This window comes from Trichosurus vulpecula, chromosome 1 (genome assembly GCF_011100635.1).
Source record: "Trichosurus vulpecula isolate mTriVul1 chromosome 1, mTriVul1.pri, whole genome shotgun sequence".
Taxonomy (NCBI): domain Eukaryota; kingdom Metazoa; phylum Chordata; class Mammalia; order Diprotodontia; family Phalangeridae; genus Trichosurus; species Trichosurus vulpecula.
This window is the reverse complement of record NC_050573.1, coordinates 545,670,683-545,772,714: the sequence shown is the minus strand read 5'-3', so window position 1 is coordinate 545,772,714 and position 102,032 is coordinate 545,670,683. Positions and strand designations below refer to the sequence as shown.

Sequence of the window (102,032 nt, the reverse complement as noted above, 5' to 3'; positions counted from 1 at the left end):
ACCGCTCTTCCTTTTCTAGTTCTCTTTTGTGTTTTGTCTCTCCTCCACCCCCAACCTGGACTATAAGCTATTTGAGGCCAAAGACTTTTATAAATTAGACTCTGTTTTCTATATATTCAAGAAATGAGGCCTTTATCAGAGACGCTTGTTGCAAAATTTTTCCCAGTTTTCTGCTTTCCTTATAACTTTGGTAGCATTGGTTTTGTTTATACAAAAACTTTTTAATTTTACATAATCGAAATTGTCTCTTTTACATTTGTAATGCTCTCTATATCTTGTTTGGTCATAAATTCTTCCCTTATCCATAAATCTGACAGATAAACTATCCCATGCTCTCTTAATTTGCTTATGGTATCACTCTTTATGTGTAAATCATGTACTCACTTTGGCCTTATCTTGATATATATGGTATGAGATGTTGGTCTATACCTAGTTTCTTCCATACTCTTCTCAAATTTCCCCAGTAGTTTTTGTGAAATAATGAGTTTTTGTTCCAAAAGCTTGGATCTTTGGGTTTAGCACATACCAGATTACTACGGTCATTTACTATAATGTAATTTATACCTAATCTATTCTACTGATCTACCACTCTGTTTCTTAGCCAGAACCAGATTGTTCTGATAATTACCACTTTATAATACAGTTTGAGATCTGATATAGATAGATTACCTTCCTTCACATTTTTTAACTGATTCCCTTGATATCCTTGACCTTTAGTTCTTCCAGATGAATTTTATTATTATTTTTTCTAGCTCTATACTGAATGTACTTTTGAAACAAAATGAAACAAATTTTCAGGAGGAAAAGACGGGGGCAGGTATGGTTTAGTAGAAAGAACACACATAGCTAGCAAGTGTCTGAGGCCAGATTTAAACTCAGGTCTTCCTGACCCTGTCCAACCCTTCTATCCTGTCTCTTACACTGTCATCACTAGAAAATTAGCCTGGAAAAGGTCACATGTTAGTTGGCTGTGTGCTCTACTTGGGATCAGTTGACCTCATTGAATCTAAGAATATCCACTGGTACCCAAAAGAAGAGAAAGGGAGACCTGGAGAGAAAGAAGACAAAGGATCAATAAATTTGGAGATGTTTCTTCCTTCACTAACCACTGTTCAAGTAGCTGCTATGTGCCAAACAATGTGTTAGGTACTGGAAATACAAAGACAAATGGAAAAAAGTCCCTACTTTTAAGGAACTTAAAAAATTCCTGACCCTTTCCAACATAAGTTGCTCTTCATGTGGAGTAAACATTCCCATCTCTGGGTCCTATAAGCAGAGCTCCTAAAAGCACAAGACTAAATGTTCTAAGTGGTCACGAGTCCTACAATCCTTAACAAGGAAACAATGCTCCTGAACTCATGCTGAGCCCCTGAATGGTCAATTAGTCTGACTTGCGATTGTGAGAGTAAGTGGACATTCATACGAGAAGTTTTAGGGAAAGAAAAAATGGCATGTATGAGTATAGCTACCCAAAAGACAGTGTGTCTTGGGAGAAGAGCCAGCCCTACAGGGATAACTGTTCCCTCCTTTCTGAATCCTATCCCAGATAGCTAATCAATTAATCAATCGACCAGCATTTATTAAGTAGGTATGATGCACTAATCATTGAGGATTTAGTGACAAAAGTAAAACAGCCCCTACTTTTGAGGAGCGTACAATGTAGCCAGAATGGATTGACCATAATTTACTGATTTCTGTTTTGATCCATGCCAAGTCAATGCTGCTTGCCAGAGATGGAAACCAATCATAAAGTCAGTGTACACTCCCCCACCTTCCAGGGAAGACTAGTGTGGATCTGTAGATTCTGTTCAGAAGTCCACTTAATGCTGAAGCTATACAGATTGATATCTAAAGAAGGACTGAAGATTATAGAAGCAAATGGCAAGGAGAACGTAGAGTTTGGGACTTCCACCAGACAGCATGCCAGCAGTGAACCTTGTGTTTCGCTGATCTAACAACCCTTTCTGCCTCAGATGACCTCAAGTCCCTGGTTGTCTCTTTTTTATTTGTATTTCTTTCCCTGAACATAGGTCACTGAACAATCAACCTGAGAAATGAACTGCTTGGCAACTACTTCTGGAGCTGTGAACCTTGTGTTTCGCTGATCTAACAACCCTTTCTGCCTCAGATGACCTCAAGTCCCTGGTTGTCTCTTTTTTATTTGTATTTCTTTCCCTGAACATAGGTCACTGAACAATCAACCTGAGAAATGAACTACTTGGCAACTACTTCTGGAGCTGTAGTTACTATGTTCCAGAACCAGCACCGTCTGTCCAGTGGGAGGGGCATCCTACAACTGTCCACCAAGGATGATATTATCTTGGAACTAAAGAGAATAAAGAGTCATGCCCAGCTAGCTGAAATATTTGGACTTTGTGAGTCGCTCAGATAATACAGATCTAAGCATTCTAAGGATTTTGACTATGAATCCCAGTCAGAATTGTCAAAATCAGAGGGAATTATAGTCTTGGAGAAGATGGAAAAAGATACTTGGAATTTGGAAGATAACCGAATATGCAAATAGAGAAAAAATAAAGAGAGGATTGCTTCTGACTCTCTGGACTTTGCCAACATATCTCAGCTGCCTTCTCATCCTCATCTTCTTCCTCACCTGTGCTCTTCTCACCCTGAACATATCTCTGTCACTATGGTCCCCTCCCCTCACTGGCTCTGCCCAGAGCCTCCATTTTGAGGAAGAACCTAGGAAAACCATTGTCCAAGCCTCTTCCAGCTCTACTTCTGACTCAATGGACTTCATCACCATGCTTCATCCCCTTACAGCAACCCCTTTTTAACTCCCTTTTATGAGGTCTTCCCCCATTAGAATGTAAGCTCCTTGAGGGCAGGGAGTGTCTTTCTTTTTTGTCTTTTTTGCTTGTATTTGAATCCACAGTACTTAGCACAGTGCAAGACACATAGTAATTACTTACTGAACATTTATTGATTTGACTTGTCTATGAAGAGAGCACATGGGTAATGAAGGACTGTGAGAAGTAATTGTATCAATAAGGCAATAAACACAACATCAACAATAATCGTCAATATGCCTATGTAGTTGCGAAGTATGAAAGACTCTCCATAAAGAAGGTAGAAGAAATATAACATTTATTCAGACACCAGAAAACCATATCCCATAACCAAATGTTCAGCTCCCACAGCCAGTTAGCCCAATTTATCATAACAGCAAGGAACTTAAAACACAATATCACAACATGGAGCCTTGCCATCCCAAAACCTCTCCAACCCCCTGCTGGGGTTTTCCCAAAAACAAACTCACAGTACAGCTATCACAGTCTGTTCAGTTCTATCACGATGGCCATTAGCAGCCATAACAGCTCTCTCTCTCTCTCTCTCTCTCTCTCTCTCTCTCTCTCTCTCTCTCTCTCTCTGTCAGTATTTCCTGTGACTTAACTTCCTTTTCCTGTCAGGAAGTTCCTCCCACCACATGTGACTTAGGCTTCCTGCGATGTAAGCAGGTCAATATGGCCTATTAATGGGTGAGAAAGAACTTCAAATCTAAATTGCTACTACAGTAATATAAGCTAAAAAACAATGCATGATGCTAAAGGATTCATGGTACAATCCCCTAAAGGTATCCTACTGTTGAGACAGTGGCAGATGTCGGAGTTGTACAATGCAGTATTATATTGTATTGGACTGTCACTGATCCCACACATGGTACCAGGAAGCAGTTGGTGCTATCTAGAGCATAGAATCCAAGGGTCATGAAAGCTTTACATGATAATTTTAGATATATGGGTCAAGGGAGGACCCTAGAGCTAATAAGAAATAGATTGCAGAAGTTGCTAAGACCAGCCATCTTGGGTCAGTAAAATCTATTTCTTACTAGCTCATTGCATGCAAAGAAAAGTGTTACCAATTTGTGTTACATATCTTGGATATAAACACCAGCAAAATTTTAGAAATTGTCTATGTTGACTTTTTATCTCGGGAAGGAGATTGCAAGAATATAAGATATGTATTAGCAGTGATTGAACATTTTTTGAAGTATGCACAGACATACTTATCAAGGAACCAAAGGACCCAAAGTTGCTAACATGTTGGGGAGAAAGTATTTCTCGGACCTTCATTCACTTCCCAGTCCTATTCCTAGTTCTAGATGTCAAAACCATGCTTCCACACCAGGTACCTTCATCCCTTCTCCCATTTTTCCCTCCCACCCCCATTTTCAGCCCCTTTTTATGTGTGGTCTCCCCCTATTAGAATGTAAGCTCCTCAGGGTCAGGACCTGTCTTCCTTTTTGTTTATATTTGCATCCCCAGAGCTTAGCACAACATCTGGCATATAGTAAATGCTTGATAAATATTTGTTTCCTTCTTTCCTTCCCTCTCAGGATATGGATTTCTGGCCAAGATCCATTCTAATCAAAGGAGATGCTTTAAAAACACACTCCCCTGGGAGAGGTTAGCTTTGGCTGGCATCAAGAAGTCTAGAACTATTCTTCAACATCCCCAAGGAAACCCATAGCTTAAACATTTCAACCACATACCACTGAATATTTTACTAATGCAGGGAACAGAATAAAAATCTCCATGGTGTCAACATGTGGCATTTCCAACACATGCATACGATTCCAAAAAGAATGACACCAAATTAGTGGACATTTGAGCAAGAGCCACACTTCCCTACTGACTTATGCTTTGGAGTCCCAGAAGATGGAGAGGCAGCAGATATTCAAAACCTTGGCTGAGGAAGAAACTGAAAGAAACTTATCTCCTAGCCATAACTTCAGCTCAGGGAAACTCTAACAGAAAAAAAGGATAGTACAATGAACAATGTTGTTGTCAAGACCTTCAAATTTAGAAAGTTTTGGTGAAAAACTTTGATGTTCATGAATCACAAAACTTAGTAGATCAATCAGAAGTTACTCCATATTGGTTGTTAAGAGAACAGTTAACTTAGCTGTTTACAGAATGCCCCCAAAGATTGGCAAGAGCACCTTAAAAAAAAATCAACACAACTATTTATTGCCCATAGGAGGATTAACAGGACTCCCTGATGAACAAGTAAATACTGATAGACACTTAGTTCAATGGAACCTAAGTAAAGGAAACTGCCTATCGATTGTTGTGTCTTGTCTTTTTTCATTTGGACCCAGGAATAATCCAATATGTTTGTGCAATTGTGGTGTTTCTAAACTAAAGAGAAAAAAACATACCTTTCATCTCTCAATAATCTGTTGTTATTACTTGCCTTTGTTTTTGAAGAGGACCAATGACATCACAGGGTGATGTCTTGACCCCTTTGTGAACTGAATTTAAGTGAGGCAGAGTTGCACAAAGTCATTACTCTGACTCTTACTTCCTGAATCATCAAAGTCCAGTGGCAGGAGAAAAGTCAAGATGACTGGCCATGACCCAGGATGCAGTGGATGACCTTGGAGTCTTCAATGCCTGACCAAGCTCTAAGCCCTCACCAGTGCCTGCTTCAGCCATTTTCATGGCCAGTGGAATAAATTGTTCTTATCCACCTGTTCCTCCAGGGAAAGTTTTCTCATGCTTAGGTAGACACCACCATCACCTCTCCCTCCAACTCACCTACTGATTTGAGACTCCTTGGTTACCCTCAACCTGGTTTAGCCCATCTGCCTAAACAGCTTAGCAGGGTGTGGCCATTGTACATGCTGTAGCTTCTTGGAGCCACAGGTGAGACTTGAGTGCCAGGTGGACAACAAAGGTGGATAAGCAGCCCCGAAAGGGGCTGGGTAAACCTTTATACCAGAAATGCTGGTCCTCCCTGAACACCCCATGCATCTTTCTCAATAATCTAAAACAAAACCAAAGGGAAAAGGACAAGTATTCTGTCTACCAATTGTACAAAGACTGCCTGAACCAGACATTGGTTCAGAAACAGGTATTTCAAGTTAAGAAGACTTTGCATGCTGGCAGGGGTGGGGAATCTTCAGCCTTGATGCTGGGTCTAGAAGGCCACCCATGTGGCCTCAAGGCTGCAGGTTCCCCACCCCTGCATCTAACCCAACAGCTAGTTGAGATAAGGAGAGAAGACTGAACCCAGAGGCAACGTTTTGCTGCCTAGAACTTCAGCCACCTAGGGCATAGATACCCCCATGGAGGTAACACTGATAGCAAGCCTGAGCCCTCCGCAAGATCAAGTTTAGGATGGGGAAGACCGGTAGGAACAGATACAAGGTGAAGTAATCAGAATGAAGAAAGACATTTATCCTTTAACATTATAAAAAAACAAACAACTTAATTTTGATCCACACAATGATCAATCAAGATTCTGGAGGACCAAAAATAAAGATTGCTACTCATCTCCTGACAGGGAAGTGATGGATTGAAATATATAGATTGAGATATATTTTGGGGCAGGACCAATATGAAAATTTTTTTTGCTTGACTATGCATATTTGTTACAAAGGGTTTTTTTTTTCTTTTTTTCTGGTGAAGGCAAGGTAAAAGGGAGAGAAAATAAATGCTTGTAAATTGAAAAAAAATGAAAATTGTATTTTTTTTAAATTTGGGTTTTGAAAGACACAACTGTAGTTCTGATGAGGATGATGTACACCCGTACCATCAGCTAGTTCAGGTATGGGGACAGACAGATCAACAGATCGCGAGAGAGCTCGGTCTATTTGACTTGTGACCAGACTCACTTAGGATGTTATAGGGACAGTTGGAGGAGTCCTTATACGCATAGCCAGATGATAATACTAATGTTTGCCCATGTAATCTGGGCCTTGGGCATAATTGCAAATTTTCATTAATGAACATGCTAATTACTGCATGCTTTGTATACACTTGTTTTTATTGATTTTTTGTTCATGTTCACCTGCTTCTGTGCTAATATCATGCATGTGCTATAGATACATTTGTCTGCTAACTATGCATAGTTTTGCTGTTTGTGTATATGCTGATGTTTATTCACGCTTTATTGTTATGGGGGTCCCCTTATGTTGTTATTGCTTTGCCGTTATGATTATTGGCTTGGATTCTCTGTATATGCCTGTATTGCTCTGATATGTGCGTGGAATATGTGCTGCGTGTAATTTAAGTCTGTAGTCACTGAAGCAGCATGCCAAATGATGCTTCACATTGTGTATACTGCTAATGTATATTTGCTGTGAATGGCACTCCAAGATGATTACCTGGGACTGAGTTAATCATCCATGTTCTGAGTGTTCAAATATGCTTGTGAGATGTATATGAAGAAATACACATACATCTATTTATACATGTGTGTACATATGTATCTGTGTGCGTGTGTGCGTGTACTTCAAGTATCTGGTAGCTGATTTTTTTAAGAGACTGCAAAACTTCTAACTCTAGAGAGGAATATAGCCCTGTCTTGGCCATTCCTTCTGCCAGCTACCCCAAGGAGAACAAGCCACTAGAGATAAATACCTACTAGTTCACACAGAAATTCTCCTTGGCTCTCCTCACCCCCAAGGAGTTTTTCCCCAGACCTTGGGCTTGGGAAAAGAGCTGACTTTGACTCTGAAGCTCCCACTTCTGGACTTGTGAGAAAAGGAGGACCTGGCTAAGGTAAAAACAGTGGAAAGACTCTGCCATGAGGGGTGGACATAGGGATTCTGAAGCCAAGAAATATGGAAAAATCATGCATAACATTCCATAAGGAATGTTAATGTGGGTCCTGTGCTGATGTGATCCATTTGGACTGGGAATCATACCCAGTGATCTCCATCTTCACCACCACCACCATCACCACCACATTTGATTTCCCTCTTTCTCCCAAGAGGTCAAGTGCCCACTTCCAAGCCTACATTTCCCCAAAGCTAGGGAAGCTTTGCTTCTTAAAAGTTTGTTTATCCTTTTGTATTGAAAAGTTTAGTTTGTTTTCCTAAGTACATGTTACAAAGCTTTGCCTAGCTGATGGGAAAGAATTTAAGGCTGCTATAAATACCAAAGCAAGATTTCTGGCTGTGCACTCAGAGTTGCAAGAGAAAGTCATGGATTCATTCACCTTTTACAACTCACCAGGGCAGAGAAAATACTTCCACTGAGGTTTGTCTGGACGGGTGAGTCAGTAACAGTGTCTAGGCAGCTGACTGGGCAGTTATTAGCCATTATTGTGGCTTGGTTTGAAGGGAAAATCACTTTCCCAGAGGAGAAGAGCTGAAGGAGTCACGAGAAAGTAGATTCCTAGGGAAGGAGCAACTCAGACGATTAAAATTGTGGTAAGGAAATAAGGGTGACTTGAGAGTCCGCCCATGCCTGCTAATGAGCTGCACATATATCAAGCCACCATGGCTTCACTGAGATTTGTAAACCCATCTACTCACCTCTGCCCAGGAGAAATAGATATGTATGTGTGTGTATACTCACATATATAGAGATGTATGCACATACATATACACACATATGTACATGCACATACAGACAAGTGTGTGCAAAGAATAAAGTTCTACAGACTGGCATGAAAATCTTGGACACATCATTATCCACAAACCAAAGAGGAGCTTTGCTTTAAAGGGACAATGTTGTTTACCCCCTGCTCTGGAGGAGAAATCTGAGGAATGATATGTGCAGGAAGAGGGGGGCATTGGGTGAGGAAAAAAGGAAAGTGAGAAGAAAGGGGAAAAGACTCGGGAGGGAATTAGGTAACCAAGTGTAGAGAGAGCTCCGTTGGTGAGGAGCACAAAGTCACCATCACCATCTCTGCCTGCCATAGTCAATGGATCAGTCTGAGGCCAAAAGAGAAAAGAGGGTCTTGGTGGTCTCCCTTAGGGAGAAATGATACCAGATGGCGATTTGCCTGCACCCCACTCTTCCCCTCTGTGGAAAGAACTAATGTCAAATCCAAAGCAAGTCCTTCCATTGAAGTTTCTTTTTATATTTATGTTTAATTAGTACAGGATGTCAGCTTACGATAAAATATGATAGATCATAGCAATTTATTCGCATGAGTTTCACTCCTGGGAATGGAAAGCCAGAGAGGACAATGACAGACAAGGTCTACAGAGAGAAGAAGAGAGAGAAGATAGACTGTCAGAAGTGTTGGGATTTTGTCCCAGCTGGGGGCTCTAGAGCAAAATGAAAGAGACTCTTATTTTTATTATTTTATAAATTCACACACACACACACACACACACACACACACACACACACACATAAGCAGAAGAGATCAAGTCATATGACTTCAGATCACTGACCCTAGCTAAAGAGTAAACAATTTTAACTGGTGAAAGGAGGCTGGGTGAGTAAGTAAGTTAGGAACAGGAACTACTTCTGCCTTAAACAATTAATTCTTCGTTATTGTTTTTTTTACTTTTTACATTACATTTACATTATAATTCTACTTTTCCATTGTTCTCTCTGGGCAGGTTCTAAGGGCCACTGGTATAGGGAGGACCCAGGTCTTTCCAGCACCAATAACCAAGTCTTTACCCACTCTGTCTGGATGCCTCATCTTCCATTTATTCCGATATGCATTATATTTATATTCTTGTATTTCATTTCCATTTACATTTGTCCTGGTCTCCCCCTTTGGAATGTAAAGCCTTTGCAACTAGGGATTGCTGCACTTCCTGCATTTATATCCTTAGGGGTTAGCCGTGCCTGGCACGTAGTAGGTACTTCATAAATGCTTACTTAGGCACGTAGGCACGTAGTAGGCATTTCATAAATGCTTAATCACTGCTAAAGTATTAAGTAACTTGTGCGACAGAAAACAACAAAACTGAACAATTTCCGGAGTGCTGGAAGTGTCAGCAGCCGCGGCAGATCAGGGAAGGCCGAGGAGCTAAGCCTGGAGAGGGAGCGAAGGATTCCGGGAGGCGGAGGGCGGACGAGGAAGCGCACTGCGGCACGGCGAAGGCCGGTGCCCAGGTCCAGGACCCAGCCCCCGAGCCTCGCCGCGGTCCCGCGGAAGGGTGAGGGCCCTGGATCCTGCGGTTGGGGTGGGGGTGGCGGTGGAGGGGTCAGAAGGCGGAAGGCGTGAAGAGCGCGGGGGCGTGTCCGGGGCGTGGCCACGTCCCGGAAAAGGGCTGAGTCCCCGCCCCGATACCCACCCCCTGTCACGGCCGCTCTTCTTAAGCCTTCCCCCCAGGCGCGGAGATGAGACTTACTGCGAGACTCATGAAGGTGTTCGTCACCCGGAGGATCCCCCCCGAGGGGCAGGCCTTGCTGGCTCAGGCCGGAATGTAAGAGGGGCTCCCCCGACCCCGACACCCCCCGCCCATGTGTGAGCCTCGACTCCCCGGAGCCCGGGCGCACGGGGACGGCCCTGGCCGTTGCCCCACGCGCGAGCCCACCTCGTGCGCCTGCGGACCCCCTCCTCCCTCCCGTGCCCGCAGTCTGCCCAGCCTCGGCCCCGCCCCACCCCACGCGTGTGCTTGAACCCGGGGCCCCGTCGCCTTCCCGAGCGCCGTTCATCCTGCCTGAGCCCCCACTCCAAGAGCGTGCTTACTTCCTGCACCCCGAGCGCCGGGCTGTCCACTCGGGGCCCACGGGTGTCCTCAGCTTGCCCACCCCCAGCCCGGCGCCGCTCTGGGAGCTCAGCTGATCCACCCAAGATCAAAGCCCCAGTACCCTAGTCGGCCTCAGGGCTGGTTTCTGCTTTAGAGGCGCCGGGACCCCCCCGTTTCGGAAAACTCTGGGAGCCTTGGGCACCGGAGGTGGAGGAGAGAGAGCGAGGCTGCCACGCGTGTTCGGAACCCTTTCTTCTTTGCCCTCTGGGCCATCGCGGCCTTGCCGGGCCTGCCTTGGGGGTGCCGGTGCCCACAACCCGGTCGGGTTTGTTGCGTCTTGTTTTCAGCAGGCTTCGCTCACCGAGGCCGAGGCCCCGAGCTTACCCGCCTCTGTTTGCAGTGAGCGGCCCCGAGCCAGGCCACTGAAGCACGGCACTCATTAGCAAATACTGCTCTGGCTGGTCCGGGCCAAAGATCCAAAGGCCACAAGAAGGTCGAGGGGCCTCTCTTCGGGCCAACCTTTTCGTTTTACAGATGAGGAGAACAGGCGCCTCTAAAAGGTCGAATTACTTGCTGGCTGGCACTGGGCTGCTAAGTTCTTGGCTTTGTCTGGGTGACCTTAGGGCCTCAGTTTCCTCACCTGTAAAACAGAAGGGTTGAACTATCTCGGCCCTAGATCCAAGGTCTTAAGATCCCATGATTTATAATGGCTTTCTAAGACCTACAGATCTAAGGATCAGGTAGGTGATTTTGCTGTTCCTAGTGGGTGAAAGGCCACAAGAAAGGGTAGCTCTAGGAATGAGGATTTCTGCTAACTACCCTTTTCTTGTTCTTTGGGTGCATTTTGAAAATCTTTAAAAAAATAAAGTTTAGTTGTAATTTTTTCTTCCCCTTGAAAAGGACTGTGAGAAGAGACATGGGCATGTTTCTCTTAAGCCAAGATAATTTTATTGAGATTCTTCACAAAACAGAGTCTGCTTGCTGGGCTTTCTGCTTGGTTTTGGTGCCAGCTCACAGGGTTGCTGTAAGGATCAAATGAGCTACAGGAAGGGCTGTGCAAACCGTAAAGCTCTTTATAAATGCTATTATTTAGTTGTTATTATTATCATAGCTCCTTCATAGAGCCATGATCATCATCTCCATCTCTTCCTCCTCCTCTTTTCCCTGTCTTCCCCCCATCCTGGATTGGGAGCTCAGGGTATACAAGTGATTAAGTGACTGGCCCACCCTCTCTTTTCTGGTAATTAACATTGTAAGTCATAGACTACACCCAAATATCACCTTAATATTTGTTTCTGTTGAGTTGTTTCAGTAGAGCCTGACTCTTTGTGACCCCAATTAGGGTTTTCTTGGCAAAGATACTGGAATGGTTTGCCATTTCCTTCTTCAGTTCATTTTACCAATAAGGAAACTGAGGCAAACAGGGTGAAGTGACTTGTCCAGGGTCACACAGCTAGTAAGTGTCTGAGGCTGGATTGGAGGTCAGGTCCTTCTGACTCCAGGCCTGTTGCTCTATGCACTGCACCACCCAGCTGCCCAATGTCACCTTCACAAAAAGGCAAACAGTAAAATTGATTTTATTCTTTTGAGATTACCCTCCCCTCATGTCCTACTCTGCAATCAATGACACAAGATACAATTTGTTAATACGCTACTAATGAAGGTCTTTATGCTTTATGTATACTTTATACTTTACTATATTTATGAAGCAAGACAGTAAGTGGTCAGTCGAGCCAAATTGGTTTTTCATCATCTTCCTTCTGAAAAGTTAAGGCCTAGTTTGCACAGGTCTGCTCACCATACTTTGTTAAAACAATGTAATAATAATTCTTATGGGAAGATAATACTTCACTACTTACGTCATAAAGTTGTGAAGAAACTTCCATTTGTTATTGGCCCCAATGCAGGCTGTACCCGGCTCCCCCAGTCTGGCTAGAACAAAATCTGAGTGCTGCTTTTATCCAACAAAAGGAAAAGAACAGAACATCACCAGAGAGCGGTGATGATAAAAATGAGTAAAACACTGACGAAATACATTTTAAAGATTTATAGCAAATACATTTTATAATTTTATGTACATCAAATGAGGTAATATTTGTAAAGTGCTGGGTTCAGAATCTGACATGCAACAGGCCCTTCTTAAATGCTTATTCCCTTCCCACTCCTTACCCCTGGATCCCTACTTTTGGAAGCAGTGGTTAAGTGCTAGACTTGAAGTCATTCAAAATCTGGCTTCAAATTCAGGCTTTGACATTGGAAGGAAAAACCTGAGTTTCAGAAAGCTTTAAGCCTAGCCTATCAGTTATATGGGAGGGTTAAGATTTGCTTTGGATGGCCAGGAAATCACAGGGCCTTGGACATAATTTTGAGTAATTATTTTTCAAGGAATATATTTTCATTTTCAATAAGACCTCAAGTCTAATGTCACAATATATCCAGACCGATAACAAGAGAAATAACCAGTAAAAAATGTTGGTGATTTTTCTCAGTAAGAGGTGTGTTAGAGGTACAAGATAACAACCATAAAAAACTATTTAAAGGATAAAATAAAAGGTATTTGGGTTTGGGGGATTTAATGAAAATCCATATAACGAAGGTGAATTTCTATCATTCCAAAGCACCAAATGCTGTTGAATCGCATTTGCTACAATCCACATCACTCAGAGTTATTGTATGAGATTCAAGAATGTCAAAGGACCAGATTTAAAATAAAAAATATTCATTTGCCTTTATAAAACACCCACAGCTTACTTCAAATCCTGCCTTAGACATAGAATTTACTTTTTAGAATTCTAGAAATTTAGAATTTAGTCTTAGATGTAGTTTAAAGCTTTTCAGTGGATAGCGTACCCATCCTGGAGTAAAGAATATCTGAGTTCAAATCCAACCTCAGATACTTACTAGATATATGACCCTGGGCAAGTTTCTTAGCCTTTATTTGCCTCAGTTCCTCCTCTGTCAAATGGGAACATACTAGAGAAGAAAATAGCACTCCTGTATCTTTGGCTGTGTAGAGTCGGACACGACCAAATGGCAAAGGCCTTTCTTAAATACAGGTCATTTAACTGCTCTGTAAAATGGGAATGAAAACAGAGTTATGAGTCAAGTAAGACAGAGCATCCCAGATGCTGCGCAAACCTCAGAGCACATCATTAATGTGAGCTCTTGTGGTTAGTGACAACTGTGACTATGACGGGGAGTTTTCCGAAGCTGCGTGAGACACGCATTAACTCTCCTTTCTTCTTTCAGTTCTAACGTAGAACAGTGGGAGTCAGATGAGCCCATATCAAGAGAGGACCTGCTGAAAGGAGTGGCTGGAGCCCAGGGTATTCTCTGCCTTTTGAGTGACAAAATAGACAAAAAAATCCTGGACACCGCAGGTGTGTATGGGGCCCCAGATGAAGATTTCATACGGTAGCCTAAGGATCCTGGGCATCTCTGGTTGAGTCTTAGTTGTATTTTCAGATTGGTGCCTGCTCTTAAGCCTCTGTTTATTTTTTTAAATGATACTCAATCCAACTTACTACATGCCTACTTTCTGCCAGGCTAGGTACTAGAGATAACTGTCCCTTCCCTCAAGACTTGTTCAGAAATCACCCTTTACTACAAGAGAGGGTCTTGGAACTGCAAAGAAGATGGCCAGGCAGTGGGCTTCCATACCATGCATTTGGGGAGAGAGAAATTGCTTTCAGTGGGTGGGCTGGGCCATCATGGAGATAGCACCTGAATTGGACACACAAGGAGGGGAAGAAGGAAGGATGAAAAGAGAGGGGAAGGAGGGAGTAACATCAACAGCAGAGATAAGGGGAGGAGGAAGAGTCCATTCCGTGTGTAGGAATGTGTGATCAAAAGCACAAAGACAGGCTTTTGTTGCAAGACAGAAAAGTCTGATTTGACCTTGGGTTAGTAGGCATCTACAGCCTTTCTATTTAAGGGCACTTTTTAACAAAGGGAATGTAAACTGCTACCTTGCAGACTGGAGCAAGTCACCTGTAACATATCTAGACCTTACTTCACTTTTCTGGGTGGAACCAGGAATTCTTAACCTTTTTTGTGTCATGTACCCCTTTGGAGGTCTAGAGAAGGCTATGGAAGCCCTCTCAGAAGATTTTTAGATGCATAAAATAAAATACACTTATTTTTTAAAAACCTGCTTACCATAGAGTCTGAGTTAGGTTCCAGGCTTAGTTGTGCCTCTAGCTGTGTGACAGGGACCACAGTCTGAGACTTTGTTTCTTGATCTATAAAATAGGGATAATTTATACCACTTAATTTTCAGGGTTGTCGTCAGGAAAATATTTTATAAATTATATAATCTTATAGCACTTACATTGAAATAAAGATGTAATTTTTTTCCCATCCAAGTTCAGACTCCCTAGTCGGGGGGGGGGGGTGCAGTCTGAATGTATATAGACCTCAGGTTAAGAAATCCTGGGTTAAATGACCTCTAATGTCCTTTCCAGCTCTAAATGCTACAATCCTATGCCTCATCTTTGTATGTACTGTGCCCTGCACAATGTAGGCCTTTAATAAATATCGGTTGTGTATAGCTGAATGCCAATAGAAGGCCTTTTGGCAGAAAAAATTGAATTGGGCTGAAAACAGCAAGAACAAAGATCGCATTTCCTAAAGAGAAAGCAAGCCACGTTAGATTATATATCACTATCTTCTGTGGGAACTGTCAGGATTAATGCTTAAGACATCCTAAATTCTATAAAACAAGAACATTCATTTTTGGTTTCTTTCTACTTATCAGGATCCAATCTCAAAGTAATCAGCACATTATCCGTAGGAGTTGACCATCTTGCCCTGGATGAAATTAAAAAGCGGTAAATGCAGCCTTTTGTTCTTTTCTAAGGAGCATTAAAGGTATTGTAGGAGTTATTGGAGGGGAAAGAAGAGGATTCTTAATTCAAGCAAAAGCATTGACTAGGAAAACAGAAGGATTTAGAATTCTTGAAAAGAAAAGTGAAGGAATCTTTCCATGATGGTTATGGAAACTTTGTTTCTTGCTTTCGTAGAGGAATCCGTGTGGGCTACACCCCAGATGTACTGACAGATGCCACAGCAGAGCTCGCAGTGGCCCTACTCCTCACCACCAGTCGCCGGCTGCCAGAAGGCATTGAGGAAGTAAAAAAGTGAGTATGTGTATTTTGGGAAGAGTCAGAGGTAGTCTATCATTTGTCTGGTTAACTCTGTATTCTACATAATCTAAGGCAGAGGTGAGGAGCCTGTAGCCTTAAGGTCACATGTAGCCTTCTAAATCCTGAAGTGTGGCCTGATTTAGAAGGCCAGTTTCCCCACCCCTGGTCTAAGGTAATGCCATCCCCAAGCTACCTCACATTTTACTCTCTTTCTCTTTTTAACCATGAGGCATATTTTATTATACTGTAATTTTTTTAACTGACACATGTATGGTAACTTTTTATTAACCAGAATATATGCATTAATCACAGCCATAGCACTCTATACCCTTGAGAGTGTCAGGTCACAGACAGTAAAACTTCCTAAGGCGACTTTTGTTTTAGCTGGTTGTTGTTAACATGTGTGATGGAATTACTGAGAAAGTAGATTTTAAACTCATCTTTTTTGGAGCAGATAAATTGAGACTTGCATGGCTCTTCTTCCAAAGATGAGAGGAGTAGAACCCCATTTATATTTCATGAATACTGATGCACAGCTCTTTTCTCATTGTGGGGAAAAACCCACAAACCCAGGAAAGACATTATAGAAATTTCTAACTCACCATGATGCTAAGTATATTAAGTAAAAAATGTGTTTGCAAAGTCTCTTTTGAGAGGTTGTCCATGTCCCCATCACTGCTTATTACATTTTCTTCTCAGAGCCTAGAATCAGGAAGACTCATCTTCCTAAGTTCAAATCCAGCCTCAGGCACCTACTAGCTGTGTGACCCTGGGCAAGTCACTTAACCCTGTTTGCTTCGGTTCCTCATCTATAAAATGAGCTGGAGAAGGAAATGACAAACTACTCCATTATCTTTGCCAAGAAAACTCCAAATGGAGTCATGAAAAGTCAGACATAACTGAAAAAAAAAAGACTGAACAACATATTCAAGGTATAATATCGAACTCCTGACATAGTATTTCAGTTTTTTCTTTTCCTTTTATTCCAGCGGTGGTTGGACTTCATGGAAGCCACTCTGGATGTGTGGCCACCAGCTCTTGAACAGCACAGTTGGAATTATCGGGCTGGGAAGGATAGGTAACACCTCTTTTCTGCATTTTATAACATCAGTTGGAATTGAGGACATACACAGTAAGCTACTGCCTGAAACAGCGCCGAGTGAGCCTTTTGTTGCTGTTCAGTTGCTTTAGGCATGGTCAACTTTTCATGACACCATTTGGGGTTTTCTTGGCAAGGATACTGGAAAGAGTCCTTCTTCAGTTCATTTTACTGATGAGGAAACTGAGGCAAAGAGGGTTAAGTGACCTGTCCAGGGTCATACAACTAGTAAATGTCTAAGGCCAGATTTGACCTTAGGAAGATGAGTCTTTCTGACTCTAGACACTGTGCTCTATCCACTGAGCCACCTAGCTGCCTCCAAGAGAATGCGTAAATAGGTAGAAATCAGTAAAGTAAACCTTTATCTGATGGTAAAAACATAGAACTTAGAACAGTAGCAGCCCATTTCTTTTTTTTTTGTATTTCTTTTTTTTATTTAATTTATTTAATATATTTAGTTTTCAGCACTGATTTTCACAAGAGTTTGAATTACAAATTTTCTCCCCATTTCTACCCTCCCGCCCACTCCAAGATGGCATATATTCTAATTGCCCCATTCCCCAGTCAGCCCCCCCATTTGTCACCCTACTCCCCTCCCATCCCCTTTTCCCTTCTTCTCTTGTAAGGCAAGATAAATTTCTACCCCCCCATTGCCTGTGTATCTTATTTCCTAGTTGCATGCAAAAACTTTTTTTTGTTGTTGTTTTTGACCGTCTGTTTTTAAAACTTTGAGTTCCAAATTCTCTCCCCTCTTCCAATTCCCACCTACCCTCCCTAAGAAGGCAAGTAATTCAACATAGGCCACATGTGTATCATTATGTAAAACCCTTCCACAATACTCGTGTTGTGAAAGATTAACTATGTTTTGCTCCTTCCTGACCTATCCCCCGTTATTGAATTTTCTCCCTTGACCCTGTCCCTTTTCAAAAGTGTTTGCTTTTGATTACCTCCTCCCCCTGTCTGCCCTCCCTTCTATTGTCCCCCCTTTTTTATCTTCTTCCTCCTAGTAGCAGCCCATTTCACCCAAGCAACTAAAATGTAATTCTTTGCATTATCTTGTTTCTGATTTTAAAAAATCAAACAAACAAAAAACCCTAAGGGCTTAAAAAAAATTATAATGCAAAGCATCCAAAGGAAAAAGTATTTAGTGCCCGTGAAGAAAAGCAAAGAATTCTGTACAGGCCTAGAGCTTAAATTCACCACCAAAGGCCCATATTTCCCCTTTGATATGTTGGAAACAAACACAAGACTTGGAATCATGAACTTGGGTCCAAACTGTGATTCCCATATTTACAAACTGTGATCATCTTTTTGTCTATAAAATGGGGAAAACAAACAGCATTGGATTTTTATGCCCTGTTTTTGAATCCCAGACCTGTGGTTTACTGCCTGTGTGACTTCAGGAGAATCACCTTCTTCCCTTCTCCCAATCCTTCTGGCTCCGAAGCATGCATGTACCTCCCTCCAGACCTTACTTTGCTCATCTATAAAGCCAGGCAGCTGTACCAGATTTTTCAGGCTGGGAGAGAGGGGGGTTAGGGGCATGGCACCTGCATGATCTGGAAAATCCAGGTAAAATTTTTGGCCCTCCCTTCATCCCAGAGAAGAAGTCTGAATTATCATGGTATTAAGATAAAATATGTTGATATTATACAATACTCTACATATATTTTGTGCATTTCTGAGTTTCTAAACTTTTTCCATGTCACATGCTGGCCTTCATGTGTTGTCTGCAGCTTCTGCAAAACTCCCCCAAATTCCCGTTGATTTTCTTATGCCGACCCATGATATGGCAAAACTGCAATGGGTAAAGCTGTGATGTGGAAGGGATAGCTGTACTCCTGTTGCCCATTTGGACATGCTCCTTTCCAAATGCTTTTCCTTCTCTCTCAGTTACAGCTGATTCTGTTATCCAAGAGAATTTAGAGCTTGCTTTGGTAGGAAGAACAAATGACCAACGCTGACCAGGAGGGCATTTCTTGTGCTCAGCCATCAATCCACATCCTTTCTCTAATTAATGAAGAGCTAAACAATGATGAACCTACCTAATATTCCCTATTATCCCAAGACCAAGAGAGCAAACACAATGACTCCAAATGGTTCTGTTCAGTCATAGTTATAGGAAATAACTGCCACCTCAGCCCCCACCCAGCTACCCCGGGGCGGGGGGGAGGGGGCGGTGAATGGCACAGAATGACAGGGATGCTATTTTCTCATTTTCAGGCCAAGCTATCGCCCGTCGTCTAAAACCATTTGGCGTCCAAAAATTTTTATATACTGGACGTCAGCCCAAGCCCAAGGAGGCAGCTGAGTTCCAAGCAGAGTTTGGTAAGTTGGGCATTCATTTAAAAGGCAGTTGGGCATATGCCCATGTTGTTTCTGATTTATGTCATGAGAAATCCTACAAATGGGAATTACTCAGGTCAGCTTTTGTTTGCCACTTGTGCCAGGGGCCTTTTTAAAAAAACATGATAGGGCAGCTAGGTGACACAGTAGATAGAGCACCAGGACCTGAGTTCAAATCCAACCTCAGACACTTGAGCGTGACCCTGGACAAGTCACTTAACACCAGTTGCCTCACAAAAATAAAAAAAAACAATCCATGATAATAGAAATATGGCTATCGTGTATAGAAAGCTGGCTTCAGAGCTGGGAAGACCTGGGTTCATGTCCTGATTCTGACATACCCAGGCTGAGTATCCCTGGACAAATCACTGAAACTCTCAATGTCCCAAGTAATTCTCTACAACAGAAAAACAGTTGCCAATCTTCATTGAAAGAGGTATTTCCTTGCCAAAGAATTCCCTGTACCAAAGAGATCACCCGCCTGGACTTGGAAAAGCCCCGTTACTATAAAGTAAAAAAGACTTTGGTTTGAGTCCAGGTTCTAGCTGTGTGCCATGGGCCACAGTGTGAGCCTTTGTTTCTTGATCTGTAAAATGGAGATACTGTTTGTACCACTTAATTTGCAGGGTTGTTGTAAGGAAAGCACTTTATAAATCATATAATTGTGACCTATGACTGGCTGTGAGTAACTTTGTGCTTGAGCCCCATTTTCTCATCACCTTCGATTTTTTGAACTAGAAGTGACAGAATCACCTAGTTTAATGCCCTCATTTCACAGGTGCAAAAATTGGATTAGCCATCTGCATGCTGTTTACTTTATCTGCAAAATGAGGGGACTTGGATAGCCAGTTTCTAAGGTACCTTCTCCCTCTAAGATTCAGTGAACCAGCATTAATGATTTAAAAATAATTACAGAGTACAAATGCAAAAATCCAGACAGGTGAGGTGACCTTGGCCAAGGCAACAGGATTCATTAACAGCAAAGACAGTCAAGAAACATTTATTAAGCACTTACTATGTGCCAGGCACTATGCAGTAGCTCCCAGTGCAGTGCTGTATCAAACTAGATAAAAAAACAATGTGATGAAATGGAAATGACCCTAGATTTGGAATTGGAAGACCTAGGCTAGACTCCCAACTCTCCATGGGACCACGGTTAATTCCCATAGTCTCTCCTTTCTTCATTTCTGTAGAGGCTAAGCAGCTAGGCACAGTGGATAGAGCACCAGCCCTAGAGTAAGGAGAACCTCAGGTCTAATCCAGCCATGAACACGTACTAGCTGTGTGACCCTGGGCAAGTCACTTTTGCCTCAGTTTCCTCATTGTAAAATGAGCTGGAGAAGGAAAAGGCAAACTTTTATAGCTGCTTTTAATAGCTGCTCTATCTCTGCCAAAGAATCAGACACAACTGAACAACATACTGAGGACTAGGTGTGGTCTCTAGCCTTATTTCTAGCTCTGCAGCCTAGATAATCTTCATTGAAAAGGAACAAAGGAAAGTAGGCCATTTGCTGTGTGTTGCCCAGAGGGTGTCACTCCTTACTTGGGAATTGACAATTTTTGAAGTAACCTTTGAGAAGAAAGGTAGAACTCTGCTTCTCCGCCCCATCTCTGAAAGCTCAGGGTGCCCCTCCCCACTCTTTCTGCAGACTGCTTGGGCTTGCCTTGTCTTTGTTTAACTTATTTTTGTCCCTAGGAAGAGATTTTAGGGTAGAGGGCTTTGAGGTTTGGTGTCTTCTCGTTTTTTTGCCTCGGCTATCAGGAATGTTTCAGCCTTTGAGACCAATGGAGAAAGATGCTGCCAGGGGTATCACAGTTCTTGGGAATATTCTGTGAAGAACTGCCTTTCTCCTAGCTGCCTTCTGGGCTGGAAATGCAAAGATTGAAAGAATTAAGCAATGCCTGCCCCCTACCGAGGGGATGCGTGTGAGCAAGTAAGTAAATACAAAGTGTCTGCAAAATGATACCAATTAAGGTGCTAACTCGATAACTGAGACTGGCAAAGACCTCGAGCGGGAGGGAGCTCCTGAGCTGTGTGTCACCATCATCATCATTACAGTATACTGTAATGATGCATTAAATGTTTAATTATTGTGATGTTATTGTCACAGATAAGATTTATGACAGTATTTACTGTGCGCCAGGTACTATGCGATCCTCACAACAGCCTCAGGAGTCAGGTGCTCTTATTATCCCCATTCTGCAGATGAAGAGACTGAGGCAGAGGTTAAGGGACCTGCCCAGGGTCATAGGGCTGAGACCAGATTTGTCTTCAGGTCCCCTGACTCCGGGCCAGTGCTAAAATCTAATATCTCTGGATGATTTCAATCAAAAAGAATTATCTTGGACTGAATTTTTCTCATAGTATTTCAATTCTAGGTCATTCTATGCCATGAAACCTAGACTCTTCAATGTTAAATGAAATTATGATTAAATCAGTAGACTTTAGAGCAAGACAAAACCTTAGATATTTTAGCCCAACTCCCTGTACATTCTTTACAAAGATGGGAACTGAGGCCCAGAGAGCATGAGTGAGTTGCCTAAGGTCACACAGGGGTAGCAAGTGGTATCATTTGAACCCAGCTCTTTTGGCTTCAAATACTCCAGTGCTTTTTCTACTGTGTCATATGTTTAAGAAGCATGTCTTTTTCTTAGTAAGAATCATTCACTGTTTATAAGTGTTCTGGTATGCATTCTTTCTAGTGAAGTGTTAATACACCGCATCTTATTTATTTTAGCAAATCAGTATATTTTCTAAAGTTAACTTAGGTTTTTTTGGAATTTATTTGCAAATAAAGTTTTTCCATTTGGCACTATGGTTGTTGCCTACCTAGCTGAATATTATAATGTCAGCTTGTTCTGAGGCTGTCCACATACTCAATTTACTTAAGTGTTCTTTTTAAGTAAAGTGCTCAGCGTGAATAGGAGTTCGTATTTTGGAGGTGCTTGATCTATCTACAAAGAAAAATTAGGAATTACTTTATTATAAAATGCTCTAGAAGTCTTAATTGTGTTTATTTTTTTAAAAATTGGAATGTTAAGACTTGTATGTGTGGACGTAATTAAAGTTGTATATGGTAAGACATACTTTGTTTTTACTGTATGTTTTTACTGAATGATGTATTCCCTATCCCAAAGCAGGCATGAATAAAATTAGGTTAAATGTAAAAAAGAAAAAAAAGAAGCATGTCTTTTAGTTATTTCACATACTTTGGCTGTCTCAGCCTCTAAACACAAAAGCATCTTGAAATTCATCTTGTTTCACAATGTCTCATATCTCTGTTTCCCAAACACATCCTTTACTTTTCAGTCTTTGTGTCTAAATATCTTCCCTCTATGTTTTGGAAAAAATAAATTTCAGTTGCCTCTTCACAACTACAAATTTTTTAAGTTGTATGAAGCCATAAAATTTTGGCTAACATTTTGTAATAACAGATACAAATGGATGATGAAGTATAATTTCTCACAGAATTGTAAACATTTTTCACACTTGTCAGTCTTTTGAGGAAAGTACTCTTCTGATAATTATCTGTCATCCTGATGCAGTCTTTATAGATTTAAGACTTATTCTGCCCAACCTACATGCACACTGCTAGGTGGCTTCCCGCTGCGTAGGTGGTTATATTTCCTCCTCTCCTCCCAAAGTCACTAAGTCCTATCAAAATTCTGACTTGCCTGTTGACTGGCTTTTAGTCTGACTTTTTTTTTTTTTTGAGGCACTCAGGGTTAGGTGACTTGGCCAGCTACTAAATGTCTGACTTCAGGGCCAGTGCTCTATCCACTGTGCCACCTCGCTGCCCCTAGTCTGTTCTTTTAGTGGGTTCTCCCCACCCCAGGTCCTGGAAACTGTACTAATTTTAATTTGCAAGGCTGGTGTAATCGTTTCTAAAAAGGGAAAACGAGGCCCTTCCAAGAAGACTTGATAGAGATGAGTGAATCAAAACCTTGGTCCCCATTCTTTTGGGGGTGATCTCACTCTTCATCTGTTCTGTTGCTCTGCTACTGATCCCTCCCTCCCCCCCCCCTTTTTCCCTTCAGTTCCTCTTGACCAGCTGGCAGCCCAGTCAGATTTTGTGGTGGTGTCCTGTGCTTTAACCCCTGACACCAAGTTGCTCTGCAACAAGAACTTCTTCCAGAAGATGAAGAAAACGGCTGTGCTTGTCAACATAAGCAGGTAAGGCTTACAATCTGGTGATGTGAAAAAAAATACTTACTACTATGCTTTTCCAACTTTGATTTCATATTTTCAGTGCTACTGAAACCTCTCTTTGAACATGTGTGTCTTTCTTTGAGCTAAGCCAAAGAGAAAATCAGAAATAAAATGAAAACCATGATCTCTATTTGATTCGGAAAAAAATACTAAATCTTAACTGGAATATATAGAATTCCCTGGAAGGAGGAAGCCTTAATTGTAGGCTTTTAAACATTTGCATAATCAAGCTGGTCTCAGCAGAAGTAAATAGGACATACCTCTGCAGAAAGTTTTGCCAATTATTTTGTAGCACAGAAAATAGAGTAGGTTTGAATCCCTTTTCAAACACTTAATAGCTGTGTGACCTTGGGCAAGTCAACTAACTTCTTAACCTAAGATTTATCATCAGTAAAAGAGAGATAACAGGGTTTCTGTGAGAATCAGTAGAAACACTATATATAAAATGCTTTTGCAAACTTCACAGTGTTAAACATTAGCCATTATTCTTATTTCTAGGAATGATGGTGACGATTGCTGGCATTGCTTAGTGAAAGACTAACATGCTTTCTCCACCAGGGTTACCCATGTTACAGAAGGTCTGTGGCTGCTTTTCATTAAATCGGCAATTATTTAATAACTAAGATCTATCCCTTGTCTTATGCTTCCAGAAATCCTGGAGAGGTCAAGGGATCTACCAATTTAGGTGCATAAAAGATGCTCCAAATCTCTTAACTGCAGAGTTCCTCACTCTGAAACTTTGTGGTTCAATCATTCTAGTCATGGCCATCCCTGTGACCCTATTTGGGGTTTTCTTGGCAAAGATACTGGACTGGTTTGCAATTTCCTTCTCCAGCTCATTTTACAGATCAGGAAACTGAGGAAAACAGGGTTACATGATTTGCCCAGGATCACACAGCTAGTAAGTGTCTGAGGCAGGATTTGAACTCAGGTTTTCCTGCCTCCGCTACTGCTCTATCCACTGTGCCCCATAACTGCTCTTGAAACTTTTACTTAACACTAATAAAGAATTAATTTTTTGAAGTTTTAAAGTAATCTGCCTTCTTGGAAAATCTCATTCAGTTTCAAAAGTTCCTGTGGGTGGTTTCGTTTGCCTCTTTTCTGGATGCAGTAACCCTATAGGAATGTCTTTGGTTACCAGTTTTTTTTAACTCTTTCTGATACAGCCAGTAATTGATGGCAGAGTCTTTGGGGTCCAACATCCCTATGAATACGATCAAGTAAAATTTTCACTTTGGCCTGCTCTGACAGACAGAAAGGGACATAGAAGGTCTGATCCCTACCTTCAAGGTCCTTATGGCTTATTCAGAGCTAACACATGTGAACAAGAGACCAACATAGGACTGCGTGTAAGGCTTCACTGTGTGCATCAAGGCTGAGGGTTCTGTACCTGGGGCCTTTGAGCTTTTAAAAAAAATATTTTGATGTAATGATTTATTTTATTTGTAAAAAAACTTTTTTTCTGAGAAGAGGTCTATAGGCTTCACCAAATTGCCGAAAAGGATCCATGTCACAAAAGTTAAAAACCCTGGATCAAAGCCTTAAGAGATGTATTAAATTTAAATAGGGAGAAAAATAAAGAGCTTGTACAAGGTAAGGAATATGGAATACAAGAAGGGCAGTGAGGAGAATGAGCAAATATTTTAGAAGTGTTGGTGAGAAGATTTGGATTCTATTTGATGGAGGCAGTTGAATGCCAGACCTACTAATTGACAATGGAGATATAAAGACAAAAAAAATGAAGCTATACCTGCCCCCAGGGAGCTTATATTCTGTGATACAGACAACATAAAAATGTATGTAGAATAAACACAAGGGATATTTAAGGTAAATACAGAAACCCAGGTTCTAATACCAGCTCTGCCATTATGAAAGTTTAACTGATAAAAAGGAATTGATGCACCAAAGAGGCCAAAAAAGCCCAGAAATTGCTTCAATCACCAAGGAAATGATCTCCTGCCAAGCAGAGATGTGTTAGCCAAGAACACCACCCATTTAGGTGATAAACTTGTTGGCAAAAGCCTGAAGAGGATTGCTTTTATGACAAACTTTTTTCTTCTTTAATAACAATGGAACCACAACATTTGGTTTCTGATATTTCAGTCCACAGTATGCTAAAGGAAGGAGTAGCATTGGTACTAAAAGCTGACAGCTGTGATCCTGATACTGGAAAAGCTGAGGCCAGTGGAGTTCTTGAATTCAGGAGTTCTGAGTTGCAGTGGGGCTGAAAGCTGTGGGGTATTATGAGCCAGTAATAAATATAGCACCAATGTGGTGAGCCCCTTCAGGTAGAGGGCCACCAGGCTGCCCAAGGAGGAGTGAATTGGCCCCAGCTGGGAAAAGTGGAGCTTTTGTGCTGGTAGGTAGGGTTGGAGGTCCATGAGTGACCACTACACATCCAGCCTGGGCAAGATAGGGTCTTGCCAGTCTCCCTTCTATTCCCTCTTCCCCACTTTCCCCCCAAAAAAGGCACCAAAGAAGGCAGGAAGAGACACTGTACCAGACCACAGAGAAAATATATGCTAGAGAAACATAATTTTGAGAGCATTGAGAGATCAGTTTTTAAGAAGAGGGAACTTAATAAACAAGTAGAAAAAAGTCATACATGATATTACAACTGAAGAAAGACCAGTTAAGAAGAAATGAAAAACTGACCTTATATGCCTTCCTTCTTTTGTCTGTAAAATCTTTATGAGGATGAGTTACACATAAAGGATGTTGGAGGAAAAACTACAAGAATGGAACAGGTAGCCTTTTCTACTCAGTATTCTAAAACAAACCACATCTTCATTGGTCACAGAGTTGACTAGAAGGAGCAGAGACTATAAAATCTCCATTATTTACTGTTTGTCGATCATTTAAATATTTTATTTTGTTCGGTCATGTCTGACTCTGTCGGATTCTATTTGGGGTTTCTTGGCAAAGATACTGGAGTGGTTTGCCATTTCTTTCTCCAGCTCATTTTACAGATGAGGAAACTGAGGCAAACAGGATTAAGTGACTTGTGCAGGGTCACACAGCTAGTAAATGTCTGAGACTGGATTTGAACTCACCTAGCTGCCCTAAGTATATGATACAGTAGATTAAAATACAGCCTTAGATGTTCTCTTTCAACAAGATACCTCCCAGTCAGTCATCAAGCACCTACTAATTGACAGGTATACAAGACCATGGAGATATAAAGACAAAAACATGAAGCTATACCTGCCCCCAGGGAGCTTATATTCTGTGGTACAGACAACATAAAAATAGTTGTAGATTAAATACAATGGATATTTAAGGTAAATACAGAAATCCAGGTTCTAACACCAGCTCTGCCACTTTCTTTAAGAACATACTATATTCCTTGATAGATAATACCCTAAGGATAATTTGTTCAATCTTCTAATCACTGATATTAAACAAGACTTTAAAAAGGGAGAGAGATAGAGATAGTGGATAGAGAGCTAACCTCAAAGCTAAAAAGATCTGGGTTCAAGTCCTGCTTCTGACACATACTGGATATGTGATCTTAGCTAAGTCACTCTCAATTCTCTAGGCTAGTGGTATCCAACTCAAATAGAAATAGAGGCCACTAACCCATACGTGAGGATCCATGTAGGTCATATTTTCACTGTTTTAAAACATAATGTTATCTATATTTGTTATCTTCCCAATTACATTTTTAAATGGACTGCGGGCCATATATTTGACACTTGCTTTGGCAACCCTCTAAGAATGTAGATTGCAAAGAAGGTGCTGACCTGCATTGGCATAGGGGGGTTTCCTCACCTGGGCATTCCCTTACCAATAAAATCATGACTCCAGTCCCTGTTCCTACAAAATAGGAAACAAGCTTACCAAAGGTGTCTGCCAGTGTTCAACATAGGTCAAGAGTTTTGAGGTAGATTCCATATATATAGTAGGGGCCTCCAGATGCTCATGTTTTCAGAAGCCATTGATTGAATTGATGACACCACGCCCAAGAATACTACTGTCTCCTAAATGAATGAAAAAACATTTATTACATGTTTACTATGTTTAATCCACGTGGAAAAAAAAAACCTAAATGGATAAAGAATGCTTATTGCCCAGATTATGCTATGTAGTTGTAGGGACATTCCATCGGTTCATGTCTTAGAAAGGTAGTTAGACCCAGACCTGTATGGAATTCTGCAACAGACCAGCCAGGGTTATTTTGGTGAAATTCTGTATTGCTTTCAGTGATCCCAAGCTGCATTCTTCTGTCTTCTTCATACATTCCTTCCAAGCTGCTGCACTCCAACCTCTGATGTCCAACTGGGCACTCCAGCTGCCACCCTGGAACCCTGCATGCCTGACTGATTGGTGATGGACAGCTCATCATATGTAGGCATCTCCATACCCACCTTGGCAGTGCACACTAGCCATCTTCCTTACATGTGCATACCCTAATTATCCTGTTCTGCCCACCCTTATTCCCCTTCACTTCTTACTCTGGGAACAATCATTCCTGGAAAAAACACTTATCAGTCCATTCGTGATAACAGACCAAAACATCCTAACCCTCCTTCCCCCACTCTTGCTTTCTTAATTCTTGCCCGGGTAAATAATCAAGTCAACACTGTCTTGCCCATCTTTGGATCCCTACTGCTTAACACAGTCCCTGGCACATAGGCATTTAGGTGGCACAAGATAGAGCACTGGGCCTGGAGTCAGGAAGACCCGAGTTCAAATCTGGCTTCGGATGTGTCCTAGCTGTGTGACCTGGTCAAGTCACTTACTTCTGTTTGCCTCGGTTGCCTGTAAAACGAGACTAATAGTGTTTAAGCTGCAGGATTGTTGCAAGAATTGAATGAGAAAGTATTTGCAAAGCGCTTAGCGCAGTGCTGGGCACATAGTAGGTGGTACATAAAGTAGTCAGTGGATGAAGACGCTTGTCACAGGTAGTGATTTTCTTTAATTGGTGGAGCCAAAGCAACATTCATCAAGCTAGAAACAAGTTTTTGCTCTCTATGAAAACTGCCTGGAATAGGATCTCCAAAGGAGAGCTGACATGAAGCATTTTCTTTAAAGCTTCACCAGCCCTGTAAATACTTGCCTACTAGTAAGAAAAGATTTTTTTTAACTTCTATTTTTAGAAGGGTAATTTAGCTGACGGTATTTTATTTAGAAAATATGGTGCCTTGTACCCTGAAGTTCTTAATACTTTCAAGTAACTTTCTGAATAGAATCAATAATGGACACTATCAGGTTGTGATAAATTTTTCACTGGTAGTGAAAATGGTATTCACCACGAGTAATCAGAAATTATCTGTGAATCTTATCAAGGCTTGGCCATGGCACTGGTTCCATCTTCTCTTAGCCAGTCTTAGTAATGGTCACTTTAACATGCAGAAAGACTGCTCAGTATTCATCCTTTGACAACATACCCTATTGTCCAAACCGTGTTCTGTAATTATAGGCACAGTTCACTGAGGTGTTCCATTAATGTGTATATCTTGGATAGTAGGGAGTTAGACCCAGACTTGTATAGAAGCAAGAGACCAGGCAGGATTAATTTGGGGAAATTATGTATTGTTTTCAATCCCTTAATAAATAGTTATTGATAAAGATGAAGTAATGAAAGCTAGTTTTATGAGGATATCTTCACTGGCCCATTATTAAAATTTTAATTGAGAACAGGAGGTAGAAACTGAAGTCTTATGTAAATTTTTTCATAAAGGTAGACAATTCAGTGTTACACTTAGCATGGACTCCTCACATGTGTGGCGAATTGGGGGTTTTTTGTTTAGTTTTGGGCGGGGGGAGGGTTTGTTCCTTTTTTTTTTGTTTGTTTTTAACAAAACCCATGAGAAGTTGTGTTCTTTATTGGATGCTATACCAAGGTACCATTCTAATTCCTATGGTTCCCAGGGGTGATGTGGTGAACCAGGAGGATCTTTACGAGGCTTTGACTAATAACCAGATTGCAGCAGCTGGGCTAGATGTCACAAGCCCTGAACCACTGCCCACAAACCATCCTCTTCTATCACTGAAGAATTGTGGTAAGACTTTAGTTTTTAAAATGTAAGGTTACACTTTATTCCTCCAAGTAGAGATGTGGGGAAGGGACTATAGGAACAGAACAATGTATATCATATCAAATAAAGTCATTTTGTTGGCCAGTTTTGCTTAAGGGAATATGGGAAAGTAAATAGTGTTTTTAAAAAAAGACATCAATAATTTTTTAAATGTAAAGTTACTTTTTACCTTTAATTTAAAACTACTAGAGAAGTTCAAATTTCTAGACTCTACTCTTAGCTCTGACAGAAGCTGTTTCTTTAAACAAAAACTTGTTCCTCAGAACAGTACCTAAAAGCAGGCGTAATTTTAGTTTCTGGAAACCTAAAGGCCATTGTGGAATCACTGAGTGGATTACTTACCCTACAATGGGACAAGAATAAACCTTTGTCCCTTGAAGCAACAAGCAACACACCTAGGTTCCCTAGAGTCTAGACAGACATCTATCTCAGATAGGGATTTTCTTTAATTAGTGGAAGCCAAAGCAACATTCATCAAGCTAGAAACAAGTTTTTGCATTATATGAAAACTGCCTGGAATAGGATCTCCAAGGGGAGAGATGACTTAAAGCATTTTCTTTAAAACTTCATCAGCCTTATAAATAACTGCATGCCCACTGGTAAGAAGAGATTTTTCAGCTTATATTTTTAGAAGAGTAATTTAGCTGTTGGGGTTTTATTTAGAAAATATGGTACCTTTTTGCCTTGGAGTTTTTATTACTTTCTGAATAAGATCAGTAACGGCATTATGAGGTTGAGATAATTTTTCAGTGGTTAGTGAAGATGGTATTCTGGTCCACACATACGTGAATAATCAGGAATTATCTGTGAATCTTATCAAGGTTGGGCCATGGCCCTGGTTCCATCTTCTCTTAGCCAGTCCTAATAATGGTGACTTTAACATACAGAAAGACTGCTAAATGTTCATCCATTGACAATGTACCCTACCATTACCTCCGAAGGTAAAATATTAAAGACAATTTTAAATAAGTCATGGAGCTAGTTTTACTTTTTAAAAAGATATATATAATCAATAGGTTGTGTTGTCTTTTAAGCTCTTAAGAGTTGTCAGCTGTTGTTTGTCGTTCGTTCTCAAAGGGCCTGTGACTTCAAGAAGATGATGCTATGATATGCAAATGAGTTGGATTTAAGTGAGAGAGAGCTGTGCAAAGTCACCAGCTTCACTTTCTCCTCCTGAGCCGCCTGGGTCCAGAGGCCCCATATAGATCAGGACTGGAGATGGCCCCCAAGTTGTCAGCTAAACTACTGGTGAAAGTATTGCCCTCAATCCCATAAAACAAAAAAGATCTTACCCAGTTGACTGATGCCCAGTAGATCAGTGCCCACATTGTGAAGAAGTGACTGTAGGTTTAAATAAGTTCCACTGAATATACGTAAAAGCATTTTGAAAATTTAAAGTGCTATACAAATATAACATTCTTTATCATTTAGGGTCACTGCCTTAAATAGTAGTTGTTTACTACTAAGTACCACAATTTACATGTATGCTTTTTGCTACAAGCATCATTATAATCGGCACTGCCTCTGAATCAGTCCTTAAAAGGAGAAATAGTATATTCCAAGAGTATAATTTGCCATAAGCGTTCTAATGATATTGGACTTTTTGACATCCCTTTGGTAACAAGCCACTAACTTGTATTGAGAATTTAAGCCTAGAAAATATAATAGCTCCAAGATTATTTAGTCCATTTCTCCAAACTGCATTTCTGTTACCATGATAGTAATTGGTAAAATGATGTGAGGCCAAAAAATTATATAGTTGTCATGATTCTCATTTTATTAGCCAGAAAATCTATTCAGTTGAATTCTAGGTAAATATTAAGCTCTTACACTCTTTCTTCCTGCCATTTTCTGACACCTCTTTCCTTTACAGTGATTCTACCACACATTGGAAGTGCTACCTACGGAACCCGAAACGTTATGTCAGTGCTGGCAGTCAATAACTTGTTGGCTGGCCTAAAGGGGGAGCCAATGCCAAATGAATTCAAATTGTGAAGATTAAACAATTAGAATCTCACAATTGAGGAAGAATTAATAAAATGATCATTATATATTCACTTCTGCTAAACAGAAGTATGCTACTTTCACCTGAATGTTTCTGCTGTCATAAAGAAAACAAGCAGTGTGGCACCCACTCTCCCCCAAACATATATTTGCCTCAAAACTACATGAAAAGTGCCTAAGAATAACATTTACTTTGTGATTATCCTGTAATTTAGGAAACAAAGGTGACAATGAGTATGCAACATTTGTTGATGAATGTTATCATCTTAATTTTAATAATTAAATGACCATTTTGTTGATGAATGTTATCTAAATTTCAATAAGTAAATGACCATTGTGTTACTTAATAAGCTTGTCTGTGTGTCTAACTACATATGAATACTTGCTTACCTCTTATGACAGAATCCCATGGTTAAAAGAGACCTTCAGAGTCCATCTTGTTAAATTTATATCTGAAAAAGAAATCCCTCTTCAAAGCACCCAATACGTAGTCATCCAGTTTTACCTTGAAAATCTCCACTTATATGTGTATGCCCTTTTTTGGGGCTGTGCTTACAGCACTGTTCCCTACAGTGTCTCTCGCCACTGTCACCCGAGACAACTACTTAGACTTTTAGATAGCACTATGAGTTTTTCCTCACATCAAGGCAGACTTGTCTCTTTGGAATTTATACTTACTGCTCCTAACTAAATATCCTCAAGCCAAGCAGAACCAGTTTAATTCATCTTCTGAGTGACAGCCTTTCACATAACTGAGAACTTCCATGCCCTCCCCGCAAATTTCTTCTCCAGGCTAAAAACCCTACTGTCTTCAGTCGTCACATCGAATGAACTTAAGAGCTTTCACAATCTTGGTTGCCTTTTTCTGGACATATAAATTAGAGAGCACAATAACTTCATATATGAGTTTTAGCATGAATTTACATCACATTAAGCTTTTGTAGTTACTGATTTTCTTTATATGGCAGTACCCACATCTTCACTTGTAAGGGCAAAGCAGTACAGACTAACTTCTTTATCCATAGACTTACAGAAAAAATCTGACCGAAGTAGATCAACTCTGGTCTATAGTAACAACAGCATCCTAATGTAAAAATAAATTTGTACTGGTATTGCATGAATTAGATTCTTCACCCCCATCCTGTTTGCGGCATGGTTTCCCACACCAAGCCATTTTACCAAAATTAATCATAATGCAAAGAGCAAAGATTTTAAGTCAGAAGTCTGAATTTGACTCCAATTCTATTAGTAAACACCTATATCATCTTGGACAGAAAACTAAATCACCCCTCTGGTCCTCAATTTCTTCTCTATAAAGTGGGAGATTGGAGTAGATCATCCCAGGCTCCTTCCAGCTCTTCTAGTCATCATTTTGAAAGTATTTAATGCCCTTATTCATTCAGAGGACTTTTCCTCAGTATTCACCTCAACACAGTATTTGAGTTAAAAACATTCCCCACCTTAAGTTCTTTATTCTCTTGCAGCCATGCCACCTTGGTTTCCTGTATCTCTAATTCTTTTTTCATACCAGTTGACAATACCTTCCAACTACCCAAATCTCATCTATCAGATGATATAGTAAAAACTACCTTTGGGGGGATAGGTTAGGAATTTTAGACAAAAAGGCTATGGACCATGAAGGTCAAACGAAGAAACTATTAGATGATCATTAAGGTTCCTCATAGCTCTCTCAGGAAATCATTCCCACCCACCTCCTCCATGAAGCTTTACCTTCCTACTTTGAAATCCCTTATTACTTACCAATTCACTCATTTTTTTCCACTCACTGGCTTAATATAACTTATGTATTTATGATTTGCAAGGCATTCTGTTAATCATTAGCTTCCAAGTTTAAGTTATAGCCCCTGGTCTCCAGGATCTTCCATTCTAAGTGAGGACACAAATACCTATAGCTCAAAAGGGTAATAAATACCATGCATGAATAGTACTGACAACCTGTGATGAGTTAAAATTTGGACCTGCACTGAAGGAATGGTAGGATTTGAACAGAGATAGACGTGAAGACATTCTGGGCAAGGGTGTAACATAAATCAAACTGGAGGGATGTTTCAGGAAATGACAAACAGAAGATCTGTTTGGAGCAGGTGGTTCCCGTGAGGGAATAATGGAAGAGAAGTATAGAAAGCTAAGTTAGATTGTGGACACCAAGCTAAAAATTATCAACTTAATCCTATAGGCAAATGAGAACCACTAAAAGGTTTGGAATGAGAAAGGTTTTTAACAGAAAAGTAACATGAAGGTCATGTTATAAGAAAACTAGACAAGTGGCAGTGATAGACTGGATGGAGATGTTGCTATGCCCCAGGCATGAGGCAGTAACTAGAGTAGTGACAATAAAAATAAACTTCAGCCATTATAAAACAATACGACTGTATTCATTTGATATTTAATCCCATAAGACCATATTACTCCTCTGGTATTGCTATTTTGTGTTAACTCTTGAAGTGCGGTGCTTAATAAATGTTTTTTTTTTTGATTATTGATGTCCTCGAAGGCAAGAAACAAATTATAATTGCTTCTATCTTTCACAGGAACCAGAACAAGGGCTATCTATGCACTTGGTAGATAATACCATAGTAGCTCAAAATTTAAAATAATTTTTAAAGGACATTTTTTAAATTACAAAAATTTATAATCATGGGAAACTTGAAATTCTGTTTCTTGTCCTAGTGACATTGGAAGGAAAGGTCTCCTTTTCTCAATTTTTTTTTTTTTTGGTCTTTTGTAAAGCATGAAGCTCTAACAACAGACTAGAGTATAGAGGAAGGTCAACCCAAGGTGGGTAGGAAGAACTCAGAAAAGAAACATACAAGCACAAATAGTGCCAAAGGGGAAGAAAAGGAAGCATCTAAAGAGAATAAGGCTGCCCAAAGAGCTCTCCAGTTGAGCTGAGGGCAAACCCCTCTTCTTCTGAACTTCCCTGTTTCCGTCAAAGACACTACTATCCTTCCAGTCACTTAGTTTTGCAACTTCAAGTTTATCCATGGCTCCTCACTCGCCTTCACCCCACATATGCAACCAATTACCAGATCTTGCCATTTCAACTTCTTTGTCTCTCAAGTCTATTTCCTTCCCTACTTTCATGGTTACTGCCGAATTTCAGGTCTTCATCACATCTCACCAGGACTATTTATGGTAACATCCTTGCCTCAAATCTCTCCACTCCAATCCATCCTCCTCCTCCCAGCTGCTAACACAATTTTCCTAAAGCATAGATCTATGTCACTTTCCTGCTCAACAAACTTAGCATCTAGAAAGGTCCTCCACAGCTTTCTATTCCAATATTTGTTTCAGAGAGAGAAACTGAGGACCAGCAAGATTAAATGATTTGTCTTAAGTCACAGAGGTAATGTGCATCAGAAATAAGAATTTGAATCCAACTCCCTGACTTCAGACTCAGATGGCTTCCTGTTGTCTCTAGGGTCATCTAGTTAAAGCCCTTTAGGGCCACAACCTACCTTATCATTCCCCCTCACACAGTGTAGCCCAGCCAAACTGTTTTCTGTTCAAACACACAATATTCCACCTTGTTTCCATTTGCTGTCTCCTAAAGCCTCAAATGCACTACTTCCAAAACTCTCATCTTAGACTCAATCCCTCATTTCCTTCCAAACTTAAAGTGCCTTCTGCATTAGTCCTTTCTTCATGTCATCTTCAACAGATTTCATGGATTTATCTGTCCCCAGTCTACTTAATCCATCTTCAGTCAACACTGTCAATAGAATCCTAGAGCTGAAAGGAATTCAGAGATTACCTAGTCCAACCTATACCTGAACAAGAATCTCGACATCTTCAACAAATGGTCATCCAGTTTTTGCTTAAAGATACCCATTTCTTCCCTTGACTTCTGAGATACTTTTTTTTGGTTCTTCTACCAGACTAATTCCTCGGTCTACCTAACTGGATTATCCATCTTCCACTCACTAATGTGGGTATGCCAAGATATCCAAGACTATCCTGGGCCCCATACTCTTTCTTCTCTGATAAGCTCCTGGGAGTTTCACACCCTTTAATCTCCCTAATCTTTTTTCTGAACTCCTAATTCAGATTGCCAGTTGCCCACTGGACATCATCTGTGCGTCCCATCAGTATTTCAGACTCAATATAACTAAAAAGGAACTCATTATCTGCATATCCATAAACCTTCCTCTAAGCTTACCCATTTCTATTAAGAGCCCTATCAGTCCCCGGATTTGCAACATCAGTCATCCTTATTAGCTCACACCCAGTGGTGGGATTCAAATGAATTAATGAGTTCTGAGCTGAGGCGCTGCCCCCACCCCCGCTAGCAACCAGTTTGCTGAACTCAAACCTAAAATCAGGTACTGGTTCTACTGAACTGGTGTGAACCGGCTGAATCCCACCATTGCTCTCACCCCCTATTATCCAACCCAATTTTGTCAACCTCACCTCTGTGTCTCCCCCAATCATCTCATTTCCACTCACCTTAGTTCAGGCCTTCATCACCTCTTAACTGGACTACTCTGTAGCAGCCAACTCTCCCCCTCTTAGATGCTCCTGTTCAATATTTTTGTCCTATCAAGTTAAATTGGGCACTTGGGGCCATATGGGTTCATGTTCTCAATGTTGGATAGCTCTCTGGTAACTTACTAAGTACAGTGTTAAGAAATTCCTAAAAATAAGGATCTTGTGAAAGCCCAGGCCTTCAAATACATAATTATACAAATTCAACAGTTTTAGTTCATATATCTACCTCAGTCTCCCTGCTTCCAATCTCTCTCCTCTAGAATCTATCTTCCACAGGCTGCTAAAATAATCTTCCTAAAGCAGTTAAGAGGTCACTGCCTAGTTCTAAAATCTTCAGTGAAAGCCCTGATTAAATCTGTTAAATAGCGTGCTAAATCTGATGTTTCTAGAATGATTGCACATTATTCCCCTTCCCCCATTGCACACACTGGCCAAACTGGCCTATCCATCGTTTCCAAGACTCAAGTCATTTTCCCACCTCTGTGCACATGCCCAGAATGCATCTCCTATTTACCTTTGCCTCTTAGAATCCTTAGGTTCCTATGAAGTTCAACTCAGGCACCACTCCAACAGAAAGTCTTTCTGTATGCCCTTAGCTGTTAGTGCTCCCTTAAACTATACAGCACAAATGTTTCTTCTTAAGTGTTTTATCTCTCCCTCTCCCTCTGGAATGTAAGCTTCTTGAAGACAGATACTTTTTCATCCCCAAGGTTTAACAAAGTGCTTTAGAGAAGTGTAAGTACTTTGATAAACATTTACTAAATTGTATTCTCAAAATTAAGCAATGTCTGTCTAGAATCAAACTTCTAAAAGAGAAAAACCTAAGATTAAAAAAAAAAATTCAATGTGATTTTCTTCCCAACATTTCCACTTGTTCTTTCATCATTCCTGGAGGTAGAGAAACCAAAACACCTACCTTGATACATATGTTCTAGTATCTAAGTCAGAGTCTGGAATTTATTCCTTAAGTCAATTCTAAATCTCACCTGGTGAAATTTAAATCCATCCTTTCTTCTGATACTTGTCTGAAGATACATTCAATCCTCCTAACACGAAATCAACTAGTAAACTGTAACAAAATAAGGAAGGAAAAAGAAGAACCTCATTTCATTCTTGAGGGGGAGGGAAAATAGAAGCAAAGAAGAAAACATACTCCTCTAAAGAAAAAGCTTTTTAGAAAAAGAGAGGAAACCAAGTAGGCATAAATTGTTTGAAAAATTTATTTTAAAATTAGTAACAGCACCAAAGCTTAAACACAGTGTCTTGGTTCTTTCTGTCCAATCTCTTCTCCCATTATTGAAATTTTTCATTGGGTTTTCTCCTAAGAACCCAGTTCCATTCTACAGCCATTTCAATGGCATACCCACTGTTCAATAATTTTATCTAGATTGGCCAATCAGCAGAAAACTATGTTTGTAAGAATCTCATGAAAGCACCCAGGCCCGCACTTCACTCCCCCATCACAAAGCCAAAGTGGCAAATGGATTTTTCAATACCCTGAAGCCAGGTACAGTAATCAATTAAAAGACAATGAAATAAACATGTGACTCAGCAAACAGAACCTCTGAAAATAAAGTTAAGAAATTTGGGCATACACATCCTAGAGTCAAGAGTCTAAAACAGGAATTGTTGAGCAAAACAACTAAAAAAATATTAATACTACTGGTCTGAAATAGTTTGGGGCTAGCTTAGTTAATATTACTAGTATAGTCTGGTAAAAAAAAAAAAGATATGTAATACCATTTATCCTTTAGTGTTTTTGGCTACAAAACTTAAAACTCTTCAGCAAATAAAAATGCTACAGTTTATCTAAAGGTCTGGTTTTGAGTTAGGAACTCCCTCTACCAAATTAGATCACATCTCTAACTCAGTAAATAAACCTTAGGAGTTGCCTAGAAAAGTAGTGCCCATGCTCAGACAACTGACAAATATCAGAGGTGGGATTTAAACCCAAGTCTTCTTGACACCAAGACCAGTACTCTATCCACTGTGCCATGCTGTGTAAGTTAATTTTATTTGAAGATACTGTATTTTTACCATTTATCACTGGGTGTTAAATCATTTTTAGGATTCTGTCAACATTTAACATTTTGCTTCTTTATGCTAACCTATAATTAAGGCTAACCAATCAGAATAATTCACTTACGCCATTTAAAAATCCAAATGGGAAACCCTCTAATATTTCTAATAGTTCCAAAAATGCTCATTAAGAAAACTAACAGACTTTTAATCCCTATATAGCATATATGTTAAATAAAGGATACACACACGAAACCCTGCTTCTCAAATGTTTGGGATTTATAAAAGAGTGGATCTGTAATACAATCCCTGCCCTCCTCCAAAGATAAAACTGAGAATAATTACCCTGATGATATGGCACAGTGTGTCTACCATCTTTGGAAATGTTTTATTCATTAAGTTTTAATCCTACTTACACAGGAAATTTAGTCAAAAATTAAGTGCAGACCTAATCAGCTGCATTTCTTAATAGCCATTCACAGAAAGAAATGTTCACATTCTTCTCAGTATGGCAGCTTAACCCTCTAAGACTAACAACTACTGCAAGTTTAACCCAAAGATAGGTTTTATTTTTGCCTTTACTTCATGAAATCAAAGCTCTTATTAGGAGAGGTCAATATCCATTCTAAGCAGAATCAGAATATCTTCAGGTGCATTAAACTGCACAGAAGTTTACTACTTACATCAGATTCAGACTGATTTTTGTTCCAGGGTTCCCCTAAATCAATTCACTCTATTCTGAACACAATGATTCTGAAGTGTTTACCCAAATTATACACAATTTAACTCATCCAAAAAAACCTCGTATGCTGAACTCACCTATCTGTACATTGGCTGAAAAAGTACTAAAGCAATAAATACCTCTAGGGAATAAAATAAAGAAGCCCTAAAGTAAGATCACTGCGATCCTCTAGAGGTGGTGTTTTTTTGGCTCTGAATGTTGTCACTAGGGCTGAGCAATATCCATAGCTACCACTGGTAGCCCTGAGGCACAGGCACAGAAGAAGGGAAAATAAGAGAAAGGAAGCCCAAGTAAAAACAAAGGAGAAAAGTAATCAGTGAGACTGGTGAATGACAGAATGCCACTATCTCACATACTACTCAATGGTTGCTATGCCATAGAATGCCTAACCTTTATTTAGGGTTTGAGAAATATTAAATTATAAAACAAAGTTTTAGGAAATAGAGAATTATAAAACAAGGTTGTACCTAAATTGGAAACATCTTTTTTAAACATTTTCTTGGCAGAGGTGTTGGGGGAGATTTTGAGGGAAAATGAAACAGAAGTTTTGGCTCTTTTCTCAAATTATATATTCCTTCCAACAAAAACTAAATTGACTTTTGAGCATAACTAAGAAATAATACCACATTTGGAAAGGTTCACGTATGGAAACTCAGAGCCTTAAAGGGGGAAAAAAGGGAGAGTCTTCTTACAAGATAGTTGGGATTAGATTGACTGTTAACATTTGAAAAAGGTCATCTTCTGATAAAAAAAAAAGAAAGTTCCACAAAACATAATTACAAGTTATTAGAATGAAGTAGACAAAGACTAATTCTTTTTAAACTCCCATATATATACTATATACATATATATATGGAATTTTAACATCTGAAATACAAGTTGGTTAAAATACTGCTAACAGCACATACAGAAACAGTACTTCACTAATCACTCAATACAAGTACATACTGTATATACAATTTTGTTGTAAAACAAGAAAAATTGCTCAAACATCCAAATGATCTTGCTGTATAAGTATATACATCTAATAGTCCACAAGAATGCTTGCTATGGACTCAATTTCAGCACCATCATAGCGCAGTGTCTATTACTGCGACAACCTAAAATAAAAAATACAGTACATTCTGAACCCCTAGAACTATTTTCATAATATACTTTAAAGCATTTAGTGGCAGACAGAGGTATCCGGAAGGGCTTTCCCCCCATACAGGTACACAGTCGCCATTAGTAACAGTTAAGAGCTCTTTGCATCATTGTTCAGACACATAATATAGCAAACGTAAATGTACAGGTATTTTATTTAAATGCTTCACACAATTTTACAAAAATTGCTTTAAAAAAATTTGCACTTTAGTTTTTCATACTTAAAACGTGCCACTTTTAGGATCAAAAGATACTAAATATCCTCTCCCTGTTAACTCAACCCTAAAGGAAAAACTTGGCCTCAGGGATTCCATCCCTTTTCCTCCAAGTTCTAAATTCTTCTCAAAGACCTATTCGCACAAGTGCCTGTGTCTAATTACACCATTCAGCCTGAAACCTAAAACAAAATAACGTTAAGTATCTGCCAATAGTTCTGGTAAAAATTCTTTTGAAATTGGTATTGACTTCATTTTGATCAGAGGGAAGAACAGGATTAGAGCAAAGTGCTAGGTAGGTTGCTGCTCTGCCACCTGAGGCAAGTAGTCTTGGAATGTTTATACAGGTGGCTTGACTGGCTGAACCTCTTGCCACACTTTAAGCAGGCATAGGGCTTCTCACCTGTGTGTACACGAATGTGCTTCTTACAGTCTGTTAAGGTCAAAAATGTCTTACAGCAGATTTTGCAGGCATATTTTCGAGCTCCCTCTACAACTAAGACATTGTGCTCTGATAAGGCCTTCTTACACTTTGATAGAACATCAGCAGATGCTCTGGTCAATTGAGGGGGACCAGGCTGGGAAGGATGCCCATTTTCAAAGGAGGAAGTAGGCCCATTTATTAACAACTGGGAATTAGCTGAGTTATCTTGTATTTGAGAGCTCCTAACAGATGTCACAACTGGCATTTTTGGAGCTATACGACGGTAGCCTGGAAAATTACTGGCTCCCCCTCGAGAGGAACCCATCATTGCCCTGGAGAGAGAGTGTATTCCCAAACCAGTTCTGGGAAAATCCATCCCAAATTGTTCCGTGGCTCGATAACCAGAAGTCTGCACACAGGGAAGGCCCATTACTTCCTGCATAGGTCTAACAAAATGTGAGTCTGCAGGTTCACTGAAAGGATTCTCCACATGAGAGACAGTAGCAGAGGAGTGACCACTTGTAGGCCCCGACTCTGGACTTATTAAATAAGATGTGTCATTATCTATTCTGCAGTCACTGGTAGTGTTTGGAATGTTGTCATCATTGTTCTGACTGGCACTAAAGGTGCTATTTCTGCTCTTGTTTAGAAAATTTGAAATACTAAAAGTGGATTTGTGTTCCAGATTATTGGAAACCTCCAAAATATGAATGTCTCCTACTCTGTCAGTGCTGGATTGTGGATCTGAAAAACTACGATCACTACTTTCTGGACTCAGCTCTATCTTTTCAGCACTGACCACCCCACCTTCCACTTCCACAGATTCACTGCCTTCTGCTTGAGAGGTAACATCACTCACTTCATCCTGAGGTTCAGGAGAGCTCAAAGGTTCAGATTTAACCACTACTCTCATGTGGTCTTTCTCACTGAGGCTAACCTCTGGGTTTTCACACTGAAAACCACTTTTCTCAGAAGTAGCTTCCTGGTCAAAGCTGGTTTCTACTTGAGTTGCCTGAGATGCCATGGACATTTGAGAAATGTTCCCTGCACTGTTGTCAGATTGACTGGGCATTTGGGCATCTTCTTGCCCATTGAATGACTGATCAAACATGATAGCATTGTCTTCCTGGTTATCAGTTACTGAATCTGACTTAGAATTGTCCACAATTTTCAAAGAATCTGGTGAAAAAAACTCCTCACGAGAATGAACCACTGTCTGTCCATTCTCTGGAGTTGCATCCATGGACTCATCTAAAGAAGGTCTGATGCGCTGTCTGGCTCGATCTTCTGAAGACTGTTTCCGCTTATGGAAGCGCCTTATTGGAAATGTCGTACGCTGTTCTATGTTACTCCTCATTGATAAGTTCATGGTAGTCTGTTGCTCTTCTGTACTCTGGCTGGAATTTAATGCAGAGCTCACTATACTCAGTCCCAGCTGCTGAAGCATAAAAGACCGCTGCATTCGTGCATTTTGTTCCTGAACTCTATCACTGGGGGGAGACATAGGCAGCGTCCTTGTAGTTAAATAATGTTTACAGGCCTTAACAACAGAGTTCAAATGCAGATGAGAAGCTGCCAACAAGACATCCATAACATTACTCTCCCCAAGCATAAGTGTAGAGGTATACATCATATCAATCAAAGCAGCAAAGGCCTCTGCTGTCACCACCTCACTATCCAGCTGGATCATGTTCATGGTTTGATCTCCCTCAGCTACAGTAAAAAGGGCTCGAAAATGGGTGCTGCATGCTGCCAACACAGAACGGTGTGCTTTAAAATGTCTATTCCCCACGACAATGACACAATCACAAAGTTGGCCATGAAGTCGTTGGTAGTTTAGTTGTTGAAAGATTTGTTCAAAGTGTCCAGGAAAATCCATGATCCTATATAATTTAAAAGAAAAAAAAAACAAAATTAAGACTTTGAATGGTTTTAATGAGAGAATAAAGCATAAATGTTGCAAATCAGAGTCAAAAAAACCAAACCACCAGTCACAGTCTTATTAATTTAGTCTGTTGGAATAGTTGAAGGTGTCAACAATGCACAAAAGCACATAAACCAAAAGTTTATCAAATCAGGAAGAAACACTAATTTAGCTGTCAGTCTAGTCAAGTACAAATACTAGCAAATAAACCCACAGGCTGTCCAAATATTGCCTCCCACTTTCCATATTATGTTTTTAAAGTAAGTTATAGGTTGGAAATTTTCTGTTAGAATTATGCTTAATACATAAATAAACCCAAAGGACTTTGTTAAAGGGATGCATATTTTGAAGACAAGATCTAGGCTGTGGGTTAGTGATTAAGAAATTCAAAAGATTCCCTCTATTAACCTGGAACTGAATAAAAGATAAAAATAGAGAGGCACCAAAATTTGATGATAAAGACCAAGAGACAGACTAAAGATCCCTTACATTCAAATTCTCCAATTCTTTTCACCAAGTAAGTTTTGAACAACCAGCTCCTAAAACTAGCTGTAGTACTAAATCATATATGGCTGTTTAATAAAAGACTGCTTCATGATGTCAAGTTTAGGCCCAGAAAACTGTAGGTGCTCATCACCTCTTTAATTCAGCAGAAAACTACTGGAGCATACTGTACTCAGAAACCTCCCCCTTTCCTGGGAACTTTGGGATTGGCTGATTCAAAGTCTTTGTGTCCTTGGATACAGCTCAGTGACAGAACCTTCCTGAAGTAAACAGTTAGGAAAGGGGGCCAGCAGCCCCAAAGAGGTCCTTTTTCATCAATACTCTCTGGCCCAATGCTCTTGATGCTGTGGGGACTCCCCAGAGCAGGGAGGAGCTACAAAGGACAAAAAAATCATGGAAAAACACATCTGGCAGGTTTCTAACCCTCTACAGCTTTCTCATTGTTGTAGTTTTTCTGAGTGAAGGCAAGGGAATAGAGAAATAGAGGCACAAGCTTGACTCTGTCTCACTGCTTATGGAAAATAATGACACTACACAGCTGAGACAGCAGTCAGACTATTTTTTAATTAAACTCAAGGGAATCCTTCTTCCATTTGGACCTTTGCACAGAACAGACTCCATGACACTAGTGAATACATAGGGCCAGTATACATCTCTCTGTTTTATGCCTCATTTGACATTAATAATAAGAGGGTTGTTGAACAGTTATCTTAAGCTGCATTTATCAAGGACACTTGAATAATCCTAACATGGATAAGAAAGGCCTTCTTGAAGGACAGCCTTTAAAGCTAAATTTTGTGCTATCAAGGCAAAAAAAAAATTTTTGGTAATCAAACAACAAACAGTGGGATCCTGTATTCTTGTCACCTTTCAGTCAATTATGAAATGCTAAAGCGGTATGGTCTGATGCAGAAAATCATGTATAAAAGCCTGCCTCTCTGCTCTTTTTTCATATATTCATAAAGGAATATCTTTGCTATATGCATAGATCATTCTCATAAAAATGAGAATATAGCCATGTGGAAAATCACAAAGGAAATACATGCTAAAAAAAAGGAGGCAAGCTGGTCATGTAGTAAAAACAAGCAAAGAGATAAGACAGCCCAGTGCTATATACACTGGTATCCACAACATATAAGAAAATCTACGCATTAAGTGGATCCTCTATGGAGAGTTATGTGAGACTATGGACAAGAAAGGCAAAGAATTAGAAGCCATGAATGCGTTGCAAACTGTATTAATGGAAAGAATACCTGTATTAAAGAGATCACTGATCCACTGATCAATACCGAAGTATTGAAGGAAACCCAAGGGGCTTAAAGACCAAAGGTGAGGTCATCAGGTCCTATTTTGTCACCTGTAAGCTATCCATTTTCCCAGCTGACAGTTAAAGGGGACAAGAAGTAGAAAATAGTGGGTCTAGGAGAGACAAAGCTTGCCCAACAAGAATGACTTATAGCCTACCATAACATAAACAAACTAGGCACTTAATGCCTTCTGTTACATATACACAGAATCATGGAACCTCAGAGATTAGAGGGACCTCTGAGGTCAACATATATGTAAACAGAAAATCGCCTCTATGATATTCCCCCACACTGGTCATCCAGCCTCTGCCTGAAGACTAAGCATGGGAAACTCACTACTTTACTAAAGCAACCCATTTCACTTTTGGATAGTTCTTTTTATTGTAAAGTTTTAACTTAGGTTGAGCTAAAATCTGTTTCTTTGTAACTTCTACTCATTGCTCATAGTTCTGTCCCCTGGCCAAACAGAACAAATCTAATCCTTCTGCGTAAACTCTCATTCCCTTTCAATTCTTCTCCTAAAAAGAAGTCTAAAGATTTTTAAATCTTTGCTTTAAACCTAGATGAAATGATTTCCAGTCATTTCAAGATCTTCCAATCTGTCGTTGCCTTTCTTAAAGCATGGAACTCTGAATTAGATACAAAAACTCAGATGTGATCTCATCAAGTTGAGTATATCCTCCCTAGTTCTAAACAATGCTTTAAATATAGCAGCAAATAATGTTGGTTGAAATGAATTTGAAATGCAGCCTAATATCCCATTAACTACCATGTAACACTGCTGACTCAGAGCTAACAACCTGCAAAAAGACCCAAATCGTTTCTACATAAACCATCCGTCTAGTCTTTCTTTCTCTCATTTTGTACTTGTGCAACTGAGCTTTTTAAAGCCCATATCTAAGAACTTGCATTTATCCCTATTAAACTTCATTATTAGATTCAGCCCATTATTCTCATCTAACATCTCAACTATCCCTCCAAGCTTCATGTCATCTGCAAACCGATAAGCATGCTATCAATCAATATTCATAAGCTTCTCAAGGAGAGGGACTCTCATCTATTTAATTTGTCTCAAATGTCGCTAATTCACTTTCATTTCAATGTTCTGGGCTAAATGCCTATTTCAAATTATGGAATACAGAGAAGAAATTAAATACATTCCAAGCAACTTTGTGTCGTCCAGGGGTACCTGTCGGAATCAAACTGTAGTAGCAATTTAGATTTGAAGATCTTTCCCATCCTTTAATAGGCCATGTGACCTGCTTACATCAAAGGAAGCCGAGATTACATGGGGTGGGGGGAACTTCCTGACAGGAAAAGGAAGTTATGTCACAGGAAATGGAGAGAGAGAGAACAGTTATGGCTGCTAACGGCTGCCCTCATGACTGTTAGAACTGAACAGGCTGACTTGGCTGTACTGTGACTTTGTTTTGGGGAAGACCCCAGCAGGGGGTGGGAGAGGTTTGGTGAGGCTCCAGGTTGTGATGTTGTGCACTGAATGTTTTACTGCTCTGATAGATTGGCTAAGTGGCTTGTGAGATATGGTCCTCTGGTGTCTGAATAAATGGTTTACCTCTTCTACCTTCTATGTGGAGAGTCCCATATACTTTGCCATACAGAACTACACAGGCATTTTGACAATTACCATCACTGTCCCAGGCCAAAAGGCATCATGACTCTCAATATGGCTCAAGCTACCCTTTTTTCAGTCTACCCCAATGTCCAACAGATTCTCCTCTGGAGACTATGTAGCCTGGTTTTCTGGTAGAAGACAAAAGTTCTAAAATCTATGCCTTCTCTTCCTGCAAGCATCCAGGAATGCCTAAGCTATGCATTTGCCCTAAGATTAGTTCCCTGATGGTTGCTACTCTCAAAACAGTTCTGTCATGACTGTAATTTGTGAAACGGACACAGACCTTCCCCTTCAGAAAAGAGTTCTGAGAAATAGCTAACAAGTAAATAAAACAAAAGAGAAAGTTGTCAGAGCCAGCACTTCAGGTATGTGGAGAGACTGAGCTGGGTGTCTGCAAAAAGGTGATGTCAGTACGGAGTCCCCAGCAGCCAGGATCCACCACTTTCCATTATGTCCTCTGTACCACAGCCAAATCTCCCATCCAATGCATTTTTGCTCAGGCATTGTATCTTTCTCCAAGCATTGTATCTTTCCCTCCCTTCGTCCACAATCTTTTATTTTTGGAAGTCATAGGATCACAAGATCATGGATTTAGAACTGGAAAGGGTTTTAGAGTACAACTCCTGGTTTCAGAGATGAGGCAATTAAAACCCAAGGAGGTTAAGTGAGCCACTATCTGAGGCAAGATTCAAACCCAAGGCTTCCTAACTCTAGGTCCAGCTTTCTATCAATTGTTATGCTACTTTAACTCCCAAGCCTATCTACCAATACCCACCTATCCAATTCAAATGCTTCAATCCTTCACAGTCTTCCCTGAAACTCACAATGTACCTGTAATAATTTTATATTATATTTATTTGAATAAATGTAGTAATCTACCTACAATACTGTAAGCTCTAGTGTTATAAAATTTGTAAAATTACTCTTAGGGCTCAGCCATATACTATGGTGGCAGCAATGAGTTCAGTATCATCTACGAGAACAAAAAGAAGTCATCACTGAGAGCTGAATTTACAACATCTAAATTTCAGCTGAAGTCAATAGTGAAACATCATTTACAACTAAAATACAAGGTTTTGGGCTTTGTTCTATCTACAAGGTCTCCATAAAAAGTTTTGTAATAACCAAGAGATCTCTAAATACCAAGCTAAGATACTCAGATACTTAAGTACTTAGAAATGTACAACATGGTGCGCTTTGAGATATTTTATATAACACAATGAGATCCAGTATAATTTTAACATGCGAATAGCTAATGTCTAAAGTTAAAGTAGAGTAAAAGATAAGCACTGAAGAAAAGCCCTCTGTAACTAAAGAGACAGACTATGGGCTTTACTTTGAATTAACACTATATTAAGATAATAAAATTCGTCAAGTGTATGTATAAACTATGGATTTTCTAGTTTGGGATTAAGCCTCAAAAATAATTCCTGTTTCAAATACCCTGGGAGTCACTTTGATAAAATCCTAATAGAAAGTTAACAAAATACATAAGCTAATAAGAAGCAGTAATACTAAAGAAGCATATACACATGAGACTGGAGGAGCAAAATTCCAGGAGCCAAAGAGGCTTAGGTACTTACTATATAACTTCTATATATACTTATGTGTAAAAAAATCAAAATTCAACTATTTACATGTTGTAACTATATCCATTACATTGTGATTTATTTCTAAATTAAAGTCCACCAAATTTCTTCAAAGATATGGTAAATTTATGACAAAAAAAATCACTACAGTAGTAGTGGTGTTTATATGTGATGAATCTTTAGGTGTTTACAATGAAAATAACCAAAATAAAGGACCCACAAGAACTAATTCTCATAATCCTCATCCTGCCTATCCTCATTTTCTCAATTACTTCCCTCTCCCTTATGGGAATGAACCATATCACCTTTTGGGCTGAGGCAAAGGACCAGACTTAGTAAGTAGAGCTCAGCAAATTTGCCAAATGAAATTTAATCCCTACAACAAGGAGGTAGTGGTTTACCTACAAGACTAGAGGTAAACTAAACTGATTTATATTAACTACTTTGCAGAAAAAGTAAGCACTAAATTAGAATGAGAGACGCCAGTGATTAGTAATAATTCCAAGAGTAAATTGTAAATATCCTAGTTCTACAAAAGGTTATATAAACTAACAGTTACGACCAATAATGATTTTATACTAAAGTATTATCATAATATAAGAGCAGGATCCAAATAATATGATTAACAAAGAAAAAAGGGTAAAAGCTAAACTTTACTTTATTAGACATCTAAAGTGGACCAGGATCTTTAATTTGTTAAGTTAAGCTAATGTTTGTTGTTGTTCAGTCATGTCTGACTCTTCACGTGGACCACAGCACACTGATACTGTCCATGGGGTTTTCTTAGCAAGGATACTGGCATGGTTTGCCATTTCCTTCTGCAGTGGACTAACAGACTTGCCCAGAGTCACAATGCTAGTAGAGGAAGCTAATATTTACAATGGTCTAAAAACTGTGGGAGTCTCAGCACATCCTTTGACCTCTCCCTTTCTACCACTTGTTATTTTAGAAGCAGAAAACCCCAGATCCAAGATCCATTTTGAAATTTTGTTTTGCAGGTTGTCATGGTCAAATAACTCATCACCTGGCAGTATCTCCATTCTTAGCGAGGCTAGTCCTCACACAGCAGACAAAGCCTAGCCCTGGGACTATACATGTTGAAGTCCTTCCAAAATGCCAAAACCTGCCAGTTTGCTGGCATAGCCCTCAAAAACTCAGGGTTGCCTCCATGGATTCTTAAAGAATTAAAAGGAAGGCTATCAACATGCTGGATGGGCCTATGGAGAAGGTTTCATGTGAAGACAAAGTCAGGAATTACACAGGATGGGAGGGCAAGAATAAGAAAAAATCTGCAACTCTGGAGTACTACAGCAGTAGGATCATAGAGCCATTTAGGTATAGATTTCTAAAATGAATAACAGTAGAGGTCATGAGAATAAAAAGTCAATGTATACAAAAGATAGTAACTATTCACGCTTAAATAGTTCTAGAAAGTTTACAAAACACTTTCTCCCACCCTGGGAGAAAGGTGGACAATCAGTGTCAGCTGGGTAAAATAAAAGTATTTTCTTGAATCATATATATAAAAATCACTGAAAATAGGAAAGTTTATCTATAAGCATCAGACAAATGTTACTTGTTAAATTGACAAACCTATAACTGAAATTTTATACATGAGCATTTGCTATTGTAATATTTATAAACAAAGTACTTCATTAAATATATATCACACCAAAACTCACTGAACAGGATTTTCTGGTTCCTTCACTTGCTTATTTCTAAAATGTATTTCTCTGCCTATTAAGTGTTGCCTTTGTTTATTTGCCTTATCTACTTTTCAGTCCAGAGCAACCTGTTAATATCTAAAAGCTAAATATTTCCATAAAGCAGAACCAGAGATAGAAACCCAATAGGTACTAGACTCATGATTTCAGTGGTATAGGAATTCCCAGATAAAGAAAATCCCTCTTGCAAATGTTACTGGAGTCAGTCATCCTCACTCTGTGGATCAAAAACTCAAGGACTATGGATGCAGAATGTCATATATGTTGTCAAACATGGCAGATGGGTTCTTTAATTTTGCTTCCTTATTATAAGTAAGGTGGTAGACCATTAAGAAGTGAGAATGATATTTTTAAAAACCCTCAAAATACAAATAAAACATTTTAAAAGATGTGATCCAAGGGCAAAAGCTGAGGGAGGAATAGCTGGAGTCACTCTCCTAACAGAAGGAAAGAATCACTCTCTTCATTTGAATAAACTGTGCCCTGCCAACCTTTATGCCAATGTCGAATCACTAAATACCAAAAATCAGGCCATAGCACTGTACCATCAAAATCTTCATTTGAGGTCTTCAAGCAAAGTCTGGGTGACCATCTGTCAAGGTGTTTTGCAGTATTTTTTTTCAAGAATATTCAACTACTGAGGACCTTCTAACTCTGAGTGTTTATAATTCTTAATTAGATTAGGAAAAAGGTTAAAGTGCTTCAAATTGACTGGTACAGGTTCATTTTGATTATCATAGTATTTCAGAGTTGGAAGAAACCTAAGAGGCAATCTAGTCCAATCTATTCTGAATGGAGAATTCCCTCTACATCAACCCTAATGAATAATCCTACAGCCTTGCTTGACCTTCTGTGAGGGAGAATTAGCTCCGTCCCAAGGCAACCCTTCCTACTTAACTCTCATTGTTAGGAAGCTTCTTCTTATATCAAACCTAAATTTGCTTCTTCCTAACTTCCACCTTTGCTATGCCCTACGAGACTCAACAGAACAAGTCTAATCCCTCCTCGAGAAAGGCTTTGAAATATTTGAGGACAAATATCTTGTCCCTCCTAAGCCTTCTCTTTTCTTTTTTTTAAATTTAATATTTTTAGTTTTCAACATTGATTTCCACAAGATTTTGAGTTACAAACTTTCTCCCCATTTCTACCCTCCCCCCCACCCTAAGAGGGCATAAATTCTGATTGCTCCTTTCCCTAGTCTGCCTTCCCTTCTATCACCACACTCTCCCACTCCACCCCATCCTCTTTCCCCTTACTTTCTTGTAGGGCAAGATAGATTTCTATACCCCAGTGCTTATATATCTTATTTCCCAGTTGCATGTAAAAACAACTTTTTTTAAACATTTGTTTTTAGAACTTTGAATTCCAAATTCTCTCCCTTCTTTCTTCCCTACCCACCCTCCTTGAGAAGGCAAGCAATTCAACATAGGCCACACATGTATCATTAAGCAAAACACTTCCATAATAGTCCTGTTGTGAAAGACTAACTATATTTCCCTCCATCCTATCCTTTCCCCCTTTATTCACTCTTCTCCCTTGACCCTGTCCCTTTTCAAAAGTATTTGCTTTTGACTACCTCCTCCCCCAATCTGCCCTCCCTTCTATCACCCCCCCTCCTTGTTCAATTCCCCCCTACTTTCCTGTAGGGTAAGATACCCAATTGAGTGTGTATGTTATTCCTTCCTTAAGTCAAATCTGATAAGAACAAGATTCACTCATTTCCTCTTCCCTTCCATTAGAACTGCTTTTTCTTGCCACTTTTATGTGAGATAATTTACCCCATTCTATCTCTGCCTTTCTCCTTCTCCCAATATATTCCTCTCTCACCCCTTAATTTTATTTTTTTTAGATATCATCCCTTCATATTCAACTCACCTGTGCCCCCATCTATCTATCTATAGTATATTTGTATGTACATATGTATATATGTGTGTATATATATACGTGTGTGTGTGTGTATTCCCTTCGACTACCCTAATACTGAGAAAGGTCTCATGAGTTACAAATATCATCTTTCCATGTAGGATTGCAAACAAAATGGTTCAACTTTAGTAAGTCCCTTATGATTTATCTTTCCTGTTCACCTTTTTATGCTTCTCTTGACTCTTGTATTTGAAAGTCAAATTTTCTATTCAGCTCTGGTCTTTTCATCAAAAATGCTTGACAGTCCTCTATTTTATTGAAAATCCATATTTTATCCTGGAGTATTATACTCAGTTTTGTGGGTAGGTGATTCTTAGTTTTAATCCCAGCTCCTTTGACCTTCAGAATATCATATTCCAAACCCTTCAATCCCTTAATGTAGAAGCTGTAAGCCTTCTCTTTTCAAGGCTAAATATCCCCAATGCTTTCACTTGATATTTATATTGTTATCTATCAAGGCCTTTCACAACTATGGTTTCTCTCCTCTAGATGCCCTCTAGGGGGAAAAAAAAAGGAAAAATGATTTTTTGACATTTAAGATTGTTACCAATTATTCCTTTGACTGTTAAAATGTAAAATGAACTTCCTTTTTTTGCAGTGAAAACTCCTATTTTCGAGGGGCAGAGCCAAGATGGCAGAGTAAAGATAGGGACTCTCCTGAGCTCTCCCTAATTCCCCTCCAAACAGCTTTAAAGTGATGCCTCAAAATAAATTCTGGAGCAGCAGAACCAGTTAGAAGGAGTATACATAGACAGAGGACATGAGTATCAACTGACTGTGATGGGATGCTATCTAAAAAGAAAAAGAAAAATTAAGGGATGCACTGCGAGAAGGGGAAAGAAAGGGGCAGAATGGGGTAAATTATCTCACATAAAAGAGGTGTGAAAATTTTTGCAATGGAGGTGAAGATGGGGGTGGGGGTTGGCATGCATGCTTGAACCTTACTCTCATCAAAATGGAGTAACACTCAGTGGGGTATAAATATCTACCTTACTCTACAGGGGAGGGAAGTAGAATGAGAAAGGGATTAAAAGGGGGCAGGGGGAAGGTCCTGATAAAAAGAAGGGCAGATGACTGGGAGAGATGGTTAGAAGTAAAACACTTTTGAGGAGGTACAGAGTGAAAGGAGAGATGGGGAGGGAGGGAGAAAGAGAAAGAAAGAAAGAAAGAGAGAGAGAGAGAGAGAGAGAGAGAGAGAGAGAGGATAAATGGGGAAAACAGTGTGGAGGAAAGTGCACAGTAATCCACTGTCAATGTGAATGGGGTGATCTCACCCAAAAAAATGGAAGCAAATAGCAAACTGGATTAAAAACTAGAATCCTACAATATGTTATTTATAAGAAACATACTCAAAGCAGAGAAACACACATAGAGTAAACATAAGGAGCTGGCACAGAGCCTATCATGCTTCAGTTGTAGTTTAAAAAAAAAAAAGCAGGAGAAGTAATCATGATCTCAAAGCAAAAACAGATCAAATTCAAAGAAATAGGCAGGAAAACTACATGTTGCTAAAAGGTTCTTTGGTTTTCCAAAGTTGTGGTTTTTTTAAAACTGTAACAATAAAAGTATATCATTCAGAGATGAAAGATAACAGTGAGCTCTGGCTTTGGGAGCTAAAACAAAAGCAAGTTTTATGTCAAAGTTTTTAAGCTTTAGCTTCAAAATGTGACCTTCCAATGTAGAGCCTGAATTAATTTCAAGTATTGACTGATTTGATTTCCTTGTTGTCCATGGGACTCTCAAAAGTCTTCTCCAGCATTACAATTCAAAAGCATCAATTCTGTAATGCTCAGCTTTCCTTACAATCCAACTCTCACAGCCTTACTTTGCTACTAGAAAAATCATAGCTTTGATGATATTGGACTGAAAAACAGCTTTGGTCTTCAACGCACATGCAGATGGAACTTGGCCTTTTTCTTCCTAATATTCCCCTATTCATTGGCCCCCTTCTTTTCATTCTCCTCAAACCAAAAGATCTAGTTTCAAATCTTGCATTCTGTTACCTGACTATTCATGTGAAGCTGAATTAGTTAATTACTTCTCTCTGGAAAACCTGGGAAGACTTATATGAACTGATGCAAAGTGAAGTGAGAGGAGGCAGCAGAACATTGTACACAGCCACTGCAAAACTGTAATGATGATCAACTGTGAATGACTTAGCTATTCTCAGCAATACAGACAATTCTGAACGACTTGTGATGAAAAGTCATCAGCTCTACTACTCCAAGTTCATCAACTCCAGAGAAAGAAATGATGGAGTCTGAATGCAGACTGAAGTATACTATTTTTTACTTTTTTGTGGGTTTTTTTTTTGGGGGGGGGTCTGTGTTTTCTTTCACACTATGACTAATATGGAAATGTTATGCATGACTGCACATACATAACCTATATGAAATTGCTTGCCTTCTTAACAACAGGGAGGGAAAGGAAGGAGAGAATTTTGAACTTAAAATTTTAAAAAAAGTTATAAATTTTCAAAATACCCAGCACACATCTTAATACTCCCTATATTATTCCTACCCCTACTACCAAAGTTTCTGATGACAAAGTATGTTACTGAAACACATTTGGTTAAAGGTACCGTTCTATTGATGCTATATGAGTGCATCATGCCTTAAAAACAGAGATCCCCAACTAACTGATCTTCAGGCTGGTTGCCAGCATAATAACCTCCCTTTCTTTAGTTGGCTAGGACTCCCAATGAGAAGCAAACCAGTACGGGTATCTAATCTTTAGTCAGGTACTTTACTGCCAGCATTCTTCAGATCTGCAGAAATGAAAATTAGTTCTTCCTCACAAAAAGACTGAAAATCCATGTGTTAAGTAAGATGTGAACTCTTAAAAGGCAGTGTCAATGGATCCTTCAAATACATATACTGGCATATAACCCTGTAAAGAGAGAACAAAGGGTGAATAAATCATCTCTCTCATGCCCTCTATTATTGGACAACTACCCAGTTCCAGGGAGAAACTTGGATGGTAGCAAGAGTAAAGAAGAGAAATTCTGTGCTTTGAAATAAGATACAACTATGTAGGGAAATGGGGCAGAGAGATTAATAAAAATCTCAGATTTACCCAGCAGGAGTACCCTTATCATTTTCTAATTTTAGGTGTTGCTAAAGTGAAAAGAAGGTATGCTAGAGGCTGGTCATATGACCTCTACTTTATCTAGGGAAAGGAATCACTGTAAAGTTATCCTATCTACCCATTCAGAAATACAACAGGCACTCTAAAACCAATAATATTCAACACTACTGATAGCAATGCCCTCCTTAAGAATGAGACTAACCTTCCATCCAGTGGCTGCCTCTTTAACAATCAGAAGAAATTAGTTTTTAAGTGAATTGAAAAAAACTTCCTTTTATTTAGTCGCAAAGCTATCTAACCTTCTGAAAGGATCAGTCACCAAAATGACAAAAATCCCTTCCAGTTTCAAGAGCAACAATAGTAGTTATGATCTTAAAACTGCTAAATTCTGGAACATTTCCAATGTTAATTCTTTAGGGAAGAAAGTGCAATGACTTGTAATAGAATGATAGCACTTCAGGTCAGTTTGCAAAGCTAGGAAAAAGGTATGGAATTAAAGGGTCAATATCTTCAAGAAAGAGGCTCCATTACCAAGCAACTTCTCACTAGCCTATAATTTGATCTTTTATCATAGCCCCTGTTAACCTAATTCCTAGAGGTTTCTTTCTCTGATTTTACAACCTTTGAGCCTTAATAGGATGTTTCCGAGATCATATGTTATGCTGTATTCTCAGGCCTTTAGAAATGTAGCAAGCTGAGATATATCACATACACACACACATATATTTTAATAGTTTTTTTAAGGCAGCATGGCATCATGGACATAAAAACAGTTTCCAAGTCAGTAGAACTTGAATTTAAGTTCCATTGCTAACACATACTGGTTGTGTGATTCTGAGCAGGTCACAACCTCTCAGTATGGTACTGTAGTAAGAATAGAGAAAATCCTGTGTTCTTGGAATAGGAAGTTAATTGTAAATCTCTAAGACTGTAAAGTGGCATGACAGTTATGTGATTACAGTGGTAAAGTGAGTTTTCTCATCAGGGAGTTTCCTACACCAATGAAATCACAGGTCGAGAGGTACAAAGCACAGTACCATAGAAAAGAGAAAATTACATCTCATTAAGATCAGGAAAGGCTTCCTGTAGGAGATTACATCTAATCTTAGCCTTAAAAGGAAACTAAGGATTTTAAGTATTGTAGATGAGGGAGAAGTACAGATCAAGCATGGGAGACAACCTGTGCAGAAGCACAAAGATGGGAGATAGCAAGTTTGGGGAACAGCTAGCTGGCCAATTTGGCAGGAACACAGAGTATATAAAGGGAAGTAATATGAATTCTGGTAAGGTTGGTAAGGAGCCATACTGTGAAGGGCATTAAATGCCAAGCTGAAGTATTTTGTATTTATTACAGGAACAACAGAGTCCTAGACAGCGGAGATTTTTGAAAAGGGTCAAATCAGAGTCTTAGGATATTAATTTGGCAGTTTTATGGCAGACAGATTAAAGAGGGGTATAACTGGAAGCAGGAAGACCAATTAGGAGGCCGTGGCAAGAGGTGATAAGAGTCTCAACTAAGATAGTGGCCGAGTAAGAGAAAGGAAAAGACACAAGAGATGTGATGTAGGGGAGGGAGGGAAATCAGGGAAAGGAAAGAGTCAAGCATTACTCCAAGCATTCAAATCTAGATCACTGAATGGTGGCTCTCTCAACAGAATTAGGAAGATTTGGGGAGGTGGATGAGGTTCAGAAGAAATCTAATGAACTGCTTTGGAGTTTGAGATAATCACATATGTAGTAGAAATGTCTCGGAGGCAATTAGTAATGTGGACCTAGAACTCAGAAGAGATACAAAGTTTGGGGAATCATACAAAGACACAGTATCTAAATCCATGACAGCTAATGAGATCACTGAAATGGAAAGATATAGAGCCCCAGGATAGACCCTTAGGAGTCATCCAGTTACTGAAAGAGAAATGGATGATGATCCAGCAAAAGAAGGAATGGTATGACAAGGAGGAAGAGAACTAAAAGAAAAATGTCACAGAAGCCAGGGAAGGAAAGTATATTTATGAGGAGAAAACAGCCAAGAGCAAGGGAAGCTAGAGTTCAGGTAACATGAGAACTCAAAAAAGGCCACTGGATTTAGTAGTGATGAGATTATTCGCAACCCTGGTGAAAGCAGTTTCCATCAAGTGGTAGGGTGAAAAGTTAGATTAAAAGGGGTAAAGAATAAGTGGGTGGTGGTGAAATTAAGCTATACAGTGTAGATAAACCTTTCTAGGGAGGAAAAAAAGGTTAAAAAAAAAGTACAGGATGAAAACCTGAGGGACTGGCCTGGCCATGAAAAGTTTCAGAAGTTAAACCATCCTGGGTTACTTTCAAATTTCAGTTACCTAAAAAGTCATCTCTAATAACTGCATAAAATTGTGCACGTGGACAGTTCCCAAATTTCATGCCTCTCAGCAAAAATTTCATTAACTGTATCTTAATATTATTTATTCATTAACAATTCACCATTATTTGAACTAGCAACAGAAATTAAACGCAATAAGAACAAAGTTCTTCCCAGGTAGCCCATACTATTGTTGGAGAGCTCTAATTGTTTGGAATTACTTTCTTATTTTAAGTCAAAATCTATCTGTAACACCCATGTATTGGCATTAGTTCACTCCTCAAGAGTCAAACAAAATATCCCAATTTTTCCAATTGACAGCCTTTTAAATATGTAGTAGAAGCAGCTAGGTGGCACAGTGGGTATGTTGAGGTTTAAGAGGGCTAGACACCAAAATAACGACATGTGGGTCCTGCCTGAATTCAACCCAACCTTTCTTGCAGCCAAAGGAAAAACAGAGTTTATTAAAAATCCACCATACTTGCCAGACTCTTTAAGAAATCTCAGCATTGGCTAGACTTAAGGAATCTGAGCATTTGTGATGCTTGTACTGGCAAGCAGGCCAGACTGAATCTGAGCACCTGCATGGAAACAAGATGGATCTTATACACAGAAAGACTGAGAGAGGGATCCAAGAGTGGCCAAGTAGTCTGGGTTGACTGGAGGAGGGGTCCAGGGAGGATCCTGATGGGAGTGGCCAGTATGTTGGGAGACTACAAGTCCAAGGCCAGGAACTAAGAGAATGGAGTTTTGACAGGATCAAGGGTAGGAAGTGACCTAAGGAGATCCAGAGCTAACAGACAATGGAGGGCTAGACTAGGTAAAGGGTAACAGAGATTTGGGCATAGTGGTAATGAAAAGCTTATGGCCTCAGGCAACCCCAGATCAAGTGGGACGATTCAAGGAGAATTCAAAGAGATGTCCAGAGCCTATACCCCATCATGTAGAGTGCTGGACTTAAGAGTCAGAGGACCTGAATTCAAAAATCAGACACTAGCCATATGACCCTGGGCAAGTCATTTAACTTCTTCCAACTTCAGTTTCCTTATCTATAAAATGAAGATAAACAGCAGCACCTACCTCACAGTGTTATGAGGAATAAATGAGATAACAACATGGAAAATGCTTTGCAAACCTTACAATGCTATATAAATGTTCTTAAGTTTATTTCCCCTTTTCTCCAGCATTTCTACTTCTTTGAACCTTTCAATCAATCCTTATTTGACATAACTAAGTTGCCCAAGTAGCCTATTTAACTTCTTGAGGCACTCTATTTTCTCAATGTTAATCAACAAGCCTTTATTAAGCTCCAAGGTATTGTGGTAGGTGCTAAAGATTAAAAAAAAAAAAGCCCTGCTCACAAGGAGCTTACATTCCAATGGGAAAGACAAGTACATATTTAAGTATATACAGAATAAAAAGAAAATAAATATAAAGTAGTTCAATGGTTGCTGTCCTTCTTTCTCGAAGAGGACCAAAAGTCAAGATTCAATGTGTCCTACTGTGGCTGATCAGGGCAATACAAGCTCGGAATGTTTTACCATTAAGTCAGGCACAAATAGCCCTATGAACATTTGGGGTGGGTACTCTAAATTTGCACAACCTATGTTTCCTTTGAGCTGTTTCAATTCTGTTTCACTCATAGAGCACAGCACCTTCTCTGATGCAGGCATGCCATGCTGAGTGGTCCTGTGCCAATGTCTCCCATGTCACATAATCAATTCCAAAGTTCTTGAGAGTATCCTTGTAGCACTTCTTCTGACCACCATGTGAACCCTTGCACTGGGTGAGTTCTCCATAAAATAGTCTTTTTGGCAAGCATACATTTTTTACATTTGAACAATGTGGCCAGCCCATCGGTGTTGCGCTCTCTGAAGCAGAGTTTGAATACTTGGCAATTTAGTTTGAGTGAGGAATTCAGTGTCTGGTACCTTATCCTGCCAGGTAATCTTCAGAATCTTCCTAAGACAATTCAAATGGAAGTGATTCAATTTCCTAGCATGCTGCTGGTAGACACAGATATACAACAACGAGGTCAGCATAACAGCTCTGTAGACCTTCAGTTTGGTAGTCAGTATAATACTCTTCTCTCCCACACTTTCCTTCACAGCCTTTCGAACACTGAGCTAGCACTGGAGATGCACGCATCAACCTCATTATCAATGTGTACATTCCTAGGAAGTACACTACCAAGATGAGTGAACTTATCCATAGCATTCAAAACCTCTCCATTTGCTGTAACTGATGGTGTGGTGGTGGCTGATGGAGTACCTGTGTTTTCTTGGTGTTGTTAGGCCAAAATTAGCACAAGCAGCAGAGAATTGATCCATACTTTGTTGTAGCTCAGCTTCAGAGGCTGCACTGAGTGCACAATCATCTACAAACAGAAAATCATGCACCAACACTCCCTCCACTTTGGTCTTGGCTTGTAGCTTTTCCAAGTTGATGAAGTTACCATCAGTGGTAATTTAAATTTAAAGATCTTTCCCACCCATTAATAGGTTCATGTGACCTGCTTACATCACAGGAAGCCTAAGTCACATGTGGTAAGAAGAGCTTGCTGAGAAGAAAAGGAAAGTGTGTCATAGGAAATGCAGCGAGAGTGGTTAGAGCTGAGGGAGAGAGCAAATGTGCTGGCTATGCTATGAGTGTGTTTGTTGGTGGCAAGGCCCCAGCAGGGGGGTGGATGGCTTTGAGACGGAGTGGTTCTCTGTTGTGATATTGTGTACTGAATTCTTTGCTGCTGTGATGAACTGGGCTTATTGATTTGGGGATCTGGTTCTTTGGCATCTGAATAAATGGTTTACTTCTACCTTCTATATGGAGAGTCTCTTATATTTTACAATACAGAACTACATAGGCATATTGACAATTATCACCTATATTGTGGTTACTGACTTGCTAATACATTTGGCAACTAGGAGGATGGAATGACAAGGTATAAGATCTCTATTTGGAGGCAGAAAAGCTTTAGAGGAACAAATAGTTTTCCCAGGATGGGATGATGTACCTTATTCCTCCCTAAGCAAAGGAATGGGCTAAAGGAACATGGCTCTGTGAAAACTGGAAACAGACGCTACAGAGAGGAGAACCTAGCGATTTGGAAAGATGTTTGCAAGAAATTAAAGTTAAGCCAGGGAGAGAACTGCCAACAGCACTCTCTCAGAGAGGCTGGATTTTACTCACAGCATATTGCATTATATATGAAAGCAGGGACAGACTGTTAAGAGAGAGAACTCAAGACGAATAGAGAATCGTTTACCTTGAATGAGAATAGTTCTATACTACAGCAAGATGGGAAATCTCAGGTGGCGGACAAACTGATTATTGTTCAGGAATCAACTGATTTTCCTGTTAATTTAGCTAGAAAAAAAGGAAGCCAAGGAGGTCAAAAGTGCATTTGAGTTCAGGCCAGGTCGATTCTAGCTGCCAGTCTGGTTGCCATGATGACAGGGGAAGAGGGTCAGGAGAGAATGGTACAATTATTAGGAGCTGAGGCACGAAATGACACTTTGTGGCATGATGCTCCTGAGCCAGAGAATGATACAGTATCAGACCAGGCTCCTCAGACAGAACTGCACTCCATACAGCCAAGGAGACAAGAAACCCAAGAAAATAATACAGTATTTCAATAAGTGTTGGAGTATTTTATACAGCAGGAAATCAAAGATGCCTTGAGTAGGTTTATCCAGGGAATGGGAGAATTGTTAATATCTTAGATTGTGAAAATCAGTGATGGAGGGGACAGAGAAGTATCTGTGGATAGTGTGGATTGTATGAAATTCGTAAGCATTAGTCAGAATCCTTTTGTACAGCCAAGCTTTTAGGGATTATCATCTGCAAGGAGGTAACAGGACAACTAGCCTGTTAGCTTTAGCAGCAAGTGGATGTAACAGAGAGTATCCAACAGATTCTATGTAGCCCAGTGCTGATGGACCTTGGTATTCACTTAGGAACTGTATGAGAAAGTTAAAAGAGGAGGTAATGAAGACTGCTATTATGATGGGAAACGCAGATATACTATAATACTCCCTTGGGAGTCTCTCATAGAAATTTAACAGTTAAAACTGACGGCTTCTTCTGCTTATAAACACTAATTCTGACTGCTAATTGGAAAAGTAGGGTACCCTCTTTCAGAGGTGCTAGTTAAGATTTTGCAGGTAAGGGACTTAGGAGACTGGGGAAAAGATAAATTTCCTCAGGAGAGAAGAGTGAATAACCAGCGGATTCAATGTCAGAACAGAATGACAAGAAATGTTTACTACTCTACTGAGAGCAGGGGTAGTTTTTGAAAGAACAGATGGTATTCCAAGTAATGAGCTATATAAAATGTACTGAGATAAGGGGCTTAATAGCAGATGGAATAGAAAAGAACTGCCCCTACAAATCCTACAGATATTGAACCCTTGTATCCAAGTGAGTCACACAACCTCAAGGAGACTAGGAATAGTCCGAGCCCCAGCTTGGATTAAAGAAACACACAGACAGGATTATAGCCCATGTTAATGTGACTATATATTGGGAAAATGGATCAAATACTATAACTAGGGTACTGATAGAACACTGGGGCAGAGGCCACCTTGATGTATGGAAATCCTGACAAGTTCAGGCATGGAACTCCTATTGCTATCACAGGACTAGGAGAGACTGAAATGTCAGTCATACTAGTCAAACTAACAATGAAAATTGGACAATTGCCTAAGAAAGAATATATCGTGGTCATTGTGCATATTCCTGAATACATCATTGGAATAGATATATTGAAAGGTATGACTCTGAATACCTGAAGGGAGATATCAATTTGAAGTAAGGAAGACAGGAATTAATGCAGTTTTAGTGGGAAAAGTAAAAATGGACTCAGTCACTTTACTTGAACCTTCTGAAGTAATTACTTTGAAGCAGTATCCTGTGCCAGGTAGGCAAGATGAAATTGCCAGTACTATAACGGAATATGTTGAGGCAGGAGTGTTAGTCCCTACAACCACTAACTAGAATAATCCTGTATGGCCAGTATGAAAGTCAGATGGATCGTGGAGAATGACAGTGGATTACAGACAATTGAAAAAAGTGACGCCTCTTTTGTATGCTGCTGTTCCAGATACTGTTACCTTAACAGAAAGGATCGAGAAATATGATGAGACTTGGTACACATTTACTGATTTGGCCAATGCATTCTTTATGATCCCAACAGATACTAAACAATGGGACCAGTTTGTTTTCATGTGGCAGGGCCAACAGTATATGTTTACACTCTTGCCACAAAGATATCTGCATAGCCCAACTATTTGTCATAAGATTGTGGCTGAACATTTGGATGAATTAAGGCTACCTGGTGTACAGTTTACCCACTACATAGATGATATGATACAGGGAGAAAATGTAAAAGTGGAGAAGAGTTTGACCCTATTAATTGAGCACATGAAAAGCAAAGGATGGGAAATTAATACTGCAAAGATTCAAGGGCCAGCTCAAACTGTAAAATTTTGGGGTATACAATGGAATAAAGGACAGCAATAAATTCTCCCACAAGCCTGACAAAAGATTCAGGATTTTCTTATGTCTACCAATAAGAAAGAGGCTCAAAAGTTTATAGGACTATTTACATATTGGACACATCACATTCCACATTTGGAACAGATTTTGAAACCCCAATATAAAGCTACTAGGAAAAAATATGAATTTGATTGAGGACTTGAACAGAGTAAAGCTTTTGAAGAAGCAAAGGCTGCTTTACAATTTACTCTGGACTTATGGTCTATGCAAAATAGACCCCTGGAATTACAAGTGACTGTACAGGATGAATATGCAAACTGGAGTGTATGGCAAAAACAACAAAGCCAAAAAGTACCCTTGGGATTTTGTTCTAGGTGTAACTTCCTTTATCTGGAGTTCAATATACACCTTTTGAAAAGCAGTTGTTAGCTGCATATTGGGCTTTGGTAGAGACTGAACAACAAACTGTGGACCATGAAGTGATATTAAGGCCTGGAATCCCGATTATGACTTGGGTAATGAGTACCACAGCTTCCCACAGAATTGGACATGCGTAAGAGGCTAGCATAATTAAATGGAAATGGTATATTCAAAATAGGTCTAAAACAGGCAAAAGTGGAGTTTCTGCTCTACATGAATCTATAGCAAACATAGACACTGAGGGAAATGATAAAACCCCTGGACCAAGGCAACAGTTGGTACAATCCTTAGTAAAATGGAATGATGGATATTATAGACTAACTGAAGAACATAAGAAATGTGCATGATTTACTGATGGGACAGCAAAATACTTGGGCCATAAAAGACATTGGAAAGCAGTAGCCTATAACCCATGTACTAAGCGGACTTTGGAAAGTACTGGGATAGGTGGAAGTAGTCAATACGCTGAACTGATGGCAGTACATCAAGTTACTAAAATAGAACAAGGAGGACCGTGTCATCTATTCACTGATTCATGAGCAGCAGCAAATGGGTTAGCTACATGGATGCCCACGTGGAAAAATCAAAACTGAGAAATCCATGGTAAACAAGTTTGGGGCAAAGAATTATGGGAAGATATATGGGATATGTATTTGGTTACTAATATATCAGTTTTTCATGTAGATGCTTAAGTGGCCCTCACTGTGCCAGAACATGAGTACAATGAACATGCTGACTGACTAGCAAAGATTTCTACTGAACATATTATCCTTACCCTGACAGCTGATGATCTGGTACTAGCAAAATGGGTCCAGCAAACGGCCAGCCACTTAAGGGTCCAGATCACACACCAGTGGGCACAAGATCAAGGTATTAGTATCTCTCATTCATTGTTAAAACAAGAGAGAGGAATGTTATATATGTCAACTGGAAAAGGAATGGACTGTTCCTAGGGTAATAACTGGAGAAACAGGAAGGGAAAAGTTCCAGCCCAAATTTGGCAGACAGATTATATTGGACCACTACCCCAAGATAAAGGATACAAATTTATATGTACTTGTGTTGACATCTATTCAGGTGTACTAGTGGCTTGTCCTTATAAGAATGAAACTCAGAAGAACACTTGTAAAACTCTAGATATTCTAAGTCTATATTATGAAACCCCAATGCAGATTAAAAGTGACAATGCATTTCAAAGATAATGAGATGAAGAGATACTGTGTATTGAACAATATAGAGTGGATATATCATATTCTGTATTATCCACAAGCATCTCGGTTAACTGAAGGAATGAAGGGATTATTGAAAGAACAGTTAAGGAAGTCAAGTTCTAAGAATTCCTATCAACACTGGAAAGATAATTAGTTCACTGCTTTATGTAATTTGAATAATAGACCACTGGGAAAAAGTACACCTCTAGCCAAAATGATGACCCCAAATCTGCAAATTAGAAAACAGCAAACCCATAAGATCCCAAACACTGAGTACTGGACTGCAAAGGAAGATGTCCCACCACTGTATCCAGGAATACTTGGTTTGGCAGAATATAATTTACACTGTTTAGAAGACTTCTGGTTGGATAGAAAAGAAATAAGAAAAATCTCTACTGACACATGTATGAGAATCCCTAAGAATCATTTTGGACAGCTATTACCTAAATCAGGATTGGCAGCTTGAGGAATACGTGTATTGGCTGGAGTGAAAGATTCTAATTATCAAGGAGAAATTATTGTGATATTTCAGAATTTGGGTAAAGAACCTATACATTTTATATAGGTTTGCATTTGTAAAAATGATAGAATTTGTAAAATGATTTGTAAAAATGACAGAAGAGTTGAAGTGATTATTATTCCTTGTGAAACAATGCCCCTTGTGAAAACTGACCCTCCTCCCAAAATAACCAGCAGAGGAAAAGAAGGGTTTGGTTCTACTGATAGAATAAAATTGGAAGCTAAAGTATGGGTAAAACAGAAGCTGGCTAATGTTCCAAAGGCTACAGAAATTACAGCACATGTAAAAGATAATACTGTAACTGTTGTTTATCCAGGAGAAAATAATTATCAAATTGTATCCTTGACTCATGTAGTCTATCGTGAATGAGGCTATGATTGTTGCCTTGTTTCTTTTTGGTTATTGTCTATTAAATTTGTTTGTGAGATTGGTTTCCTGCAGGCTTAGTACCATCCACCTGCAGATGCCTGATAGCTTAAGCCAGATGTCACCCTCTGATGTCACCCCTGGACCTGATGATTGTGATGTGTCATCCCTGGACCTGTGTCAACCGCAATCTGGATGCCAGCTTGCTGAAGAACTGACTTCTCGCATGGGACTCTTGACCTCTTGAGGCAAGAACAGCTCTATATTCAATTTCAGCAGGAAGAAGCTATGGAGGATGAGACCTTCACCTCTCACCCCAAGATTTTGAGCCCCATCTATTTGAGGGGGGAATGAAGATATTGTTTTATATACTTACTTTGTGTTATCCCTGTTAGAGTATTGTAAACTTCTGTTGACACTAGTTATCCAAAAATCCTACTGACCTATGTAATGGATAAGAAAGATCTTGGGGCCGAATAGATTGGTAATTTGAATTTAAAGATCTTTCCCAACCATTAACAGGCCCATGTGACCTGTTCACATCACAGGAAGCCTAAGTCACATGTGGTAAGAAGAGCTTGCTGAGAGGAAAGGAAAGTGTATCATAGGAAATTCTGAGAGAGTGGTTAGAGCTGAGGGAGAGAGCAGATGTGCTGGCTGTGCTGTGAGTGTGCTTGTTGGTGTCAAGGCCCCAGGACAGGGGTGGATGTCTTTGAGATGGAGTGGTTCTCTGCTGTGATGCTGTGTATTGAATTCTTAGCTGCTGTGATGAACTGGGCTTACTGGTTTTGGGATCTGGTTCTCTGCTGTCTGAATAAATAGTTTATTTCTTCTACCTTCCACATGGAAAGTCCCTTCTATTTTTCAATACAGAACTAAATAGGCATATTGACAATTATCATCTATATTGTACTTACTGCCTTGCTAATACATGTGTTCATCCTCATTGAAAGCATTTGACAACATGGCTGAAAACATCACACTAAAAAGCATGGGAGCAAGCACACAGCCTTGTTTCACTCCACTGGTGACTGGGAAGGCATAAGAGCATTGTCCATTATCTAGAACCCGGACAAGCATGCTGTTATGAAATGACATACAATGCTGATGAACTTCTCAGTAGCTGAAGGGGGAGGGCACTAAAGGTCAAGAGGATCATGAAAAGGTTCCTGTAAAAAGTGATGTCTGAGTTTCCTCTTGAGGTGAAATGAGAGATGCTAAGAGGCGGAGTAACTTTCAGGCATCAAGGATAGCTGAGGAAAAGGCATAAGCGTGAGAAATAGAGAGAGATCCAATTTGGCTGGACCACAGAACACATAAAAGACAACGATGTACAATGAAGCTGGAAAAATAAGTTGGAGGCAAGCCTGATTAAAAACTAAAAAAGAGTTGATAGTTTATACTTGAGGCAACAGGGAACACAAAGTAGGGGAGTGGCATAGTCAGACGTATGTTTCCGGAAAAACACTCAGGCAGAAGCATGAAAGATGGATCAATAAAGTAAGGAGAGACCTGAGGCAGGAAGGCCAACAAGGACTGCAATGGAGCCACTATGGGAGTGGCTGGGGTCAGTGGGAAAAAGAGGTCAGATGTAGGAGATGCAGTGGAGGTACAAAGAGCAAGACATGACAACTGATTGGATAGAGAGAGGTGAGAAAAAAACAAGGAATCAAAGAAAACACCACAATTAGAAAGATAAAAATAAGGGCACCCTAGACAGAAATAGCCAAGCACAGTGGAAGGGTGGGCTTAAGGTTCTGTCTTAGTCTGAGTTTGAGGAAGCAAAAGGACAATCAGTTCAAAATATCCAATACGCAACTGATAATGGCAAACTGGATCTCAGGAGAGAGCCTAGGGTTGGATTTGTAGATCTCCTAGTCATCTGCATAGAGACCAAGAAAAAGAATGTGGAGTAATTTGGTAACCAGTACTAAACACAGTAGTTCCGCTGTGTTTGGAAAGGCTATCACCAACCTTATTCTACACACTCCACTTCTACAAAAGCTGCTTAAAATTGCAATGCTATTAACAGCTTTGTTATACGAAACTTTATTATTAGTTTAAGCATACATAAATACCTTCCAAACTCTTTTCACTCCTCTTCTAGAAAAGGAACACAACAATAAGTAAGATTGTGAGTTCCAGTTTTAAAGTTCATAATATAAAACCGATCCAAAGAGATTTCTCTAGAAGGAAGAGAGTCCAGGTACCTAAGGCAAGAAACAGCTGAAAAGGGCAATGAGACATAAGCTATCCTATGTGATAAAACCATTTTAAATCTTATTTAAAATACTTTAAAATTTTAAAAGAAATATTCTCTCTCCCTTTCTCTCATACACATATATACACAGACACATGCACGCACGCGCACGCGCACACACACATTCTACGTTAATAGAAATAATAGTGGATTTGGCTTCAGAAGCCTTGAACTGAATCCCACCTCTACCACTTACTACATGTATGGTTTACTAAGGAAAACACTTGCCTTCTCAAACTCAGAAAAAGGGAACTGGATTACATGGCTTCTGAAGCCCCATCCAGCTCTAAAATTCTATGACTCCTATAATTTAGTGGTTAGCAAAATAACTCTTTTTGGAAAGTTTCTAGAAAAAAAATGTTAACATAGAAATAAACTATAAAAGTGCAAACTGTCAGGAATTTGCTAAGAGGAATCTTAAATTTCAAGGTAATAACTAGCAAATATAAAGTTTTAAAAGTTTATATGGGGGAATGGAAAAACAGAAGGTTTCTTCTCTTTTAGAGCAGAATGGAAAAGTACCTCTTTGTGATTAGGAAAAAAAATCAGTCATAGCAGTTTTGAGCTGTTAATAGGCCCTACATAGAGAAGGATCCCAAAGAAGTTCTGAGAGAACTAAAATTCTAGAGAATTACTTCAGCATCAGGCTATGAAAGAAAGCGTTCAAAGGAAATTAACCAAAGTATCCATAGCCAAAAGCTATGAGAAAAATCCTTTGAACTGTCAGAAAAATTGAGAACAAACCACTGATGTAGGGGAAGGACCAAAAAATATCACAATTATACAATTTACCTAACTAAAGATTTTGCTTAATTTAACTAAAAACTACCTTTTATTCTAAGCAATATCACATCACTTTTCTTTTTAAAAATTATAAGTATTTCCTTGCTGAATCAATATGTTAATAAAATGACTTGAAAGGGGGAAATATGAAATATCTAACAGTAGTACTAATAAGTTAATCAATTAGAAAACTCATAGAATCCATAACCAGAAACAAGCCATTAACCTTTGAGATTCTACTTAGTCAACTAATAAAATAGGTGATGGAGAGAAATAAATGAAAGACCAAAAATGTGTCATCTGTGATTTTATTGATGGCCAAGTACTCCAAACAATATTAATATCTGGTTAAAATATCCCATATCTGTTCCAAATACCACTATAAACTATTCACAACTTTTTCAGTGTTATTTCTAGGCCAGGCCTGACTTAGCCTGGTTTGGTGGTTCAGGGTAGAGACTAGAAAGAAATGAGATACTTATAGATCATCTTACAGTTATAAAGTTTACTTAGCCACAGTAATGAAAAAGATATTCAGGGGATTTCCAATTACGATGGCTGTGTGAATGATCACAGGGGAGCCCAGCTGTCAAATGTAGCCTAGTAAAGCTCTAAAAAGAAAACCAGACTGAAAAACAATCAAGAACAGGAAAAAAAATCAAGAAGTCCAAAGAGAACCTACAGTATCTTTATCCAATTTAGGATGCACAAAAAGGTAGCCAGAAGCCTGTAGGAACTTGGAAAAAAGTCCTGCCACAAAAGCCAGTAAGCCCTGTACAGCCCCGTCATCTCCATCACTGCCAACACAAAACCATGACTAAATGCCACTGACAGATAAGCCCAAGAGCTCCACGAATGCCAGTGTTCCTTAGAACCCAGCTCCTACTTCCAGCCCTGCCCCCTACTCCCCCCCCCCCCCAATTCTAGAAAGCAATCCTTATGGAATTGCAACCTGGTAACTGATTCTGCAGATGCTGCAGCTCCCATCTCCTCAGCAACCACAGCAATTGAATACTCAGGAAAAAAATTGCTCTTGACAAAGCTATAAAGGAACTTCTGAAGGAAAGAAAAATCTATATCCAGGTCAGATTTTCGAATGTATTCTATAAAAACTTAGAGAACAATTAACTCTAATACAATATGAATTGTTTGTAAAAATAGAGAAAGAAGGTACACTAGCAAATTTCTTTGATGAAACAAGTATGGTCCCGATATCTAAAACAGGGAGAGGCAAAAGAAAGAAAACTACAGACCACACTATCTCTAGTGAATTTTAATGAAAAATACTAAACAAGATATTAGTAAAGAGGCTATCACAAATTTTTAAAAAATGTTCTCTATGATCAGGTTCAATTTACTCCAGGAAAGCAGGATTGGGTTAATATTAGGAACAATACAAACATACTAGAATACATCGATGCTAAATACTAATACAGTAAGAGTCACATGATTATATCTATCAATAGATGCAGAAAATACTTCTGAGAAGATATACTCACATAAATAACACTAAAATGGCTAGAAATAATTATCTTTCAAGTTAATATTGTATATAGTATCTAAAATCAAGAATTAGCATCTGTAATAAAGATCATTTCCAGTCTAATTGGGGGTAAGGCCCAGATGTACATTGTCAACATTATTATTAAATATAATTCTAGAAATGCCCACTACAGCTGTAATACTAAAAAAGGAAACTGAGAACAAGCACAGGCAAAAATGAAATGAAATTAACACTTTCTGCAGATGATATAAGTTATTTAGGAAACCCTAGAAATTCAACCAAAAAACTAATGAAACAACTTCAGCAAAGCAAGATACAAAATAAATTCACAAAAATCTTCATGTGTATTACTAAAAAAGAAGAAAATCCAGTGGAAAATACAGAAAAAGAAATTCCATTTAAAATAACTGCAAAGTGTATAAAATGACTGCAAGTTCAACTACCAAACTATATTTAGCACTTACATGAACGTAAGTACAAAAGAATTTTATAAAAATTAAGGAAGATAAATAATTGGAGAGAGATTTATTGCTCCCAGTTGGGCCATGGCAATAATAAAATGTTATCTAAATTAGTGTCACAACAACCAAATCATTGAGGGATTATTTTATAAAAGTAGACAAATGTAGCAATTTAGATTTGAAAATCTTTTCCACCCATTAATAGGCCAAATGACCTGCTCACATCACAGGAAACCTAATACATGTGGTGGGAGGAGCTTCCTGACAAAAGGAAAAGGAAGTTATATCACAGGAAATGCTGAAAGAGAGCGAGAGCAGTTATGGCTGCTAATGGCCACCCTTGTGATAGTTAGAACTGAACAGGCTGACTTAGCTGTACTGTGAGTTTGTTTTGGGGGAAAACCCAGCAGGGGGTCAGAGAGGTTTTGGGATAGCAAGGCTCCAGGTTGTGATATTATGTATGGAACGTTTTACTGTTCTGATAGATTGGATAAATGGCTTGTGGGATATGGTTTTCTGGTGTCTATATAAATGGTTTATTTCTACCTTCTATGTGGAGAGTCTCATATACTTTGTGATACAGAACTACATAGGCATTTTGACAATTATCATCTACTTTATTATTATTGCCTTACTGATACAACAAAATAACAAAATTGATCAAGATGAAAAAAAGGTTGTAAGAATGGATATTATTGCTCCCACAGATGTTACTGAGAAATGGTTAACACTCCCAGGCTGTGGGGAGCTTGTGATAAGCTGGCATATCTTGCTTTGCAAGGACAAGAGTTGAGCATATCCTGGCGCCAGGGGGACTAGAAAAGTTGGGATATGACAACCGGTTCAAACCTGAGGGGTCACACCCCCGTCACAAGTGTCCTCACTACTGCGCCTGCTCAACTAACCTCATTAATATTAACTTACATGTCCAAAGGGCAGAAACTCTGCTATTTTTTGATCATGGAACCCATGACCAGGAGGGGGAACATGCAAATGAGGGAATGTAGTGGGTACATAAAGAAGAGTTGTAACCTTGAAGAGTCTAGACCAATCCGGACTCTAATGGGAGGAATAAGACTACACTAATAATATTTAAGTTTATTCTTGCTTCGGTATTGGTGTGTGTATTCTTTGTGAGCAGTATACCCACTTCACTAGAGTGAGAAATGTAATAAAAGCCACCTTCTGCCTACTGTGTTTCTGAATTCTTTCCACAAGAATGGGTCTATCCGGTGGATCTTTACCTAAAGCCTCACAACCAAGGAAGCAGTGGGCATCGGCAGCTCGCTCAGGCTTATTAATCCCTGAACTTGTCTGGGAAGTCCTGTGACCCCAACTAGTATGTCATCTCACAAGGTCAAGAATCCTAAGGAAAATCACAACAAGAACTAAGGGGATTCAACAGAATACATTAGGAAAACAAAACCCAAAAGTAACTCAACATACTAGTCCCTGTGCTCCATAAAACCTCAAACACCAACTACTTAACAAAAACTGCTAAGACTACTAGAAAACAATCCAGCAGAAATTAGTTTTAGACCAACCCTGATACTATGTACCATGAAAAGATATAAATGGATACACAACCCATTTATAAGTGGACAGATAAACAAATTAAAGGGATAAAGAAGATTCCTTTCACAACTGTGGTTGGGGAAGAATTCTTAACTTAAAGCAAGTGATAAAGGTGATCACAAAATATAAAACGATTTGATAAAACTGAAAAGCATCTTCAAAAGCAAAATAAAGGCAGTTAGACTCAGAAAGGAAGTAATTTAATTGGGAAAAAATTTTCACAGCAAACTTCTCTGAAAAAATGTATAAGAAAAATCAAGAAGTACTGATACAAATATACGAGAAGAACCATTTATTTTCCAATGATATGCAGTCAAAGAACAGGAACAATGAATCCTCAAATGAAAAAATGTGACCATATGAAAAAAATCACTAAAAATGAGAAATAAAAATTAAAACAATTCTAACATAGATTTCACGCTCCTCAGACTGAAAAAATGACAAAACTGAAAGTAGCAATTGTTGGAGGAATTATTGGAGGACAGGAACATTAAGGTACTACTAGTGAAGTTGTGAATTGGTTCAACTATCTGGAAAACAACTGAACTATACCCAAAAAAGTTACACCCTTTGATTCAGTAATACTACATATACCCCCAAGAGGTCAATAACAGAGAGAAAGGATGCATTTGTATAAGAATGTATACCAGCAATTTTTGTTATGGTAAAGAACTGGAGACAAAATTGGTGCCCATTAACTGGGGAACAAATGGACAAAATGTGGTATACAAATGTAATGGAATTTCATTCTGTCATAAACAAAAATGATGGATTCAGAGAAATAAAGACTTGTATAAAATGAAGCAGAGTGAAATGAGTAGAATCAGAAGAACAGTTTACGTGAAATGATGCAAAGTGAAGATGCAAAATGGATAGAACCAGGAGAAATTTATGTAGTAACTATAATAATATTAAGAAGGAAAAGAACTTTTAAAGATACTGAAGCACTGAAAAAAGCAGCAACTAATTATATCAAAAGACTTATAATGAAGTTTATCTTCCTCTTTGCAGAAATTTGATGGGCTAGAAGTAAAGGATGAGAGAGGCATTCTTTGACATGGTCAATGGTCAGTGTATTGATTTGTTTTACTTAACTTTAAGATTTGTTACAAAGCAGGGCTTCCTCTTGGGGTTAGGGAGAGATACTGAATAATGGCTTGAAAAAAAAGCACTGATATATTTTTAATGCAAAGAAGAAAAAAGTATATTGGGGACGCAAATAGAGCAATTTTTGTTACTAGTTTGTTAAATTTATTTTAAAAAAAAAAAAACTTCAGGTCTGATGAAAAAACTGTAAATACTAAAGAGACTACAGCGATATATCACAAAGATCATACACTATGACCACACTGGATTCATACCAGTAATGCAGGGCTGCTTCAATATAAGGAAAATTATAAGGATAATTGACCATACCAATAAAAAAAAAAAACAAGAAAAATCATGTTATCAAGAGATTCAGAAAGAACTTTTGACAAAATACAATATCTATTCTTATTTTAAAAAACTAGAAAGCATAGGAATAGCTGGAGCTTTGCTCAAAATAAGTTGTTGTTCATCTTTCATTTTATCTAAAACCTAGAACATCTATCATGGGGATAAACTAGAAGCCTTCCCAAAAGGATTGGGGTGAAGCAAGGATGTCCATTATCACCATTATTATTCAATATTGTATTAGAAATGATAGCTGTAACAATAAGACAAGAAAAAGAAATTTGGAATAGGCAAAAAGGAAACAAAGCTATCACTTTTTGAAGATGATATGATTATATCATCTTAAGGAACCCGAGAGAATCAACTAAAAAACTAGTCAAAACAGTTGACTTAGTCAAAGTTGCAGGATATAAAATAAACCCACACAAATCATTTCCATATATTACCAACAAAACCCAGCAGAAAAAGAAAGAAAAATTCCATTTAAAATTAAATAATATAAAATACTTGGAAGTCTACATGCCAATACACAGCCAACAACTATCTGAACAAAACACTTTTCATAAAATAAAGTCAGATCCAAGCAACTGGAGAAATATTAATTGCTCATATGACAATACTACCAAGATTAATTTACTTATTCAGAGCCATATCAAACTACCAAAAAATTATTTTATACAGCTAGAAAAAATAATAATGGAATTCATCCAGAACAAAAGATCAAGAATATCAAGGTAATCAATAAAAAAAAGTTTAAAGAGGGCAGCCTGGAGGTACCAGATCTCAAACGAACATACAGACATAAAGAACCACAGTAACTTAGTGTTTGATAAATACAAAGATTCAAGCTTTGGGGGCAAGAACTCACTTTTTGACAAAAATTGCTGGAGAACTGGAAAGCAGCTGGGCAAAAACTAGGCATAGACCAACATCTCACATCCTATACCAAAATAAGGTCAAAATGGTTACATGATTTAAACATAAAAGGTGTTATAATAAGCCAATTAGGGGAGCATGGAAAAATTTATCTGTCAGATCTACAAGGGAAGAGTTCATGGACAAACAAGCGATTCATATAGGAAGTAAAATGTACAATTTTAGTTACACAAGATTAAAATGTTTGTGTACAACTGACAGGGTACAGGCCCAAGCCAAGATCTCCACCCCTTACCCCAAAAGAATTTGAGTCCCATTTGTCCATAGGCCCTGGAAAACCCCTCACCTTGAATTCTCCCTGCATCTTCCCACTTGATCTGGCTTTTCTGTTACCTCCAGATTGCCTCCAGCTACTTCCCACCCTTTATCTCATCAAAATCCCATTCTCTTGGTTCCTAGAATCTGACCTCTAGTCACCCCAGTCCCATCAAGATCCTCCCTGGACCCCTCCTCCACTCACCCCAGACTACTTGGCCACCCCCAGATCCCTCCCACAGTCTTTCTGTATATAAGATCCATCTTGCCTCCATGACCTGCTCAGATTCAATCTGGCCCACTGGCATTAGCCATACAAACGCTCAGGCTCCTTAAGAGTCTACGTCACGGGGGCAGCTAGGTGGCGCAGTTGAGTACAGCACCAGTCCCGGAGTCAGGAGGACCTGAGTTCAAATCCAACCTCAGACACTTGATACATTTACTAGCTGTGTGACCTTGGGCAAGTCACTTAATTCCAATTGTCCTGCCAAAAACAAAACATAAACAGTCTACACATCATGGCAGATCTTTAATAAACTTTGTTTTTCTTTGGCTGAAAGAAGGCTTGGGTTGAATTCAGGCAGGGCCTGGCGTGTTGCTATTTTGGGATCCTGAGCACCCCAAAACCTCAACACAAACAAAATCAATTCAGCTACAATCAGAAGAGAAGCAGAAAATGGGGGGGGGAGGGGAATCTCTGTAGCAAGTTTCACTAATAAAGCCCTCATTTCTAAAATATATACAGAACTAATTTAAATTTAAAACAACAGAAGCTATTCCAATTGATAAATGATCAGGGGATATGAAGTTTTCAGAGGAAGAAATCAAAGCTATCAACAATCATAAGAAAAAACGTAAATAAAGAAATGCCGATTAAAACAATTCTGAAGTATCACATCAGACCCATCAGATTGGTTAACATGACAAATGCTGGAGGGGAAGTGGAAAAACAGGTACACTAATGTACTACTTCATTTGTACCATAAAGAGCAAAAAAAAAAAAAAAAAAAGCACCTATTTTGCACAAAAATTTAAAACAGCCATTTTAGTGGAGGCAAAGAATTAGAAATTGAGGGGATGTCCATCAACTGAGGAGTGGCTGAACATATGTACAAAAAGTAACTAGCAATTTTGAAACAATAATCACCTGCAAAAGACTGAGCGCTACTCTGATCAAAACAAGAACCCACAACGATTCCAAAGAACTCATGATGAAAAATGCTATCCATCTCCAGAGAAAGAACTGATGTATCCTGAATGCAGAGTATGTTTTTTCATTTTAATTTTCTTGCCTTTTTTTTGCACATGGCTAATGTAGAAATATATTTTACATGACTTCATATGTATAATGGGTATCATATTTCTTGGGTGTCATATTTCTTGCCTTCTCAATATGTGGGGGAGGAGTGGTAGAAGAGAGAAAATTTGTAACTGAAAAGTTTTTTAAATTTAAAATTAATTAAAAACTGTAACGGGTGTAAGTCCTTTTATTTACTATCTTCTTTCCTGTTCTCATTTTTATCTTAAAATGATTATTATTTTTAAGTTCATAATAAAAAAGAAAAAATTTTAAGAAGCCAAAAAAAAGAAAGATTAAATTAGTATGAGCAGAGAAAGAAGAGAATGGCTTTAAGGCTGAGAAAGGATAAGCAAAAGCATAGAAATAACAATCAGTAATAAACACTGGGGAAACAGAAAAGAAATCAAAGTTTGCATTCATAAACAATGGATTAGGATTAAAAATCAGAAAATCGCAAAGGAAAAAATGGAGTATTTTCCCTGAGAGAAAAATCACAGAAAAGTCCTGTTTAAGCTTATGAATTTCTTTCAGACTGATAAGTGTTTAAGATAAGTGTTCATATATTGCTACCTGAACTTATTCCCCTATCCACTAAACAAACAAAAAAATGCTGATTTTAGAATACAAGTAAATCTTCTAATTATGATCTCTTCTCATACATATAAAAGCAAAGTGAAATAATTTATTAAGAAATTGGGAGGAGGGGTGATGTTTACCTAATCAAGTGTTTCACATCTTTTGGAACCAAAATTCAAAGACAGAAATGTAAGAAATTATAATGTGACTGCTTTATTTGACTATCATAAAACAAACTAGAGAAACTGCATAGTACAGCATCAGACTTCAATATGGTATCCTTTTGAAAATTCAGTTTTATAAAACAAATGATAAAAATTTGTTTGATATTACATAATTGACGCCCTAATTCCATGCCCTCATCATCTTAGGTCTGCATTATCTCAATAGCCTTCCATCCATCCTCTAGTCTGGCTAAATTGCTTACAGAAATCAGATTAAGCAAGATTAGTTAACCTCGATTAAATTTTATCGAGCAATAAAGTTAAAATCCAAGCTAGCATATCAGGCCAATACAATCTGTCCTCAACCTATCTTTGCAGCCTATCTCCAACCAAGATCTAATGCAAACCCTCACCTAATCCTTCCCAACAGTCAAGCTTCATTCACTGTCCCCTTATTAGAGAGACCAACAATGCCTCCATTTAGCAAACACTACCCTTCCTTCAAGACCAAACTCAAACGATACCCATAGCCCTTGCTGACGACTCCCTCCTAAGAACTCCTACTGCATCTAAGGACTACAGTACATTTTTGGTATTCAGAATATGCCACCTTATGCTTGTTTGGTGGTGGTGGTGTGATTTGAGGGGTGGTGTAATATGTACTATCCTTTCAACTGTACTGTAACATGCCTTAGGACAGATCTGATAGCTCTTAATGGCTCCAAACTTATAGAAGAACTACCTTTTATAAAACTCAGACAATAATAAAAGGTGATCCATGGACATAACAAATAGTGACCAGCCCTAGAATCTTCAAAATAAGTTGCAGCAAATATACCATAACTGGTACATACAGCACATTATGTTGGCTGCCAATTCATAACCCATTAAAAGAATACAGCTTTGTATGGACAAAGTTATGTTTAAAACTATACTGGCTTCTAACAGAAACTTGGATTGGATTGATACATAATATATAATAAGAAACTCAAAATGGATATATGACCTGAATGAAATTAAAGCTCATAGCATGAAAAATTAGAACCAGATCAGGAACCTCTCATAGCTATGACTAAGTGGTAAATCCTTAACCAAATAAGTGATGAGACAATTACAAAAGGTAATAAAGCCAATTTCAATTTCATAAAATTAAAAGAGTTTGCATGAACAAAGTTAATGCAACTAGAAGACATAGTCAAATAGATAAAAAAAAACTTTGCATCAAATGTCTTTGATAAGGTTTTAATATCCGAAATATAATGGCAATTAATAGAAATTTATAAACCACAAAAGCCATTCTCCGATAGATAAATTGTCACAGGATATGAACAAACAGTTCTCAAAAGAACTGCAAATTATTAATAACCATTCTTTCATGTGAAAGAATGGTCCAAATCACTAAGTGAAATACCAAAACAACTCTAAAGTTTACCTCATATCTGGCAAACTGACAAAGATGACAAAAGATAAGAACAGCCAATGTCAGAGGAGTTGGAGAAAGACAGGCTCACTAATAAATTGCTGGTTGAGCTAATTAGGCCAACCATTATGGAAAGCAACTTTCAAATAGGCAAAGACTCTATGACCCAGAGATTCCACTGCTAGGCATATACTCTATGGAGGTCAATGGCAAAAAAGGTCCCATACAATACAGGCAAAATATTTACAGTAGCACTCTTTGTAATACCAAAGAACTAGAAACAGAATCGATCAACAGAGAATGGCTCAACAAGCTATGGTGACTGAATACTACTGAGTGTAAGAAACACTGAATATAATATATAGAGGGAAATATGGAAAGATGTTATAAACTGGTACAAAGTGAAATAATCAGAAACAAAATAACTCAATGACTTACCAATGTAAAATGGAAGAAGAAAAATCCAAACTGCCACAAAATTATAATGATCACGTTTCCCCCTAAAGAAAACATATAAGAAGGTACCCCTCCCCCTTTGAAGAAGTGATGAAATATGGTTATGGAATAGTGCATATAATATTAAATTTTTTTTCAATATCTTGGTTTGGGATTTTTTCCCCTCATACTTTCTTTTAAGAGATGTCTCAGAAAGAGATTAGGATAAAGATACACTGCTAAATGTAGGTAATATGAAAGCAAAATAGCAATAAAATTTATTTTTTAATAAAGTAAACTACTTACATCAAAACCAGCAAGTGATGCCAAGACAAACCCAGGAATTATATGAACACAATTAAAAAAAAATTTTCACCAAAATAAAGTCAGATCTAAACAACTAAAAAAATAACGATTGCTCATCAATCAAACTACCCAAAAATTATTTTATGGAGCTAGAAAAAAATTATAGCAAAATTCATCCAGAAGAACAAAAGGCTAAGAATGTCCAGGGAAACAATGAAAAAAAATGTGAATGGAGATGGTCAAGTCATACCAGATTTCAAACTGTATCATAAAGCAATAATCAGCAAAACTATCTGGCTAAGAAACAGATTAGATGACAATAAATAGGAGTAAAAGACCATACTTAGTATTCTAGTGTTTGATAAACTCAAAGACCCCAGCTTTGGGAACAAGAACTCATTATTTGACAAAAACAGCTCAAAAAATTGGAGAACAGTATGGCAGAAACTAGGTATAGACCAACATCTCACACCATATACCAAGATAATTTGCACATTAAGGGTGATACCATACGCAAATTAGGAGAGCAAGGAGTAGTTTACCTGTCAGATCCCAAAAAAGAGTTAGAGAGCATTATGACATATAAAATAGATAATTTTGATTAAGTTAAAAAGGTTTTGCACAAAAAAACCAATGCAATCAAGACTAGTAGGAAAGCATAGAAATAATTCTTGCAGCAATTTTTCTCTTGAAAATATATAGAGAACTGAGTCAATTTTATACACATACAAGTCATCCCTTAATTGATAAATGGTCAAAAGATATGAACAGGCAGTTTTCAAATGAAAAAATCAAAGCTGTCTATGAAAAAATACTTTAGGGAGCCAAGATGGTGGCTAGAAAGCAGGGACTTGCTTAAGCTCTCCCCCAAATCCCTCCAAACACCTGTAAGAAATAGCTCTGAACAAATTCTAGAGCTGCAGAACCCATGAAATAGCCGAGGGAAGCAAGGCTCTAACCTGGATGGTTGCTGGGAAGAGTCTATCACAGTGACCTGGGAGCAGAGTAGAACACAGCCCAGCGTGGGCCTCGTCAGGATCAACCAGACCAGGAGCCGGGAGGCACAGGTGGTAGGGCCCCGAGTCACTGAGCTGTGGCAGTTACCAGCCTTCTCAACCCACAAACTCCAAAGACAACAGAGCAGGTGGGAAAAAACTGCTGAATCTGAGTGAAAAGAGTGCATGGTCACCCCAGCCCCGGGGGCCTGTGACTAGTGCAGCTCTGGGCCTGCTTCTGGCCCCAGGCCCACCCTATGGGAGGAATTGGAGTGCAGAGACTGCTTGGATCTGGGTCACTGTCTGGGTTGGCGGTTGTTGGGGGAGGAAGAGCACTGGTATGGCAGAGTTTGCTGTGTAGAAGTAGCTCTGAAAACAGCAGGGCAGCCCCTAAAACTTGGGACAAAGTAGTCTCTACACTACAAGCAGTCATATCCTGACAAAAAGCTCAAGGGTCAAGTAGTTGGCTGGGAACATGAATGGGCAGCGAAAATGAACTCAGACTCAGACTTTAGAATCTTTTTTTGGTGACAAAGAAGATCCAAACATACAGCCAGAAGAAGTCAACAAAGTCAAAGGGCCTACACAAAGGGCCTTACATCAAAAGCCTCCAAGAAAAATATGAATTGGTCTCAGGCCATGGAAGAGCTCAAGAAGCATTTGGAAAAGCAAGTTAGAGAAGTAGAGGAAAAATTGGGAAGACAAATGAGAATGATGCAAGAAAACCATGAAAAACAAGTCAACAACTTGCTAAGGGAGACCCAAAAAAATACTGAAGAAAATAACACCTTAAAAAATAGACTAACTCAAATGGCAAAAGAGCTCCAAAAAGCCAAGGAGGAGAAGAATGCTTTGAAAGACAGAATTAGCCAAATGGAAAAGGAGGTCCCAAAGACCACTGAAGAAAATACCATCTTAAAAATTAGATGGGAGCAAGTGGAAGCTAGTGACTTTATGAGAAATCAAGATGTTATAAAACAGAACCAAAGGAATGAAAAAATGGAAGACAATGTGAAATATCTCACTGGAAAAACCACTGACCTGGAAAATAGATCCAGGAGAGATAATTTAAAAATTATTGGACTACCTTAAAGCCATGATTAAAAAAAGAGCCTAGACATCATCTTTCAAGAAATTATCAAGGAAAATTGCCCTGATATTCTAGAGCCAGAGAGTGAAATAGAAATTGAAAGAATCCACCGATCGCCTCCTGAAAAAGATCCCAAAAAGAAAACTCCTAGCAATATTGTTGCCAAATTCCAGAGCCCTCAGATCAAGGAGAAAATACTGCAAGCAGCCAGAAAAAAAAACAATTTGAGTATTGTGGAAATACAATCAGGATAACACAAGATCTATCAGCTTCCACATCAAGGGATTGAAGGGCTTGGAATATGATATTCCGGAGGTCAAAGGAATTAGGACTAAAACCAAGAATCACCTACCCAGCAAAACTGAAAACTTTCAAGCTTTCTCAGTGAAAAGACCAGAGCTGAATAGAAAATTTGACTTTTAAACACAAGAATCAAGAGAAGCATGAAAAGGTAAACAAGAAAGAGAAACCATAAGGGACTTACTAAAGTGAAACTGTTTTGTTTACATTCCTACATGGAAAGATGATGTGTGTAATTCATGAGACCTTTCTCAGTATTAGGGTAGCTGAAGGGAATATACATACATACATATATATTATATATATATATATATATATATATATATATATATATATATATAGACAGAGGGCACAGGGTGAGCTGAATATGAAGGGATGACATCTAAAAAAAAAATCAAATTAAGGGATGAGAGAGAAATATATTGAGAGAGGGAGAAAGGGAGAGATAGAATGGGGTAAATTATCTCACATAAAAGTGGCAAGAAAAAGCAGTTCATTGGAAGGGAAGAGGGGGCAGGTGAGGGGGAATGAGTGAATCTTGCTCTCATCAGATTTGACTTGAGGAGGGAATAACATACACACTCAATTGGGTATCTTACCCCACATGAAAGTACGAGGAAGGGGATAAAAACGGGGGAATGATAGAAGGGAGGGCAGATAAGGGGAGGAGATAATCAAAAGCAAACACTTTTGAAAAGGGACAGGGTCAAGGGAGAAAAATGAATAGAGGCACAGGACAGGAGGGAGGGAAATACAGTTAGTCTTTCACAACAAGACTATTTATGGGAGTGTTTTGCATAACGATACATGTGTGGCCTATGTTGAATTGCATGCCTTCTTAGAGAGAGTGGGTGGGGAGGGAAGAAGGAAGAGAATTTGGAACTCAAAGTTTTAAAAGCAGATGCTCAAAATAAAAAAGTTGTTTTTGCATGCAACTGGGAAATAAGATATATATGGAATGGGGCATAGAAATCTATCCTGTCCTACAAGAAAGTAAGGGGGAAAGGGACAGGGCGGGGGGGAGTAGGGTGACAGAAGAGAGGGCTGACTGGGGAACAGGGCAATCAGAATACATGCCATCTTGGAGTGGGGGGAGGGTAGAAACGGGGAGAAAATTTGTGACTCAAAATCTTGTGGAAATCAATGCTGAAAACTAAAAAATATTAAATAATAAAGTACGGAATTCAAAAAAATACTCTAAATCACTATGGATTAGAAAAATGCAAATTAAAACAACTTTGAGGTACCACCTCGCCACCTATCAGATTCACTAATATGACAGAAAAGGAAAATGATTAATGTTGGAGGGGATATGGGAAAATTGGGACACTGATGCACTGCTGGTGAAGTTATGAACTGATCCAACCATTCTAGAGAGAAACTTGGAATGATGCCCAAAGGGCAATAAACTGTGCATACTCTTTGATCCAGCAATGCCACTTTTAAGTCTGTATTTCAAAGAGATCAAAAAAAAAGAGGGAAAAGGATCTATCTGTACAAAAATATTTATAGTAGCTCTTTTTCTGGTGGCAAAGTATTAGAATTTGAAGGGATACCCATCAGCTAGTGAATGGCTGAAAAAACTGTATTATATGATTGTGATGGAATACTACTGTGCTATAAAAATGACAAGTGGATGATTTCAGAAAGATCTGGAAAGACATACACGACCTGGTGAAAGTGAAGAAAGCAGAACCAGGAGAACATAGTACACAGTAACAGCAATACTGTACTATGATCAACTGTGAATTACTTAACTATTCTCAGCAATACAAGGATCCAAGACAATTCCAAAGGACTCCTGATGAAAAATGCTATCCACCTCCACAGAATGACCTGATAAAATCTGAATGCAGATCGAAGCATATTTTCCAATTTCTTTATTTTGGGCTTTTTTTTCCCTTTTGGTCTGTTTCCTCTTTCACGACATGATTAATATGGAAATATGTTTTATGTGATTGCACATATAAAACCTCCATCAAATTGCCTACCACCCTAGGGAAAGAGGAGGTGAAGGGAGGAAGAAAATTTTTGGAACTCAAAATTTTAAAAAATGCATGTTTAAATTGTTTTTATATATAATTGGGGAAAATAAACTATTTAAAAAATAGCAAGTAAACCATTTCTTACTTGTTTTTAAAATGCACACCAAGTTTATTTTGCTTTTAAGTAGTGTTTTTAAAGAACTACTTCACAATAAACAATCTAATCTAGCATGAAATCATCTCAAAAATCAGAGGGTTTTTAAAAGATGCCCTGTCCCAGGTTTAGTGCTGACTTCCTCAGGTCTCCCAGATCCTGGGTTAACTTTTCTGGGAACAAAATGATCCACCCTTATTTGGTAGTCTTATACCACTACTTACTCTTATAGCACCTACTCACTTTGTTAATCTGCGATCACTTTCCCGGCAAAGGGCGTGTAATCCAGACACAAGACGCTGTTACCACAGCTTACCCTAAAAAATATATATAAATAAAAACATCGATCAATTCAAATGGCATTTATTAAACTAGTATGTGCCAGTTATGTTCCAGGTGCTCAGTTTACAAAGACAAGAAGAAATTAAGCTATCTGTCAAGCACTGAGCAAAACAGTCTCTATTCAGGGGCAGCTAGGTGGCGCAGTGAGTAGAGCACCCGCCCTGGAGTCAGGAGGACATGACTGGCCTCAGACATCTGACACATGTACTAGCCATGTGACCTTGGGCAAGTCGCTTAACCCCAATTGCCCTGCCAAAAAGCAAAAAATAAAAAATAAATAGTCTCTATTCTCAAGAAACTTACATTTAAGTAGGAGGAGACAACACACATAAAGCATTGATAGCCAAGGAAAGGTGTTTGGTTTGGAAAGTCACAAAGATGGAGAGTAGAGCCACATAAATGCCTTTGGATGTCCAATGAAATGCCCTTTCCAGGAACAATGTCATAGTGATTTGATTACTGTTCCCAAAGGCAGGGATAGAAAGGGGAGAGTCAGCATGACAAATGACAAGGAAATGGCTAGGGTGGACAGTTGGGTGAGATGTGATTCATAGTCTTAAGTCTAGTGCATTTGCCCTGCTTGTTTCTCGGATCGAGACAGTGACAGTTCCAAAGCTGAATGGGATATGGTCTCAAAAGGTCCAGAGGGAGGTTATTTGAAGACAGCCAAGGAAAACTGTGAGATGGGATACAATGCATGGTCTAAAGTCTAGAACAAGTTAGATACAGTGAACTATTCATTTACTTCTCTGAACCCACACAACATACACAGTTGGCATAAACAGTGCTAGCACACATCTGGAAATATAGTGTTAGAAAAAAATGTCAGTTTGGCTGAAAAGATTAGAATTTCTAAGATATGAGACATCAGGGATAAGGATAGAACCTTAGAAGGTGGACATCATTTCATTACTAAATTAGTAAGCATTTATTAAGTGTTTACTATGTCCTAGGCACTGTACTAAGATACAAAGAAAAAGTGAAAAGAGCCTCTGATATCAAGGTGCTTACATTTTATATGGAAAAGATAACATATAACTTAAAAGAGAAAAGTCTAATACTAACCAGTACTAACTACAAAGCACCATCAGGGATGTAGTGTCATCCAGGGGAGTCAGGTCTCAGTGAGTGCCAGATGGAAGAAACAGGAGAGAAAGATGTCTAAAATGAAAGGAGTTTGTTAATTATAGAGCAAGAGTTCCAGATGATATAATGAAAACAGTAGGAGATTGTGGGGCAAAGGGTGAGGTTGAAGTGGATAAAAGGAAGGAACAGACAGCTAGAGCTAAGAAGGGTGGTTTGTCTTCAGTACCAGAGAGTTCAGTATTACCTAGATAGGAAGAATAAAAGGAGAAGGGAGTATGCTAATGATAGGGTTTTAAAACATATAGCCTAATAAACACAAAAACACATTTTAAAACTACATAGAACTGATTTTTAAAAGTATTCTTGCTACTACTCCTCCTCCACTATTAGAATGAATAATCACAAGATGATTATATGAGGTCTTCCCCCAGCATATCTTAATGTGTTTTATTTAGCCAAATATAAAATCAGTTGTCATTATGTGAGCATGCACCAATTAAAAGCAAATGGAAGAAGTCCTGACTATGTCTTTACTTATTTAGCTTATTTTGTATAAAACTCCAAAGAGCATTATATCATTATCTATATTGGAGCATAATAATTTTTAAGAAGGTAGTAATTAAGATACAGTCTACATTCTTCATAATCTTTAAGATACTTTAAGAAATTGAATTAGAATAACAAATTGAGGTAGAAATATATAAAAACAAATTTAATGCAATCAACATTTTCAAAGAAAAAGTATTAGAATCTCCGCATTCAAATCCCTTTTTATTTAAACATAATATGAAAATCCATATTTATAACACACATGAACTAGGGAGTGATTATTAAAAGTTCCTTCCCTTTCCAAAATAGCTCACGGGGTTCCTTTAAATAACAAGCTCCTAAGTTCAACTTTACAGACCTGATTTCCAAAAAAAAAAATCCATACACTTTTCAAGAGAACATATAACCCATACAAAAGCACCTCTATACGTAGCCACTTGTTTGCTTTTTGCTTATTAAGCATTGCTAACATGTTTTGCTACTTGCAAAAACCTTCTCTTACCAAATACTGAATAACAATGCATACTTGACATTCCACATGTCTAAATCTAGAATGAAACCCTGGAAGAAAAACCAATAACTGAATTTATTTTTTGCCCACTTGGAAACTTAACTGTCAACTTTACAGATAACAAAATAAGCTCAATTCTAAGCAAACGAGAATTACAGGAGATGCTTAAGTTCTGACAAACTATAAAAACAATTACATAAATCAAATGGGTTCATTGCAGCTCAACAGGCTACATTCTAAAAGAACATTTCTAAGCCAGTTATTTGACAATGTTATAAATAGCAATTAGGTTCATAGGATCAAATGTTTAAAGCTAAAAAAAAGAGATCTTAGAAATCATCTAGTACAACCTCCTCCTTTTACAAATAAAAAAAATGAGGCCCACTCCTAGCAAAGACAGTATTTGAACCCAGGTCCTGTGATACCAATTCCAGTGTTCAGTCTTCAAAAGCTTACTTAACCCATGATGATCTGAAGCAATCCTGGACCCCTCATTTTTCCCTCTATCTTCTGAAAGACAGAAATAGAAATGAGGCAAGTCAAGAACGTATCAAATGCCTTTTCAGTAGTAAGAGGCTTCCATCAGATAAACAAGTAAATAACCACAGGTCCTCCATAACAAACCTATCTAGACTATGTCAGTTTTATCATTTGTGTGAATAACTTATTCCTTTCCTTCACTGCAGTCAATGGCAGCCTTTACTATTCTCTCCCAATGATATCATGTCTATTATCACCTTCCATTTATCTTCACCCAAATGTTCTCCACCATGATCCCACCTCCCACTTAGGTTGAAGGTACATGAAGGTGCAATTCTTCTTGACATATTATCTCCCATGCCCACTATAAAATCTGTTACTTTGGAACAAAGTATATCTTTGCATTGCAATATTCCAATTATCAATCTTCCTACCAAAACTTAGTGATAGGTGGTTATATTTGTATCCTCGAGTTAATATCTCAGAGTCCTTTTATTACCCATATTCTGTATACTGGCATGTCATCAAGAAAAAAAGCATTTAGTAAGCACTTACTGTACCCCAGGCACTGCACTGGGCACTGGGAATACAAAGGAAAAATCAGTCTCTATTACTAAGGAGCTGAGGGAAGATGCTAACAACTGGGTGGGTAAGAAAGGTCCCCTAGAGAAGGCGGAGCTTGAGCTGAGTTTGAAAGGAAACTAGGGATACTGAAAGGCAGGAAATGAGAAGGAATAACAGAATTAGAAACAAGGTACATCAAGAACTTAGCAAAAGCTCTCTAAGTTTCCAGCAGGTGAGCAAATAAGTAATGACGTTCCTTGTCACAAGTCTTTCTTTTGTTGTGTGTCAATAATTTATTCATTTCCTTCACTTTAGTCAAACAAGCACTGTAGTATACTCCCATAATACCAGAAGGCAGAGAAGGGAGAAGATTCCAGACATGAGGGACAGACAGAAAAATACCAAATCTGGAGATGAAGTGTCTTGTTTGAGCAACAGCAAGGAGACCTGTGTCACTGAAGGGGTTGGGGGGCAGGTTATAAAGGACTCTGAACACCATAGTATTTTATATTTGATTCTGGAGGTGATAGGGAACCACTGGAGTTTATCAAGTAGAGGGCATGACATAGTCAGATGTATCCTTTAGGAAGATCCCAATGGGAGCTGAGTGACGTATGGATTAGACGAAAAACTTGAAGCAATTGGACTAGTTGAGGCATGGGGTAATTAATAATGTCCTTCACCAAAGCGATAGCAATGTCAGAGGAAAAAAGGGGCATATATGAGAGACGTTACAAAGATAAAACTGACAGGCCTTGAAAAAAGAGATTAGGTGTGGGGGCAGAGCCAAGATGGTGGCTGGTAAGCAGGGAATAGTGTGAGCTCCCTACCGAGACCCTCCAAAAACTTATAAAAAATGGCTCTGAACCAATTCTAGAACGGCAGAACCCACAAAACAGCAGAGGGAAGCAGGGCTCCAGCCCAGGACAACCTGGATGGTCTCTGGGTGAGGTCTATCCCACACGGAGCTCGGAGTTGGGAGCTGGGAGCTGGGAACGGAGTGGAGCAGAGCCCAGCCTGAGCGGCGTGGACCATCCAGACCAGAAGCCGGGCGGAGGGGGCCCTAGCGCCCTGATTCAGTGAGCTGCGGCAGTTATGAGACTTCTCAACCCACAAACACCAAAGACTGCGGAGAAGGTTAGTGGGAAAAGCTGCGGGAGTAGAAGGAGTTCGTGGTTCGGCTTCCAGCCCCAGGCAGCGGAGGTGGGGCTGCTACAGCTGTTGTTACTTCCAGCTCCAGGCCCACCTGGTGGGAGGAATTAAGTGGCGGATCAGAGCAGGGGTGCATAGCCTGCCGAAGATCTAAGCCCAGTTCGGGTTGCGGGTTCTTGGGGAAGGAGCAGTGCTGGTGTGGCAGAGCTGGCACCTCCCCCCCAAACGTGGAACATAGAACTCTGTAATCTACAAGCAGTCATACCCACTAAAAAACTCAAGGGTCAAGTTAGTTGGCTGGGAATATGGTCAGGCAGCGAAAACGCACCCAGATTCAGTCTCAGACTTTGCATTCTTTCTTTGCTGACAAAGAAGACCAAAACATACAGACAGAAGAAATTAATGAAGTCAAAGAGCCTACAACAGAAACCTCCAAGAAAAACAGGAACTGGTCCCAGGCCATGGAAGAGCTCAAAAAGGAGTTGGAAAAGCAAGTTAGAGAAGTAGAGGAAAAATTGGGAAGAGAAATGAGAAGGATGTGAGAAAACCATGAAAAACAAGTCAATGACTTGCTAAAGGAGACCCAAAAAAATACTGAAAAATACACTGAAGAAAACAACACCTTAACAAACAGACTAACTCAAATGGCAAAAGAGCTCCAAAAAGCCAATGAGGAGAAGAATGCCTTGAAAGGCAGAATTAGCCAAATGGAAAAGGAGGTCCAAAAGACCACTGAAGAAAATACTACTTTAAAAATTAGATTGGAGCAAGTGGAAGCTAGTAACTTCATGAGAAATCAGGATATTATAAAACAGAACCAAAGGAATGAAAAAATGGAAGACAATGTGAAATATCTCCTTGGAAAAACCACTGACCTGGAAAATAGATCCAGGAGAGATCATTTAAAAATTATTGGACTACCTGAAAGCCATGATCAAAAAAAGAGCCTACATACCATCTTTCAAGAAATTATCAAGGAGAACTGCCCTGATATTCTAGAGCCACAGGGCAAAATAGAAATTGAAAGAATCCATCGATCGCCTCCTCAAATAGATCCCAAAAAGAAATCTCCCAGGAATATTGTCGCCAAATTCCAGAGCTCCCAGATCAAGGAGAAAATACTGCAAGCAGCCAGAAAGAAACAATTTGAGTATTGTGGAAACCCAATCAGAATAACCAAAGATCTGGCAGCTTCTACATTAAGAGATCGAAGGGCTTGGAATGCAATATTCCGGAGGTCAATGGAGCTAGGATTAAAACCAAGAATCACCTACCCAGCAAAACTGAGTATCATGCTCCAAGGCAAAATATGGATTTTCAATAAAATAGAGGACTTTCAAGCTTTCTCAGTGAAAAGACCAGAACTGAATAGAAAATTTGACTTTCAAACACAAGAATCAAGAGAAGCATGAAAAGGTAATCAAGAAACGGAAATTGCAAGGGACTTACTAAAGTTGAACTGTTTTGTTTACATTCCTACATGGAAAGATGATGTGTATGATTCATGAGACCTCAGTATTAGGGTAGTTGAAGGGAATATGCATATATATATATGTTTATGTATATATATAAGTGAATGTGTATGTATGTATGTATCTATGTGTATGTGTATGCATGTGTATGTATGTATACATATGTGCGTTTTTATATATATACATATATATGTGTACATATGTGTATATATATGTATATATATATATATGTAAAAGAGAGAGAGCAGACACAGGGTGAGTTGAAGATGAACGGAAGATATCTAAAAGAAATAAAATGAAATTAAGGGATGAGAGAGCAACATACTGAGAGAGGGAGATAGGGAGAGATAGAATGGGGTGGATTATCTCGCATAAAGGTGGCAAGAGGAAGCAGTTCTGTGGGAGGAGGGGAGAGGGCAGGTGAGGGGGGAATGAGTGAACCTTGCTCTCATAAGATTTGGCCTGAGGAGGGTATACCATACATACTCAGTTGGGTATCTTACCCCACAGGAAAGAAGAGGGAGGAAGATAAAAAAAAAATAAAAGGGGGGGGATGATGGAGGGGAGGGCAGATGGGGGTGGAGGTAATCAAAACAAACACTGTGGAAAGGGGACAGGGTCAAGGGAGAAAATTCAATAAAGCGGCATGGGTTGGGAAGGAGCAAAATGTAGTTAGCCTTTCATAACATGAGTATTGTGGAAGGGTCATACATAATGATACATGCGTGGCCTAGGTTGAAGTGCTCGACTTCTTAGGGAGGGTGGGTGGGAAGGGAAGAGGGGAGAGAATTTGGAACTCAAAGTTTTAAAAACAGATGTTCAAAAACAAAAGTTTTTGCATGCAACCAAAAAATAAGATACACAGGCAATGGGGCGTAGAAATTTATCTTGCCCTACAAGAAAGGAAGGGAAAAGGGGATGAGAGGAGAGGGGGTTGATAGAGGGGAGGGCTGACTGGGGAACAGGGCAACCAGAATATATGCCATCTTGGAGTGGGGGGGAGGGTAGAAATGGGGAGAAAATTTGTAATTCAAACTGTTGTGAAAATCAATGCTGAAAACCAAATATGTTAAATAAATTAATTTAAATTAAAAAAAAGAAAAGAAAAAAAAAAGAATGTGATATAGGGATTTCTAGAAGTAAAGCTTCAAACAAGAAAAAAGGAAAGAAAAGAAAAGAAAAAACAGATTACATTTGAGATTACATTTGGGGGATGAAAAAGAAAAGTCAAGGATGACATCTGGTTTGTGAACCTGGGAGATTTGGAGGATAGTTGTACCCTCAGCAGTGATGGGGAAGGTAGAAAGAAGGGAAAGTTTAGGGGAAAAAATAACTGTTCAGTTTGGATATGTTAAATATAAGGTATCTACTGAACATCTAGTTCAAGAGATCACATAGGCAATTGGAACCGACAGAACAGACGGGAGCTGAGAGGTTGGGCTAGATGAGTAGAGCATTGAGATGATTATTAAGATGATAACTGAATCCACAGGAGCTGATGAAATCATCAAGTAAATAGTACAGAGGGAGAAGAGAAGAGTGCCTAGCACAGAGCACTGGGAACACTGACTGTTACTAGTCAAGCCTTGGATGAAGATCCAGCAAAGGAAACAGTACAAGACAGCCAAGAAGGTAGGAGGAGGATCAGAGGAGAGTAGTGTGCAGAAAACCTAGAGAGAAGAAGATACCAAGAAGAGGGTGACTGATCGTGTCAGAGGCTACAGTGAGGTCAAGAGGGATGAAGACTGAGAAAAGACCACTGAATTTGGCATTTTAGAAATCTTTGGACAATACTACCAAAATTAATTAACAAACTGCAATATCAACGAAACTCTCAAATGATTATTTTATAGAGCTAGAAAAAAAATTCATATAGAGGTAAAAAGGTCAATAACATCAAAGGAATTAATGAAAAAAAAGAAAAAGAAGGGAGGAGGCCTAGAAGTACCAGATCTCAAACTATACTACAAAGCCATAATCGTCAAAACAATTTGGTACTAGGTAAAAAATAGAGAGGTTGATTAGTGGAAAAGATTAAGTACACAATATACAGAAGCAAGATAATCAAACCGAGTGTTTAATAAGCCCAAAGATCTCAGCTATCGGGAAGAGAACTTGCTATTTCACAAAAACTGTTGAAAAAATTGGAAAGCGGTCTGAGAGAAACAAAGCAGAGAACGACATTTCATATTATATATCAAGACAATTTACATGATACGTGACTTATATTTAAAAGGTGACATCATAAACAACTTAAGGGAGCATGAAAAAAATTACCTGTCAGATCTATGGATAAGGGAAGAGTTCATGACCAAGCAAGTACTAGACAGGATCATGGGAGATAAAATGGACAATTTTTATTACCTAAAATTAAAGTCTGTGCACACAAGCAAAACCAATTCAGTTACAATTAGAAGAAAAGCAGAAAATTGGGAGAAAAATCTTTGCAATAACTTTTTTTGATAAAATTCTCATTTCTAAGATATATAGGGAATTGATTTAAACTTATAATAACACAAGTCATTCCAATTAATAAATGGTCAGAGGACAGGAATAGACAGTCTTCAAAAGAAGAAATCCAAGCTATCAATATTCATATGAAAAAATATCCTAAATCACTAATAATTAGAAACATGTAAATTTTAAAAACTCTGAATTACTACCTCTCACTGATCCAATTGGCAAAGATGACCAAAAAAAGAATATGGCAAGTGTTAGAGGGGCTCTGGAAAAACAGGTACGTTAATGTACTGTTGGTAAATATGTGAACTGGTCTAGCCATTCTGGAAAGCAATTTGGAACAATGCTCCAAAAGCTATTAAATGCGCATACCCTTTGACCCAGTAATACCACTACTAGGTCTACGATCAAAGAAAGAGGAAAAGGATCTATATGTACAAAAATGGAGCCGCTTTTTGTGGTAGTAAGGAATTGGAAACTGAGAGGGTGCTCACCAACTGGGGAACAGATAAGCAAATTATGGCATATAAATGTGATACAATACTATTGTGCAATAAGAGATGACAGGGAAGATGGTTTCAGAGAAACCTGAGAAGATTTGTATAAACTGATGCAAAGTAAATCAAGGAGAACGAAGAGTCTTATAAACAACTTGAAATACTTAGGACCTCTGATCAACTCAATGGCCAACCACAATTCCAGAGGCAAGATGAAGCATGCTACCCATCTCTAAATAGAAAGGTGTTAGAAATAGAAATGCAGATTGAGTCACATGGGGGGTCTCTGGTTTGTTTGTTTTGGGAGGGGTTTTGAATATGGCCAATTCAGGAATGTTCTGCTTGGCTATACTGTTTGTTTGGCTATACTGTATACTGTTTTGTTTCTCCTGCTTTCCCAACAGAGAGGAGGTCAGTAGGGGTGATATGGAAGCTAATATGAACCTGAAAATAAAACTAAATTTTTTTTTTAAAAAAAAAAAGATCATTGGCAACTTTGGAGAGAAGCTAGACTGCAAGACTTTTAAAAAAAAAAGTGAAAGGAAAGGAAGTGCAAGCACTTCTTTGAGATGGCCTTCTCAAGGAGTTTACCCACAAAGGCTGAGAGATATAGGATGGTGGCTACTGAGGATGGATGGATCAAGTGACATTTTTAAGGATGGAGGAGAGATGGATATTTGCATACAATAGAAAAGCAGATAGTAGACAAGGAAAGACTGAAAATAAATGAGAGTTTAGATGATGGGGAGGGGTAATCTGCTGGAGAAGAGAGGATGAAATGGGGTCACTCATGCATGTAGAGAGATTTCTCTTGGCAAGGAGAAGAGTCACCTCTCTATTTGAGATGGGATGAACGATAAAGTAGCAGAAGATATCTTAGTGACATGAGATGAAGAGGGGAGAACTGGAAAATCTTGGTGAATGGCTCATTTTTTTCAGTGAAATGAGGCAAGATTCTTAGCTGACTGAGTTGCAAGAAGTTTGAGAATGGATGTAAAGGTCTGAAAAAAGGAGGTATGGTAAACAGAATAGTGAGTTATTTACAGAGTTGTAAAATGATTGCCTTGCAAAAGCAAGAGCCCAGTTAAGATTATGTAACATAAATGTACAGCAGACCCACTCAGAACAGTTGCATGAGTTTCTCCATCTTTATTCAGCAGCATGTCTGTAAAAGTAAAAGCAGAGGATGGTGGAAATAATCCAGGGCTGAGATTTGGCAAGGCAAGACTGAGGAAAGTAATAAAGGGGACAAATTTAAGAGCATAGTACAGAGTTGAACTGGTTCACTAAGGGGTCAAGATGGTGAAGGGAGGAAGTACAGCCAATGTAAGAGTAATGACCTAGAAAAGAACTAAGGAGTCAAGGGAATAGGGGCCATGGAGAGAACAAAGGCCAAGACTAGGAGATACACTGCAGAGAGACAGGCAGAATGACAACAGATTGTGATCAGAACTTCAGAGTCCATAAATATGAAGGCAGAGCATTTGTGGGTGATAGCAAGAGTATGACCATTTCTCTCTGTAGCTATGGTGGGGTGGGGTGGAAGAGTAGGTCATGGGAAATGAGCAAGTTGAGATACTGAGAGGTCTAAGTGCTTAAGGGAGTTTCAAGATGTATTTTGAAGTTACCTAGTATGAGGACAGGAGTTGCAGAGCGCAAACCAAATCAGGAACCAAACTAACCAAAAAACAGAAAGTGTCCTAGAGGTTGAAAGATAACAACTACCAGAATTTTGATTAGGTGGTAGATATGGATTAAGTTAAACAAACCTCTCAAAGGAGGAGAAGGTTACTTAAGTGCTGCAAAGAGCACTGGAGAGCCTGAAAATGGCAATGAGGAGAGCAAGGAATAGTCTAACTCGCACTTTGACCAAAGAGTCAGGGGGAATGACTGAAAATACTGTCAGTGCTGGAAAGAGTGATGTAGGAGGCTGCGTCATCAGGCACATTAGCTTTCAGTGAAAGCTAGAGGGTGAATGGTGTAGAAAAGGAAAAGATTTAAGAGGAAAGCAAGTTTTTATTTATATGGGATATATATGTATTATGTGTATATATATTACATATATTATCGTATTAAAAATCAAAATTGATAAATTTTTAAAACATAATAAACCAATTACATTAACATAAATAACAATTTTACGAAAATTAAACTTTTTAAAAAGTTAGTGAAATTGTAGCCTTATTTTATGTATTTTTTCAGATCTCTTTAATGTCTGGTTTAATAAAAGATCCTTTAATTTTCACATCTGTTACTGCACTGAATGCGTTGTGATACGTTGTTTTGGTTGGAAGTCTATGAGGAAAATTCAACTAAAGTTGGAAAAGGGAATATTTTAACAGTCTTTTCATAGAGCACCAGCCCTGGAGTCAGGAGGATGAGTTAGAATCCAGCGCCAGACACTTACTAGCTGTGTGACCCTGGGCAAGTCACTTAACCCCAATTGCCTCCCCAGCCCCTCCAAAAAAGTCTTTTTCAGATAAATCTGGATATCATTCTTTGATACTACACCAAAACTGAACTAGCAGTAGTTTCTTAAAGGTTAATTGCAGTGTGAAATCTGAAATTATATATCAATGAACTTTTCAAATTGTTACAGTAAGATCCACTGCTCTATCTAGCGCTTTTAACGGATCTTTTACCCATTTTGTAATACCAAGCATTGATTGTTTGGAAAATACTGCTTTACTGAATAAAATATCATGAGACAAGTCTTTCCATAAAAGCTGTCAGGCTCACAGGAGCAAATGCAAGTTTTCCTAATTCCAATTTTCCCTGGAAAGTTCAAATTTTGTCGGTAGCAACAAATACTGTCAACTGTTTCCTTGAAATGACAGGATGAGTGCTGATTTCTGGGGAAATATCTGCCTAAATCCCAAGTCTGAATATTCTTTCAAATAGAGATGGTGTTCTATGAAAAAAAGCAGCTAGTTCAGCTCACAACTCAAATGAGTGCTTTTCCTCAAAACAATCGTTATCCTGTGCAGCAGAAGTGCTTTATGCACATTTTTCACTTCATCACACAGAATATTAATAAGGCAGTATGGACCCAAGGTTTGATATTTAACAAAGTCAATCGTTCTTACTGCTTAATCAAGGAGTTCTTAAGTGAACCGAGCTTTATTTTTTTTTAATCTACAAGTATGTGGTAATGAAGAATGTGACAACCAGTACTGTTTGATGCCGTTGCCTTGATTTCTTAGCTAGCAGTTTTACCCCTTCAGGGCAAGCGTCAATACAGTTGTTCCAGACTAAACCAAGAAATTCAAAGGTTATTCAATACTTTAAATATTTCAACATCACGTATGTGTTGCCAAGGACTCAAATAAAAGAGCTTGAATGATATGTTAGTTCCTATATTCCAAGTCCAGCCCTGTCTGAAGATTCATCCACTCATAAGACAAAAGTACAATTCTGCAGACAAGATATTAACTCCATCTTCATGTTTGCAACTAAATCTTTAACTCATAAGTCATGATGCCTCAGAAAACTCTACTGTATAATCATGAGAGAATGTGTGGGGGAGAAAATGTCTTAGTATTATTATGAAAATTGTTTTATCCTCACACATCCCCTGAAAGGGTTTCATGGATCCCCAGCAATCCCCAGACCACATTTTGAGGATTGCTGTATTAGATGAAGTAAAATATTAACCCCAAACTGTGTTTTATATATTGTGATACTTTCCTTGCTCAAAATTCCTATAAATATTACTTTGAAATATCTTGTGTTAGAGCCATGTCCTAGGATCATGAAGAGATTTGGCTGATTTGGACATCGTAAGAATATGCTTGAATTTAAAATGATAAGTTACTAGTTTCTGGCAGATATGCTGAAAACTCAAGAGTACACTATTATTATGTTTTTCTTCAATGGGGGATCAGGAAATGCTTTCTCTAGAAGATAGTTCTAAGTATTCTAACATTAAATATAGGGGACAAGAAAGAACATTCCAGGTATGGGGAAAAGCCTGTGCAAAAGTACGGAATCAGGCAATGGAATGCCAAATTCAGGAAACAGTAAATAGTTCAGTTTGGCTGGAATGTACAATGTATGAAAAGGAGTGATATGAAGTTTAGTCTGGAAACATTCAAATTTCATCCTAAAGGGAACAGGGGAGTCATTGTACATTCCGAAGCAAGGGACTGATATGGTTAGACCTGTGTTTTAGGAAGATGATTTTGGCAGATGAATTAATGAAGGAAAAAAGTGGAAATAAGGAGACCAATTAAGGAGGCTGAACAAGGCTAACAGCTACATAAGCAGAAAAAAAGAGGCCACATGAGAATGCGAGAGATACTGTACAAGTAAGACTTGGCAACTGACTGGATATGGAAAATGAGAGTGAAAGAAGATTCAAGAATGACTAAGATAGTCAAGCTAGGTTACTGAAAGAATAATGGTACCCTCAATGGAAATAGGTAAGCATGGAGTTGCGAAAGGTTTAGGGGGGAAATTCTACTTTGGACATGCTCAGTTGGAAATACCAAAGGTCCAGCCAGGGAGAAATGCCCAGTAAACCGTGTGTACTGGCTCAGCAGGACTAGTGTTCAGAAGAAAGACAATTCAGTCAGTCAGTAAATATTTATTAGGCACCGGCTATGTGCCAGGTATATGCTAAGTTCCAAGGAAACAAAGAAAGGTGAAAGAGAGTCTCTGATCTCAAAGAGATCACAGTCTAATGGGGTAGATATTTAAGGATCATAATAGGCCCTGAATATCCACATTTGAGAGTCATATGCATAAAAAGGGAATTGAACCCATGGGAATTGATGAAGCTACCAAGATATGTGCTATAGAGAAAGAAGAAAAGGGCCAGGACCTATCTTTCTCACTTTATCTTACTCACTTCGACATCTTAAGAATCTGCAAATTTATCAGCGTGGACACTCACCGCAACAACATATTTTTCTTATTTAACTGACATGTATATCCTACTTAGCTTAGCAGACCACCTTCAAGAGGTGCTGTGGCTGGAATTCATTAATCAACCTGGTGATGAGTTTCTTTAAACAAGGTAGGCTGGTTCTCAGCCCACAGACATAAATCACAAGAAACACATATTTGAAGCCTCTCTGGTTTGAGAGAACCTATGTTGCATTGTTACACACCGAGATAACCCAGAGAACTCCACACCCATAAAACTGTACACACCTTGACTACGGCAATAGCCACTTGCTCTCCTTGCCTCAAGCCTCTCCTCTTTTCAATTTACCTTGAACACAGCTACCAAAGTACTTTTCCTAACACAGGTATTAATTTCCCTATTCGAACATTCACTAGGTGGATAACATGGGGTGTGGCATCAGGAAGACTTGAGTTCAAATTTGACTCCAGACACCTAGCAGCTGTGTGACCCTGGACAACCTCTGAGTGCCTCAGGTTCCTCAACTATAAAATAGGGATACTACTAGCACCCACCTTACCTGCATGTTGCTGAGGATCAAATGAGATGAAAAGATCTTTTTACAATGCAATTCTATATAAATGCTTACTATTATTAGAATTATTATTATTGGCTTACTGTTAGCTTTAGAGTCAAATACAAACCATTCTCTCTATATACATATCATATATAGACACTACTCCTCTTCATGAACTCCAGCCAAACTAGCTTGCTTTCTGTTACTCACACCCAACATGCCATGTCCCATCTTCTTGCCTTTGCACATGCCTTCTCCCATAACTAGAATGTACCCTTCTTCATCTCCACCTCTTGGAACTCGTAGTTTCCTTTAAAGTTCAGCTCAAATACTACCTTTTACATTGAGGCTTTTCTTAATTCTGCAAGTTGTTAGTGCCTTCCCCTGCACCTAAACCTGCAAGTCTTGCCTTTACTCTCTTTATACTTATATATGTGCATGTTGTCTCTTCAATAGAAAGTAAGTTACATGAGGGAAGGGACTGTTTTACTTTTTGGCTTTCTATCCCCAGTGCCTAGGGTAATATGTCTGACATACAGTAGGGGCTTAATAAATGTTTGCTGATCTGATGGTTTTAAGATCAAATCAGAAAATATGAGTGCTTTGAGAAAATATAAGTGAAGGCACTTAGTGAACTATAAACGTAAGCTATTATTATTATACCTAATTTGTGTGACTATTCCTAATTTGTCTGAATATTCAAAGAGAAATTATAATGGCTATTATAAAATATAAATTATAATGGCTACATGAAGGTTGTCCTAATCAAATAAAAATTGGGCTTCAGGCCCAAGAGATATAATTCAGTAATGAAAACAACTGTTAAGGGCAATTGTTCATTTTGCAGAGACAGCTGGTCTTTCAACACATTTGAAGTTCATTTTATACTTAAACAAAAGGTGCAGTGTAGTGTTACATGTCATCCCACCTGCTACACTACCACAAATTAGTTATTCCAAACCTGACCAATAAGTGTGATTCTTAAGATATAAAATCATTTAGATAAAACAAAGAAAAGAAAAAGTATTACTACTGTGCATTTTTAGTAAACTGGAAGGCTAATAGAAAGTCAAGACTTAATCCCAAACAGTATAGAAAGCTTCATCATATCTCAATGAATGTGAGGCATTTATATATCTTACCAAGTCTCAGGACATCTGAGACTACATTGTGGCAAGTATGTTGAATATTAGACTCTACATACATTCAGTAACCACGAAGTATTTCAAACCCTTATCAACCAGTACAAGTCACTTCATCTTGTTTCTTCACTTTTAAAATGAGGATAGTAGTTTTACTATCTACCTCAGGGTTAAGAGACTGAAATTTAATACACAAGTATTTACAAGAAAAGTGACTTGAAAACTACAAGTATACAACAGTAAGTTACTATTAGTGTTCTATATGCTAATAATATTCTATAACATTTCCTTTTGAAAGAACTGACCTCAAAACATACTTTCTTGAATTGCAGTTTAGATTTCTTTCAGATCTTAACACAATTAACCTGAACCAAATAAATCAACTAACAAATACATATCAATATAATAGATCTTATATCCTACAGGGAAATATAAGAGGTTCACAAACCCATCAGTAGAGGAAACAAAAACCAATGAGAGGGGAGGAGGAGGGAACCAACTGGAGCAACAAGATCTTGTGGGGGAGTTGGCACTTGAGCCCAGCCTTGAAAGGAACCCTGGATTCCAAGCGGCAAAGGTGAGGTGGGAGGATATTTTGTGTGAGGATCAGACAGCCTTTGCAAAAGCAATCTGGGGAGAGACAGAATTTCCTATTAGGAGAACAGCAGATGGGGCAGGTTGGCTAAATTATAAAGTTAGTGACAAGGAATAATGTATAACTGAATCTAGTAGATTATTCATATAAATGGACTTTCTGGGGGGACCATTCAGCTCCCAAGAAAAAACAGTATATCATAAGAACAGGGATAACATATATCCCCAAAGAAATCAATGAAAAAAGAAAAGGATATATGTGTCTAAAAATATAGCAGCAATTTTTGAAGTGGCAAAGAACTGGAAATTAGGGGAGTGCCCATCAATTGGGAACAGTAGCTTAACAAATTACGGCTTATATAATGAAACTGACAGTTTCAGAGAAACCTGGGAAGACTTGTTTGAATCGATAGTGAGGTGAGCAGAACCAGGTGAATATTTTTATAAAACAAAAACATTGTAAAAACAAAGTTTTGAAGGATTTAAGAACACTGATCAATGAAATGACCAACCATGATTCCAGAGTTCTGATGAGGAGGAAGACTACCTACTTCCTGGGAGAGAGGATGGATTCAATATGGAGAATGAGATATTCATTTTTGGATAAGATCAATGCCAGAATTTGTTTTGCTTGACTATGTATATTGGTCATCAAGATGATCTTTTTCTTTTCTTTTTTTTCCCAATGGGAGGAAGATGAGGAGAGAAATAAATGCTTGGCAATTGAAAAAATTAAAATTTGAAAAAAAAAATAATAGGGATAGGGGCTGGATCTGGAAATTTCATTTTATTCTCTACCAATGCAGGTTCTCTGCAGTTTCTAGTTTTAAGTCCATCCTTAGAGCACTGAAATATTAAACTGACTTGCCCGAAAGTCCGACATTCAGACAGTATGTGTTCAGAGGTGTGACTTGAAACCAGGTGTTCTTGTCTCCAAGGCCAGCTCTCTACCCACTACAGCACGATTCCTTGCTAAATCACTGAAAGCATATTGATATTACATATATTCAAAAAAGCAACCCCCAAAACCATCTCAGGAATTAGCACACGTTCATTCCAAACCTCTACAACAGGAGTTTCCAAGGAATAACTAAGGACCTACCAGAGCTCTCCCAAGGGCTCTAAGATTTCCCTGGCAGATTTCCAAAATGGACACTACCATGGTTCTCCCCCTTCTTTAAGTTTTGCTGACACTCACGGACACGACGAGCTGGTAGTAGCAGCTCCTCCCCCCAACTCCACTCAGGGACTTCTCAAGTCAACACCGACTCCCGGCTCCACTTTTCCTACAGGCTACCCATCAGTCCGTAGTCAACACCACCAACCACTCCCACCCTCAGGGATCTCAAAGGCTTAGAGAAATGAAAATTAGCTCCTCCTCAGAAACAAGTCAGAAAATCCCATTCAAAATAACGAACAGTACAATGATTGCTTATTTTCCCACCGCTGCTGCAGCACAGAAATATTTTATTAAAAAAAAAAAAAGTCCGACTGTGCTCAAAAATAGACTTTACTTAGATTTAGAAATATCACCAAATGAAAGAACTATCCTGACACTGATGAATTTTTTTAAATTATCATTCAAGATGTACCATACCTTAAAAAAAATAAATTTCCACAAGCCGGCCTTGACATTCAATAGCCTTAATTCAATACCTCAAAATTTTCTTTTCCTGAATATTTGTCATCCACCTTTTGGAGTAAAATGGAACTTAACCCTCACAAAGCAAGGAGTAACATCAGTTCTCAGCTGTATTCCCTACGTGTTACAGTTGCTCACCGGAAAAAAAACAAATGGTAAACACAAGGCTAGACGGAGAGGATGAGGGGCCAACCTGCCATACCCACACCCAGCCAACAAGCCGGACCCTTTACTCACCACCAGTCCATAGTCTATACCAAGCTCTCTCTCTTACATTACATCACCTTCTGTTTTAACCAAATCTCACTCAAAGAAATCTGAAAGCCGCAGCACTTGGTGGGGAGAAGCACTCTACCCCCAGAGAAGAAATATATTGAATATCGGTCTTGGGGTTCCCTTTCCTCGTCACCCTCCACAATCCTGTGTCTGGAGCACAAATCTGTCTGTTTCCCACCGCGCCTGCGCAGAAGTACCGTCCGTCGCTCGCTAGCTCGCTCGCTCCCGCCTCCCTCCCTCCCCACAGTCGCGGAACCCTCCGGACCCGAAGAGCCCTCCGGGTGGAAAGCTGACAACCACGCTCACGCCAGAACAAAGCCCGACTGACAGCCAGGCCGTCCGTCCGTCAGTCCGCGCGCCTCCCTCCTACCACTTGTGCGCTTCCCCAGCGAACGCCGCACCGCCCCCCGTCCCCCCACCCCAGTCTAACAGCAGCGTACATACGGAGTCCGCCCGCGCGTGAAGCAGCCTCGAGCGCGCTCCCGACCTCCCCCCCCACACCCCCCCCGCCGCGAGGCCACCCTCCACCCTCCTCTCCCTTCCTCCTCTTCCCCCATCTCCTCCGTACCCTCCCCGCCCCTCCCGCGGCTGGGGGTAGTCTTGCCTGAGCCGAGCCCCGCCCCTTCTGCTCCGCTTGTCGGCGGCGAGTCAGCTCCCACTCGGTACGGCCGTGAAGGAAGAAGGGGGGGCTGGCGGTCACTCGGCCGGCCGCTGCCTCAGGGGTGGGTTCGTCTTCTCCACCCACCCACCCCCCCTCCCCAGTTCTGCCCTCCCCCCCGCCCGCCCCAACACACTCCACTCCCTTCTCTCTGCGGCGTTGTGAAACTGAGGCGGCGGCGGCCACAGGAAGTGACATTCGGCTGTCTCGTCCCCCCCCCGCCCCCACCGGTCATGCAGCAACCAATCACCAGAGGGAGGGGGTGGGGCCGGGGTGGGGCGGGGCGAGGGACCCGACCTGGTGTGATTTACTCCGAGAGCCTCGGCGCTAACCAATCCTAGGTCCCGAGAGTCGCGGTGTGTTTACTACTGCTGGAAGAGGAATTCCCTCCAACCAATCACGATCCAACTTAGAATGCCCCCATTGGGCTGTTATCTGGACAGGGAGATTATCAATAAACGGCTGCAGGATTGGATGCCGGGGCAAGACCCGGGGAGCGCAACCAGTCGTAAACTGATCCATCCCGACTTTAAGGGAACTGGCTTTTTTTTTAATCCCCGCCAATCACGGTCGCCGCCGCTCCTCCCGCGGCTGAGCCCCGGTCAGGTCCCACAAAGGCTGGTACCTCGACCAGGGAAATCAGTTTTCCCTGAGGCGGTTCTAGCTGGTGCCTGGGGCTGCTGCCGTGGCGGCCGCCGCCGGGCTTCGGACTCGCTCGGTCCGGCATGGCCGGTGTGCTTCTTAGCTCATCCCCAAGTCCAGGAATCCGCCGAGCTTCAGACTTTGGATAGGCTGGGGGATGCGTTGCCACCTTGTGGCCTTTGGAAACGTGGATTTATGTACATATATGTATATGTGTGTGCATGCGTGGATAAGATATGCATTCATTAAGCGAGAGAGTTTCTTTC

At 39.2% G+C, this 102,032-nt stretch overlaps 2 protein-coding genes across 3 annotated transcripts; one reads left to right on the top strand and one right to left on the bottom strand.

Annotated features, from left to right (window-relative positions):
* Positions 1-9,951: 9,951 nt before the first annotated feature.
* On the top strand, positions 9,952-31,602 carry GRHPR (glyoxylate and hydroxypyruvate reductase). The gene is made up of 9 exons (XM_036741558.1): positions 9,952-10,144; positions 13,661-13,791; positions 15,168-15,240; positions 15,433-15,549; positions 16,545-16,633; positions 18,878-18,982; positions 23,039-23,174; positions 29,085-29,215; positions 31,125-31,602. Exons 1-9 carry the CDS (start codon positions 10,059-10,061, stop codon positions 31,244-31,246), a joined length of 990 nt encoding a protein of 329 aa, XP_036597453.1. The 5' UTR covers positions 9,952-10,058; the 3' UTR covers positions 31,247-31,602.
* Positions 31,603-36,968: 5,366 nt separating this feature from the next.
* ZBTB5 (zinc finger and BTB domain containing 5) lies at positions 36,969-101,317 on the bottom strand. Of its 2 annotated transcripts, XM_036741556.1 has the most exons (3): positions 83,684-83,720; positions 82,520-82,593; positions 36,977-42,190 (listed from the first exon to the last, which is right to left on the bottom strand). In XM_036741556.1, the coding sequence occupies exon 3, from the start codon at positions 42,184-42,186 to the stop codon at positions 40,162-40,164; it is 2,025 nt and encodes a 674-aa protein (XP_036597451.1). In that variant the 5' UTR covers positions 42,187-42,190; positions 82,520-82,593; positions 83,684-83,720; the 3' UTR covers positions 36,977-40,161. The 2 variants fall into 2 exon arrangements, with proteins under 2 accessions (XP_036597450.1, XP_036597451.1); XM_036741555.1 differs by lacking the exons at positions 82,520-82,593; positions 83,684-83,720 and adding an exon at positions 101,071-101,317 and having other exon boundaries at positions 36,969-42,190.
* Positions 101,318-102,032: the final 715 nt, after the last annotated feature.

Bases quoted from the DNA above. Each gene is read 5' to 3' on its own strand.
- GRHPR (XM_036741558.1), top strand. From the start codon at position 10,059: ATGAGACTTACTGCGAGACTCATGAAGGTGTTCGTCACCCGGAGGATC. The intron at 10,145-13,660 runs GTAAGAGGGGCT...TTCTTCTTTCAG, and splicing joins TTGCTGGCTCAGGCCGGAAT to TTCTAACGTAGAACAGTGGG. The intron at 15,550-16,544 runs GTGAGTATGTGT...CTTTTATTCCAG, and splicing joins GGCATTGAGGAAGTAAAAAA to CGGTGGTTGGACTTCATGGA.
- ZBTB5 (XM_036741555.1), bottom strand. From the start codon at position 42,186: ATGGATTTTCCTGGACACTTTGAACAAATCTTTCAACAACTAAACTAC.